The sequence below is a fragment of the Phalacrocorax carbo genome, chromosome 12, assembly GCF_963921805.1.
Source record: "Phalacrocorax carbo chromosome 12, bPhaCar2.1, whole genome shotgun sequence".
Classification (NCBI taxonomy): domain Eukaryota; kingdom Metazoa; phylum Chordata; class Aves; order Suliformes; family Phalacrocoracidae; genus Phalacrocorax; species Phalacrocorax carbo.
In genome coordinates this window covers 1,669,501-1,787,839 of record NC_087524.1, presented here as the reverse complement: position 1 = coordinate 1,787,839, position 118,339 = coordinate 1,669,501, and the positions used below count along the sequence as shown (strand labels likewise).

At 49.7% G+C, this 118,339-nt stretch overlaps 4 protein-coding genes across 6 annotated transcripts; 2 read left to right on the top strand and 2 right to left on the bottom strand.

The window, feature by feature from the left end:
• The first annotated feature begins 26,452 nt into the window (after positions 1 to 26,452).
• On the top strand, positions 26,453 to 40,784 carry WNT8B (Wnt family member 8B). The gene is made up of 6 exons (XM_064463692.1): positions 26,453 to 27,096; positions 33,384 to 33,417; positions 34,726 to 34,864; positions 36,254 to 36,379; positions 38,456 to 38,598; positions 39,026 to 40,784. The coding sequence occupies exons 1-6, from the start codon at positions 27,038 to 27,040 to the stop codon at positions 39,581 to 39,583; spliced, it is 1,059 nt and encodes a 352-aa protein (XP_064319762.1). The 5' UTR covers positions 26,453 to 27,037; the 3' UTR covers positions 39,584 to 40,784.
• Positions 40,785 to 44,574: 3,790 nt separating this feature from the next.
• Positions 44,575 to 83,492, bottom strand: SEC31B (SEC31 homolog B, COPII coat complex component). 3 transcript variants are annotated; one of them, XM_064463674.1, is made up of 27 exons: positions 83,391 to 83,492; positions 78,539 to 78,627; positions 75,730 to 75,853; positions 74,730 to 74,925; positions 73,836 to 73,931; positions 72,606 to 72,746; positions 71,937 to 72,079; positions 71,588 to 71,687; positions 68,975 to 69,136; positions 66,899 to 67,051; positions 65,368 to 65,598; positions 63,287 to 63,361; positions 62,620 to 62,703; positions 61,552 to 61,660; positions 60,970 to 61,148; positions 60,263 to 60,389; positions 58,552 to 58,697; positions 57,125 to 57,298; positions 56,352 to 56,540; positions 55,448 to 55,655; positions 54,733 to 55,059; positions 53,553 to 53,657; positions 50,653 to 50,708; positions 49,274 to 49,420; positions 48,739 to 48,855; positions 47,199 to 47,270; positions 44,575 to 46,460 (listed from the first exon to the last, which is right to left on the bottom strand). In XM_064463674.1, exons 2-27 carry the CDS (start codon positions 78,615 to 78,617, stop codon positions 46,281 to 46,283), a joined length of 3,720 nt encoding a protein of 1,239 aa, XP_064319744.1. In that variant the 5' UTR covers positions 78,618 to 78,627; positions 83,391 to 83,492; the 3' UTR covers positions 44,575 to 46,280. The 3 variants fall into 3 exon arrangements, with proteins under 3 accessions (XP_064319744.1, XP_064319745.1, XP_064319746.1); XM_064463675.1 differs by having other exon boundaries at positions 53,619 to 53,657; XM_064463676.1 differs by lacking the exon at positions 53,553 to 53,657 and having other exon boundaries at positions 83,391 to 83,491.
• Positions 83,493 to 86,172: 2,680 nt separating this feature from the next.
• On the bottom strand, positions 86,173 to 90,149 carry NDUFB8 (NADH:ubiquinone oxidoreductase subunit B8). The gene is made up of 5 exons (XM_064463673.1): positions 89,996 to 90,149; positions 89,613 to 89,739; positions 88,917 to 89,016; positions 87,112 to 87,267; positions 86,173 to 86,405 (listed from the first exon to the last, which is right to left on the bottom strand). Exons 1-5 carry the CDS (start codon positions 90,099 to 90,101, stop codon positions 86,313 to 86,315), a joined length of 582 nt encoding a protein of 193 aa, XP_064319743.1. The 5' UTR covers positions 90,102 to 90,149; the 3' UTR covers positions 86,173 to 86,312.
• Positions 90,150 to 93,079: 2,930 nt separating this feature from the next.
• HIF1AN (hypoxia inducible factor 1 subunit alpha inhibitor) lies at positions 93,080 to 103,293 on the top strand. Its single transcript, XM_064463671.1, has 8 exons — positions 93,080 to 93,397; positions 94,681 to 94,931; positions 96,204 to 96,352; positions 98,093 to 98,238; positions 98,744 to 98,850; positions 99,245 to 99,308; positions 99,544 to 99,654; positions 100,854 to 103,293. Exons 1-8 carry the CDS (start codon positions 93,131 to 93,133, stop codon positions 100,896 to 100,898), a joined length of 1,140 nt encoding a protein of 379 aa, XP_064319741.1. The 5' UTR covers positions 93,080 to 93,130; the 3' UTR covers positions 100,899 to 103,293.
• The last annotated feature ends 15,046 nt before the right edge of the window (positions 103,294 to 118,339 follow it).

Here is a 118,339-nt window from a genome sequence, read left to right as displayed (position 1 = left end):
GGCAGCCCGTCTTGCCAGCCGGGCCCAACCGCCGCGGCATCAGGCGGGTTCATTAACCTTAGCAAGGGGAAATTTTTACCTACTGCAAGAGCGCGCGCCCCTGCTGCCCCTACCCCTTTCGCCGCTGGAGGGAAGTGAAAGGAGAAGGGGGGAAATCCCCGGGGCCGAATCTCACTGTAACTGATGTTAGCTTCCCCACTCCCGCACCCCACGGCCGTTCAAACCTACTGCTGGCGAGTCAGGCCACCTCTGCATGGCACCATGTGGGAGCAGGCAGAGGGGATGGCCGCCTTTGCAGCAACCTTACCACCTGCTGCACCCGGGGACCACTGAGCCAGCCGTCGTGCGCTGGCCGGCCAGCCCCTTGGCATGCTGAATTCCGCTGCAAAACAGGCCCACGCTTTGGTCTCCAGGTGCAGCTTGCGCTGCCGGAAAGCCCGTTGGGCGGGAAGGCCGGAGCCGCAGAACGGCGCGCGGGGGAGTGCGCGCCTGCAGCAGGGCAGAGGGGGAAGGGGGTTATTCAGGGGGAAGGTCTGAGCTCCTCCACAGCCATGTTCTCCCACCTGGAGGTGCGTGACCAGCCCAGGCAATGTGGCGTGTGGCTACCCTGAGCTGTGCGGGGGGCGGAAAAAAAACCAAGCAGACAAAATGCTCTGGTCACAGAAGTATGTCCTTGGAAGTGACAGCGAGGTGGTGCTTCTGATAAGCTGGTGCACTTTTGATCCCAGCACAGCCCCTGCTAAACAAGTGAAATGAGACAGCAAATCTTCAAACCTCCTGGTTGCTCCACCAAGCCTAAAAATAAAGTTAATGATCCCCCTGCCTGGATTTCATGAGAGTGGAGCTCGGATCTCGGCCTCTCCCTCTGCGTTACAGGCTGTTATTAAATCCCCTGCCCAAAATATGTTTTTCTATACTATCAAGCCCTTCAGCAGCACCAGCTCAGCATTTTGAGCTCGTTGCCTGGAAGTGTTTCACGCATGATCACTGCTCCTGGTTTCTTACGTAACCCATGAATTAGGGTTGCAGTTCGGATGCACCCCAACTCCGCATCTCCGAAGCTCTCCCACCCCCCCGCCGGGAAGGGGAGGGAAGGGTTAACATGCCAGCCAGCTCTGCTGGGGAGGAGAGGAGGCAAACAAGTGCTTGCTTGTTCAGCCCCAGAGGAGGGAGAGCAGGGAGGGCTACGGGCCTACTCTGCTGGCTGGCAGCGGCCAGGCGGAGGGTTTGCTGCATCTTCTCACCCCGGACACAACATGCAGGCGATGCCAGTGTGAGCTTTGTGATGGGGAAGCAGGTTCCAGCTGCCATCCCCTCCCCAGAGCTGGGATGCAGTGACTGTAGCTGGGGAGCCCAGCATCCCCAGGCCAGGACCCTAGGAGTGGGACCCAGGAGGGTGCCCTGGGAAGGGCAGAGGTCCCCCAGGGAGCTGCCCAGCAGACGGGCTGGGTGCTGGATCTGCACCAAGCCACAGGCTCCCCCCCACAGCAGGGACCCAGCAGCTGCTGCTGCCCCTCCAGGAGGGGCCAGGACCCCAGGAAGGCCGCAGGGATGGCCTGGGAAGCAGCGGGGAGGTCGAGGAGGTCAGGGAGGTGGGGAAGTGAACAAAGCCCCAGGAGAGCAGGTGGAAGAGACGGCACCCCTGCGCGCCGGAGGGATGGAGTGGGTGGCATTTGCTTAATGCCCAGCCGTGTAGCCTCAGCCCTGCTCCAGAGGGACATCTCCGGGGGAGCCCGGCAGCCACCCCCAGTGCGCCACGCTCCGCCATGTGGCTGCCACAGCCAGCAGCGGGGCTGGGGGGTGTTGGCGGGTACCCCAAAAGATGCCCGACCCACCGCAAGCTCCCACCTCCCGCAGTCCTGGCTTAGGTAAGGGAGCTGAGCCCCATCCCCTCCCATGGCACTGGCTTAAATAAGGGAGCTGGGCCCCATCCACTTGGCTTGAACGAGCTGCTGGCACAAAAGCAGCTTTGGCCCAAAAAGGCTGCGTTTTGCGATCACAGAATCGTTTCGGTTGGAAAAGACCTTTAAGACCATCGACCCCAACCGTTAACCTAGCGCTGCCAAGGCCACGACTAAACCATAACCCCCCACCCGCGCACGAAGCCCCTCGCCGGGCTGCCGAGGGCCAGGGGGAGCTGCCAGGCCCCGCTCGGCCCCCGCCGCCACCGCAGAGCCGCAACCGGCTGACGGTGCACAAAAAGGAAGGGGAAACAAAGCAAGCCCCGAGGTAGGCTGGGCTTGGCGGCGGGTTACTGCCGGTCACCGCGGGGCCTGCGTGTTTACGAGAGCTCCTGAGGCGGGCAGGGCCAATGCGCGCCCCGCCGGCCTTGGGTGATCCGGCCTGGCCCAATCCGCGCCCCGCCGCCTGAGCCGCTCCTCCGGCTGGGCCGGGCCTGGCTGGGCCGGCCTCGGCTGCGGCGCGGCCCCGGCCCACACGCCGCGGCACGCCAAGCCCCGTCGGGGCAAAGCCGGCCTGAGGTGGGTCCCGGCGAGCCCCGCGGCGGCCGGGGGGTTCCACCCGCCCCCCGGGGCCGGGGCCGGGGCCGGGGCCGCTCCCGCCTCGCGGGGGCTGCAGGCGGGAGAGGCGGAGCGGGGCGCCGGGAGGGGGGCTCAGGGCCTTGCCCGGGAGCAGCGCGTTGCCGTCCCCCCTGCGGCACCCCCCCGAGCATCGCCCCCTCCGGCCCAGCGCGGACGACCCCGCTCTCATAAAGCGCCAGCTGCTGGAGTCGTGGGAAGTACAAGCACCTCAGCTTTCATTTAAAAATGAGCTCTGGTTTTAGCTTTAAAAAGTATAAAAATCCAGCAGACAAAATCTAGTATGCATGTGGACACACGCAGTCACACGTAAATATGTATACGTATACGTATATGAACACACAAGTATCAACCACAAAGTGGGATACTTTGATTTGGGCGGCTTAAAAAATTACAATTTTCACACACACAAATGTTAGCTGTATTATAAGCTGGTCATTTTGTGACTGTATATTGACCGTATACAGCTATATTGTATAGTTGGCATTACATGAAAACAAATCCTCTCTTGGAATTCTTAAATAAAAAAACCAACCTGTAAAACTGTCTTTTTATTTCTTTTTAAACTGTGTGGAAAGACAGAGCACTGCAGAAGAAACAGTATTTCATAATGCAGGCAGCAGTGATGACAGCTGTCACATGCCAATTTGGCTTTGCAACAAACATATCTGCTTGTTTTACATTTTTTCAGTTCTAAAATAGCTTTTTACAAAACCCTGGTCTCTAGCAGTCACACAGAAGAAATGCCTATCCTGTTTCAAAATGTCTGTGACCTTCAGTCACTTCATAAGCTGACTAAGCAAAACTGTCATTTTGACCGAATGATCATAAATACTTGTCCCTTCATCTACAGAAAGGTGTCACATTCTGTCACATTTACACACATACCTAAAATTAATGGTTTCTAAGCTAATCACACAATCCTGGTGACACCTGCCACGTGATTTTTTAACATTCAGAAATCGGAGGAGACTTACGCAGTCATAATATTGTACTTCTTCCTTGTCTTTCTGAGCTGCCTAATCAAACAGTGGTGATCCAAACACCATGTACTTAACGACCATTTTATCACCTAAAATACACTAGGCCTGACCTTGAATCCCAAAGAAACTATGTTTAGGTACGTTGTTCTTGGGTGACCACTGGGAAGTGCATCATTAGAAAGCCAAGATAATTAATTTAAAAGCCCTGAAAGGCTACTGCTGTGACTGAGGTCAGGATTTCCCCCCTCAAGCAGGTGACGGAGCATCAGGCTACTCTGCACTCACCTGCCCACTATCCCCCTTCAGCCAAGATTCTTGTGCGATGACTTAAAGAGTTCAGATGTCTCTTTTCATAGGGCAAAGGTGGTGAGGGCAGGTTCCAACTGACTTCAGCAATTTTAAACTTATGTATGAAATCCACTCCGGTTAAATAAGCATCCTCTAGAGTCAAGAGAGGCAGGGAGGCGGTTCCCACAGTGACTCACAGCAGCAATCTGAGATACCTGTTTTAGAAGAGGGTGAATCATCTGCTGGTGGTGCATCTGTAACTTCTATATACGGGTACCTGGATTAGTTGTTGAACGCCTGACTTTTAGATGATGAGTTTGGTGCAATGAATTCCGTTCCTGGATTTTAATTGAGGAGAGCCCTCAACTCGCCAGCAGTGGCCCACGAAAAGCGCAGGCTCTGAGTGCTCCAAGTGAGAAACATGTCATCTGAGGCATCTCGGTGGCTTTGGTCTGTGACTCAGCTTCCTTGGTTGGAATTAAGGAAGTTCAAAATGCCCCAAGAATTACAGGAAACAAAGCTTTAAAATTTTAGATGCGCTTGACAGATAAGACTACCTCTGTTTTTTTACACAGGAGGTGATAAACTTCTGGAAGTTGTTGCCATAGGATGTTGAGGCAGCACACAGCATGAACAGGTCCACAGGGGGTTTAGGGAGACTCACGGCAAACAAGGTCCATAGCCAGATGCTAAAAGCAGAGATGTGCTCTCTGACACACACAAACAAAAGGTCTGTGGACCAGGTCTGAGCGGAGCAGACCTCGAACAGCCCCCAGGCTTGCAGGCTCTCCCTAAACAGCCTCTCTGCTTGCCACCAATGGAGAACATGACACGGGGCAGGATGGACCATCAGTTTGAAGTCTTTCCTCTGGAAGGCTTCACACCCTTGTCGGTCAGGTACAGCGGGATGAGGAATAGTTGCCGGTAGTTACCTTGCTCTAAAATCTGCTCTCACGATGGCCCCTGTCGCAGCGTGGGGACGCACCGGGCTGGAATCACAGCCCCAGGATCCCACCCGTCTTTGGAGACAGAGCTCCCGTTCCTCCATGTCATTCCTTCTAGACCTTCCAGTTCACTTCCCCCAGGCATTGTTCTTAATACTCCAAGCTTCTGAGAAATCCAGCCATCAAATTATGAAGATGTCTGATGGCACACAATAAATATTGAATCTTTGGGAATGAAGCTCATAACTCAGTTTGTCACACCTGACTAGCAAGACCAACTCAAACGCATAAATGAATGAGTACGTTCTTCAGACTAATGACCACATAACATGTTGGGATTGACGTTGTGGAAGATATTGCAGACACATGGGAGTTTTCAGGAAATATCAAGGCTCTTTAGAATCACTACTAGCAATGCACTAGCTTTGTTTTAATATCCGTGTGGGATTTATTTTCTGTGTTTATGAGATTTTTCTTTGTCTCTAGTCTCTCCAATTCCAATTAAGCTGAGTCATGTGCAGGGAGAGCATAAGGGGTTGTATTAGAGGAGCATCAAAAATGGAAATTTTTGTTTCACAGAAATTACCGATATCACTGATAGCTTTCATCTGGATTCAGAACAAACCTGAAAGGTGAAAAAGTGAAGGAAGACTTCCCAGTCTTTTCCAGTTTATCTGAAGACAGATGAAAAGCCAGGATCTTGTCTTGTCTTGGTTGCTCATGATGCCTCAACAGTGCTTTCCTTCCTTTCTTTTTTATTTAGACTCCTTCCAGCACAATATATATAATCAGCACCTCTGCACACAAATATAGCTGAAAAGCCTTTTCCAAGGAAAAGCTAGAAACATTTAATTTTGAAAATACTCAAACCAGAACATTTAAAAATGGCCAGAACATTTGTTTTCCTTTTTTTCTTCTCTAAGAAGATATTTCTGGTTTCAGGCAGTGTTTCAGTGATGAAGACCGCATTTTCTGTTGGCAAGAGGTCCCCTCATTGGAATTTAGCTGGTCAGAGGGATGATGCAGTCTTATACCCCTTGGGCTGGGCCAGCCTGGAGCCTGAGTCACTACTAATGGATTTATTTGGTTCCCACTCTGCTGTTGGCTTCGTACATGATACCACGCAGGTCTACTAACCCTCCAGGAATTGGCACAGATGTTGCTTTCCTCCTTCCCAGATTTTCTGCTGTGCTCTATGGAGGAGGGACTTCACGTTCCACATCTAGCATAGGGAAGCCAGAGTGTAGTTAGGGATGTTATAACCCAAATGGCTGTGGTAGAAACCTTTCCTGCTCTCTTTAGAGTTCAGCCGTTCCTGTTCCTGTGAGGTTCACAAGGCTGGTCCCCAGGCCATCCCTCAGCCTTTGAGGAAAACCAGAGCAGAACAGTATCCCATCCTTTGCTGCCGTGGAAACCCTTGCCAGAACCAAACGCCTGTGCAATGAGAGACACTGAACTGCTGAAACTAAAGCACCCTCTCCCAGGAGGTGCACGCACAGCTTTTTCTCTCAAGAGGCTCAAATCAGTTCTAACTGCCTATTTAAATACTTAATGCTTTTGAACGATTGATCGGTTGAGGTACAGCTCTCCTCATATCTGGTTTGTTCTATGCCTGCATCCTCATCTGGATGTCCTGAGCTAGCAGAACAGCACAGCCTGGTAATAAATGCCTCTGCCATGGGAACTGGACGCATTTCATTCTTTAGCGGCATGTTTACTGTCAGCTCCTTCTTCTACCTGAGCCGATACAGGACATGCTGCAAGGACCACTAATTGCCGGGCACGTCTTTGTCAGTAACCAGCTCAGCTGAATTGTCCCTGCCTTGCTGAGTTACTTCTGTTCAGCCCCAGCGTCATGTTGGGCTGTAACAGATTTCTGTTCGGCTGGAGAAGCCCTTCTCTGTCTCCTGCCCAGAAGCACAGTCGCTCAGGCGAGCTCTAAGCTCAGCGAATGCTAAGGACAGTCTCTTTGCCCTTTAGGTGCCTAATAAAGATCCACCTCCCTTCCATATGGCCAGCACATACAGATATTTCCAAACCAAATGTTTGCCTGAGCATAGTGCATGCTGTCAGTGGCCAATGGCCTCTGACCGTCTTTGGTCTCCAAGAGGTAGGGCAGACAGCTTTCTTGGCCTCATGGCATCAGCTCTAACACAACGGGTAGTATCACACACTTACAAATGTGCTTGCTGTTCACTGCCATGCTTAGATGCATAGGACTGCTCGAGGCATATCAAATAGTAAATATTTATAAGGTCAGGCTGGGATCAGGCACTGCATCTTTCATGCAAACCCCACTTCAGAGCACATTAGCCTATTAAATGCACTCACTTCCCTCCTGTAAAAGGCTACTGGGGAGAAAAGCATCCATTCCTGGTCATGAGGGGGGCCCAGTGCAGCAGTAAAACAGAGCAGTGCTCGCTTAGAAAGTGAGTTATCTTAAAGATAATCCACCCCATTAAAGATAATTTCCCCCATCCTCAGTGAAAAACACTGAGGCACTCTAGATCAGCTGGCATGGAAGAAGTGCCTCCCAGTAGAAGCTCAGATTTACAGCTACTGAAAAAGTGCCTCCTTCCTCCTGTATTTGAAAATAACTTTTCCATGGCTGAGGGGACAGGGTTAGGCAGCTCTTCCTGTTGGGGGAGATGAGGACACCAATATAAAAATGTTCTTACTGCAAGAGAGCGATGAGAGTCCCATCTCCAAGAAACAACCTGGCTGCTGCAGAGCTGTTTGACTGAGCCAGAGGGAAAACGGGGGTGGGAGCTAATTCCAGATAACAAATGGCCCAGTTGCCATGGCTGGCAGGGTGTCTATCATAGTGACATAAACAAATAACAAAAGAGAAGGCGTTTGGCACTGCAAACCCCCAGCAAAGTCCACGCAGAGCACAGTCTGTCAATAAGGGTTGCGCAGGCCTCTGATTTCCCAAATGACAGCTCTATCATAATTTTTATGGTATGAACCACAAAGCACCACCTGTTTTTAATTTCTAATTCTGTGTGGAACTTTTAATGCTTTTTGAAACCTAACAGAAAACGCCAGCGACGTAACGACGTGCAAGCTGTGCTAACTTGCGCACCTGACGCCCTCACCTCTGCCATCACAGGCAATAGCTACCCAGCTAGCTGTCAAGCATGGCATCGCAACCCTCTCAGTTTTCCCCACCAAAAATGAAGTTATTCATTCAGACTGTTTCTCCATTCTGGTTCCTTCCAAAATGCTGGCTCCTCCTGTTTTCTTGGTTACACCAGTCAGATCCCCCCTGTGCCTCCCGGCTGCCCTGCAGCTGACCAGGGTGTGGGTCAGAGCATCAGTCAGACCGACTGGGTCCTCGCTCCCTGCTGGCTGCTCCAGCCACACCAAAAGCCAGCCGGCTGACAAGCCAGCCCTCCTGGTAAGATGGGAACAACACCTGAGGGACCCTGCAGTAGGTGAGGGGCCATGTAATGGTGATCAGGAGCCCACAGACTTCTCTCTTAGAGTGTCCCTTTACCCAACCCTTACTCCCAGACACTGGCTGCTCAGGGCGGGAGCCTTCTGCAGTGTCATGCTCCATGGAGGGGAAAAGATAGGGCTGGAACTAGGAAGAGTTTCAGAGCACTCACCCCTTTCCTCCACTGTGGACACCCAAGACGATAAACACTCCTTTCTCCAGGCTCGCTGGCTGGAGTTAAATTCAGGCTTGCCAGCTACACACCAACTACAGCCCAGACTTCTTTGGAGACACTTGCTCTGCAGCCAGCAAAGGTGTTTCCTCCTTCAGCAGCAGGAGACCAAGACTCGTCTGGGCAAAACCAGGAAAAGCCAACCAAGACCATTGGTGAAGCTGCCAGACTGAGCCAGTGCTGCTCACAAAGGAGCCAGACTAACTGAGCCCTGCTGAAGGAGCAGACTGTCTCATTAACCACATGTATAGGAAAGCCCCAAGCAAACCTATTCACAAGTAACCAACCCAGCATGCCGTATGGCTAAGATCCCAGAGAGCTCTCTCCTGGTTTGAAAGCTTGGGCCATCCCGCTCTGCTACGTTCCTATATGTGGCAGAGATGTAATTTGCTAGCTGTTGGGTGCCGTGCAGTTACACTGCTCCTCTTAACCCTTCTCAGGTCTGTAAAGGACTCTCTTCTTCACCAGCAGTCAGGCTGGGCAGCTGTATATTACAGCACAGCGATGGGAAGAGGTCATTGCTCCACACATGAGACATCTGGACCACCCAGAAAAACCTCTGCATGCCTGGGTTCAAATCCATAAAGTGCTAGAAGGAGTGTCCTGAAGACAGAAGTGCTGACACATGACAAAAGTCCGTGGATACTATTAAAAATCAGGAACCAGAATTGGTCTACCTGAAATTGTTTCATGTTTATACCTCTCTGAAGGATATAACTGAATAGTTTTGGTTAAAAGGGAAGGCAGGAAGATTGGTCATACGGTTGGTCACAGGCCCAAGCACAGGCTTTAAAATGGGAAGATAATTAGATCTACATGGATGGAGAGATCCAGGGAACAGCAAAGGAGAGGGTGACCCCAAACAGTCTGCAGAACACAAAGGAGAGCTGTGGCAGGGAGCCTTTTCTTTGAGTCAGGAAGCGTCACATACAGGCTCTGGGACCAGTTGGAGTAGATAAATGTCAGCCCCATCCATGTAAATATGATGGTGTTGGTGTGCCCAAGTACTGATCCATCCACCTATTGATCCAGCTTATTCCCCGTGAATTTGAGCCCACCTCATGTGACAACATCACGTACTCTGCCAAGGACATACATCTTCCACCACCCCAGTAAAGCGCTACCTACTGGCATCATAAAAGCCCCCTTTGTACAAGTTTACGTATTTAAGTTCTGTATGTTTCTGTAGATTCAGGTGGAGAAATAGCAGAAAACATTACAGGCCAAAGACAAGAAAGATAAATGCTAAGAGGGTATTATGTGAAACTTTCCCAAGGACAGATGAAGTTTGGAGGCAAGTAATCCTGATGAATTTGCAAGAACTGATAAACTCAAACCACCAGAATCTAATGCTGTACAAGGCTGCCAGCACACACTAGCATCTGCAACAGGTTGTATAACTTGGATCACACCCAGGAGGGCGGTGGCTGCTGTACGCAGATGAGGACGACAGGGTTATGTGTACAGCTGGTGAAACAAAGTGCCCTCTGAAGGAATTTCTAGAGACCTACCTAGAAGCCACTGGTGCGTCAGGATGACCTCTGCTTCTGAGCGTGCACATCGGGCCTCCCAACAGCTGCTCCAGCTAGTAAGTGAACGTGAATGAGTGGTGTGTTATGTGAATAGTTACCTATTTCTAATAACACTTTGATTTTATTAATAGCAGCAACTAATGAATAAAAGATGCCTTAAGAGATAGCAGTTGTAACCTGGGTTTTCCCCTAACACTATCCCCTATCAAGGAAAAAGGAATTTACAGCTCCTGTGTGGGAGGAACATGTTAAAGACAGAATGGCACCATACCTCTTCATGGTAGGCCTGCAGACCCAGCTGGGACAGACAGCGTTAGCACAGAACAGCTTCTTTGACCAAACAAGCCACTAGCCATGAAATGATGGTTGGGATGTTTCATCCTGCCATGAAAGGATGAATGGGACGTCATCCAAAGAGACCTAGACAAGCTGGAGAGGTGGGTCTGTGAGAACCCCATGAGGTTCAACAAGGCCAAGTGCAAGGTCCTGCCCCTGGGTCGGGGCAACCCGCGGTACCAGCACAGGCTGGGGGAGGAAGGGATTGAGAGCAGCCCCACAGAGAAGGACGTGCGGGTGCCGGGGGGGTGAAAAGCTGGACGTGGCCCAGCAATGTGCGCTCACAGCCCAGAAGCCACCTGTCCCCTGGGCCGCATCGGGGGCAGCGGGGCGAGGGAGGGGGTCCTGCCCCTCTGCCCCGCTCTGGTGGGACCCCCCTGCAGCGCCGCCTCCAGCGCTGGAGCCCTCAGCACAAGGACTCGGGGCTGCTGGAGTGGGTCCGGAGGGGGCCACAAAGATGCTCCGAGGGCTGGAGCCCCTCTGCTCCGGGGCCAGGCTGAGGGGGTTGGGGCTGTTCGGCCTGGGGGAGGGAAGGCTGCGGGGAGGCCTTATTGCGGCCTCCCAGTACTTACAGGGGGGCTATGGGAAAGATGGGGACAGCCTCTTCAGCAAGGCCTGTTGTGACAGGACAAGGGAAATGGTTTTAAACTAAAGGAGGGTAGATTTAGACTGGATGTGAGGAAGAAATTTTTTACACGGAGGGTGGTGAAACCCTGGTTGCCCCGAGAGGCTGTGGATGCCCCATCCCTAGAGACATTCCAGGCCAGGCTGGACGGGGCTCTGAGCAACCTGATCTAGTTGCAGATGTCCCTGCTCGCTGCAGGGGTTGGACTGGATGGGCTCTAAAGGCCCCTTCCAACCTCAACCATTCTATGATTCTATTTGTTGAAATCCCAGTGAAATCCTTGCCACTGCTTGCCAGAGGGGACCGGTGCCTGTGGGGAATACATTCTGCCTTGTGAAACGTGCTATAGGACATTCAGTCAAATACAGCCCTGTGGAGGGACTTGACAGGAACTACCCGAGTGTTCGTAAGGGCAAGGTTTGTTCAAAGGGAAGAGGTCGCACGTAAGAGCCAGCTAACCGCTGTCTGCTCCATCACCCACACACTGTCTTCTCTGCACGCTTCAGTGCCTGACTGGGGACCATGAACTGGCAGACCCAACTGTGCCACTTAGTCACTCTACAGACATGGGTTGTCACCTGAGCCTACTATTTTTCTAAAGCATCTCCATAGGTGATGCCTTGTGGCTGCCACTGATGTCCAGAGAAACTATGCAGAGTCAGCACTCCTAATGCAGAAAACCAATGAGTGTTGCAAGTCACACCGCCACAAAAAAATGAGACCCACAACATTTTGTCTTGTAAGCCTCCCCCTCAATCTGCCTCCAGGTAACCTGCATTCCCATCTCTCGAGGGCTGTCAAGTCTGTACCTCCACTTAAGGAACAGACAGATTTCTCCATCTATAAAGGAACGTGAGGTTGTTTGAATAACTACTGCAACAAAACTAGCTTTATTGAGTCAGACCAAAAGTATACTCCGACTAACCACAACCAGCAGCAGATGCTTAGAGGCCTATAGAAGAACAGTCAGATTATATCTGGACCCTTATGTTTAACAAATACCAACAGCCTCATCCTCTGTGAAGCACTCCTTCCACGTAAGTGCTGAAAGGCTTGAACCAGATCACACTGTCTTGTACATAAAAGCAGCTCCTACCCTAGAGAGAGTTTGTAACCCAAGAGGCAAAACCCCCATACACAGATGCAGGCACAGAAGTGCCCAAAGCATTCACGGCAAAGCTGAGAATCAAATACAGTCTCTTGACACTGGGTTATATTTTCAAAACCATCTGTCCGAAACATGATGGAAATGATAAAACTAAAGAAACAAAGGTTTTGACAGGTGAAACTTTCTTCCAGATTTTCTGGCAGCGTTCCAGCCTTGATCACTGAAACTTCATATGCACACCTGACCTCTGCGAGCGCGTGAGCGCAATGCTAACACACGCCTAGCTGAAACGCCATTCAAGCAAAGCTTTCTGCTTAGTGAGCATATTTCCTGTTGTCTCCAGTAACTCCTTCAAACCCAGCACACTGATATCAGCAACATCATGATTTATTAAGACACGGAGCAGTGTCTTTTCCAGTGGGTTCCCCCCCCTCCCCCCCACGCTATTGCCGTCACTGATCAGGTCCTGGCTTTGAGAGCTTTCTGGGTTTGGGCACCCAGAGCTGGCACCTCCAGTGAGCTGCAGTCAGCAAACGTTTGCAACAAGCAGCTGACTTCCCACTGTCACTTGCCCACTTTCAGGCAGGCAACAAAGCCCTTCGCTTCTGTGCCCAGCACCTCGCCCCAAGAGCAAACGACCCCTCAGCCCATGGGGCTTCCTGAGCCCACAGGTTGCCTAGAGTTGTTGGATTCATTTAATGCCCAAGTAAAAGAAGCCAAATAGGGTGTGATTGAAGAACAGGGGAAAAGTGAGCTGGTTCAGCTTTGCTTTAATGATATTAGTCATTAATTTTTACTCAAAGTTCCCAAAGCTTGCTTTCCTTTGCTCCCTCTTATCTCTTTCATCTGTGTGAAACACAGGTGATGCCAATCCTGCTGAGACAGTCCTGAAAACTTTGCTCAGCTCTGATACTTGCACCTCTACCTCAGACTTCAAGGAAAGCCTGTGGGATGTCAGCAGCTGTAAAGCTAAAGGGGCGCCTTTCCAATCCTCCCTACTGGTGCCAAAACATTGTCAAATCCCCATGCTTCAAGCAGAAGCCTTCCTACTTCAGGAGCAAACATGCCTTTCCCTCTACTTCCCCCTGCACATCAGCAAGCAGGGCAGCTGATGGCGTGGCTCCAGCACCCTCCGAAGCTTCCAATCCCCTGCTGCCAGCAACCCAAGCAGGTGCCACCTTTGCCTGGCAGGGTGGCATTTAGAAAACCACAGGGTATCAAGTGAGAGTTCTCCAAGGCTGTATCACCAGACTTGTTAGAGACGAGCCAGCAAGAACCTGACAATTAAATCCCATCACTTTAGGACTTAAATTAATTACAGTGCAGATGGATTGGTTGAGGGAACTGTACGAAGTAATTAAGCAATACACCTACTCAAATTAAACCCCAGTGACAATCACTTCTTCCCCTCAGAGTAGTGTCTTCGGTTTCGGCCTATATGCAACAAGGTTAATGTGCCAGATGCTCCACCAACAGGGTGGAAATTCCCAACGCCCCTCTCCTTCCCGCATTCTCAAGAGGATAAAAAGGGGTTGTTGGTTTTTTTTTTTTCCATCTGATGCATAAAACATGAACTGGGGCTCAAGAAGTTTGAATGCTCATTCCCACTCTGCCACTGACTGGCTGAGCAACCTCAGCCATGCCCTTTTCTTCCTTCTTCATGAGAAGGAATGATCCCCACCTCGCTGAGCTTTATGCAATACACCCCTGCTGCAGCTTATGTGGTACTGCTGCACCCATTAAAGGAATAATTGGACCTATCCTAGATGGCCAGTCGCTTGGCAAATCAGTTGGTTCTGAACCCTCCCAAGGCCTATTAGGTTCTTGCCTAAGATCTTTTTTGCAGATGGAAAAAAAAAAGTCAATTTCAGATCAAAATGCTTTTAAATATTTGACATAGTTAAGTTATATAAAGGTTTGCAACTGGCTTATTTGCTTAGTGATGAAACAGCAGAGAATATATCTGCTGGAAACTTTTCCACTAAGATATCTGCTCTCCAGATATCAGAGGAGATATATCTGTTCAGATCTAGTAAGATTCCCTACAGGCACTGTTTGGAGATCAAACATCTGTAATTTTCCCTCAGACGGCACATCCTGCCAACCACCACAGGAACATGGTCACACTAACAGAAGTGCCAGATTTTCTGTTTGTCTTCAAGCACCAGAAAGTTGCTGATTTTTTGGCTGACCACAGAAACCCGAGAACAGTAAACTTCGTGGGTGATAAGACTGATGCCAGGCGACGGGGAAACTGGCTGATTGATGTACACCCCATGCTCTCTGACATGGGAGGGGCAAGGGGTTACTTGAGTGAAATGACCTGATCAGACAGTACCAGCACACAAACACTAAGGCTGAAATCACCCAGCCACGACAGCACCCTCATCAAGAGGCAGCTTCAGCCTCCAGCTCCTCAGATGATACTTCCTGAGCTCTGCCCCTCCACCCCATTATCTGCAAGGTCATCAGCTGAGAAATAGTCTTGGCTTGGCCAAAAAGACCCCACAGCAGACCTGCTCTGACATAGGGAAGAGCCTGCAGATCAACTATTAAGTTGTTCAGAGACCTGAGAAACCAAGTTCTCCTATGCTCTTGGGAGAGGGCTCAAAGGCACTTAAAATAGCAGCTATGGCCCCAGAACTAATTCATTAGCTTCTAGACCCTAACAATATTCCAGCAGAAAGCAGAGAAATGCCACACAGGAGATCAGACTGCCAAATTATCACCAGGAGAGGGACTTTTAGGAGCCTTGCGTGCATCTAAGGCTAGGGACACAAAGGCACTGCTTTCCCCAAGGACGGGGACCCCAGACTTTCAGAAATACTTACAGGCTCTGGAGCCTCATGATTGCTTCAGGTTCCTAAAACCAGCACCTAAAAGCTTCTCTTTCACACTACGCAGAGCATACCTAATCCCAGAAAAGAGACAGAAACAAGGGAGAACTGCAAAAGGTAACCCCCTACTCAACAAAGTATGCTGTCTTTCCTGAGAGCAGACCACTCATTGCTCTGTTCCCCCTCCCCTGCACAGCACCAGTTGTAACAGGGAGCTTCCAAATACATCTGCTTCCCCTTTCCTCTAGCAGCTGCTTTACTAGCCTTAAATGACCGCCTAAACCACGACCAGAATTTCTGAGTCTTAATCTCTAAACCTGCACTAAGAGTTTTGCCGCAGCCCATCATTTCCCTAGCACATAACATCAGCAGCATCCCACACGCCACCACCCAAATCACTGTGCAGAAGGTCCTGTCCCAGCAGGCTCCTTTTATAGGAAAGTCAGCTGCCCTCTATCCCCAACCAATCCCACCACCTGGAAAGGGGGAGCAGGCACAGCCGAAGCTCAGCCTGGCTCGTGGTAAGGGGTCAGTCCACCTTTCCTCAGCAGAGAAGTTACAAGCTTGTACTAATCTCAGTACAAGCTCTCTGAAAGACACAGGCTGAGCCCCTAACTGTGCCTGAAAGAAATGTATTAACATGTTTTGGTGAGTGTAAGAGAATGATCCACCTCTTAGGCTTGCATAGAGGACATCCAGCCCGAGGTTTACATATGCAGAAGGTGATTTTGGCAATCCTGCCAGAGATACTGTGAAGTGCCCAGTGTTCAGAGGGCACGGACTCTATTTTTTCTGGAAATCAGGATTAGAGAGGGTTTTATGCTTGGGGTTTTTTTCTTTAGATGCTTCCGAGTTCTGCTCTTGGAAACTCAGTAGTAATCACTAGTTCCTTGGGAATTACGTCTTTCATCTCCTGAAAATAATCCAGCAAATGGAGAAGGAGAACAGCTCCAATTTACCATTCAGCTGATGCTACAAACAACATATTTGGGGCCAACTTCTCCCTGTTTTTACAGGGCTTATCACATTGTGAATGTGTGTGCTTTGACTCCGCTCAGATGAAGCCCCAGCGATGCCTGCTGGTGGATCAAACAGAAGAGTCAGCTCTGCGTGAGAGAGAGCACATGAAAGCCACCGAGGCAGAGGTTATGAGAGGACATGGCAGTAGGCACTGTTCCCATTTGTTGGGACATTGAGGGCAGAAATCTCAGAAGACTGAGTAATTTTTTTGGAGGTCCTACAACCTTCCTTGTGACACGTAGGGTGGATGCTTCTTTGGTGCGTAGGCGAGATGGTGGGCGTGGTAGGACTCTGCTGAATTCTACCACATCATTAATGCAGTTGCTTTGGGAGAGAAGGGGGAGAGACGACGGCCCACCCCTCCACCACCCCCGTTTGGTGGAAATGTTGACAGAGTCCTGATATCCACATCCTTCCTCTGAGAGGAGACTTTGCTACTGGAGTCAACTCAGCAAACAAGATGCTGTTCGATTAGTCAGTTGTTTTCTGCACTGGAATGGCCAGAAATGATTGCAAACTGCTCTGTCTTTGGCCAGACATTTGATAGAGTGCCACGTTATATATTTATTAAGGGAGTGAAGAAATCCTAACTGGATAAAAATAGCAAGGCTTGGATTAGAAACTGGCTGGCAGATGAGGAACAGAGGTTCTCTGTTGCTTCAGGATGCCTAGCGTCGTCCAGAAAGATCCTGCACAGTATTGATACGGGTCTGCCAAGCTGAGGCAGAGGAGACACAGAATCATAGAATGTCCTGAGTTGGAAGGGACCCCCAAGGACCATCGAGGCCAGCTCCTGTCCCTGCACAGGACACCCCAAAATTCACACCACAGAAGACACATGACTGGCCTGAGGAAGCACAGTGAAAAACACCACCAGGTCTTTTGGACGACTGACTGATGCCTTGATCAAGAGAGGCAGTAAGCCAGTGAAATAGGCTCTCTGGTAGAGACTGCGCACAGATCTGCTCCTTGCAGCCCCGCAAAGCTGGCAGACATACCGTTGGAGGTGAGGTGCGCAGTGGAGCCTGCTCTTCTGCCATGCAAGATGGAAAGTTCCCTCTCTTAATGACACGTGGAGCAGTATTAGTGGTCCTCCCATTATTTATGGAAAAAAAGGACAAAACCTCCTGTTTAAAATGTTCTTTGTCAGGCTTCTTTTAGTCAAAAGGGAGTTTCCCTTATGAACTGATACCTCCTACCTCCCATGGTATTTCTAGAGGGTAGTTAAAAATGGAAAAGGGACTGGAGGGTCCGGCCTCCTCAAACCTTTGGTTTTTGCTCCCTCTTCAGACGGCTCAAGGGTATCTCCTTGGGATGAAGGCACCAGTTCATTCCCCAGCGCCAGTGTGCTATTAGCCCTGCTCTCTGAGGAGCTGCTCTCTGCAGAGAACCACCACCATCGCTACAAAATCACTCTTTGGGATCCAAGAACAGGAGTTGACTTCAGTTTCCCACGCAGGAGAAAGCTTCTAGCAGGCAGTGGAGATGGGGCACACGTGGCGTCTGAGGTGCAGTGCTGCCACTCGGAGGGCAGCCACCTCCACTCGCAACCCAGGTGTTACACCTTCAGTCACTTCAAACCCAGAAAGTGGTTTTATATACACACAATTTCCTCCGTTACTTTTTATCACACGTGTGATCTGGAGTCAATACGGCCAAAAGATTGTTCAGGTAAATTAATTCATATAAAGATTTTGATGCTTCTGTTAAGAGAATGAGAAAATGCTGCCATCGAGGTCGAGGTCTCCATTGTGCTGGGTGCTATACAAACACATGCTGGCTGATACCCACTGTCTCCAAAAGCTTACAGTTTAAGCAGACACTTGAATGGGGAGGGAGACTGGGGCATTTGAAAGAGGGGTAGTTTATCTATGGTCAAAGGCTGAGCTGGAATTAGAAGCCCCTGTGTCCTGAGCAGGATCTGCCATCTCCTCTTAGCATCAGCACCTACCAACGACTGTTACAGTCTGTAAATAATAATAAAAAGCCTCCCAGAAACAAGCCACACTTAATTCCTGGGAACATTTTGTTCTGGTTACAAACCATGGGCGGATGAAGGCTGTTCCAGCAGCTGCATGCAAGGCTTCAGCCATAGCAACAGCAGGCGGACTGTGGCTGTAAGAATGACCCCTGTGATACGCAATCATCTATCAGCATACCCTGTGGTGCTAATAAAAAAAGCCCTTCGCAGAGTGCACAGTGTGCATTATTGGCTGAAGTAAGAGCGGAGGCAGCATTGCCATCCCTTAGTCAGAGGGGGAACTGTAGGGGAAACGTATCTGAGGTTGGTGCCTTCAGTGCCACTGTGCGTTACATATCCCTCTTTGCTCAGCCTGATGGCATGAGGTCTGAATCATGTTGCCAAATTTCTGAAAACTGAGGAGAGGAAGGGCGGATCTCTGCCTTCAAACAGGTACTGCGATGAAATCTGACAGCAGAAACTCTGAGAGTTGGCACATCTTCCACAGTGGCAACAGGTAAAGACAAAACTACCTGAAGTGCATCATTCCAGAAAACACTGCTCAGTGGCGGATTAACATGAACATCAGTTTCTTCTAATGTAGTGGCAGCTGTGGTTTTTTGCTGCTTTCTCTCTTGGTGTGGCAATGAATGCTTTCTCTTCTAAACGTAGGGCTCATTCCTACTTTGCATGGGTTAATGTAAAACCAGTGCAAGCATCGCTGTTGATTTTCATTCTGAGACCTGATGCAGGTCACCATATAAACTTCAGTGCTTGGGAAGAGCTGACATTATACAGGATCCTCATTTGCTCCTGATGTGGTTCCATCCCAGTGTACTGGGGTCTCAGCCCCCAGCAACCTCTGGCCGCAAGCCAGGATGTTCTTGCATCTTCCTCAGCAGAGTTCCCCCCTCTCAGCAGTGACACGTCGTAGAGGTACCCTCATCCCCCTCTTCTCTCCCTGGTAGCAGGCTGTGCTCTGGCCTGTTTTCAGCTCAGAGGTACCGCACGAGACGCCGTCTCGCCGCCTGAGTCTGGGCAAGTCATTATCTGTGCCATGCCTCAGCTACCAGCCGCTCGTCCAACAGCTGACGCTTCGTACCTGCACTGAGCGGTTGCAGCAGACCGTGTCCTGGGATGCTGCAGTGACAGAGGTCAGGTAAGGATGGCTCTGTAAAACATTCATACAAAGCAAGCTTGACTGCTGTCGGTTGTGACAAAGGAACAAAGTTCGCCGTCAGGCATTGACTCCCCTCAGCAGCACCTGGCCAGCATGAAGTCCTCTTTCCTAGCTCTGCTTCAGCAGTGGCACTCAGGAAAGGGTTGTTAGTTCTAGCCACGTTTCTCTTCCCTCCACTGTCTGGGTCTCTATGTTTTAGGGATCAGTGGAAAACCTTAATCAGGCCACAGACCATGCTCTTAGCCCGTAACCAACATGTCCGGTCCCTTCAGACAGGAAAAGAAACACCTCCTTCAAGTGTTATCTTCAATAAAGCACCTCTTTGTGGTGGCCCACATCAGTGCTGAAACCAAGTCCAGGCTGACAGTATCAAAGTCAAGGGGCTTGTCCACAACAGGCCAACAAAAGTGCCGCTTTAGTATTTATGCAGAAGCCTGGGACACTTATAACAGAGATCAGGGTGGTCAAACAACAGAACATCCACAACATTTTTCCAACAACCATCAATAAAAGTGCCTCTTGCTTAAGATTTTGATAGGAAGCTGGATTCTGGCTCTGTCAGCAAAGGCACGTGCAAAGGATTGGTGATAGATTTTGTGGTGGCAGTTTACTCTGACCATCTTGAAGCTGTTTCTTTATCTCGGCTGTCTGATTCAGCCTCCAAGCTCCTCATCATCGCCATTTATTGGGATCGGCTATTTTGGCAGAAGAGGTGGTCCCAGCCAGTGCAGATGACACTGGGGAACACCAGAGCTGGAGCCAGATCCTGAGCCCTGGGTTTTATTGGGAAATGATTCAGCTTTCCTTACGGCTTGCTGGGGGCCACAGCACCCCATGGGCTGATCTAATGCTCACCACCACTGAAATGCAGCCACTCCCAAGGTGAAGAGTAGCAACAAATAACACTCTGAAGGCCAAGAGAAGTTCTTGGCCAAGGACAGAGCAAAAAAGATCAGGTATTTTAATGTACGAACACTGAACACATGAGATCTCTCAGGCAAACAGCCAGGACCCACACTCTGCAAGTTTTGGACAATGCAGAGAGGTCCTACGTGCCTTCTCAGCCTCGCTACCTCCTGTGATTTATGGCCAGCCTTTTGACATTTGGTGTTCATCGGAAAGCCCGATTGCCCACAGCCCAAGGCTCTTGGCTTGCCTTTCATGTGAAAGAACAGCATGTTCCCAGCCCTGCCGATTCCAGAGGAAACAAGCCCCAAGAGTACCTTAAAGGCTTGGACACAAATAGCTCCCACTGTGTATTATTTTCAAGTCAGTCTCATGATTTTGCAGGCCTGACTCATTCCGGGTAAGCGCCGAGGGTTAGTCATGTTAGTCATCTGTAGGCAAAGAGGAAGAACCTCACTGGACTTACGCCAGTGCAGTTTTTACCACTGTTTCAGGGCAAAGAACTGATCCAGATTTGCAGGTTGCCGACCTTGGGATTTGTCCTGGGACCTGTTAGGGGGCACACCAGTGAAAAAGCTTGGATGCAGATCTTCTGTGCGTACCGCTGATGGCTTTACATCCATCTCCCTGCTGAGGGCTGATGAGGACCTGATCCTTCCCGAGCTAAGACAGGTGCTGGCAGGAGACTCACAGGCTCCCATGGCGGTCGGCCCCGGGGAGATGTGCCGCAGCACCCGAGCGGTATGTTGTGGCAGAGAGCTCACACCGGGGCGCTGCTGGCCCTCTGCCCGCGGGCACAGCTGCCAGCAGCTCCGCACCTCTGCTGTCAACACCGAACCATTCGCGATCCTCTCTGGTCTCAACCCATGCTGAAGCCTCAAGGCGCGTGGTCTGGAGAAGGAGGGAGGCGGAGAGGAGATTCTTGAAGTCCAGATCCCTGCAGAGCCAGTCGTCTGTGCTGGACATGGCATTGCCCAGCACAGGAGAGTTTCCCTGCACGCCTGTGATCCAAGGATGCTCTTCAGCAGCAGCGCTGAGCCCCAGCCCAGCTGCAGGCCGAGCCGGGAGCACCATCTGCCGGCTGCGAAACAGCGAGCTGGCTCACCGGAGGGACAAATTACAGGGCAATTCAGAGCTACGTATGCCGCTGCATGGTGATTAGACCACATAGCAAGTTAGAGATGAGAAGGATCACAGGACTGCGTAAAACCTTCAGCTAAACCTCCTCCCATCTGCATTACAAAAGGGGCTCCAAACCAGTCGGTCTCTCTGCGCTTGGGTGAAGGGTATCCAGTTGTGGCTGGAGCTTTTTACAGCTGCCGCAGAGCTCACGGACAGTTTCAACTAAAGAAGATCAAAAAAAGATCAAAGCATGTCACTGAGCAGTTTTCTAAATAAAAGGGCTTGATTTTGTTCAGTTTGAAATGCGGTTTTGTTTCCAAATATTCCTGATAATAATAATATTGAGGGGAGCACAGGGAGCCTGAAAGGGAAACAAAATGTATGCCTCTGGTGCAGCTCCCATGCAGGTTTTTCTTGGGTTCCTCAGGTCTGCCGAAGACCCGAGCTAGCAATCATTTACACCACGCTGCTGAGCCACCTTCCTGCTTTACCCACCTCATCCTCTGGTCCACTGAGCTCCACACACCTCTCAAACCCATAGCCCTTTCCCCTTCCAACTACTAATCCTTCTGGCCAGTACAGAAGGATCTCTGCCTTTTTTCTCTCTCTCTTATTTTTGGGGTTTTGTTTGTTTGTTTGTTTGTTTCGTTGTTGGGTTTTTTTTGCCATGCCCCACATCTTCACGTGCAGGGGCCAAGCACGTTTCCCCTTGAGAGGCAGAGCCCTCACGGGTGCTGAAAAGAGACTCCCTTTGCAGAGCCACCTGCATTGACGCCTGTGACACTTACTCCCCGTGACCCTGAGCTTGTCTGCGGTGGCCTGAGCAAGGCTCTCGGAAGGGTGGTGGCTGTGTCCAGGATGAGCAGTAGCAGGTGGCCTGGGCTCCTGGTCCCCAGAGGAGCACGCTGCGGAGCGCTCTGGCTGCTGCTCCGCGTTGGAGTCTGGTGTTCCTTCGAGGTGCACGGGGACGGGAGCGAGGTGTGGCTGGCAAGCGGCCAGGGTATGTTGCTAGACATGGGAGCTTAGTATGGTCCCTCTCACTTCCAGGTTTATCTCACCTCCTGCCAGCCAGCCAGGAATGTGCTTCGACTAGCTCAGTCCTGCTTGTCCTAATTACACCTTCCTGGAGTGCTATACATAATTTCCTTCCCACCCTCACAGGCTGATCCTGCTTGTCCTTTAATGGCACACCACCCCCTCACTTTCCTTTGATTTTCATCCCCAGATACCCCGCCTTCTGTCCCTTTCCCTCACGCAGCCCTCGGCTGCCTGGTCAGTGGGTGCTGGAAAACGACGCCCTGGACCCGTCCTTGCTTTCTGGACTCTTAAAATAAATACTTTTTTGGCCAACCCAGCATGAGCCCGTGCAAGTCACTGCCATGGCAAGTCAGGACCATTCAGAGGGAATATCCTCTAGTACCGTAACTGGAATATATGGTAAAGGAATCATCGTAGCCCAGGCTAAGGACGAACCAGAGATTTTGAAGTTCTCTGAGCTCACTTGCTCCAGGGCACGGCCAACTTCTGCATACCATGGCTAAAGAGGATGCTTCCCTAGAGACCTTTGCCTTTCCCTTGAAACTGGCTGCCTTGAACATCAGACTAGTTAGACAGAGGCTGGAGCCAGGAGGCTGAATCTGTCCCCAAACCGCTGCCTGGCTCTGAGCCTCAGTTTTGCATCCTGTAAAATGGGAAGAGCGGCAGTGCTGTTTTGCTGAGGCACTTTGAGAGCTGCAGGTGGAAAACGCTTGGTAGGTGTCCCCACCGTGAACTGACCCTCCATAGCCATTGCAGCATTTCTGTCCCTTCTGATGTGAAATAATTTTCTTGGTTCCTTGTGCACACCTTAAGCTTTTCTCCAGCAACTGAAGAACAGCCTAAACACCTGACCCTCCTGCCTTTCCCCGCAGTTTGGCAGAAGTAACTTCCCGCGAGATGTGTGATGGATGTGTCCAGTCACACCGATCGCTGCGGTAGGCAGCGATCCCCCGGGCTGCCCCTGCCTGAACTGTAAGGAGAACCTGCAAATGTGAGGATACATGAAGTACTGGTGGAACACAAGCAGCCCTTACAGGAGGCTGCTCAGTGTGCGTCACCCACGCAGAGGGCAGTGTCGGGGAACATAAAGGTTGTGAAGTCAAGCTTACAGCTTGCTTACCTTAAGCTTGACTTAGAGGTCACGCAGCCGTTTGCGTGACCTGGTGTGTCAACACCGTCTTTAACGGCACAATCTCAGATTGATAGAGCCAAAAAAAAGAAACAAACCAAAACACCCCAGGCTTCTGGGCACACCAGCACCTTTCCTGCCTTTTCAGAGCCCAAACGCTCAGAAAGCATGTTTGCTTCTTCCATTGCATATCAGTCGATCTAATAAAAGCTATTAAATTTCCCCAGCTTTTGTCTGGCTTTTTTTTTTCTGGAACCACTTGACTATAGGAGCAGAATGGCACAGGGCGTGTTCAGTACAGGATTGCAAGCAACACTTAGACTGTCTTGGGGTGCTGGAGGATGTTTTGACAGGCATTAGACACTATTGAAGCTGGATCTAGCTGGTGCAAAAGGCAAAGCTGCAGTCAAGTCAGTGGAAATCTGCTTACTGCACTGGGAAGCCAGACCTTCCTGAGACTTCAGCAAGGGTTGAATTCTGTGTGATCCCTAGACAAGATTAATTTCTTTTTATTTTGGTCTCATATGTTTGCATATCTTTTAAAATAAGAGACTTCAAATTCCTTCTTGGCCTTTTGTATTAAAAAAACCTGTTCTTTGAGCACTTTGCATTGACACCAAGAAACTTTCGAGATATCTGTGAGCCAGACTTGGAAATTTTACCCCCGCTTCTTAATCTCATATTTTGTATCCATCAGTTGCATTGGCACCAGGGTGGAAGGCAACAAGAGCGTTAGAGGCTTTATATTTTACTCTTTCTGTGATTACTTGTACGAGCTCTTTAAGGACAGTTAAGATCTTCTCTGTACTCTGGAAATTAAACCTTGACATCTTGTATTAATGTTTTGCTTTGTCTTTTTAACAAACTGGAACGAATTATCACAGATGGTGGGAGGTTCTGTATCTCCTGTTATCCTCAAACCCTGTCTGCCGTCCTGGGAGATGAGCAAACAGCCAAACACACGTTACAGCACTCAATGCCAAGGTCAGCAGAGATCTGTGTTGGCCAATGGGTCAGATGGGATAATATACCAGTCCTTCTGGTCATAGGATGTATTTTAATGCTCTCTGGGCCCATTCTAGAAAAGTTACAGAGCTTTTGTCGGTAAAAATAACAGAATCTGAGGAACATTATAAAACAATTTTGCATCCCATTTCTTTAGAGAGTACATCACAGAGTCTATTAAACAGCATTTGAGAGCTGTAATTAAGGGCTTTGAAACATGTTTCGGACAGCTTTGTTTAGGCTTCACCCTCAGTCTCTTTGGCTTCAAAAACTTGCTTGTTTCCAGGAAAGTGACTGTTGTATTTAATTGGAATTAAAAGTTGACTGGGGAGGCCGCTGGCTCCGAAGCGCCCTGGGGCTGCTGGTGCTTCTGTGAGGTTCCTCCTCCTGGAGGAAGGCCTGGCTGCCTCTTGTAACAGCTAATAAAAAATAAATTTCTCCTCTTTATTTTGGATCCACCTACAATTATTTTTTTTTCCTCATTTTTGCAATCCCCTTACTTAATTTGTCTTGGAATAAACAAAAATAGCTCACCCCAGCGAACCCAGTGGTGTCCTTCCTTTCCAGTTGGTCAAGACATGTCAAGCAAGTGTTGCATGATTTCAAAATGCTGGCGCTGCTGGACCTGAGGAATGAGAAAACTCCAGTTCAAGAGCCCTGAAACAGACATTTGGAGACTTACGAGAAACAACTGGAATTTCTTCTTCCTCCCATCAGAAATAAACGCTGGGTGCAGAGTGGCAGCATCCCCTGCATCCCCCCAGCGCTGCTCCCGTGGGGCTGAGCCCCTGCAGGGTGGGCAGCTGTCAGCGACCCCCCAGCCCCTCTGGGGCAGCATCAGCCTCCGCAGCTGCTCCCTACACCTGGTCCGGGACAGCCTCTTCTAGCAGGGAGAGCACAGCCACCCCCAGTGCTTGAATTAGGCCGCCAGAACCATTAAACTGTGCCAAACATCACAACACTGAAATGCTATTTCAATATAATAAATAATACCTAAATATTTTTTAAAAGGGTTCATTTCTTCTCGCCTTTCATCTTCTGGGGTTTTATCTTCTACTAGATAAATTTTCAAGTTTTTTCTCAGTGCATGTAACACCTTGATTTTTAAAATGCTTACAGCTCCAGGAGCTGGGGCTTTAATTAGTGCAAATACCATCAGCTTTGCTCTAATAGGATGCAGCTGGGAGGCACAGCTGGCCCTGGGATCAATTGCTGGCGGCTGCGTTTTCCCCTCACCTAGGTGCTTGCAAGCCGCCCGGCCGCCCCCAGGGTCAGGGGCCCCACTGGCCGGGCAGGCAGCAGCGTTTTGCCAGCGGTGCGCTGTGTGCTGCGCCCCGCGCGCACCGGGCTGGAGCTCCCTGGCCTGGCCAGAGCTGGTCTTGGGATGGCCAAAGTCTGGCGGAGAGCAAATCTCTGCCCGGCAGGTTTCCCTCCTTGAGACTGCGTGACCCGGGAGGGACGTTTCATCCATCTGAGGCGGCCCTGAGCAGAGCTCAGCCTCCAGCCAGCTCTGCCCGATGGCCCGGCCTCAGGTCTCGCTCCCTTTCCAACCTTGCCCTGGTCCAGCTCTCCTGCCCAGCAGCTGCACCCCGGCTGAAATGAGCTGCATGGGTCTCAGCCCACGTTCTAGCTGGTTACGTCCACAGCACGAAAATCAGCTGTGCGGTGTGGAGAAGATGCTCCCACCGCTCTGGGGCAGGGTGGCGTGGCTGGCTCTGTTGACCAAGGGCCAGGCAGAGTGGCCGTGGCAGCCAGCGTGACAGTTACTGGGATGTCCCACGTGGCCAGGATGTGTAGGATGGATGCACTTCTAAGGAGCTCCAGCAGCTCCTGGCCCGGGATAAGCCCTCACTGAGAGACCACTGGCACTCCTAAACCAAAGACCCCTCCTGTGGAAACCCCAAAAGCGAAAAAATAAGGGGGAATGGGAAGGTTGAGTCAGAAGCCTTTCTCCTGGGGTGAGGGTGGCGTGTTGCAAAGCGGAGGTGGGAAGAAAGAGCAGGTCACCATCATGAAGGAAGAGAAGGTGGAGGTAGGAACTGGCCCTAAACTCCCCTTAAACTCCTGGGGGAGCCTGAGGCAGAGGTAGTGCCCACGTATCTGTTTCGCAGCCTCCTCCCGGGCGCGCTGCCTGGCCTCCAAGCAGCGGGCGCAGGCAGCCCGAGCCCAGCCCGGCGCACCCAGCGCGCCCTGGCCCCAGCGGTGTCTCCAAGGCAGGAGGAGGTGAAGGCACGCCGAAAGCAGCCCTTCCAGTTGCCTTGGCGGGGGATGGAGGGGCAGGGCAGCGCTGGTGGAGATTGAATCTAGTGATTACTTCAAGGGATTTGCTGTCTCTTTCTTTATCCCTCTCTCTCTTTTTCTTTTTTTTTTTTTTGTTTTCCTCTTTTCCCTCCCTCTTATCCCTTTCGTGGTGCATTTGTCTTCGAGGAACCTGGGGTGTTCTTTTCATCAGTTCAGTCTCTCTCTGGCACTTGAGTCCTGATTGGCTGAAGGACTTAGGGGAAAAAAAAAATCTTTAATTAAGTAGATAATCTCTTCTTAGGAAGTTCTGCGGCTCCATTTCATCAACCCCCTTTAGCTCTTACTTTAGGATTGGTTACCCTTTGCAGAAGTTGGGATTCAGGGGGCATACGCCTCTTCATCACACCAGGAGCGCCGGGTGAAAAATAACTCCATCCCTTCCCTAATTTTGTTGTGTTTCTTTTTTCTTTTTTTTTTTTCTTTTCTCTGGTGGTGGTGGTACCCAAGGTGTTTTTTGTTGTTTTTTTTTTTTTAGGATCTCCTTTCTCCTTCTTTATTTGGATTTTATATTTCACATGGACCCTTATCTGGGCATCTTCTTCCTCACTCCCTTCTTCCAATCCTGCTGTGCCTGGTGAGTATCGAGAGCACCTCAGTCTGTGTCACAGGCAGGTGCTCTTCCCGGACACCCCAAGGAAATTCCTCTTCACCTTCCTAAATGTCCCCTCTTTTCCACTTAGCTCAGTTCTGGTCTGTAATGGGACCAGATATTTAACTAAGTCCCAACACACACTGCCAGAGAGGTTAGATATGAGCAAAGAAAGTGCCCTTCTTCCCCCTCGCCTCCCAGCAGTAACTCGATGGGCCAAATCCTGAGCCTGGGTAAAATAGAGTAGAGGGGAGTGGAAGGTCTAGCCCCTCACTTCTAACTGGGAAGAAAACCCAACAACAGAGCCGGGGATTTCTGTTTTTCCAAAGGCTCACAGTCAGCTTGTCTTAATCAAATCATGTGGGGCTTCTCCCGCGCTCCCTGAAGAGGACAGTCCCTGATTAAGAGCTCAGAGCCAGCAGGGGCAGGTTAGATCCGCAGGAGCATCACTCCGGATGAGCAGCCCGAGCCCTGGGCTCCTCGGCAGGCACAGGGTCAGGATTACACATGTCTGAAATTCATGTATTAGGATTTCCTGGGGAGAAGCTTTCGGTATGGAGGTGGCTACGGCTTGGTTCCCAACCACCTGGGTCCCGTCAGACCAGTCCCCCCGTGCACAAACCCACGGTCATCTCCTGTGGGCCTCTTGCTCCGTCCCAAGGGTGGTTTTACATTTATTTCCAGAAATGTTTTGTAAGGGTGAGCAGAAAGAGGTTACGCTTGCATCAAATCTCGTATCATTCCTTGCAGAGCGTGCCCATCCCATGCTCAAAAGGAGATGGACTCAAATGACTTGGCTCTGTAGGTATTTTTGCCTATGTGAATTTTACTGAGTACCCAAACTTTATTCTCCATTTCTGTGATGCCCTGGGGAATCTGCTCAGTGGGTTACAGATTTATCTCTAACAGCAAGGAAAGTCTTTTCCCATTCAATTGCTAAAATCCCCTGCCTCCCACGCAGCAGATCTCTAGGGTTATTACCATGGATGGAGAAACCAAAATTACAGGAAGAGAAACTCAGGAGTAAATGGGAACTCATTCCTATTAGGCTGGGAGTGAAATTTATGTTCTTTCAGAGATTTTCTACTCCCTCCGTTAAAAGAATGTGCAACAATTTGTATATGTCTAAATATTATACAGTAGCAGACTAAAGATAGATCTCCCTTCTGGAACAAGGGGAATATGTATGTTATGCAGAGAGGCTAGGCAAGAACCCATGCTGATTTTGTTTATATTTTTCCGCTCTTCCTGTGTATGTCTCTTGCCTTCCTCAATATAAACAGGTTTAGAATACATTAAAAGGTTAAAAAAGCGCAACATTTTAAAGAAACAGTTAAAAGAGGAGAAATTTCAGATCACAAAGTAGAGTTAAATACAGAAATCCCAGGCATTTTCAATAGAATCTGGGTGTCTAAATTCCCTGCCTGCCTTTTTATCTGCGAGAAAGGTTTATAGATCGAGATAGCCCTGCTTTTCTCCATGCGTTGCTCATAGGTCATGATTTCCTGAAAGAAAGGAAAATTGCCAACTGTGTTTGAAATTTTCATATTACAGACCCTGTCCCTTAACTCTTGAAGAAAAGAAAGCAAGGTTCCTGGGAATCATGCAGTAATCCTGCTTCCAGGCTTTGCTGGTCTTCTTTATCTGATCCAACAGCTTAAGATGCAACCAGATTCTTTTTTTTCCTGTGATTTAATCATGACAACTGGGAGCAGGGGGAAATATAGATCAACAGTAATTATTTTTTATTTATAAGTGGCCACTTCCCCTCTCTGACTGTGGATTAGATTCTGCCGTGTCAGCTAGGTTGAATGGTCACCATGTTTCTAGGTGAGCAAAATGTCAGGGCTGCATTTAGGAACTAAAAAACAAATAAATATAACAAAATAGAGAGAAATGAAGAAAACAAAAATGTAACGCTCCATAATGTTAATGAGTCGCCTCTCGGTCCCCTATCCTGCGGGAATAATGTAACACACTCTGATGCAGCGGCTTGCTTCTAAATGGTTTTTACCCTTCAGCTGTGGGATTGCCATTAATTTCCAGGTTTTCTAAAAATGTGGGGGAGTTTGTACTTGAGAACAAAACTCAGCTCCAAAGTGAAATAGTATCCGTCTTCTGTATTTACAGTAATGACAGTAAAGATCTAAATACAGCTTGATGATTTTCTAAGGAGCTGAACCAGCAGTACAGTAGCATGAGTGAGTGATAAGGCATCAAACAAATGCTTTGATGGGAGATTTGATAAGGCTCTTGGAGTATATTAAACTGAGGAGCGGGGTGCTGGTATTGGTTAAAGTTGCAACTGAGCAGAAATTATCAGAGGCTTATTAGTATTTGATATGTCTAAAATATAACGGGGCAGCTGCTTGGCAGGGTTATTCACTTTTGGGTTCAATAAAACTATGACAGAGAACTCCTGTTACGGATATTCGTTAGCTTTGAGATTATTTCCTAATATTGGATGCAAGGAAAATCACTTGCCCTAGATTTGCTTTTTACCTGGATGCAATGCTGCTGTGAGGGAGGCAGCGTGCCCTGCCCGGGCTGGAGAAGGGGCCGAAGGGCTCGGTGGGGCTCCTCTTTCTACCTGCTGAGGTCTGTCTCTGCTCCGCTTCAGTCCCTGTAATGCTGTCCTGGAGTTTGAAGGTGGAGAGAAAGGGGCTTAGATAGCTAGAAATGCTGTAAGCTTTGTCGGAGAAGAGAAACAATTTCAAGTGTTTCCTTTCATGTGTGTGATTTCAAGAAGTGTTAAATCAGTATGGTGACACCAAAGATACGGGAACTGGGCTGGTTTACAGCCATTGTGGATGCAGCTAGCTAGTTAGTTTAGGATTGCATTCTGCTTTCCTTTACAGTGGTATGGGGAATTAGTAAAAATAAATAAATTAATAAAAATCACACTACAGAGACAAAAATGAAGAGAGATTCGTTTTCACGGTCATTCCTATTTGCAGCACAGACACAGCTCTAGTGGCATTGTCACTACATCCGTTGGACCAGTGGCTGAATTGCTCTCTGTCCTCGCTGGAGCTTATATCCAGAATAGAGATGCATTTTTTCTTAGCTAGATCATATGGGCAAAGACAAAGCGCACGGAGTTTGCCTCCGTTATTCTCTTTCCTTCCCTCTCAGCATAAATAAGAAAAATTCCAGCTACCCTCCAGCCATATGACAGCCCGTTCTGCAGCACACAGCACCCTCATATTCAAACTGTCCCATCTCCCCTTCTCCTGAATTCACTTGCAGCTGCAAGAGTTAAATGGGGAGGGTAGGGGGGGGTGTCAAGTGTACTGGTCTAAATTAATCCTTTACTTGCCTAAGTCCTACAAACCTGCCCAGCAGCATGCCTGCCTGGCAATCAGAGAGCTCAGGGAAAACGCCTTCTGTCCCTCCGACTTAATAAAAATGTTTAGAATATCCTGCTGGGAAATTGCTACTGTACCATTTGCTCAGCTGCAGATGGTGAATTGGCATATCCTGAACTTGGCCTTTTTGTGAACCTTGAGGTTTATCCCAGGAGGAACACATCCTCTGCTTCAATGCAGTTATGTCAGTTGACGCCTGCTAACAGGCTGGTTTGCTGTAAGCCCTGAACCTGTGGATGACTGCCCTCTCCCTAAAGCCGCCCTTGCAGCTGCTGAGCAACGGTTTGAAGAAAACCCTCCTTGCGCACTGTGAATTTGGCTTTTCCTACCCTAGGCTGGAAGCAATGCAGATGGGATTGTGTCTCTTGTCTTGGCCACAAAGCAAGATAAGAGAGGACTTGCAGTTCTCTAGATCTTGCCTACACAGGGGCGTTTTGCCAGAGTTTTCTCACAGCTGCTACCAGGGGCTCAGATTCACACTGACACCATCCTGAGTGTGGTCCCCATAGCAAAGCGCTTGAGGTCAAGGCAAAGGACAGGAGGGAAACCAGATGGAAAAATGACTTGTTCATGCTGCTACCCAGTTGTGTTAGGATGGGGACCCATGGAGCTTACACAGTCTGAATAGCCCCAGGTTCATGGCCCTGTGTGATTCAGGTCACCCGATGCTCTAATCACCCGGCTACAGATGCCATCTCTCCAAGTCCCAGGAAATATTTAATTAGATGTACAATGCAGAAGCAGCTCCCAAAGAAAAATTCCTCTGCTAAAACAGCCATCAACTTCGTGCTAAAGTCCCATGGGGGCTGGAGCGCAGCCGGGTCTGAATCGCAGGCCTGGAACAAAGGGAGAGGATCTCCTGCTCTCGCAGTGCCCTGGCACAGCCCTCTCCCTGCTGTTTTTGACCCAGGGGAGTCCTTCCCAAAGCAAGCTTCATCCACATGGACACTTTTCCACCAAAAATAAAAATAGCTAGACTTGCCGGAGTGAAACCTTGCAAACTAATTCTCTCGACTCTTTCTAAACTGTGAGTAATAGCAAAGATCAGGGTTTTTGCGATTTTGACCAAGCTAAAATAAGGAGACCTCCTTTTCACGGCGTACCTCAGAGAGGATCTCCGTGAGGGCAGTTCTCGCGGAGGTGAAACGGGCTAGCTGACCGCAGGAGTGGTCTTCCAGGGCAGGGAAACATCCCCTCTAAATCTCTCATGTGTCTGACGCCTGGGCAGCAGTCGTGCCACCCTGTCTGCCCCCGTGTCCGTGGCAGGGCTGCAGCATGGCTATGCTGGGTCCCCCCGCTTGGGACGGCGCCGCCTGCTTCTGCTCGAGCCCACCCTGGGATGCCCCCACACTCTCCGTGCTGGACTTGTAGCACAACAGGACGGTGCCCTTCTCTCCCTTACCAGGGACACCTGTGGCTTCAGACAGCATTGCTTGAAAACAGGCAGGGAGGGAAAAAACATACCCTAACCCGTGCCTGTCTCCCCCGCACGCAGCCACGGCCCGCCCAGCTACTGGGATTTGCAGGGAATGGAGAGGAGCTAGAAAAGCAGCCACCTTTTCTGCATGCCAGGTAGCCCAACTGCAGAGTGCAGCATGCCACTTTGCTGAAGGGACAGCCTGGGTTGAGACTCTTCCAGGGCTAGCTGAAAAGGAGAGGCATCCCCCGCTGCCAGACACCCAGCGTTTGAAACTCGCGAAGCAGCTGAAGAGTCCAGTTTCTCTCCACGCATGCTTTAGCTTTTTCCCCAATCACTCACTCCCTGCAAGGTCTCAGTCCACTCATGCCACCTCTTTGGTCCTCTCCTGGGCATAACAGCTCTCACCCATCTCCCTGGAGTGCCAGGGTAGCAACAGGAGAGATGCTCTGGAAACTCACCAGCAATAGCTATTTTGCAAACCTGGAGAGACTGGAGTGAGGTGTTTATAGGAAAAACATCCATTTTCTTGCTTGATTTCTTTTGGGGTTGGTTCTTGGGCCTTTTTAAAGCCTCAGTCCTTTCTGCCATCACACAGCTAAGCTGGATTCACCCAGGCTCCTAATGGTGGTCACTGTACCACATGGAGTCCTCACACTGACCGATTGATTCATTTACACTGAATTTACATTTACATTGACTGATTGATTCATTTACACTGAAACAGTCTTCCTTGGTGGAGAAAGAGGCTCAGAACAGCCAGCATGAGCTCTGTGAGCCCCAGGGGAGAGTGACAGAGACCAGCCATGCTGCCTTGTGGCCCTTGGACACGATCCCTTCACACCTTCAGTGAGAACACCAGAAAGTTTAATTTTGGCTAGGACTATGTCCTCACACACACACAGAGTGCCCAGCAGGATGGGGAGGACACGCATGCTTGTCTTCAGCCATCACCATAAAGTGACCAAGAGGAGAGTGTTGGCAGCCAGACCTGGCACCGCGGGAAAACAAGGGGTCTGAGGGGATGGTGCTGGGACACACACTGTGAAGGAGCAGCGGTGTGACCGCCTCCTTCCCTCGGCATGGCCCCACAGGGAGAGTGGTGCTGGCCCATGTTCCAGCTCCAGGGGCTGGGGGCAGTGCTGCCCTGAGTTAAGGTAAAAAGAAAGGCTGGGATAACAGCAAAGCACTAAAAAAAAAAAGGGAGATTGGTATGAAGGGCAGCTGCACAGAGGAAAGCAAAAGGAGAGAGCAGCGAGGCAGCTGCAGCCTGGTCCAGCCTAGTCAGGGGAGCAGGGTGGGGGGGAAGGAGGCAGCACCATCCGGGCTCTCGGGGGACAGCGAGGGGAGACAGGGAGAGACTGACGGTGCCTGCAGCCAGGAGGCAAGCAAGCTGCAGGGGTGAGAGGAGAGCCCTGGGATGCCAGGCATTCCCCAGGCCCCTCCACCATCACCCCCTCCCTGCTGACACTGTCTCTGTCTTCCAGGTCAGTGAATAATTTCCTGATGACAGGCCCCAAGGTAAGAGAAATCCCTTTGATCCATCCCTGATTCCACTAAACCCAGGGAGGGAAGGGGCTCCTCCTTCCCATTCCTCTCCATCCAGCCTTGGCCAGAGTTCCCCTCACCCCCAGCTTTCCAGCAACAACACAGAGACCAGCCAGGAACAACCAGCCATAACCCACAACTCCTTGAGCTCTATCATCAACCCCAGACAAAGCTGCTCTGGGGTCCTTTTAAGCTGGTTGGGGCCAGATTCTGGAGATCTGTCTATTGGCACCAGCTGAGGCTGTCACCTGCCATCTGTTACTTCTTGATGATCAGGTTAGCATCAGGACCCACATTCATCAAACTGGAAAGGTACCTTCTGTAGGCCCTGAAAAACTTACTTCCCCCAGGAGCACAACTGGAATTGCCAGGACCTCGTTCAGTATTTTTGACCCCCAGGCTCCTTGCACTCCTTTTTCAGGGGCTTTTTTATCCTAGCCACAACCAGTTATAAAATTTACCCAATTTTTGTTCTGGCCATTCCCTAGAAACACCTCCAAGCCCATCTAGCTCTTTCTACAGCTCTTAATGCTATGGTGAAGCAACCTTGCCCCAAAGCACTGGCTGCCCCCCTGGGGCTGCAGCGAAGGAGGAGGCAGGCTGAGGCATGGCTGGCCTGGAGCTCCCTGGTCTCTGAGGAGAAGGCTCTGCCTCCTCTCACGCTGGAGAGATAAGGGGTTCCCCAATGCAGGGGCTGTCTGGCACATCTCCTAACATGGCTAGTGGCCAACAGCTTGACCTTCTGCCCCTGGGAGGCTCAGGCTCTGGTGCAGCACGGCAGAAATTGCTTTTTGCTGCTGGTGGTGGTGAGCTCCACTCCTCAGAGGAGCCAAGCCTGAGAGATCTCCTCAGCTCTGTATATCTCGCCTCTGTAAGAGGGCGTGCAAGTTATTTTCAGTTGAACACCAGCCTCCTGGGGAGCCTGGGGCCATGTTCTGCCTGGTGTTTTGCACTGCGCTTCTCCATCCATCCAGACCCCAAGGCGGCAGGGCCCATGATACGCAGCGCAGGGTACGAAAGCCATGCCTGCATCAGCCCCCCGGCTGTGTGGGAAGCAGCTGGGACTACAGCAGCTTTGCATTGCCTGCAATGGAAACGACAGCTGCCGAGTGGGCCCTGGGAGTAGCCTGGGGACGTTCCCAGCCTGTTGCCCACGGGGCTGTCCCGGCATGCTGGCCACTGCATCCTAACTCCGTTTTGCGAGTTAATGCTGGGGGCAGGGGGGGGACACGAAGCTGGGCATGTGCCATCCATCCTCCTCACCTGCTGCTCTGCTCCTAGGCCTATCTCATCTACTCCAGCAGCGTGGCGGCCGGGGCGCAGAGCGGCATCGAGGAGTGCAAGTTCCAGTTTGCCTGGGATCGCTGGAACTGCCCCGAGAGGGCACTGCAGCTCTCCAGCCATGGCGGGCTGCGCAGTGGTAAGGAAAGCATTGGATACCACTACTGGGACCCCCTCGCTACAAGTTAGAGCCTGTGGGCCCCTCCTTTCCTCCCAAGTGCCTCCTTTTCTTCCCCATCCCCACCTGGGATGTGCCTTTCCCAGGAATGCCCCAGGGGGATCTTTCCAGGAGGCCCCTTCCCCCATCGGTTCCCAGACACATGCTGGGATCTAGCTTCAAGACAAGGCAGCATCGTCCCGGACCCGCCACGCCCCAGCTTGCGCAGGACAGGAGTGTCCCGCCAGTCCTCGCACCACTGGCTCCCCACGAGGAGGCACCACCACGACCTGCAGCATGGGCCGCTGGGCATGCCGTGCCGGGGCGGTGGCTCTTGCCAGGGTGTCCCAGGGAGGCTGAGAACCAGCGTGGGGTGGTGGGGTGGCAAGCAGAGGGATATGATTAAAGGGAGCAGGAAGAGTTCATCAGTGGCTGTGCTCTGGCCCAGAGGCAGGAGAAGTCTTCCCACAGCCTCCGAATGTCAGTCACCGTAGCAGAAACCATGAGCTGTGCCAACCGCAGGGCACGGGGCCGGGGTTATTGTCACTGTGCCTCATTCCTTACCTGTCTGTGGGTGCCAGGAAATGTTTCAGTGCATACATGATCCTCTAGACCCATGTATGATGGTGAACTGAGCTCACACCTGCACTGTATAGGGTGTGGAGGATGGCCTCGGGCCTCTGGTGGGACTGGCAGCAGAAGACTGACCAGGGCCCCAGGTAGAGGTGGACAGAGGTTTCAAAGTGGGGCCTGGAGGAGGCAACTGCAGCACAAAGTAACACTCTGGGGCTGGGAGCAGGTCCCTGCACTGTTCCCATCAAGGTTATCTGCTCATATCCAGGCCTCAATGGCTTTAAACGAAAGCCAAAGGCTCGGTGAAGTCAGCTGTCGATCACCAGACTGATGCTGGTAGATAGGTACGGTCACTGCTCTGAGCCCTGGACAGTGTTCAGCAGAAGGTGAGGTTTGAGGGGACTGTGGGGAAGAAGCTCTTTTATCCTTGGATAAAAGGATATCTTTTAGAGGATATATTCCCCTCTGGGGCGTATTAGCGAGATGTGGGGGACAGTTGGCTGGCTGTGCTGTATCCCCACGGCTGAGCCCCCACAAGGACAGCCAAGTGCTAAACTCATCCACGCCCTCAGAAATGGCACGAGTCAGCCTGGACTGAATTTGGGAGCTTCTATTTTTGTGCAGTTCAAGCTAAAATTAAGCTAATCTGACATGTAGGGCCTCCTCTCCACCCTACAAAGCCCTGCCCCTTGCAAATCTCTTCCTACAGAGTCTCCTGCATGGCAGGAGTCGTTTCTAACACTGGTGTCACCATGAAATCTTTAGCACATCTGCTCTCCTTGTATTTCCACTTGACAGCAAACCGAGAAACCGCTTTTGTCCATGCCATCAGCTCTGCGGGCGTCATGTACACGCTGACCCGGAACTGCAGCCTGGGGGATTTTGACAACTGTGGCTGTGATGACTCCCGCAATGGACAGCTGGGTAAGGAGAGATGAGCTGCCATCCCTCTCTCACATCCCAGGAGGCAGGAGACAGCTCTTCTCTCTGCTCTGCTGAGGCTTGCAGAAACAACTCCTCCTTCTAGTCCCCGCACCTGGAAATAACGCCCAGAGCAGAGCTTTGCCTGGCTCAAACCAAAGTTGGAAGGGACCCACAAGGATCATTGAGTCCACCTCCTGTCCCTGCACAGGACAGCCCCAAAATTCACACCGTGTCTCTGAGGGCATTGTCCATTTACACCAGCTGAGGCCAAGCCCTTGATGTTTCCTATTACTTTCTAAATGAGCAGGAAAAGTAGAACGGGGTTGCAGTTGCCACGGTTTGAATCAAGAACAGCTCTGTTTAAGCTGCTGGAGGGCGTGACTGTATCATACAGGCAGAGAAGAGGATCTGCTGCCTGCATCTAAGTGGCAGGTCTGATCAGGGACCTCGGGGCTCCCAGGATCTGCAGGACTAGGGTGGCCCCAGAGCAGAATTACCAGGAGGGGAAGTGGGGTGGCACGCAGAGACCCCCCCAGTGTTTGTCAGCGTGGCAGGCACACGAGAGCACAACCAGAACCGCTGTGGAAGCACACGGCCTTCTATGTCATCCCACAGCCACTAAGCACCCCTGGCTGGGGAACCCCACAGCTCCAGCTCTCCGCTCAGCTTTCACATAAAAAACATTGACATTTCGGTCTCTTGTTTTGAATGGAAAGAGGTCAAATTTCAAATTATCAAAATCTCTTAAAAGCCGCTCCCTGCCCAGCCACACTGGGCAGTCGGTTCGTGTCAGTCTATGACAAACTCCTCTGAAGTGTCCAGTTTTCAGTAATTTGCTTTATTGGCTAAGAGTTTTTTTAAAAAGCCACTGTTTCTTAGGTGTGTGATAGCCGATCTCTAGCAGAGCAAGACTTTTGTGCAATGGCACAGCAAATTTTATCTTCTCTGGAAAACTGAGTTAGTCATGCCCTTCTTTTCCCCCCAAAATATCTGTTTTTCATGAAAATTTGCCACTGTGAACTTAAAACCTTGGAAGGCAAAGGAAACTCTTGGGCTTGTTCAAAACAGCGTGATTCAATTCCAAATGCCGTTGCGCTGAATCCAAGTTGGTGAAAGGTTTCCATTCTCCCTTCCTTCCCAGCTCTTGATTCAGACTTCATTATCCACTGCAGTTGCCCACCCCCCATGAGGCACCCCTGCCTTTCCCTGGGAGAGGGGACCGCGATGCTCTGGGGAAGTGCGGGCAAGCACCAGGCCTTCCAAGTGAGGCACAAGACTGTTAACCACAACTCCCAAGTTGTATCACCAAGGCACGTTAGGGTCAGAATGTTCCAGATTTCAAATCTTCATAAAGAATTGAGCATTTTTCTCTAGGAGAAAAAGAAGCAAACTGCATGTCATGTTTCCAGTCAGCTGAGCTAAGTTATTGAGCTCCTGTGCAGTTAGAAGTACCTTCCACATCTTGCTGTGCAGTTTCCCAGTTCTATGCTGACTCCTTTGTTTCTTTAAGATAATTGGAAAATCAGACCCTTCTGCGATGCCAAACATCATCCCAGGATTCTGGGTGTACCAAAAAGAGGGCCTCCTTGGTACACATGTCCCAGGCTTGCGCTGTGTCCCAGCGGAGGGGCATCTGTTCCCTCTGACCAGGATGCCTCCACCAGTTTGCTAATCCATGTTAGCAAGATGCTGTCCCTGAGAGTCACACTGAACCAGTTCAAGTCAGGGTTTAAGGGAAGGTGATTAAAGACCTAAAGCCTTATCTATGTGGCTGCTAATGCATGATAATTAACAGCTTCCGAATCTTGCTTATAGAAAGCCTAGAAATCCCTGGGTTTGTCACACAGGACATACCCCTTCACTGCCTGCATGAGCTGCTTGCTATCCAGGCCTCAGCAGAAATGGCATGAGCCCAAGGGAAGGGAACAGGGGAGTATCACGAGGCAAAAGGCTTTATTTGCCCCAAGCCTCTGTTCCCTCCCATCGCTTCCAGGACCCTTTCTTGTCCCCAGAGCCACAAGCCAGGCAGGTGAGGGACTGGTTCCCTGACAGCACACATCTCATCTCCTTTCCTAGGGGGGCAAGGCTGGCTGTGGGGAGGCTGCAGTGATAACGTGGGCTTTGGGGAAGCCATTTCCAAGCAGTTTGTGGATGCCCTGGAGACTGGACAAGATGCCAGAGCTGCTATGAACCTGCATAACAACGAGGCAGGTAGAAAGGTGAGCCCCTCTTTTCCTCCAGACCTGACAGCACATGCCAGATTGGGTCTGGCCATTTACTGTGGAGAGTCACAGCTTGCTGTTGCTAAAAGCACGTGCCCAGACGAAAAAACTACCTTGCCGAGGAGAAAGGGATGGCAGCAGTACCAACGCGATGGGTGGTGTTTGTTCTAAGGTAGAAAGCCCTCCGTGATTACACTCTTAATGGCTTCCTGCTGTCCCCTTTCTCCCAGTTCAAGTAGGGGAGTACTGTGGAGAAGCCAATCTGCAAGCTTTAAGCCAGCAGCTCCTGGGCAGGACTACTGCGCAGGGCGGGTTGATAGCAAACCCCTCCACAGGCCCGGAGCCATGCTTCTCCATGCACCGCAGCATGGAAATGACCCCTCTGGGCTTCTTCCTGAATCCCCTCTCTCTCCCCAACCTGTAGGCTGTGAAAGGGACCATGAAGCGGACTTGCAAATGCCACGGTGTGTCGGGGAGCTGCACCACCCAGACCTGCTGGCTGCAGCTGCCTGAGTTTCGGGAGGTGGGCACTTACCTCAAGGAGAGGTACCACAAAGCCCTGAAGGTGGACTTGCTGCAGGGGGCAGGGAACAGCGCTGCCAGCCGGGGAGCCATCGCTGAGACCTTCAGCTCCATTTCCAAGAAGGAGCTGGTCCATTTAGAAGACTCTCCTGACTACTGCCTGGAAAACAAGACGCTGGGGCTGCTGGGCACAGAGGGCAGGGAGTGCCTTAAGAGGGGCAAGGCGCTCAGCAAGTGGGAGAAACGGAGCTGCCGGCGGCTGTGCGGGGACTGTGGGCTGGCAGTGGAGGAGAGGCGAGCTGAGATGGTGTCCAGCTGCAACTGCAAGTTCCACTGGTGCTGTGCTGTGCGGTGTGAGCAGTGCCGCAAAAGGGTCACCAAGTACTTCTGCGTCCGCAAGGAGAAGCGGGAGCGGAGCGGGGGTGGCGGGGCCAGCCGCAAGCTCAAGAGAAAGCTCTAACTTGCCTCTGTTCCTCCATGGTCCTGCCTGCCCCTCTCCTCTCCTGCCCTCCCCATCTCCCCAGCAGCCCCCTGGTACCATTTCCCTTTGGCTTAGTTTTTCTCTCATTCCCAGTACCGCCTCCCTGGGGCTTGGGCAAGGTAAAAGAGCGCTTATGAGCCCCTGAGCCTTTGCCTTGTAGGGCGTTTCCCATTAGTGGGTGATGACTTCTGGGAAGAACCTCAAGTGTTGACAAAACAAGGTGAGATTTGGACCCTTCAACCCAGACTCACTCTATCCAGTGACTATGGTGTTATCGCTGAAAACGCAGGTGGTCTCGGTGGCTCCTGCTCTTTTGAGCTTATCCGTTCCCCACACAAGCCCCTGCTCTGGGCTTTTGAGCAAGTGAGATCAACACTTAGGAAAGCACAAACAAGCTGAGATGGCACCACCAGAGTTGGGCAACTCAGAGCAGTGAACCCTAAAACAGAAGAGGCTTCTAGCACCCTAAAAAAATAGAGGCACCGTAATAAATTTGGTATTGCCTTTTATTAAGCCCTACACTATAAGGGAATAGAAAAGGTGCGCAACTCCTCCCTGCAGCGGGCCAGCCTCCAGGATGCCCACAGCATCTATTCCCATCCTTTGACAGCTTTGCTAAGCTCTCCAGTGCTTTACTTTGCATTTGAGATGGCAGCAGCAAGACAGAAGATGCTGCCTGACCTGCCCATTAAACAGCTGTCCAAAAGAGGAGTCCCATCACTTGCTTTTTATGTGCTTTCTCTCTATCTTTTAAGCCTCCAGGTCTGGTCTCCCCTTTCACCCCAATATTCCTGCCAAAGCCCTTGACTGATGCCATAAAGATGCCCTCACACTGCTCCAGTCCTTCTTCCCTCCCAGGTCTCTCCCAGAGAGGAGCTGCCAGCTGAGCCCGTTCCCCACCTCCCGGTGTACTTGCCAAGTGCGCTTACCCTGTCAGCTAACTAACCACATCCTCCTAGTCTGAGAAAATAATGTCAGTTACTATTTAATGGTGTTGTAAATAGGAAAGTGAAGCACTTTGAAGTTTAATTTATTGCACAGTTACTGTGATGTATACGTAACAGTTTTTCGTCTACCGCTTGTTGTATATATTCTATAGGCTAAGCAAGCAGCAGGAAGGTTTGGTTGATGCACGTCTTGTTCCCTTGCCATGGCTCTGGTAAGGAGGGAAGTAGCTGTCAGCTGCAGGACCTGGGGAAGCTCACTGCACCATCACAGTGATCACCCTCGGGCTGTGAGGTTATTGTCTGCTGTTTGAAGTGTCCTTTAGACAGATGAGATGAGATCAGAGCTAAGTTACTGGCCATTAGACCTGTCTTGTAGCCAATATCTGTATACCAATAGCCAATGCAATAAATCAGTAGCCAAGTGCTTGCAAAATGCTGTCGTGTCTAAGTAGTTGGGTGGGTTTTTTCATCCAGTTGCATGCATGGATGCGTGTAGTTACAGTTCTGGAGACTAAAACCTGGCTGCTTACCCATCTGTAAGAGCATAGGAAGAGCTGACCAGTTGCCTCCACACAGCACAGCCTCAGCCCTGACCAGGAGGGGAGTGGGCCTGCTCCCTCCTTGAGCTTGCTTGAGGCTGCATCCAACTGCAATGCCGCTGGCGGGCGGAAAGGGGACGGGAGGGGGGCAGAGAGCGGCCCCGATGCCCATTTCAGAGATGATGTGTAAATACACACTCAGCAGTCTGTGCGTGTCTCTTAGTTATCAAATACCCCCGCAATCCCAGGACTACATCACTGGGGGTGGGAATGTGGAGCTACAGCAAGCTCGGGGCTCACCAGAGCGAGAGCGTTCATGCCAAGCAAGAATCTAGCCCTTCGAATATCGCAAGAAACGATCCTGGCCCAAGCTTCCGCTTCACACAGGACCACCAGCTCTTTGCATGAAGGTTCTTATTAATAGCGGCTCTGCCCTGGGTCTCCCTTGCCTCTCCCTGGCGCGGGGATGCATCTGTGGACAGGAGAGCGAGGAGGTGGTGAGAGCCCCTCACCCAGCGGGGAAAGCTCCAGCACGGGCTGCCTTGCGGACCGCTGCTCGGCCGAGGGGGCAGCTTCTACCCCCTCGTCCCTCTGTGCCGCCCAGCGGGGAACGTAAGCAAGCAGGTGTGTAAGCTGTTTCCCGTTTCCTTCCCAGCGCAGGGCAGGCTGCGCTACCCCGTCCCTCACCCGCTGGCATGACGGCCCCGCGCAGGCCGCGGCGCGGCCCGGGCCGGGCCTGCTGGGCCCAGCGGTGCCTGCGGGGGCGGCGGCGGCTCGCTCGGGCACAAAATGGCGGCACCGCAGCTGCAAAATGTGCTGACCTCAGCAGCGGGTCGGGGCCCGGAGGGGTCCCCCCTCCCCGGCACAAGGAGCCCTTGGCGGTAAAGGCACTGCTGCCATTGTGCGGCAGGATTGGATGCTTCCATGTATTCATTTCGGTTTAATGAAGGCGCATTCCTCAGAGGAGAAATATTTACATTCAGCTTCCCAGGTGGTCACCTTCGCCCAGATGACACACAAACAGGCAGCCCCCCGCTCCCTTTTCCAATCCAAACCTCTTTAGAGGGCTCAGGGAGGAGGGGAGCGAGGGGAGGGGGGCTGCTGGGGGAGCAGAATAGAGAAGGGAACAAAATGCTAATGAATCAGCCAGCCAGCCCTTTTCCCCTCCCCTCTGTGGAGTCAATGGAAAGTGTCATTTCACATGCTAATCCCCCTCCGCTCTCTTCACAACACCTTTTCCGAAAAGTGTTTGGGAAAAGTCCTTGTGGCCCGTTTACAGCTCCCTGCCGCTTCGGATTCCTTCTTGTCTAAGGCCGCGGCCCCCGTGTGGGTCTCTCCCTCCAGCAGGGCTCCTTACAAAAAAAATCTCAACAAAGACTTTGGAGTTCATCAGCCTCCCACTGAAATTCACAGCTGCTGAACAAACTAATCCCCTCTCTTGGCCTTTCTTCCTTTCAATGGGTTCTTGGCTTCAAAGACACTTTGGGAAAGGACTTTGTGGGGACTCACACTGCTCCCTCAATAGAAGTTAGTGCAAGCATTATCTTCAGAGCAAGTGGCTTTACAAACAAATACTGCCTAACAATCTCTGCCCCTCCAGCTCCCCCAAACACACACAAGCCTAGCCTGCAGACATGATGTTATCTGCAACAGGATTAGAGCTCTGTTCTCTGTGCCCAGGGATCCTTTCCTACCGCTCCCCCCCCCCCAATTCTTTGTCAACCCAAAGGCCTTCTCGCCCAACAGAAACCCATTCTCGGCGGGGCAGTGCAGGGATGCTCTGGTAGCATGAGCCCACACGGGAGGAGGCAACACTGGGGAGCCGCCGTCCGTGGACCAGAAGCTGTTACCAGCCAGCAGAATGGTGCTATACACGGAGGAGCACTTCCCAGGGGTGCCTGTGAGGACACGTACCGCACCAGGGCCACAGAGACAGGGCTTCTGCCACAAGCCTCTCAGAGACCCTCACATGGGTCACCTCACTTCCCCCCGCCTGGTTTCCCTACCCGGAGTTTTAGGGTAAACCTGAAGCAAAACTGAGCAACAGTGGGACAAAGGGACAAGCCGGAAGGACTGGCAGCAAAGGCAGGATAAATAGCCAGTCTCTGCATGAGTCCGTGGGTAGCGGGAGCTGTGCGTGCTGGAGGGAACTGAAGTCAAATGCATCTGAGAAAGACATGGAAAATCCATGCTCAGTGGTACAAGTGGCCTGAGGTAAAGAGAGAGGGGCTGGACTGCACAGGGTACTATAACTGGGTCCAGAAAGGCAGAATCTAAGAAACACCAGGCTTGTTAAATGATCTCAGAAAGCTAGGACTTTCCTTGTGCACTTGCTGAGCAAATGCATGCCTCTGAGGCTACCTGCTCACCTGTACAGCACCAGAAAGGGTCAAAATACAAGTGCTGCCTTTGAAAAATCAGCTTGCATCTCCCTGAAGGCAGACAGCTGGGAGGCCAGACTGGTTGCTAACTGCTCCCAGACTGGACTGCAAAAGCTCTGCAAGACTCCCTTACACTTGGTGTTTGCCTCTGCCAGCAGCAGAACTAACAAAGGCTGGTTTTCCCTGAATGCGTGTGCTGTGTCCATAACACCCCAGAACTCTCAAACCCCGGTCCCTTCCCAGCAACGGCCCTTCAAATCTTCCCCATCCAACTGATCTTTCTCAACCTTTACTTCCTCCCAAGTCCTCCAACCACAAGCCAGGTAATACAGTCCTGCATATTTCAGTTTCATGTGTGCTGACTGCCTGCCCTGTACACATATGCTAGCTTGCCAGCTGACAGCGAAAAGATTTTTTGAGGTTACATCAGTCCTTTTGCAGAAGCTAGTTCAATTCCCTCCCCAACTGTATCTCAGTACCAATATTTCACTTCAGCCTTTTACCTCCTTAAAAGCTTAAATGAAATCAGCCAACAGATTCAGAAGTTATTAACTGATGGTAAGAACTGACAAGTCAATGGTATAAATCTGATTTCCACACAGGTAAGATCCTGTTTAAGTGGCAGGGCTTCAGTGGTGTAACGTTGATTTCTAACGGGAGAGGATCTTATCAAAGACTCTGTTTACTTACTGACACACTTTAAACTCCCAATGTCAAGTGTAAAATCCCTACACTGCTGTCATTCCCCAAGAGACCCTCAGCCATCCCGGGAACCTTCTTGCGTCTGATGCAGGTGAACAGTCACAGCTGAGGCAGGGGATCTGGAGAAGATCCGTTCTCTGACCCTGCAAGCCTTAGGGATTGTAGAGGGCCTGAGCTCTCACCGCACCGGGGCAGGTGCTGCCCACACCAGCAGAGCCCCGAATCTGGTTTGTCCCACACCATTCTCACCACGGTGATGATGATCATTGTGATTGATCATCACAATTGTGTCCCCCTCGCCAAAGCTGAGCACTCAGGTCTCAGCAGGCCCTGAAGACTGAGGAAGGTCCCCTGTAGCCAGGGGTGACAAGCCTATGAAACCAAAAAAAAAAGCTAGCAGCATCACAAAACACAGCTTTTATTTCACTGTTCTGTAATCTCTCAGTGCATCAAACCGCAGCAATAGAAACAACACAGCAGCAACAAGGAGGCACTTTGACCTGGAAAGGAGAGAATGAGACGTGTCCTCTCCCTCCCTTCTCTGATTCTCCTCCCTCCCAAGTCTCACGGTAGGGCAGGCTGATTCATCTAAGTCGCTGAACCACAGGCCCACAGCGGCATTATCACTCACGCAGCAAGCAGAGGAAGCAGGGGCTGGCCACAGCCGAATGTTGGGAAGAAGCCTTGCTCCCAGCTAGGGCCCAATGATTGCACTGCCTGATTAGCATGAAAGAGGGTGAGAGAGAGGAAGGATGGAGGAAGAGAGGGAGAGAAACACACACACAGATGTGCTGTAAAATCCCATCTGCCTTCTCAGACTTCCTCCCAAGACAGACATGCTTCGTTCATCTACTTTACCCCAGAGGAAATGCCACAACAATGAGAAGCCTCAGCACAGCCATGTCCTCGTGACTTGTCAGCATCACCTCCTGCAGCATATTCCTACCACCATAGTGCCAAAGGGCCTTTGAGAATCACCTGTGCACGCACCCGTTACTGTAGGCAGAATGAACGCACCACACTTGGAGCAATGAGCTGTCTCCCCCTGCTCAAGTCTGGGCTGGTCAGAGTAGCTTGAGGGGATTCTTTATGGGACCTGAACAATTCCTGCTGCTCTTAAAGCCCCTCAGACTGCCTGAATAGCCTGATGTAGGAAGCCTTTAGATAACACCAGCGGGCAAAAGGCCAACTGTGCTAACATAAAGGGAGTGAAAAGGGCCAAGAGCTAGAGAGGGCAGCTTTTAGCCCAAAACCAGATGCAACTGGCTCTGCGGAGGAGCGCACAGAGCAGTCCAACCTGCTAGTGTTCCTGAAAGGGAGAGTCCCAAGAGTTGGAAGGGGCAACCAGCCCTGGGCCTGAAAGATAAAGGGCTCAAGCCTGCCTCTTATGGGGAAAAAATTATAAAGGAGAGGGGACAGAGGGTAAACAGGAGACTTGAATATGAAAAGAGAGGGCTGGATGAAGAAGAGAGAGAACCAAAGCTAGCCTGGAGCAGGCTGGTAGTTACCCCTAGTTGTGGCATAGGGTGCAGAGGGGTGAGAGGGTGAGTCAAGGATGAGAATGAAGACAAAGAAGAAACCAGAGGAGAGATCCTCACTGCAGCCCAACAGAGCAGGGACACCCCAGCTTAGGTCCCCAAGAAGCCCAGCTATCACACAGGCAGTTGACACTGCAGCAGGGAACAGAGCCTGAGGCTTTTCTGTCTGGTGGCAGGTGCCAGCCTGTTTGTCTCCTAAAAATAATAATTAAAAAAAAAAATAGCAACATCAGCCTGGGAGGGAAGGAGTTTCCCCTTTGTGCCAGGGGATACAGGGAAGAGGAGGGATCTCAGTGCAACCTGGACAGCCTGAAATTGAGATCCCTGGGCTAGGAAGTGGCATCAGACTAGTAAGAAAGAAGAGAGAGAAAGAAGAGTCTCCAGGAGTCCCAGGCACCAGTGGGCTGTCTGGAGAGTGGATAGGGCCAGGCGTGCTGGCCCAGCACAGTGCCAGGCACTGGCAGAGACTTATTTCTCCAGAGTCTGAAGGAGCATCCATAACCTGCAGCACATCAAAGGTGAGGGAGTCCACCAGCTCTCAGTGTGCACTGTTCCAGCTGCTCCACGCGTTACACGTTCAGCTTGCCAGCAATGGTCATGAGGACTTTCAGGATGGGCATGAAACCAGACACCTCACTGAAGCTGCTGCTGCTCACCACTTGGGTGTGAACCAGGAGACCCTGTTGGTAGTTCTTAGCCTCAATGCAGCGGGCAATTTCATGGAGACCCATGAGGATGGTTGGAGAGAGCTGTGGGGAGGGAGCAGAAATGAGTCAGCATGCTCAGCACTGCAACATAGGCCCCCCTCCCCCTACACCCTTCCCTCCTGTTCTCTACCTCATCCTCACCAAACAGCACCTACGAAGTCAAGCACTGGCAGGAAGGATAGCCTGCTTCCTCCCTCAGTTTCCCAAGCTACAAGAAACAATTTAATATCAAGGCTGGGTTACAATGAATGCAGGTTCTAAGTAATGACATTTCAGCATTAGTTGAGTATCTGATGTATCTGAGCAGGTCAAAGGTCCATCTAGCACCGAATCTTGTCTCGGTTCAGGCCTAATATGGACACTCAGGGAAAGGGTGTATGTTAAAAGAATTCTTCCTTTGATAGTGATCCCTCCAGCAATTAGCATCAGCAGCTTCAGAGTCTTCTAAGCCAGAGATTATGTCAGGTTCACACTTACCAACTACCCTCAATTGCCCCTTCCCATCTGGAACCTGTCTATATGCAGCGTGCTTCTTACTGGGGGTAAAGGCATCCTGCAAATACCTCCCCAGCTTCTCCTTACACTATGTCTGGGCCAAGGTTAAGGAAGAAGAGATAAGGCTGGCTGGATTCAAGGTGTGTTACAAGGTCTGGCACTCTCCTAGCTTTCTCAAGAGGGTATGTGCTGGTAACACTGGGACAGACACCAAGGCTCACAACCCAGTGCAAAGGTGGGATCGGGAACGCGGCTCCACCACAGGGAAAGGGGGCATCTACTTACCGCCTGCTCGCGGAGCTTCTCATACAAACACTCAAGCCGCTGCAATGCATCCTCCAGCTTCCTTCGGGTTTTCTGAAGTGAAACAGGCATTGCTAGCTCTGCCAGAGCTTCAAAACCACCTCTCCCAGAACGAAGTTGTTCTCACTCAGTCCCTCCCCTCCTGGGTTCTTGCTGCAGCACTTTACAATTCATCTGCATCTCAGCCTCTGCCAGCCAGGGACTGTGACACAAGCCAGCCATGCCCTCACTGTGTATATATACAAGCACACGTTCTCCCTCCAAGACAGGAAGCTGGATTTGCCCCTTTTCCCATCTCCCAGCCTAGGTGTTCCTCCCTTCTGCCAGGGTTTGCAGACCACAGGACAGACTGACTACTTCCAAAGCTTGAGAAACATCCACTAGTTGGCCCATGGGGCATTCAGACAGCCTCACCTTGGCTGACCCAAGCAACAGCTTCTTCCTGGTCTCCTTGAGGAAAAGGGGGAATATTCTTCCCACTCTAGGTAACCACCAAGGAAAGGGCCTGAGTACTGAAGCTCTGGTGGGACTGACCTCATTAGCCTCACCTTGGATAATCTGTTTATAGGTAAATTATACCGTAGATAGAAATGCCTGTGGATAGAAATGTCCGGCTCTGGGCAATGCTGGGACAGGCCTGGCAGCCTTAGGAGCTCAGGTGCACCGCACTGGTGTTCCAACCCAGCTAATCCACCTCCACGTAAGCTGAGTGCTTAAGCCCAAACCAACAGGCCTTTCTGTCCCTGGGGAGAACCTTTAGGTTATCTCCCAGAAACGGCTATGCTGCGCTTTCAGAAAGCGCAGAGCAACCACTGCAAAGCTGCTGCTACACACAGAGTATCTGACTCTGGGACAGCAGTTTGGGTTTAGTGCTCATCCCACACTCAGTAAGTACAGGTATTCTGGTGGACTTCATGGTGCCCAAGCTCTGGGAAGACGTAGCAAGCTAACGTGATGCTGCCAACACTGCTTTTCTGTTTTCAGAAAGTCTGGCCTGATACATTCATGCAATGTGACACGTATGCCAACAGCCTTCCAGGAACTAGGGTGGAGAAATTACAGTCACTTCGACACAAAGATTGTCTGGCTTTCTCTTCCAGCCAGGATATCCCAGCCTTTCCCTCTAAGCTCTAGGATAGCTCGTAATACCAGCTCTGCAGGAACTATCTACAGATCAAGCCAGTTAAAAAGGAAGCTGAATTAGCTGGGTTGTTTCTCTACTTTCTCATAGAAAGAGTTTTTCTTCTACTTTATTTTTCTTTGACTTTCCTCAGAGGAAAGAGCCAGGAGGACAGAACCATTGCTCCAGAGGGGCAATGAGCAGCAGTGGATAAATGCTAAAGAATGCATCTCAGTTCCCAAGCGATGGACAAGCCTATGGCCTAAAGGAAGGAGGCAGATGGATATTAACTTGGTTATAGGGACAAGACGCTTCCTCTCTTTTCCCAACCAAAAGAAGGAAGCACCAGTCAAACATTTATGAGGGGACTAAAAGCCAAAGATCAGAGAAAGGAGGACTTACTGGATCAGTGGCGACAGCAGAGCAGCGTTGCACCAACCCTTCGAATGTGGTCTTTAGAGCCTGGTGCTCAGGGGGCACCTCCTTCCTCTCAACCCTCTCCACGGGTAACTGGTGATACTGACAGAGAGAGAAGTGCTAAATGAATGCAACAGGAGCATGAAAGGCTGGAGCAGGTAGATTCCCCTCCTGCAACTACGAACAGGAAGAATTTCACCCCTTCACAAGCCCAAAGAATATGTGGAAGCACAGAGTTAGATTATTATCTTCAGGCTGTAGTATAGCTTCAGGCCCCTGTGGATTCCCAACTCCCAGCGGGCTAACAGCCTGCCTGGCCTCCCTCCCTCTCTCCCACCCATACCCTGGTGTCATTTTCCACGCTGGCAATTCCTCTAACACTCAGGCAGAGATGTCTTATAGGGGCTAGGGAGCAACATAAGCCCTGCAGCTACCAAGTAATAGGAATCTCAAAGCCGAGTTGTTTTTCTACTTAACAAAGAGCTGGTGGCTGCGGACCACCTCGTTTTTCCCTGGGTACCTGCAGGCTGCCTTCCTTGGGTGCTCCTGGGGGTGACTGGCCAGATTCCTGCAATCTGGACAGCTGAGGATGGATCCCTTGGGGCTCAGCGGGCAGACTCATTACTGGAGCTGTGATGGGGGCTGGAGGAGTAAATTTCTCCGACAACTGTCAGGAAAAAGAAAGAAGAGAAAAAAAATATCAAGAAAACACTCAAGGAAGGAGGGTTGGTTACACTCTCTGCAGGCAAATTCAGCTTCCTTTCTAACTTGCAGAGTGCCCAGTTCTCAAGATGATGTGTAACACATCCCTGTTCTTTCAGCCCCGACTCAGAGCATGGGGCCCTTCCTCTTGCATCCTAGACGAAGAGTCAAAGCAACAGCAAGAAAACTCCTCTGGAATTGCTCAATCAAACAGATCTGTTGCCCCTGAAAGCACTGGTCCTCAGAAAGCCGCCTTGGCTCTGCAACGGCACGAGTCCTGAATGTAGAGATTAGCAGCAGTAAAGTGTCCAATGGAGCAAGTGTTGGGGAAAATCCCACGACATGGCGGGAGAATCCTCTTGCAAACACTTCATCGTGCCCCTGCTAAGCCAGAGAGTCAGGATAGATTCTCTCCAATGGGGCTAGATCAAAAGGAGATGGCTTTAACAAGAGGCTAATCCTGTTGTAGTGAGCACAGCCTGAAGCAGGTTCCCAGCTATGCTGCCAGAAAAAGGGCGAGAAGTCTGTTCCAAGCTAAAGAAGAGTGGGGGCTGGGAATAGTGCCAAAGCAGCTTCTCATCACACCTGCCAGCAGGCAGCAGTGATAAAAATGTGGTACTGATAGCATTTGTTGAAAAGGAGCTCAGCTCACAGGTCTCCAGTGCAATAAGACAAGGCCGAGAGCAGCAGGGCCAGCGTAGCAGGCAGCTCACAGCTACACCTGTCCCAACTTCTTTCAGCAGAAGTGCCTTATCAGTTGGTATCAGCGTCCGAGGAAAAGCTCTGTGGCTCTCATGTGCTGAGGGGAAATGCTGCCCCCAGCTGTCAGGTGTGAAGTGAGCACGATCTCTCCAGCCACTATCAAGAAAGGTGTGTGGGCAAGAGGGTAAGATTAAGCCCCTATTTCTAGCAATGAGTGACTGTAGTCAGCCTGGGAAGTACTGACAGAGGATGCAGCATCGCAGATAATAACCGTGTTACAGAACAGCCACCCTACAGACCAGCACGCAAATTTAGATGGCAAAGGGTCAAGATGACAAAGACTCCAGTCCTAGCTATGCATGCAATGCAGAGGTAGACAGGCCAACATGGAATGAGACGCGCTGAGTGCGACAGGGAGCATTTGTAGGAACGTATCTTTTGCACGGAGCTCCCAGGCTAAAAGACAACCATCCCACATTGCAGCTGAAAGCTTACCTTTTTCTTTTGAAGGCCTCCTCTTACAGCAGAGGGATCAGTCCAAGGTTCCTGAGCTGCCAGGAGACACAACAAGACACAAATGTCAGACTTTAAGAAGGTGGCCGCAGCAACAATTCATAGTTGCTTGCATGGTTTGCAACTTCTCTCAGCAAAAGGGCCCATGGCTCCTATTCCCTCATCACTGCACCATTTCAACCAAAGAATTTCAGGCCCAGCTCACGGGCCCAAGAACTGCTCTTGCTTTCCTCTCCTTCTTAATTACATTCTTAGCATCCAAGCATGTGCACAGGCTTCGTGAGTTGATGTCTGATCAGACTGAACTGGCACGCACCCACTCCCACACAGAAAGCTTTTCACAACTACCTGAAGCTTTCTGCATTCTCCACAGGTTGCGTAACTCAGCCTCAGAATCAGACCTAAACTTTGGTCAGGACCTGCATGTGTGTGCATAGCAGGGTTCAGGGTGTTCCTGGGGTTCCCCAAACAGAGAATCTAGTGCTGTGGTACCACAGGAAGGGCTATGTTATGGGGAAGAAAGGGCTTTTCACCAACACTCGCAGGAGTGCATCACAGTGGCAGTCCACAGCAATGCAGTTGCTGTGATAAAGGGGGGAAAAGTTAGGGGTGGATTGAAATTTTCCCTTTCCAAAACCAAAACTTAGCAAAATTTGCTGACTTCCCAACTAGAAGGGAATAAACTTAACCAGTAAATGCCTTGGAAGCAGAGGGGTGTCTCAGCAGACACCTCTGTGGCACCTAGCCTCTAACTTCACTCCAGGTAATTAAAAATCCATCAGACAACATAACATCAAAAGACTTGCGACCACACTTGATTCTGCAAAGGTCAAATTCCATCTACCTTGTCTGCTGCTGTCCTGTAAGGGTACCTGCATCTCTAGACAAAACCCTAGTGCTTCTTTTGTCACCCCAGCTTAATAACCTCCAGCCCATGAGACAGGAATAATCTGTGAGAAAGCGGCACAATTCTAAGGGGCAATATCCGAATTGCTGGAGCTCAGTGCCACACTTAATGAGCCACTGATCCTGAACTGAGCTTTAAAAATCACAGGGGAAAGATGCAAAAGGTGCTTCATTACTTTAATTACCTTTATTATTAAAATTCTGGCAGCCTCTTTTTGCCCTCCCTTTTCCCATGATTTCAAGACTTGCTCTCCGATGAGTTTGGATCAGTAGTTTAATTGAGTTGGCACTTACTTCTAGCTTGGGGATTCTGTGCCCTAGAACTCTGCTGGCCCCCACCGAGCCTGTGGCCTAGCAGTCCTTGGCACTACTCCAACCCAGTGGCACTTTGAATCCTCACAGGAAACAGCTATTTAAATTATAGTCTTTAAGTCTGGCACTTAATCGTCAGACATGAGACAACAGGACCCTGCTGCATTTTGCTGGGATGAAACTCTGACTATCTTGCCTATGCTACTTGTGAAATAGGATTTCTCACCAACCCTGAAAGGAGCGCCCCATGGCAGCAGTCTCCAGCAATGCCTGTCCTAGAAAAAACAAGACCATCACAGGCTGGAGTCAGGAATTATCCTGGCCAGAAGAGAGATCAGCCGAGACGTTGCTGTGCTTCACCCTGTCCCCGATGCTCCCCCAGGAGCATGGGATTTCTACAAGTGGAGATGTCTCTTCATTGTGCTAGTGGGAACGTGTTCATGAGCTGTGCAGATCATGTTCAGGAATTTCCAAAGCAAGCAAGATTGAGTGATCTTACAGTCCCTTTCCAGGCTAAAGAGAAGTACCCATCGAATCCAGAACAATAATAGCAGGCAAGAAAGCACTCTCAAGGATGCCCAGATCTGCAGTGCAAGCTCGCTTGCCATATGCTGCCCTCAAAACTGGGAGTAAATGCTGCTAGGAGAAGGGAACTTCCCAGCAGTGAATTCCCACAGGGCATCTTCAGTCTGAGGAAGTGCTTGAAAACTTTGCCGCAGAAATCTTTGCCACAGAATCATCTTTCCTTTAACACGGAAACATTAGGGTCTCTTGTTTCTCTGCTGAAGAGACAACTCCCTTTCTAGAGGCCCACTCCACACAGCAAGGCTTGCTTGGTGGTGTAAGTGGCTACCAAGTACTCAGATTTCCTGAGCAAAAATGAGGCTCCCTAGTTAATCTTTTGTGCCTGGCAGATGGTCTTTGGCGCAAGCAGCAGTCACTGTGCAGAGACAGCCCATTAAGACATTGAGCTTTACCCCACTGACAGCGGAGACTGGAAGGTACCTACTCTCCATCATCAGTGAATCCCAAGGAGAGAAATCAGTATAAAGCATCAGTCAGAAGACCTCTACGGTCCAAATTCTCCCCTGCAGATGGACTGAGGTTCAAAGCCAAACCTTGCCCTGTAACTAAAGCCAAGAGGGTTTTCCAGTTCCCCTTGGAACAGGGCCCCCAGATTCTGCTTGGGAAGCTCTACTCCACCATGGCTCATGCTGGGACCCACCTCTTCCAAACCACCTGGGGAAACCACAAGCGCAGGTAAAGCCATGCATAAGGCTGGGAGTGTACAGCGAGAAAACAAGAGATGAGTCACAACCACCGGCCCGTTCCTTGCCTACAGAACCAAGAAAGGAAAAAGGGCTGCTTCCCTCTCCTGCTGGCCCAACAACTGCCTGAAGGGACCCAGAGACTGAGAATGCTCCAATTCTTCCAGGACTGGAGGAGAATAGAGAAGGAAGAAGCCAGAGCCCCTCCTTTCTGTACCCAAACTCATCAGTAAAAGCACAGTGCTTTCATTTTCGCTTCGAACATCCCCAGATGTCACTTAGTAGTCCTCAGGACAAGTATGTCCACTACCTTAGCTGTATAGCTCCCCAGGCATGCATGGAAACAACAGATAGCAATGAGCATGCATGCATGCACAATAAAACGTGCGCACACACCCCACATTTCACTGGAAGTAGCAACATTGCCTCCCCGACAGGTCTGGAGGCTTCTCTGGGTACTACCTGCATGATCCACGTGGGGATCTAGCCAAGGGAAGAAACCTGAAAATCAAGGCAGGGTGGTAGAGTCATCATCATAAACAGCTCTTACTCAGTGAGTAATATCCCTGGACTACTATCCCCAATAGCTTTTCAGGAGGAATTAGGCCAGCCTTAGCTTTGAGCTTTTGTCTGTAGTCCCCACAGGCCTCACAGAATGTAATTTGCTATCCTTGGTTAAACACAGCTCAGGAAAGGATTCCAGGTGGAGGCAAACCTCAAAGCCTCATTTCCTTCACTCTCAGAAAACATGTGGCTTGGAGAAGCATCTGTTCAAAAATATAAGGATCGTCAGCATTGCACGCTAGGCGTCTCCACAGCCTGGCTAAACCCGTCCCCTGAGACAAAAAATGAAGAACTAGCAAGCACCAGATGTGGTGATGTGGTGGGAAACAAAAAGGAAATGCCCATCCACTGGGAACTAGGTCCAACAACGCTCTCTTCATCATGCTAGCAAGGACTTCACAGGACTTGTAGGCTGGGCTGGATTCAAACTACAGACCCGGGTGGGAAATCTCCAGGTCCAGAGCACTGCACAGAGGAATCCAGAAGCGATTCCCACTTCACTTCTGTTATGGCGAGAGGAAAAAAAATGGGGAGAACTAGAGCATAGTAGACAGGAATTTTACCCTGAAGCTAAGCAAGGGGTATCCCATGGACAGTGAAGTAGCACCCTGCTCTCCCAGCCTTTCCAATACATTTCTTGTGTAAGTTACATAGGCGGGGTGAGATCAGCGAGCCTTCCACCAGGCATTCCCTGGGACCCACCACGCCTTCAGTCAGAGCAGATGCCTCTGGAGCAGATGACTACACAGGGTGCACTGGGGACCTGAAGAGACAGTAACTTGTAACCACAACCTGGGGCATGAAGCAGCTGGACAGGCTGAATGAAACCGTCATCTTTGCTGTGTTTCACCACCACAGCAAGACTCAGCACCATGCGCCTGTAAGGTTAGCCTCAGCACCACATCCAGCCTTTATGGTGACAGACCAGACCTTGATGGGTCCATGTCCACTGTCTACTGCAAACCCTGTCCAGGAGTTTCCTGCACACACAAAGCACTCAAGCAGTACTTACCTGTGGGAGGAGGAGGAATGCTGGCTGCTGGCAGGGGCTTAGCAGATGGAGCTCCAGGACCTCCCTGAGGGTAACCCATGTTCATGGGGCAGTTGAAAGGTGCTGAAGAGAAACCTAGAGGAGACTGACTCGCAAGAGGGAGAGGACAAGCTGCAGGAAGCTGAGATGATGGGACTGAGGCTGGAGGGAAGAGGGCAGGTCCGGGTGGTGGAACACTGGGAGGTGTCATGGGCATGGACTGTCCTGGCAGAGAAGGCTGGCTGGGGAAGGGAGCAGGACCAACAGGTCTGACTCCCGCTGGTCCGAAGGGCTGAGGCTGTGACACAGCTACAAATGAGAGAGATTGTATCAGCATCACTTGTTTCATGTGCAAACTACTCTTAATGCTCTCCTTCATGCCAGTAAGCCTGCCCTTCTCCAAGCCATACGCTACAATATCCATGCCAGGTGTGTCCCCCATAACCCAGGCTACATCAGCCAAACTCTGCCACAAAGTTAGCTGTGGCTTCTACATTGCTATATATGCTTAATATCAGTGGACGTGCAGCAACAGTTGCTAGAAGGAGATGTGTCAGAAGCACTGAGAAGCCTCTCAGCTGACTTTTCCTTTGCAAGTACAATAGGCCTGTGAGGAAGAAAGTAGAGCAGCCATCCATGTTGAAGGCTTTGGTCTAAGAAAACCTGAGAACGGACACAACTATCAGACAGTGCTTACCTGGCCCTGAAATGGTTGCTGGAACCAAGCCCAAGTTGTGCTGTGGGTACGGGGGCCCTCTGGAATAGACACTTGTTTGTGGGCCTGTGCTGGCCTGGGGAGAGGCAACATGAGGAGGTGCCACAGACATCGCTGGCTGAGGTGTGAAGAGGGAAGGCACTGAAGGTTGAGAAGGTGCTGAAGAGGCAAATGATGACTGATAGTTGGGCTGCAATTAAAAAACAAAGGACTTGCAAATGGCCGACACAGTCATGTACATACACACACAGCAGATGCACTTTCTATCCCTGTCACTCCTCAGTCAACAGAAGATGCTGCTGCTGTCAGTGCCCTGGATGGATTGGATCAAAGGCCTTTCCCACCACACAACATGCTCAGCAAGCTGGGCACCACACTCTTCAGAGTGTTCTCCGGCTCTCAAAAGGATTAGTCCTCAGGAGCCAGTTCCCATACAGTGACTTCCTGGAAGCACAACCAGAGGAAATAATGAAGGAATTACTTCGTTACTGAAGTAATAGAGGCTGGAAACAAAACTTCCTTAACAGTCATCCTGTGCAAGAACTGAGATGAAGACACACTACGCTAATTTTACTGAGATATGAGGGTGAGATGGGCATAGGACAGTGAACAGCAGCCGCCTTTCCCTCAGTATGCGAGATCTCGGTGGATCACTATACTTGTAACAGTCTCCTCCAGTGACTGCATGTGGGACAGGGCTCTGTGAAAAGATGCCAGCCTACTTTTGGATTATCTCAGAGCTTCTGTTTGCTCCAGTGAAGGACATCACTGATGAGTTCCTCAATGCCTGCAGTCTGCATCACCACATATTACTTGATATGCCTTCCACAACCCAGTAGCCTTCCTCCCTCTCCCCAAGCCACGAACACCGGAGTTTAAGGCCTACCTTCTCTGGATGTCTGGGACCTGTTTTGTGGGCTGCACTTTCAGGGGTGGAACCACCCTTGGCTGCTGGAGATGTGTGTTTAATGGCACCTACACTGACACGAGTGTAGGGGAAAGGGGGTGGCTGCTGATCACCCACATTCTCTCCTTGCGCATGGAAGAGCCGGTCTCGGAGCTGTTCAATCAGGAGCTGAAACAAACTATGCTTTAGGAGAAGTGCCTTGAGAGCCTTGAGCTGGGGAGGCATTCAAAGCAGACCCTAACCCAAAGCACTGAATATCAACCTGAAAAACTAATAATTTCTCCAATAAGTGACAATCTGGGGCATCACCTGCCATATTCCCAGGCAGAGGAAGTCTCACCAATCCTTCCCCCAGTATTCAGGGTATTCCTTCCCCAACCCCTACCCACATTTGGGCACTAGACAGATTTGTTTCAAACTGTGTGGCCTCCTCATTCGCTTCCTCTACCAGCTAGTTTCAGGAATAGATGCAGCTTCCCTGGAGAGCTGCTCCCCAGTATTGTTCTCCAGGGAACTGTTTTACAGGTCTATATCTCCCTTCCTTTTCCCTGAATCAAAGGCACTACAAAGGAAAAACAAATGAAGTCAAAAGCTGTGTCCTAGAAAAAAACCACATCTCTGCTCTCAAGTGACCGTAACTAAGGTGAAACCTTAAGTCCTGATGCATGTCAAAACCCAAGCCCTCTCTCACACAAAGTATCATTTTCCTCCCGTATACTACTCTTCCCCACAACAACCCACTTCTCACTCACCTCTTTAGAGCTGCTGGGGAGGTAATTCATGGCAGCTGACAAGCACCCTTGCGACGCCAGGAGACTGGCATATTGGGTGATTCGTTCTGCTAAGACAGGGCCTGGCGCTGGTCCTGCTGTGCCTCGGAGCATCTCAATGGACTTGCTCAGCACCATCACCTTCTCTACAAGATCCTGAATAAGCCAGGGGGAGGGAAGAAATAGACCAGTCAGAATCTGACTTGCTTTACTGGTCCATCTCCTGCTGAGACAATACCAGATGGCTCTCCCCACTTTCAGCTGACATTGGGCCCGATGTGAACAGAAGTTACTCCACTCTGCACCAGATACTATCACTGATGAACATTTCCTCAGGTGCAGGTTGTGGAGATAAACAGGAACCAAGAAACAAACCCTGACACTGCTACTTTTATGGTAAAGAAAATAAGAAAATTAGAAGTCACAAGGACATTCCAATTAACTGTGATTTTTTACTAGGAAGTTACTACTGTAACTCTAGGAGTTACAAGCTATCAGCTTGCAAGAGGAAGGATTAAAACCATACTAGGGGAAAAATCACTAGGAAAAACTACTGCTGCTGGCAAACAGACCAGAAGGTTTTTAGTCATTCAAAGCTCCTTCAACCCCTAGAGATCAAAGTAATGTTTAAATCTATACAAAGATACATGCAGCCGTGGCTGACAACTGATAACTGGGAGGAGGACTGTTTCAGACATAACCAGGAATGCTGAAGACGCCTTTTTGTTGCTGTTATTCACTAGCAGGGTTGCAAAACCAGGGAACTCTGTAACAGAGAGCATTATCTGCAGATATCTGAACTTGTCTAGTTCATTCTAGCAACTGGTGGACACAACAGGGGTTAGTGACTTAGCCAGGACTAGTTTAAGTGTAACAACGTTGACTTAGAAGCCCCGGTTCACCTGCAAGCTGTGACTTCCCATACATGATCATTCTACTTGCAGTTGTAATAATAAAATCTAGATTTTCTTTTATTTTGCCAGAGGCTGTTATGAAGGTACAGCTAGATAACGGAAGCATTACAGTTAGACATGATAGGCACAGCAGTAAATGTAGTCCCAGGCAACTACCAGTAAGAAAACAGGTACAATCTAAACCTCCCCGACTAAAAGAAAACTCAAAGATAACATCATTATACAAAGACAGGCAGGTAGGCTGTAACTCCTGTCCATGGCTGGATTTATGTGCAATGTAATCAGTACTCTCTAAACACACAAATCTTTCATGTTTAAGAGTGCAAGCCTCCTTTAGGTGTAAGCCCGTAATTCAGGCTAGGAGGAGATACCTTGGTGACTACAAACAGGCCTCCGCTGTTTGCTGGAAGCCAGGTACTGATGGGATCATGCAAACAGATGAGGGCTACCAGACTGGCCTGAAGAAGAGTCAAACCAAGATTATAGGACTGGTACCTGCAGGGCAAGGGGTGACGAAGTCTCGTGGTTTTTTACCCAGCATTCCACCAACCTCTCCACATTGCCTGATGAGATATAGCAGAGGCAGGCATCATTAGACAGGGATGCATCTCCCTCCGACTCTAGGCGGGCACCCAGCATATCTAGAGAGGAAGAAATACACCCAACGTTTAACACATTCCCTTTCTGAAGGGCTCATTAACCCCAATGCTCATCTCTTAGCAATCCTACTCTGGCTTGGCATGAAAAGGTGTTGACGGCTTTGGATCTGCACCTGATTAGAATCATAGAATCCTTTAGGTCGGAAAAGACCTTTAAGATCATCGAGTCCAACCTAACACTGTCAAGTCCCACTAAACCATGTCCCTAAGCGCCACATCTACACGTCTTTCAAACACCTCCAGGGATGGTGGCTCAACCACTTCCCTGGGCAGCCTGTTCCAATGCTTGACAACCCTTTCAGTGAAGAAATTTTTCCTAATATCCAACCTAAACTTCCCCTGGTGCAACTTGAGACCATTTCCTCTCATCCTATCACTTGCTACTTGGGAGGAGACCGACACTCACATTGCTACAACCACCTTTCAGGTGGTTGTAGAGAGCGATAAGGTCTCCCCTCAGCCTCCTTTTCTCCAGACTAAACAACCCCAGCTCCCTCAGCTGCTCCTCATAAGACGTGCCCTCTAGACCTTTCACCAGCTTTGTTGTATAATTCTTGGATAACACTGAAAAATGGGCACCATTAAGGAATCCCAAAGCCAACTTGGTTGAAAAAAAAGTAATTTTAAAAATATCTGCCAATTTTTATATGTCTGCCCAGACATATATAAGAAAGAAAAACCCTTAAAAATGGCAGATGAAGTCAGTGAAAAAATCCAACACTTTTTTTCCAAAGAGGTGTGGGAAGCTCCAGGCAACAGCAGCATCCAGTACCAGAGGTGGCTAATCTGGTAGTTGTCAATGTTTAGGAAATGGTAGGAGATAAAGGTGAGCTGGAGCCATCTCACTATCACCACCACCACAGCCACTTTCCACCCCTACTATTTGGTCTGTAAAAGATGTCATGTTTTCTTGCATTCAAGTTGTGTTATCATACTTATATAAAGTGCTGGCATTTCACCAGCAGCACTTGGCTGTTCCTGTCTGCCGGGAGCTAGTTCCCAGCTAAGCAACATGAGTAACTTCACCAGACTCAGTCACTAGATTGCCCCTAACTCTGACTCGCAGAACAACTGGTTGCTGAGCATGCTGGACTATTAACAGGACTGAGGAAACTACTGAAGCCATAAAACATTGATTAATCCCTGTTTCTGAGCTTAAAAGAAAGGGGAATGTACTGAAAGGGTCAACCTTCTTCAGACTGAGTGAAGCCACCTGACCTTTTACTGTCAAGGAAATCCCTTTCTCACCAGAATAAATAAATATCACCCTTGTAGTGTCTCAGCCTACTGCCTAGCCTGTTTTTCCCATGCTGCTGGTAGAGATGACAGGAAATATCAGTGTATATGATGTTACACTGTGATTCTCAGCTACAGTGTGCATCTAGCATTCTCCTACCTGAACAGTCCACACTTATTAAATAAGTTCCAGCTAGCTGTAATGAGTAAGGAGTGCTTTTCTTCCTCAGCTGCATCCATTTCTTTCTGTAAGCAGTCCAGAGGTGCCCTCCCCTAAGGCAAATCATATCAAAACACAGTACACTGCATACCACAGAGCTGGGTATAGTCTTCATGCTTTGCGTATGTTAACAAGATGGCCAGCGCCTCCTTCCAGCTCTGTAGATCACATGTGCAAACAATATCTTGCCAGTTCTGCTGCACAATGGAGGACAGCAGCTGTAAGGGAAGCAGAAGACCCATCAGTCACTGAAGACAAAGATAAGCTGACTGCTTAGAGCAAGTGCACTCACAGCGATAGCTCGCTTTTGGGCACGCTCCCCACTGTGCAGCAACTACCTCACTGTACATTAAGGTCCACCGATCTCAGTGTTAACATCTCAACGTTAACAGTATGTTAATGTTAGCATCTCAATATTAACAGTATTTGGAACCCGATGCCTCTAAAGAAGTAAAGAAGCCCAACAACAAAGCACTTAAGAGAATATCGGAACAGCCACACTAGGGAAGACTAAAGATCTAACGCATACCCTGTTTCAGAGCAGCTAGTGTAAATGACTGGGAATATAGTGTTAGGATATCCCAATCCCTGTTCCACATTCCAGGAGGGCAACGTCACCCAGGAATGGGTTCTGAGTTGAGTTTTATGAAGTTGTGATAAAACTACTAAGATATTAGAGTAGGTGTTGAGTCGAGAGAAGCACAGATTCTGCTGACATTCTAGTTCCTGCCAAAGCGTTTCCACATATATTCAGACAGACATCTGCCAAGATACCCCACACCTTCCCCTGTCACTTACCATGGAGAGTTTCGTCTTCCGCTTGGCAAAGTAGTGCTTCTGGGTCTCTTTTAGGAGGCTCTCCCCACCAGCTATAGCTAAGATGATGGCATCAGCAAAGCGCTCTGCTCGCATGCACAGCTCCACTGCCCCCTCAAAGTTCCCCAACAAAAGGGCTTGGCTGATGAGTCCGTCCGTATCTGCAGAGGTGAGAAGCAGAGTCAACCCACCGGGCATCATCCAGATGCATTGATGATGTTTGTTTTAAAGAGCGGGCAGTAAAAAGCCAATGACACATGGAAGCCCAGCTGAAAGAAAATTTGGAAACCCAAATCAGGTTTTGCCCTTTAAAAAAACCTGCTGGCTTGACTGTAAGTCCTCCATCATCTAGAAGTTTCTCCTGTATTTTTAATGGGTCTCTTATTTGGGAAGAGTATTTCTCTGCACAATGCTGAGATATGCTGCATGACACTGGGAGGCATCATGTGTTTTAAAAGTATCCACCTGCTGGAGTGGACCAGATTCTTCTTGGTGTCTCTAATTTTGGTTTTCCCTCCTCTCTCCTTTTCCTAAGAGGTCAGAAACACACTTCATGTAACATACCTTCAGTGACAGGTATCTCCAATGTGCTCATATTCTGTGGGATGAGGTTGTCAAAAAACGCTGAAGAGGAGGAAACAGCAGCTACATCATCACTGGAATTTATTAAAAGCTGTGCAAAGAGTGCAAGAGGTTAATTAATTCATTGGACACACAGATCCTGCCTGAAACAGTTTAGTGGATCACAGAGTGGGATGAGGCTGCTCTCCATTTGGTTAGGCATGCTTATATAAATCTGATTTCAGTTTGGAAACCCATCGTGCCTTCTGTCGCTGCTCTACCAACCTGCACAGTTTCAGCAGGGAAGCAACAAGAGCGGTGCTGCTATTGACAAAGCTTTGGAGATTGACAGTATAAGACATGCAATGCCAACAGTATTGCTGGCCAGCATTCATCAGCTCAACTGCCAGCCCTTGAGCAAGCTGAACAACTTGGGATGGAATAGGGACAAGCCAACAAGTGATAGCTGTAACTAACAGGTAGGATCACAGCCATGCTTCGTGCTCTGTTTGAAATGTAGGATGCAATTGCTACCCCTAGAATATCTCAGCCAGTGTTTAAGGTTTGTGAAGATTACCAATTTGAGGATGGCAGTTTAAGGTACCTTAGAGGAGCAAAATTTACAGTGCAGAGTGAGCCATGCCTTGGAAGGCATCTGAAGATGGACACCCCAAAAGTCACGTGAGAATATGTTTCAAAGGACAGAGGTGAAAAGGAAAGAAACACAAGAGAAATACCACAGCAGAAGCTTCGTGGAGGAAATCCAGAACTGTAGCATGACGTTAAACTGGGGTGAGGCTAATTGTATCACTGCAGAAATCAGCACTGGTGAAGCAAGCCTTCTTGCAGTGTTAACAGCCAGGAGTCTGTCTTCATCATCCGCTGATTTGTTTTAAAGCCAGAAGGGACGGCTATGACCGTTTAGCCTGACCCTGTGGGGGTCTGACAGGCCTGTGACCTGCCCTCTGTGATGCCTGCATTGAGCCCAACAACTTGCGGTTGGAATTAAACCTTCCTGTTCATTTTGCCCTCCACTGCTCTCCCAGGCTGGCAAGATAATACAGGACATACCTGATCTGGCTGTGCAGCGTTTGTCTCATCTGCCTTCGGAAGCGGCTGTTTATCTGGGATCCCATTACTCAAACACGAGGTGATCTAGGAAATTAACAGACGTACACAGAGTGAAGCCCCTGGGCAGCAAAGCCACCAAGTGACTGGCAAGCCCCAGACACAATTCCCCTGGCTCTTTCACCTGTTTGAAAAGTTCCACCTCTCCCTATTCCTGGCTGGCTATCAGAGGTTAGTTATCCTTTTCAGAGCATTGTCCATGATGCTGCAAGAGTTTCCTCCTCTGCAGCTCCATCAGTGCTATGCCAGACTTTCTTCATCTGTCACCTTCTTCCTGGCTGAGGAATCCCCTGAGATGCAGACAGCTGGACGCTAGAAGAAGCTCTCAACTGCACTGTTATACATTTCCCAGAGCACCAACAACTGGAAGCAAGACAACTGAGCTCAAGACCCCTTTGGTTTGACCCAGTAAGCTACAGTTATACCCTCACAAGTGCCTGCGTTTCCTATTTAATGGGGGATACTTGAGGTGCCTCTCAGCTGAAATTTCATACAGTTGGGTGTTTTGTGTGCTGCAAGATCCCTCACTCATTTCCAGTAGGGACCCTACAACTCTCCCGCAGCAGCTTTGGACCTGTAAAGGTTTCTCGCTATTGGAAAGACCCCTTACCTTTTTTTGCAGATCCTCTTTACTGTAGCCCAGCAGTTTGAGGAGTTTGGTCCTGGACTCCTGCTCCAGATTCACCTGAGTCCCAAAGGATATTAAAAAGACAAGAAGATACGTAAAATCCTAGATGTACACTCTGCCAACGGTTGGCTGCTTCTGGCAGCAGCAAAGTTTAGAGCTCAGTTTATAGATAGGGAAGTCAACTGTGACAAGTTCACCTAACAACTGCTGTGGGAAAATCTATGGAATTTAAGTTATAATAATGATAAAAGGGTGAAATTTAAGTTTGTCACATGGTTACAATTGAGGAACAACTGTGTATCAGGGCTATAACTGTATGCCTACCTAGCGTACTTGGTCATTAATTCCCTGGATGGTCTAGGAATTGCCAAGCTAATCTCTGCATAGGATGGACTGATCTGAGTCCGGACGAAACTGCGACAGGTGGCTGCCTGAACTCCTAGCCGGCTTCACAAAAATTAGTTAACTGTTGCTGAAATTCCCTGGGTAGGGATTTCAGATGGTACCAGAGACTCCCACAGGCTGAAGGCAGCCTAACTGATCGGCACTATTTGTATGCTTTAACGTGTGATTGACATGCTGCAAGGAGATTCTGTCTCAGTAAGTCCCAGGCTCTTCCTACTACAGAACTGATCAAACTGTACACGGATAAGACACTTGTACACAGACAGTTGAAACTGTTCTTGCAGATACAGAAATCTGGTCACGCAGGACAGTCTTTTGTACAGGAGCTTGGTTTGTAGTTAAGACATTCAATAGTATTAGTTCTTGTGTGCTCTGGTGTGGTCTCACAGGTCCACGGGCCACCCAGCGCAGCTGGAGGCATTGTCCCAATGACCCTTGCAACGGAGACTACTGTCACCACCTAGACAACACCTGGCCATCCTATTCAAGAGATACGACTCCCCGCACAAATGTAACACTATGGAAAAGATCCCAATATTTCGCTCCCCACACAGTCTGCCTATGAGTGTCTGTAAACATCATGGCTTTGGCTGGGGTGGAGTTAATTTTCTTCACTGTAGCTGGAATGGTGCTGTGCTTTGGATTTAATATGACTATAATGTTGATAGCAACAATTAAAACATCTGTGTGTTAAGTAGCGCATACACTAGCCAAGGACTTTTCCAGCTTCCCATGCTCTGCCGGGTGCACCAGAAGCTGGGAGGGAGCACAGCTAAGACAGCTGATCCAAACTGGCCAAATGGCTATTCCATACCATACGACGTCAGGCCCAGTATATTAACTGGGGGGAGTTGGCCAGGGAAGCAGCGATCGCGGCTTGGGGACTGGCAGCATCGGTGGGTGGGTGGGTGTTGAGCAGTTGCACCACTTTTTTCCCCTGCCCTGGGTTTTGCCTCCCTCTCTCTCTCATTATTTTCCTTTTCATTATATTATTATTTTTATTACTATTTTATTTTAACTATTAAACTTATCTTAACCCACAAGCTTTCTTACTTTTGCTCTTCCCATTCTCTCCCCCATGCCACTGGGGTGGGGGCAGTGAGCGAACAGCTGTGCGGTGCGTAGTTGCTGACTGGGGCTAAACCATGACAGTAAACCAGTACCAAGGCTAAGCCCTGCCTCTCCAGAAAGGTGGCCACTCCTCATTACCAAACTCTTTCATATTACCAAACTGTCAATGAAACCATCCTCCTAGGTAGGACTACAGTCAGTCCCCATGCCACCACAGCTCTCTCCCTTATTACTGGGGAATCTCACTGCCCATTTGGACTTTGCCTTGAGAAATAATAACGGCAGTGCTCCACAAGTAGCAGGCAGATATAGCTTGGCAGTTACTTGAGATGAGGAAATCCTGTTCAGCACCTTGACAGGAAGCCCAAACAAATCCACTGAAAAGACCATTCCTACTGAAATATAAGACAACCTCCAGACCCCAACTGCAAAACCTTTTCTTTAGGCAAGTAACTAACTATCCTATTCGGTTCCATTTTATATCTTAAAGAACAGGAATATAAAGGGCTAGAGAGGAGTATAATGAACACATTCCACCCCAGGACCAAAAAAGAACTGACCCCTCTGTCTCACCACAGCCATCCTACCTTCAAGAAGTTCCAAAGGTTCTCATCAAATGGCAACTTGGCAGTCTGGATCTTGCCCTGGCAGTAATCAAGGAGGTTCCCCGACTGCAAGGCCATCTGCAGTTCTCTGGATCGGAGCAGGAATTCAGTTTCAGTAGTGACTTGACTGATGAATACCTGGTGTGGGTAAGTCTGCTGCATTTGCTGTCCAGGGGCTTTGGTCAGGCCAAAGGTAATCAGTTTTCCTCCAAACTGAGAGTGACAGAGGGAGACACAGTAAGCATTCTTATAAACAAAGGTAAAAGCAACTCACTTAGCTGTTCATTTAAGCAAGGCAGACTCAAGCTCCAGCTGTGATCACAAAGAAGCCAGACAGCTCAATGTGTGTGGATGGTAGGGACATTGAGGGAGTTCACATCACAAGCCCTTCAGCTGAAGTCTGATAACCAGGACACCTGTGTATGTGCTATCAGGCCCAGCCAATTGCAAATGCCAGAGAGGCACAGAGGAACCATTTGGAACTGTTTGTTCTTTTCTGACTGTCATGGTTTTAGCTGGGATAGAGTTAATTTTCTTCACTCTAGCTGGCACAGTGCTGTGCTTTGGACTTAGCATGAAAACAACGCTGAGATAACACACTGATGTTTGGCTGTTGCTGGGCAGTGCTTGTGCGAGTCAAGGACATTTCCAGCTTCCCAGGCTCTGCTGGGGGCACAAGGAGCCGGGAGGGGAGGGGGCACAGCTAAGAGAGGGGATTCAAACCATATCATGTAACGTCATGCCCAGTATGTTACTGGGAGGGGCTGGCCGGGGGAGGGAGGCAGCAATTGCAGCTCAGGGCCGGGCAGCATCGGTCGGCGGGGGGTGAGCGGCTGTATCGCCTGTGTTTCTGGCTTTTTTTTTTTTTTCCTTTTTTCTCTTTCCCTTCCTTTTCCATTTTATTATATTAACATTATTGTCATTATTATAATAATAATTATAATTATTATTTTATTGTAATCATTATCTCAAACCACAAGTTCTTTGGCTCGTCCAGTTCTCTTCCCCATCCCACAGGGGTGGGGGCAGTGAGCGAGCGGCTGCGTGGGGTTTAGCTGCCGGCTGAGGCTGAACCATGACAGGCTGCAATGATAAAAACTGTCATGTGAATGGCAGGCATGAGAGAGAGCAAGTCCAGCCATGGACTAAAAGAACAATTCAGCCTTTTAATTTAGGACCAAAGAGGTGAAGAAAATGAAATAGTTGGATAGAAAGGAGAAAGACAGTGGAGAATGGGAATGCATGTCACAGCCTATAAGGCAGCTTTTATCCTTAGCTTTGTCAACTCCTACTTACAACCTCTCATTCTCTGCTACAGGACTCTTTCTTTTTGGAAATATATCTGAATGTTGAGCAAGAGACTTTCGCTCCATGGGACATCACACTGCACCTTGAACAGTCATTAAAATAACTAGCAATGGGAAGTTAAATGTTTCTCTAGTGAAAGAAAAGGATTGCATCACAAGATGACACATCTATTGCATTTCAAGCTAAGGATGCTCCATTCACTTACTGCAAATGAAACCCCCACGGGTCTGCGAATCCACTTGGGTGGCTTTTTTAATGGTGGAATCAAGGTGGTCTGAGCTACTTGCTCTGGCACCTGCAGAGGAGGAAGGATCTGTCCTGTGCCAAAAGGATCCAGGTTGTTGAAGGAGGAAGAAATCTAGAATCAGATGAAGAAAGGAATAATTCAATTCCTCTCTGTATGGAGTAAGCATAAAAAACTATTGCTTAGTAATTAGTTACTTTCCTCGCTGATGAAGAAAGAGGCTATTACAGCACCTCTTCCTGGAATACCACCAAGCCCCTACGTAACAGAAATGGTATTTCTAAACAGTTCCAGAAATTATTTCTCAAGAAAGAGTCACCTTGACAGATCTTAAAGTAATTTTTCCTTAGCAAGATGCAAATTCCCCAACAAACACTGCTTGGCCTAGCACCCGGCTCATAAACACAGGAGTTACAAAATTATTTGTTTTATGCAAGGCAGTGACAACATTTGGTCAAAAGTTTTCCAACTTATTTCTTGTTTTGCTCACAAAGGAATGCTGACTCCCTTTCTGTTGCTGGGGTCTTTCAAATGGGTTAGTTTTAAGGACTGTCTCAAGCTTTTATAGCTTAGATGAGGCTTGTGAAATCATCTCTCCAGACCTTCTTGCCTACACAAGAGAGCATCAAAAACGGCCCCTGATCTGGATTTCTGACATTTAGGAAGCCAGTGAGCAAACATACAGTGCTGTTCACAAGCATTCTTAATTTTTAACATTGTTGGCCCAGATTTGTTGTCCGCTAAAGACAACCGTGTCCAAGTGTGGCTGGACCATAGGGCATAGCTCCAAATACAGCTGACCAGCATACCTGAGAGGAAGCCACGTAAGGCTGATCAAGCTAAGGTTGTCAAACAAAGAATCACAGGCAAGACCTACATGTTCTGTCTTTCAAGACCTTCTTGAGGGGAAGCCAATTCCAGAGAAAGACCATTTTCTGGAGGAATAGCTTATACCTAACAGATCGATCACTCTAAACCTCAAAAAAATAAATACACACTACCATGGTACCAGTAACATCAACCACCACGTCTTCAACAGAGTTCCTGTCCAGATACCATGGAATCCGGAGGAAAGAGACCCCTTGGTCATGAACTCCCCACCTCCATAATTGTCATTATCTCCTCCTATTTGTGTTCTCACTTGTTATTCTATCTGTCTAGAAGTTATTCTACCCTACTGTTCTCCAATTTTGGACAGTGGAACTGTGGTGCACGCACATGAAGAATGCACAGAAAGAAAATTCTCCATGGGTTAAATAAATCCTTAATCTCCTACAGCTGTTGCTTGATAAAGTATTTTCTTTCCCTCACAAATCCTGTGAAACTGAACTCAGTCAGTTATAAATTGCTATATAAATAACACTTAAGCCAGCTCATACGTACTGTGTTGTAAGGCATTTGCTGGCAGGGAAAGAGGGAGGGAATTAAAAGACTAGACACCAGATTAAATCTAAAATTTTACACAGTACTGACACTGTTCAGAGTTTGCCCATCTATTCATTGGCTAAGGAATGGGTTTCAGTATCAAAATATTAACATGCTCCAAGTTATAGTCAATTGACTTGAGGAAAACTGCCAATAGTGGCTTACAGGCTACTTTTTAAAATTTTCTTTTGGACTAATAAAGAATAACATATTGTATTAATTAGTATCAATGTATTTAATTTTAACCTAATGACAAGTTTGCTGCTTACAGGTGTGCTGATTTTTAGTCTAGTAGTAATAACCATAAAAATATACATAACATCAAAACTAAACTTGATCTTCGTTCCCTTTACACACTTTAATGAATTTTACAAGGAATACTGAGACACCTTTGTCAAGAGGCAACGTAGTCCCTTTGAGACTTGGCGGATATTAAGTCCCCGTACAGGTAGCTTCTGGTTCCCACACCATACAGCTATAAGTCCTGGTGGGTGGGACAGACTGCACGGCTTAGAAAGATCACACTGTTATATATGCGTGCTTCTAACGCCCTCAGAAGTCAGGTGAGTAATTGCCAATCTGTCAAGCTGTAACATGTTCACAGGACTTTACCTTGTCAGCCTGTGTCTTCCGCTGAGCTTCTAAGTTCCCGCCCATGACAGAATAAACATTGATCCACCCATCAAAAGTGGCAGCAGAGAAGACTGAAGGATTCCTAGGACACCACTGGACATCAAAGCACCACTGACTCCGAATGGGCAACTCATAAACCACCTACCACAGAAAGAAAGAAGGCAGAAGCACAACATGAATAGTCCCCTGCTTTCCCCAAATTATTTGCCCACAGCGTGTGTCACACTTTATTTACATATCACCATTATATACAAGTTTCTTACTTTTCCTTCTTGATGGACACATTTGCAACCAAGTTATAGCACATTGAACCCAAACAACAGAAAGCCACAGAAAGCTGCTATACAATAGGATTCTGATTGTAGGACAAAATCCAAGAGCAATAGGTCAGTTTTGCTCTGCTTTCTAAGCACTACTGTTATTAGAGTACCACAGTATCATCACACCTGCTGTTAACTGAGGGAGACACACCAGAAAACAACGCAAGAAAAACAGAAGCCAAAAGGCAAGAAGGTGTCGTGAGCGAGAACACGTAAACAGAAAGAGTAGTCTGGACTAACAAATTTGGCAAGGAAAATAAAAACCTACAGAAAAAAGTAGAACAACAGAAGAGAACTGTAATAGCTGCAGAGGAACTACGAAGGACATTGCAGCCAACAAGTTTCTGGTCCAGCACTCAAAAATCCAAAGTTCAATTCATGGCCCAGGCACAAACTTCCTGCCTGATGTTGGGCAACTCACTAACACGACCTTGACTTTGAACCCCCAGTTTGTAAAATGGAGAGATTTCCTTTATGCCTCGCAGGCACAAAGCACAGAGAATCACAGCTTCCTTCTCTGTGGGAACATGATCTGCATTTTCTGTACCCAGGTATAAAACCCTGCATTTCCTTAAAGTCTGGATTGCTGAATTAAACAGAAACCAAAAACCCCCAAACCCAAAACAAACACCCCCAAAACCCTCAAATATCCCCCAAACCAAAGAAACCAACCCTTCCCCCAAACCTACCAGACCAGCCATTCTGTACAACTGTACTGCCCTTACTACTGAAAACCTCCCCAATTTTAATATCACCTGAAAATTTTCTCTTCATTGGTACCAAGTGAAGAAGAGCCCCCAACAACAGTTTCTGCATAAATGTCTCATGGAATGTGGACTCTGCAAACCTGCAGCAGCGTGCAGCAGAGCCAGCTGCACTAAAATGGTTTTAAAAATTTTTTCCAGTAAAACACAATGAAAAGAACTGTAAAAATCAGACATCAGGAACATCTCATGGTCTGATTCTCCTCTAACCACTAGACATTTGTACAGAGCAAGCATCAGATCCCATGAAACCACAACTGCAGCATTTCATGCATCTTATGAAAATGGATTCATTTTTTTTCCATGCCTCCAAGGCAAAGGTGGTCAGTGAAAGTGTCCCATGAAATGAAGCCAGCCTGGGGCTCCCAGCTGGGCTTTGTTCAGTATTGTTAGAGTACCTCCCCCATGTTATCATCAAGATTAACTGTGTGAATTTTGTTCAAAATTCATTTTTATCTGGAAATTCAGCATTGAATGAGTACGTGTGTAGAAAAGTTTTTTATGCAGTCCTATTTTAGTTCAGGTGATATTTAAACAACTGCTGGAGCGGGGCCGGAGGGGGCCACAAAGATGCTCCGAGGGCTGGAGCCCCTCTGCTCCGGGGCCAGGCTGAGGGGGTTGGGGCTGTTCGGCCTGGGGGAGGGAAGGCTGCGGGGAGGCCTTATTGCGGCCTCCCAGTACTTACAGGGGGGCTATGGGAAAGATGGGGACAGCCTCTTCAGCAAGGCCTGTTGTGACAGGACAAGGGAAATGGTTTTAAATTAAAGGAGGGGAGATTTAGACTGGTTATAAGGAGGAAATTTTTTACACAGAGGGTGTTGAAGCACTGGCACAGGTTGCCCCGAGAGGCTGTGGATGCCCCATCCCTAGAGACATTCCAGGCCAGGCTGGACGGGGCTCTGAGCGACCTGATCTAGTTGCAGATGTCCCTGCTCGCTGCAGGGGTTAGACTGGATGGGCTCTAAAGGTCCCTTCCAACATAAACCATTCTATGATTCTATGATATATTTCAAAGATGGTAATTTTGAGACACATGACTAGGTAAGCATATACATGTGATAACATTGTACTATGAGTAAAGTTTACACACATATCTAATTACATTGTTCCCCTCTCAATGTCCGTAACAAATGTTCCTCATTCTCCTTCAAGTTTCCCCCCAAAAAACTTACCACCATAAGAGAAGGAAGAAGAAACAAACAGACACAGAGAACACTACGTGCGTCAACGTAACAGAGGAATTATAATTAGCTGAAACTAAGTTTTAGTTAAAGCTTTCTTCCCTTTATGATCGGTGGATACAGACACATGAGAGAAAAATCTCTGCCTGTCTCTGTTGTTCTCAGACTAGGTATGGACATTGTTCACTCCAGACAGGAAGAGTGCAGAAGACGTACTGGAGGAAATTACACTGGCACTCCACAGGGATACAGAGAAAGGACACACACGTAGCATAGCACACAACTCTATACAGCAGACCATGCGTACTTATAGCTGTATTTATGTACCTCCCCCATACTTGGGTTCCAGCACAAGATCCGGTTGTCTTTGGCGCTACTCAATAGCAGTTCAGGGTCAGCCTGGCACCAAGAGACAGAGAGAACTCCCCTAAAATAGATCAGAAAGAAATCAGTCATGTTTCATCCCCAGTCCACTCTCCCACCCTGGCACCAAGAAAACAGTGTGCACCAGCACTTAAGCTCAGAAATACTGCTTCTCATCTCTACCCTCACCCAGACTCATCTTTGAAACAAACAAACAAAAAATCATAGTTCTCCTTCTAAGTTCAGTCTCCCAGATGCCTGCCTTTTAAAGATGGAGGTCCTTGAAAAGGCACCACAACAAGCAGGCCCTCACCTCGTGTGCCCTTCCAGCTGGCTCAAAGGAGAGGTAGCAAAACGTAAGTCCCATATTTGGATCACTGGCAAGCGGTCATCCTCAGAGGAAAGGACTAGCTGGGTTGCAACTTCTGGATGCCAGGCCATTCCTGAGCAATGCATCTAGGGATAAAAATAGCATAGGCTGAAAATTCAGCAAAGCATGCTGGCAATAGCACAAGCGGCCCAGAGCCACATCATTTGGCACTTAACTCGCCTAGGATGCTTGACATAAAGCAAGTCTAGCAATGTCTCACTGTGGGAAGCAAGTATTTCTACCTTCTCTACACAGAAAAAAAACCCGCTAACCATACAGAAGTTGATGGACTAGTTTAAAGTTGACCCAGAAAGACAGCTGAGATTAAAACAAAGGAGGATTCTCGTAAATGAGCTGTGAACATAGTCATTGAATGCAAGGGTGCCCTAATTTTAGGAACAGTTAGGGGTGGGGGTCTTGTTTCTCCATTTCATGAGGAAAAGAAACCCAACCAAAAAACCCCAAAGGTGTACTGATGCTACAGCTCCAAGAGAACTAGTCCCAACAGCTCCCACAATAAAACTACTTGATCCCAAGAGCCTGTGCCACTGCTTTGCAGTCACATGTGGCATGTTGTAAGCTAGTTCAAATCACAGCCTTTCTTCCACTCACTCTGTTGCTGTGGTCGCTGACTTTGATGATAGGCTCATTCTTCCTGAGGTCCCAAACCACAGCCTTGCCGCTGGGGTGAGCGGAGGACAGGATATGCTGCACCTGCCGATTCCAGGACACCACACTGATGTCTTCATGAGGCTGCCAAGAGAGGAGAGGCCACACATCCATTATCCCCATGTTGAGGGAACACCTGATTGCAGGATTTTGTCACTAGCTTAATTAAGGGTTTTGACGATATATAAATTCCTCCCCTCAATCACTGATCAACTAACTGGAAATAGCAGCAGCACTGACCAGAAAGATTAGGAAGCACAGAAAGTCCTTTACTCAGAGAGTACAGTGGACAGCCAAATTCTATGGGGGGACGTCACCTGGAAAAGCACCTTTGCATTTTGGGAGCAGGTACTGGATTCTGCATTGGCCAAACGTGTTATAAATCAGTCCAGAGAGAACGGCAGCTGAGAGAACATAGATGCTTCCACCCTGACTCCTGCGATAAACTGAAATGGAAAGATGACCTTGTGCAACGTTTCAGGAGTGCAGTAAGATGGAAATTGATGAAGCATTCAAGGCTAATTGCTGTTACTGTATCTATCGCAATGCGGGGTATAGGCAAGGAAACAAACGGGAGGCTTAGTGGAGGAAAAACTTGGCCGGCTTTTAGGCAAGATAACTACAATTTTTCCACTTTCAGGAGTCGATTGCCCTGAATAACATAATCAGCATCAAAAGATCAGAAGCTTCTTCCTCTTCAAACTCAGGAAACATTATCTGGGAGTAATAGCCAAGATGTATTAAATGGCTCAGTGGCTCTGCTAGGGATATTACTTTCATGAGATATGAAAAGCTTCAGCTGAAGCCTGAAGTAAATTCATTCCTCAGAGAAGGTCCAATAAACCTTCTTAATCCATCACACACGCCCAGCTGGATCACAAGATAAACTGGTCAGTTATGGGATTCAAATCCACAAAGAGCTTACCCATCCATGCAAAGTGCATCCTTCCAGAGCTTGTCAGCCTACCTCCCCTCCCTTTACAGCACTCTTTCTACTTCCTCAGAATGAAGCCAATTAGTCACTTCCAATTCATCTTTCTTCTGACAGACATCAAGGTCATTCCCCCTTCACAGACTAACTAGACCAGGATGACTCCACGCGCTCACATCTTTTTGCCTTGCCTGCTGAGATATAAAACTACAGGGGTATTACCCAGAAGAAAACTCATTTACCTGTGATTTAGCCCCTGGAGTCATAGGCACGCTGAAGTTATTCAAGTCCCAGATGAAAATTTCAGAATCATTGGCTCCAGAAGCCAAGAGGTTACTCTGTCAGAAAGAGAGAAGTTTGGCTGAGTTTCCTGCCTACAGGGAAAGAGGACAGATTTCTTAAAAATAAATGTAAGCAAAAAACCCAAAATCTCCCAAAGTCAGGTAAGAGCTGCATTTCACAGCCACTAGTAAGCAGGAGGATATGAACCAGATTATAAACCAAGTACATCTCTCACCTTCATGCCTTCAGCTATGCCATGGTACAGACCTGTTTAAAATTTGCCTAGCAAGCTACGTGTGCAGGTGGCTGTTGTTACTCATCATGAAACACTGTCACATCCTGGAAGGCACTGCCTCCGGCCAGCTCAGCCTTTGCCCTGCATCCCAGCACCCAGGACATTTCTTCTGAGAAGATACGGGCTTCCCACAGGGGCCTGCAGACAACTTTCAGTTTGCCTTTATGCTACCACAAGGACTCGCGTTCTGCTCCCTACTTGTTTACGTTCCAGTCCCTTCAAGTGTGATCAGAGACCCGCTCAATTAGACACCAACTGAACAAATGAAAAAAAAACTGTTCTGATTTCAAATGGGTAACGGTCAAACGTGTAACAGCGTTACAAGACATGTTTTTACAGAGCTAAGAGACCTTGATCAAGGTCACAGGGGAATTCAGTGGCAAAGCTGTGAACGGAACCCAAATCTGAGTCCCAAACCAGACTTGTGTCACAACTACCATGCTTCTTTCGAGTTAAAAACTGTTCCTTCAGTTTATAAATCTCTATACACAAGGAAAAACATATTTTTTAACACGGATGTTAACTTTCCTTTGGTTATAAGTATCGTAATGTTGCATACCTGGAAAGGGTTGAAGTCAAGAGCTCGAACAGGACCCGAATGCTTCTCTGTCTGCCCAATTACAGGCTCGCTCTTTGAAGCCAAGATGCGGTGCACGCTGTACATGGTCAGTACGCCATTATCCCCTCCACCAATGATCACTCCGGAGGACTCCGCAGACCCATTTCCAAAGTTACCCCAGATCAGCTTATGAAACCTAAAAAAGAAAATAAAGCTGGCTCAGGCCACAGTATTTGGTGGAAGTTGAGGCACCCTCTGCATTACCAAAAATCACATCCATGTTCCGATCTATCAAACCACCATCAGTCTGTACCTTAAATAACCATTTCCCTTTTAAGAGGACTGTGGCTCTTCCATGCAAAAAAAGAAGTGAGCTTCCTTCCAAAGACTTTTAAAGGGAACTTACAAAGGAAGAGCTTGACTATCGTTTTTGGGTCTTTTTTTGTTGGTTTGTTTGTTTAAAATGTTTAGGACCTCATATGGGATTTGGTGGGTGAAATCCTCTAACCTACACTACATAGAAAATTAGATTACAGAGCTACGTGCCTTCCTTTCCAGAGATGTTATCTGAAAAATATATGTTTACCCCCTTTAAAATCTGCTAGTTAGAAATGAAGGCTGTGTTTTACACTGAGTGCAAATATCACCCACACTGATGAGCCTAAGAAATCAGCTTGTCTTAAAAAGCTGGAAGACTTTCACTCTGCCTCTAGCCTCTTTATTGCAAACTGTGAGCCCCAGCAAATTCACATGATACAGAATGACTCTACTGACTGACTACCACATAAGTCCTTTCAGATTTCTCCAGTGGTCCAGCTGCTCTACTTTCACACCCAGTGTGATTTGTGTCAACAAAAACATTCAATTCTTGAAGACAGAGGTCAACTGATCCAAACGATCATGTTTTGGGGCTATAAAGTGATCTCCTCCTCTCCTTTCTTGGACCAGAAAAGCCCTTTTTCGATCCAATGATTGATACATCGGTATGAGCCTCTAGTACCTGTTTGAGGCAGGAAGTGTTCCTTTCTGCTTCATGTCCAGGGAGGGATCCCTGAAGTCAATCTCAAATATTTCCAACGTGGCATTTGTACTGAAGGATGCATCCAGTTGCTGGGCAGATGTTCCTAGCAGAAGTACAAGGGCAACACAAGTGGGCACTTTTTTTCAAGAGCACAAGATACAAAAAGAGCAAGGCACTGGAAACCTGTTCTTTACAGTCAGCACAACCTTGGTGGTGTGCCCGTTTGAAGGGAGGCCGTGTCTGAACACCTCAGAAAGACGAACGAACAATTATGACAAAGACTTTGAAAGAAATTAGAAGTTCAAGAAATTCTGGGCACCAAGGTCACTGTTGCACAAATAACTTTGTCTCTTGGGAGAGAGAGATTTCATATACCCTCTTCCAAGCAGCCCCAGCTTCTGATATTAAGTCCTTACCTAAATTACAAATAGAGTTGCATCATGAAACCCAGCTACAGTTATGATCCCAAACATTCCTGTGTACTGCTCCTCAACCATGACCAGATGTCTTGATCAGATCTTCTAAACTTAGTCCATAGCTAAAGTTCTTCAACTGCAGCCAACTAAACACGTCCCAGCGACCCACAGGCAGCTAGCAGTCACACAGTGGTGCCTTCCTTCCTTCTCCCTAGCTTACAAGATAAAAGCTAAAAATTGATTTAACATTGCCTAATGGGACACTGCCAGGCAAACAGTCACCAGTTACCACAGGGATGCTTTGTAACTGCCTATGGCATGGAAAGTGCTCAAGAGACTATTAAAAAGCAACCCAAATTATGAAACTATGCAGTTTCTGCTCTAAAGCAGACTGAAGCCAAGACCTTTGGTCCAACCAAAACTCTGGCCTTATTGGAGAAACACAAAATAGACTATCTATCCCAAAAATGGTAATGTTGCTTTTAAGGCAACATTTGAACTTTTGTCACTTTCTTTTGAAAGTCCTCCCTGGGGGGGGGGGGGAAATCAAAACAATATGGCAGCGCTGCACAACCCAGGCAGGAGACAGAGCTGGCTAGTTCCCACGATGGGCAGACAACTGTGGTGGGATGACCCTGTGTAGATGCCCAGCGCCCACCAAAGCCACTCCTCAACCAGACAGAGGAGAGAAAATATAACAAAAGGCTCATGTGTCGAGATAAGGATGGGGAGAGATCACTCAGCAATTACTGCCAAGGGCAAAACAGACTAAAATTGGGGAAATAAGTTTAATTTATTACCAATCAAAATCAGAGTAGAATAATGAGAAAATAAACAGTAAATCTGAAAACACTTTCTCCCCACTACTCCCTTCTTCCTGACCTTAACTTCACTCCCATATTCTCTACCCCTTCCCCCTCAGCGGCACAGGGGGACGGGGAATGGGGCTTGCGGTCAGTCCATCACACCCCGTTTCTGCCGCTCCTTCCTCCTCAGGGGGAGGGCTCCTCACACTCGTCCCCTGCTCCAGCACGGGCTCCCTACCTGGCGAGACAGGTCTCCACAAAATTCTCTATTATGGGTTCTTCCCACAGTTCTTCATGAACTGTTCTAGCGGGGTCCCTTCCGCGGGGTGAGTCCTTCAGGAGCAGACTGCGCCAGCGAGGGTCCCCTGCGGGGCCACGAGTCCTGCCAGCAAACCTGCGCCAGCGTGGGCTCCTCTCTGCACGGGTCCACACGTCCTGCCAGGAGCCAGGAGCTCCAGCGGGGGCTTCCCACGGGGCCACAGCCTCCCTTGGGCATCCACCTGCTCTGGTCTGGGGTCCTCCACGGGCTGCAGGTGGATACCTGCTCCACCGCTAACCTCCACGGGCTGCAGGAACAGCCTGCCTCACCATGGTCTTCACCGCGGGCTGCAGGGGAAAATCTGCTCCAGCACATGGAGCACCTCCTCTCCCTCCTTTTTCACTGGCCTTGGTGCCTGAAGGGCTGTTCCTCTCACTCCTCTCTCTGGCTGCAGTTGCTGTCACGCAGGGTTTTTTTACTCCCCCCTTCTTAAATATGTTATCCCAGAGGCGCTACCACTGACATGGTGGCCTTGGCCAGTGGCAGGTCTAATTTGGAGCTGGCTGGCACTTGCTCTATCAGACACGAGGCAGCTTCTACCGGCTTCTCACAGAAGCCACCCCCGTAGCCCCCCTGCAACTAAAACCTTGCCGCACAAACCCAGCACAACAACCCAAGCTGTCAGTTCCACACAGACACTAAAGTCACCTACTGCAAACTCTGAACCGGCTGACTTCACGTGTCAGGAAATAAAATTAGTATAACAATAGTGAATAATGAGTAATATCAACAAAACGCAAAATTAAGGTTTTATAGAAGTATTGAAAATTGAACGTTAACTGAAACAGGCAACTTTAGGGAGGACAAGTTTCTATTATTTGATTGTCAAGCCATGTGGTAATGGATGAAGATCAACAAAAGTCAAAGTGAGCTTAAATTAACATGACTAGAATGAACATTTCTTTTTCCCCACATACATACCAAGTATGTTACCTTACTTTGTTTTCTTTTTCATAAAAAGCAGGTGTTGGAGTTCATACAGACTTAATTAGAAGTTAGATCAAAAAAGCCACGTATTCACCGTTTGAAAAATCATTGGCCTTTAAAGTGTCAAAGTTGGGCTTAAAAGTAATCCTCTACTGGTCACTTTAAAAAAAAATAAAGGCTGTAACATTTTCAGTATATTGCTTGTAAGTTTTCCAGAGATTATTAAGGTGGGAATTGCTGAAAGTTAAAATCAATATGACTCTACATAAAATCTCCCTGTGACTTGTGCTTTAATATCCACAAATTGTGAAGAACTTTACCTGTTGCTAGGTAAATGGGGTGGTTGTTTGCTGGACTCCATGCCTGGACAGCTGTTCGCTCAATTTCCTTTAGCTTCATTTTCTAGGCTCTAGAAGAAATTTCAGACCGTGGTTAGAATAGCCAGATAAAGTCAACATGAAAATAATCACACCAGTAACAAAATATCCCCCTTACCAAGAAACCACAAGAATAAATTGCTCTCAGAGAGAAGTTACTTGCTCCTTCCTAAGGTAACAAATACAGTTTTACTGGAATGAATTAGGGTATTTTAGAATTCATTAAAAAAAACCACAATCCCAGCTGTCTGACCTCATATTTTCTTTAATATATAGCTCTCTTTTTCTTATACCCCAATTACAATAAAGTTCCAGAAAAAGGAAAGGGATCTAAATTAAACAACATACTTAAGTCTTCAGTCCAGGCTGGTTTGAATCAGGTGCAGAATTTAATTTAAACAAATGTATTTGCAAAGTATTACTTGCTCTCTCTGAAGAAGCCGATGTCAGTATATACATAGGCAAAAAGGGAGCAGAATGAATCTCAGGAGAGGCTAAATTCCAAGCAGAAAAGTGATGTGGCAACAGAAAACAAAGTACAATGCTACGACGTGCCAATTCAGTTAATGTACTTTGTTCTCGCTCCTCTGAGAAACAGAAGGAAAAAATCATTTGACTTTCTGCTTGACTTTGTAAATGGTAGGAGGAGGTGAGAAAAAGCAATCCACAAGTAGCTACTGGGTTTCAATCTCAGCTCTGACAAAAATCCTTTTTATTTACACTGGGTAGATCCACTGACACCTGTAAAATGGGAACACAATTTCCCCATGTCACAGGGGAGAGATTAGTTGGGCAATAATGTAGCAGGATAATTGAAAGTCAAACATCAACAGCAGGCAGCCAGAAGGCTGCAAAACTGAATATAAATACAAGTTATCGTTCCACGTAGGATCTTGTTCTCACTGAGGAGAAAGCACCCAGCACCTCTCCATCCCACACTATGCCCAGGCCTTCTAGGCATGGCAGCAACACACAGAATCACAGACTCACAGACTGGTGGGGGTTGGGAGGGACCTCTGGAGCTCACCCCGTCCCACCCCTGCTGGAGCAGGCACCCCCAGAGCAGGGGCACAGGGCCGCGTCCAGGCGGGGGGTGAATGTCTCCAGGGAAGGGACCCCACAGCCTCTCTGGGCAGCCTGTGCCCCTGCTCTGGCACCCGCACAGTAAACACAAGTAAACACAAGTGATGCATGAACGTGTCACTCTCATGAGCAGTTCCTAAACCTTTTGAGCTTGGCTGCAGTGCAGTCTTTTAACTCTAGCTGAACAGAGCTGCTAACTATGCACTCGGATGATACCATCCTGAATAAAGTAAAGCTGCCAGCAGGCAGCACAGCAGAACACTGCATCTTGCCAGCGCGCTGTGATTAACCTCTCCTGGTTACTTGACGCTGTTTGTGTTAGCTGGGCTGATGGCTGAACCACAGTCTACATCATGTGGCCCTCTGTTCAGATGCTGGGCTAAAAGTGTCACGTTCTTCAGGGTTTGGCCTCACTCAGGCCAGAGTAGGGATGTTTATTCATAACCAGGTTCACAAAGGTAGGTTGTTGTGGCCCTGCCTGGCCAAACCATAAAAAAACCCAAACAAACAAACAAAAAAAACCAATAAAAAACCAACGCAGTTTTGAAAAAGCCTTCTGTCATCTTGTGGCTTATAGGAAGCTACAGCCTCCTGAGGCCCACGCAAGGGGAAATCTGGTCAGCATTACTTCTTGGGCTTGGACCTCCTGCCTAATAACTCCACACCCTTTTTAGGGTTTCTTCTCCACCACCAGTCAGAAGATAAGGACATCCTCTCTCTCCCCCATGCACTATCAGGTTATGCTGTTTTATGAGAATTTATTTAATGCTTTTTAGCATTAGTCTACAGCAGTATCTCCAAAAGGTCCAACTGCCTATTGCTATTCTCACATTAACCTTATCCCAACTTAGCTGAGGCCCAGAGGAATCTGAATGGAACTCTTGTACAATAAAACAAGTGCAACTATTTCCTCATGCAGCCTAGGAACACAGGTGGGAAGGTCATCTCCTCCTCATCACCATAACAGACCTCTAAAGCTTACTTTCCAGTCCTCAGCACATACTTTGTAGGTTATTCGTTAGGGCTCCATCACATTCTCTCTGCCAAGAAGTTCCAGCGCCTGCTCACCTGTCTCACATATATTGTGGGAACACTGTCCAGGTCTCCTCCCTTCATTGGCAGGGGGAAATGAAAATATCCCCAGGAGGAGTCAGGTGAACCTGCTAGCACCAGCCTACTGCACAAGGCACTACCTGACTCCACTGGCGCGGGGGAGCAGGACAGCTGGTACGTTCCTTACCAGTTCCTTTCTTGCCTCTTCCTCCTTCAGCTACAATCCATCAGTTGTGGGAGCTGGCTGTACATACATACCTCACTGCTTCCTGGCTTTTAAGAGGGCAACTCCCCTGCTAACATTATTAGACAATGGCCAAGAGACCTCTTCCCTCTAGTAAATTAACTGGTAAGGAAATAACGAAGAGTGCAACCATCGCAAACTTGGCCAGGTGAATGGTACGAACTCCCACTCTTTACCCTCTGTGCTGGACTGACTGCACAATCTGCATTTAACTCGCAAATATAAGCCACAAAAAAATGTGCAAAACAGTATTGATCAATTGTCCAGCTTTTCTTAACAATAGAGCATTTTGCCTAAGAAAGTCAACATTACTGTCCTCTTTTCACAAACTTAAGTCAGGACAGAACGTGAAGGTAAAGCGTCTCACCCATGGTAACTCACCTAGACATAGGAGAGTAAAGAAGTCACCATTTAGAGTTGCTCAATATCAACAGAACAACTGCAGAAGTGCTGGATCACAGCATTTGAACAGGTACGCTGTGTCCCTGGTCCTCAAGGCAAAGCAGCAGTAGTGGCAGCTGCCTTGAGAAGGCCCACCAGAGATGCCTAAGCCAAAAGATCACAGTACCACACCATCTCTTAAGCACCTCCTACCGGTTCAGCTCCATCGCGGCTGAGGTTCTGCAGGGATGCACCGGCATCTCGTTCTTAAGACAGTGGGCTCTGAGTTTGGAAGGAAAAAAAGCAAGCCTGATTTGAGCCTTACTCTTAGAGAAGTGATCCTTCTATACGTTGTCCATGCCTACATCCAGGATGGGACTCATGATCCTTAAAGCAGGAAAAAGCCCTTCTTCAGCAACCCCTTCTGGCTGGCTGAGAAAAAATTCACAAGTACTGAACTCTTGCACAGGAGCATTTTTAGGGAGAGGTTGCCACCTGCTGTCACCTTCCAAAATAGCATCTAAGACTTCTGAGAAAGCTCACGCTTTTCTCAGGACCTCTGATTAATTAATCACAGCAATTCCTCCTCCTCCTACAGACCTCCGATTACAGATCTAACGCATTAACGAATCTCAGCCCCGAAGGGAGCGGCAGGACAGAAGCAGCACGTCCCCGCAGCCTCCCCCAGCCATGGTTTTCTGCACAGTGTCCTTAAAAGGTAACGGTGTCTGCAAAGCGAAGCCCAGCGGGCCAGGGCGCTCCCCGCCAGTGGGAAATGGAGGCCACACAGCTGAACAGCGAAGAGCAAAAGCGCACGTTCTCAAATCACGATGGACCACGCAAACCGTGCTGACAGAAGCAAAAAACCCTCACCTACATTAACCTGAGATACTTGCGGCTTTAGAGTGCATTGTAAAAGACCGTGGTTGTTGTTGTGTCAGCTAATTGACCCTCAAAGCTGCCATGATAATTATCCGTGGTATCACTCGAGTGAGGCCTCCTCTCTCTTGCAGCACCCAAATGCTGTCAATCAGAAATCCCCTCCTACTGACTTTCCCAATCCTCCTGCCACTGAGCACCCAACCACTCCTCTTCGAACAGTTCCTGCTGATACTGGACTTCCAGCACAGCACAAAAGGGAGGGGACAGCCTGACCCCCCCTTAGCTAAAGGTAAAACTCGGGCAAAGCAGAAAAGACTTGCCCAAGGCCACGAGGCGACAAGCAGCCACCCTAAGAACTGAAAAAGGCCTCTCAGCTACGACACAATGATTAAGACACAAACCACCCCACGCTCTCCACATCCCAGTATCAGTTTAAAGTCTTTGTACTGCCCCTTCCTCTTGCAGTGCTACGACTCCCTCCTTCCGCAGCTCCCCGATACCCTATAGCCAGGCTGTTCTCCCAAGTGCTTATTATAAACCCCGATTACAGAAGGCACAGGGACGCTAATCTCAGCTAATCGCTGGCGTCCCAAGGTGGGGTTGTTGCAGGGCAGGGCTCGACGCGTTCCTCACGGCAGCTCCCACGGTGTATAAAGAAACTTCTTGTGCTCTGAGCGCTTTCAAAAGCCGTTGCCGAGCGCCACGGCACCGGGCACGGTGGGCGCGCGTGTGCCCGTGCCCAGCCGCCTCGCCCCGCGCCACCGCACCACAGCGAGAAAGAGGGAAGGTGCTGGGAGAAAGCCTTGACCCCGGACGGCGGGTGTCACAACCGGGCCGGGCCAGAGGCCTCCCCGCGGCCGGCTCGAACAGCTCAGCCCCCGCCAGGCTGCGGCCGCGAGCGGGGACGCGCCTCGGGGCTCCCGGGGCAGGGACAGAGCCAGGGGGCCTAAGGACGGAGCCGGCACGGCAGCAGCGGGGCGGGCAGGGCAGAGAGCCTGGGCTGGGGGGTGCGGACGGGAGGGGACGGGGCGCGGGGCCGGCCCGGGCCCTTGCCCCCGGCGGCGGGTCTGCAGGGCGCGGGGGCCGGGCGCGAGCAGCCGGTCGCGCCAGGCGGAGCGGAGCGGAGGGTGGGGTGAGGGGGGCGGCCCTTACCGGCTCGCTGGCTGGCCCGCCGCACCGCGCCGCCGACCCGAGCCCGGACGCCTCCCGCAGCCGAGCCCTCCCGACGGTGGCCGCCGGGAGCCGAAAACCGTCGGCCCGCGAAGCGCCGCCCGCGAGCCCGCCACACCACGCCTGCGCAGGCGCCAGCCTCGGACGGCGGGAGCTGCCGCCGCTCCGGTACCGGCGGCGGAAGCGGGCGGGCGCCGCCACCGGCTGCGCTCGGGCACTTTCTCTGTCTTTAAGACTCGAATTTGCTCCATCCGCTGGTCCGAAATGGTTCGCGCTGCAGGCCAAGGGAGGCCATAGCTGGGGCCGGGGCCTGCCGCGCCTGAAGTCACCCCCCTCAGGAGGGCTTTGCCTCAGCTACAGCCTGGAGTCTTCCCGTGAGGGAAGGGGAAGGCGCACAGCGGAAGACTATATTTTCATAAAAGTGTTGTAGTTGCCAGGAAAATAAAATAAGCAGAAGGGCCCAGACCTTCTTCCCTCACCCCTGAGAAAACTTTGCCTACACTACAAACTCCGTTTTTAAGGATTTCTGAGCCATATTCTCTGCCAAACCCATGAAGAAAAACATCATGAAGGTTGCGGTTAGGCAGGGGCCTAACCAAGAGCAAAACTGCCCGGAGGAGGAGGCAGCAAGCGGGGCGGCGGCAGGGCAGCCCTGCGGTGTGCGGGGCAGGCCCCGCGGCCTTGCGGTTCTACGTACACCACGGTAAGGCTCCTCGTACTGCTCTGATCGTTTTCGTTTTACTTGAAGACTCTTACAACTCTCCCAACATTGTATATAGTGCTGTCACATAACTGCCATGGAACAGTAATTCTTTCTCAAGTATCCCTAAGGAGTGTTTTCTCCTACATTAACACTTTGTAACTGAATTCTGATTCTGTTTCAAGGTTCCCACAGCTCAAAAAATACTTTGAAAATCCTTCTGGGGTAAAAGATCATTGTCCATAATTTAAAAGTAACCAATTCCAACAGGATGCTGGGTCGCATCAAAAAGGGCATCGCCAGCAGAGAGAAAAGTCATCTTCCCGCTCTACTCAGTGCTTGTCAGGCCACACCTGGAGTGCTGTGTGCAGTTCTGGTCCCCGCTGTACAAAAAGGATGTGGCCAGGCTGGAAGGGGTCCAGAGAAGGGCCACCAAGATGATCAAAGGACTGGGAAGCTGCCATACGAGGATGGGCTGGGAGAGCTGGGTTTGTTCAGCCTTGAGAAAAGGAGGCTCAGAGGGGATCTCATCACCATGTACCAGGACTTAAGGGGGCAGCTACAAAGAAGAAGATGGAAACTCCCTTTTTACACAGAGTCCCATGGAGAGGACAAGGGGGATGGACACAAGTTGCCCTTGGGGAAGATTCTGATGGGACACGAGAGGGAAGTTTTTCACAGTGAGGACAGTCACCACTGGAATAATCTCCCCAGGGAAGGGGTTGACTCGGCCACGTTGGGCACCTTCAAGAGTCGTCTGGACAGGGTGCTGGGCCGTCTTGTCTAGGCTGTGCCCTTTCTAGAAATGTTGGACTAGATGATCCCTGAGGTCCCTTCCAACCTGGGATTCTGTGATTTCTATAACTAGAAGAGAAGGTGACACCTTACAAAAGCCAGGAGGAATGGCGATTGTTCAGCACCTCCAAAGAGGTTAGTATTATTTACATATACATATTTGTATGTCCTAGCATTCAGTCATATAATTCCCTTGAACATACACCCTTGTAGAAACCCCTACACAGAGATCAAGCTACCTGCCCTTTAGAATCTCGCGTTAAAAATCTTTGTAGATTGAAAAATCATGAATCACTGTCCTCAAATACGTGCTCCTCTTAAAGCACAAAACCATGCATCATGGTTGAGAGCAGAGCACAGCACCCAGTTTATAGGAAGCACCCAGAAGAGCCCAAGCCCTTAGCCTTCCGTGATCACCCACTCCTGCAGCCAAACAGCAGGGTCTAAGGCGTAGTATAGAGGATCGAACAGAACTTTCGCTGCAAATCAGTACTGAAGGTACTGTCTCCTCCAGTAACAAGGGGAAAAAAAACCCTAAACTTTATGTTAAGGGAGAAGTGGAGCTGGAAAAATCTAGGAGCTTAATTGAATGTACAACTTTCCTAAGCAAACTGCTGATGAAGCTGTAGGGGCTCTAGACAAGTGGTTTGCAGTAAGACAGGCAGGCTTCATGGGTCAGACGTAACTCCAACCCTGGTGGATGATGAGCTCAGGCCATACAGGAGCAACTTGGGCGTCTGTGCTCTTGGAGCGAAGCCCAGGCGCAGCAGAACAGGTCTGGCCAGAGCTGGACTTGCTCATTAGCCGCCTTGTAGCACTGCTGTCCGCAGTTCTGTCAGCATCAAGCTGAGCTCTGCAAGGCTCGGTGCCTCGCTAGTGCTCCCTACTGGTTGTGCAAGCTTCACTTCAGAGGGCGCCTAGAGCAGGAAGAGATCGAAGCCAAATCCCAGCAAGGCCAGTTATTCACACAGTATGAGACTCTCAAGCACTGGCACTTGCCAGTCTGGTTCTGCCTGTCATTTCACATTAAACGATGACACTCTAGTTCAACACCTGCAGTAAGCCACTTGGTAACAGGCAACCCCTCCTACACATACAGGCTTAGCTAAGGAATGTTTGTGCACAAGGTACATAAACTAGTAGCAGTCCTAGGGCTGCGCTCAGAACTTTGCCCCGCAGTTACTAGCCCGTTCAGAAAAACGGCAAAGGTCATTTAATTTCATTGGCCATTGTTCAGCCTTCTCAAACCAACAGAAGACAAACAGCACAGTAGGTATCATCAATATATTTCACTGCAGTTAGTGGCTGAATGTTGAAGAACAAGCGTTAACATACTCCACGGCGAACACTAGAGAAGATGCCATCCCCAGCAGAGCTGACACAGGAGAAACATAGCACTGCAACAGCTTTCAGATTTCATAGTGCGTCACCACTGGTGGCTCTTTATTGGGGTCTCCTCCCCTCTCCAGATACAGGTCATTGAAGGGGTATTGCTTCGGTCCCTACAAGGAGAGATAGAGAGTGGCAAATTCACCACATTCGTCAAGCAAATTAAGGGGTAAGGGGAAAAGGTCTCACCCCATCCCACCCCCACCCAAATCAAGGCTTGTCATTTACAACTTAAATTTCTATTTTTGAAGTGCTTCAGCAGGAATATCGGAGTACAAGGGAAGGAAATTCAGAGACAGAGTTCTTTGCATAAACCCATGTCCTTTAACAGAAACATCAAGGTGGTCTTCCATTTAATCTTAGCCAACAGTTCATCTCACAGCATGAGGGTAATATACTGCAAAAGCTGTTTGTGTATTCAGACATAATAACAGATATAATAATCAATACTTATTTTTCAGAAGTACATTCCAAATGATTCAGATCATGAGATATAACTAAAAACACAGGGCAGGAGAAGAGATAAAGCATCTCCCTCAAGCGGATGCACACAGGGAAGGAGAACACCTAGACCAAAGTGATAGTGTCAGAAGCACAGCTTAAAATTAGTTCCCTTTGAACAGGAGCTGCTCACTATGAAACAAAACCTGTTTGCTGAGCCCAAGGTGGTCATCAGAACAGCTCAGGCTGGATGCGGCATGGGACATCCCTTGGTTCACACTCATCACTCAGCTTCAGCAAAACCCTCTTCTGGGCACTGGCAGTGATGAGAAACGCAGCTACTTTTCCTCCCCTTACCCAAGGGTGTCACTCACTCACCACAGGCCTGTAAGACGGATAGATCTCTCCAAGACCAAACATGATCAGCATGGTACTCAAAAAGATGAGGAAGTGTTTGCGCATGATGTGCCAGGGAACAGGAGTGGGGGATGTATCAACACGGTTCCGAATATACATGTCAAAGTCCCAGTGCATCTAAAGAACAAAGGAGAAAGGCTGCACGTTTCCCAACAGTTCTCAAGCTGCTTTTATCAAGGGAAGGGCTTTGCAGCATTCACACAGTGGCCAGAAGCTGTTTCATCTCCACCTCACCAGTGGAGATAAAGCCACAGAGGAGATTAGTGATTTACCTACAGTCACAGCAAGTTGTCACTCACAGGAAACCTCAGGACTCCAAATTCCATCCCGTGCTTATAGAGGGCAATATGCTTAATTATAGGATAGCAGCAGCTTTTATTTATATACATAATGACTCCACCTTATATTTGTTCCCCAGCACTGTTAAAAAGGCACAGTACAGATCGGTACCCTAATCTATGGAAGTTCAGTCACATACCCAAACAGAAGTAGCACTGTTATTTCAAACAAAGAAGCAACAACCTGCTACTTGGAAGCTGGCTCCTCAAGACAGGTGGAGCACCTGCCGCTGTTACCATATGACAATAGCAGGGCTGGCAGCAAGCTAATGCCCTCCCTGAGTGAAGCAGAATGGCATTTAAGCTTCTGCCTTGAAGTATGCACAGAGAAATCCCAAGCATGTTCTGCTTAGAGTCTCTTTTCACATTAATGAAAGCAGAGACCTCATTAATCTGCAGCTCAAGCACCACCTCTAGCCCCACAGCTTTCCCCTTTGCGCACAGAGCCGTTTGCTGCCAAACCCTGAGAGCCAGACTGCGCAGAGTTCAGCTGCCAAAACAGAGGCATCCGCTGACACCCGGAAGGCAGCGGTACGTCCCACCTGGTCCCCCACTGCCGACCCTGTGTGCGAGGGTACACATAAGCCTTCCTGCACCAAGCACCACAGGACCACCACGGGTTTTTATGTGTGCTTCTACGGTCATTACAACATGTGCTTTACTGTGGTCATACGCTGTGATGCTCTGGCGTGTTTATACTAGGATTATTACATATGCATGCTTACGTAATCCCTACTTTTAGAGAGGAGCGCTCAAGTCAATTAGCAAGTTCAATAATCACAGTTAGACTGCAGTCGTTCACAGAAAGACCACGCACTAACTGAAAAGTTACTCCTGAGGAGGAGTTTGAGAAACTTAGATTTCAAAAGTCAACGCAGGTGCTCTATTCATCCATTTCTCTTAAGGATATCTTGCAAACTTTCTCCAGAGAAAGCCTCCTTATTTGTATTCTATTCCCAAACAACCCTGGAGTTTATTACTCAGAATAGCTGAGTAAATAAAAAGTGTAAGAATGTAAAGCATAAAAAAGCATAATAAAAAGCAGCAACGGCTACTTCCATTGTCTTTACTCAAACAATGGCTTCTTTGCTAAATGACTCTGAACTCAGCTCTCATACTGACTCAGACCAAAGAAAATGGATGAGACTCCCCTATTCATACAGAGATAAGCTTAAGTTTGTAAAGTCTCCCTTTTTATACCTAATGAGATGTTTAATATTCCTCAGCACTTTCAAAATATTTACCCTGACAGCCAGAGCCTAGGGTTCCCTCCAAGTGACGGTCCTTGGTCGCACAGGCGACACACACCTGTGCTTGGGGGGGCAACTGCACAAGGAATTAAACAGAAAGCACTAACAAGATGGTTGTGTTAGTATTCAGTAACAGTAGCATTGTAATCCCAAGGCAAAGCGCTACTAGGATTCCTACCGGCTCTCCCCAGTTGTGCCTCATTTCCGGCTGGTCCCACTGGTACCAGGGGTCTCTCTCATGTAGTGACTTATTAGGGAGCTTGGGATAGTCACCATATCTGCGAGAAACGGATAAGAACCAAACACACAAGAAATCTGTATTAACGTAGTTATATTTTGTAGGAGGCACTGTAGGATAAGCCTATGGAAACGGAAAACTTAAATGTTACTTTGCTTTTATAGCTCCTGTGTATATACATTTTTTTAAATGCATACATGCATCTAGCGCAACAATGGTCCCCTTGATACCAGTTGTTGTAACAAACAGCGCTCCTCAAAGCAGCTGCTTTGGGCTATATCTGCTGGAAGAAAATACAAGCTTAACTGAAATACAGAACCTGTTGAGCGTTTTGCACATGTCAGAGTATTCCCCAACATTTAAACATCTCCTGAAACCTTTATTCCAGAGCTGGCTTCCAGTTCATCCCTCTTAACCTTGCACTACAACAGAGCATGGAGTCTCTCACACAGCATTTTATTCACGCTGGCCTCCCACGCCTTACACTTGGCCCTCTTTTGGAACGCTGACGCGTGCCGCCAAAGCTCGGAGCTCAGAGCCCAGCATCTCCGGGCACTCAGCGGAGACCCCCAGCCCCCAGCCCCTCCTCCCCAGCCTCCCTGCCCGGCGGCGGGGCGCGGGGCCCCTCCGGCTCACCCAAAGCCGTCGTCGGGGTAGGGCTCGTAGTCCTCCACCCGCATGTTGTACTTCTTGGCGGCAGCCGCCCGCTCCTCCGGCGTCCGGGGGTACGGCCCGGGCATCTGATCCTTGGGCATCTCCGAGGCTGGCGGGAGAGCGGCGAGGCGGCGCGGTGGGCATGGGGTGGGCGCGGGGTGGGCGCGGTGGGGGGGACGTGGATGAGCGTGGGGCGGGCACGGGGTGGGGGGGGTCGCGGGCTCCGGGCCGAGCCACCCCGGGGAGGTCGCGTCACCCTCGCACCCCAGCCCCGGCGCCCCCGCTGCCCCAAAAACACCCGCCCCGCCGCCGGCCGAGGCTCCCGCCCCCCACTCACTCACTCACTCACTCACTCACTCACTCACCCGCCCGCGCTCCCGGGGGCGGGGGCGCAGCCGCCGCGGCCCGCACCGCCCGCAGCCCGGCGGCCGCCCGCCGCCAGAGGACACCGCGCAGCCCGGCCGCCGCCATCGCCCCAGCGCGCAGGCGCGACCGACGGCGGCCGGGAGGGACACGCGAGAGCGGGGCTGACGGGAGGTGACGCTAGCGATGGGGCGGGGCTAGAGGGAGGCGTGGCTAGCGCGGGGGCGGGGCCACCCCAGCCACCGCCTGCGCTGCCCGGTACAAATCCCCATCCAGGGCATTAATTAATCAGCCGCTGTTATTATACTATTGACACAAGAGCTAATGGACGGAAAGCGCACGGGTGCGATATTTCGCCCCGGCTGCCACCGTCTGAAGCCCGGTAATGTGAATTTATGGCAGGTATCACCACCCGGCGCGGGGCAGCCTCCTGTGGGGCAGCCGGGTCGATGCTCCAGCCGATCGATGCCCTGGCTGGCGGCGTTATGCAAATTGCCTTCTTTGTATTGGTATCAATATTATTAAAGTTAATACCTGAATGTAATCGCCTTATCTCTGTGGAGCCAGGGAAAGGAGAACAGCTGAAATGGCATGTTAATTTAGTGATGCTATTCTTCAAAGATAAGCGATATATTATTGTGGATAAAATCAATACGAGCATTAAAGGATTTTGCAGTTTACTTCATTATGTAAACTCTGTGGTAGTTGAACTCATTTTCCTTCAGTTATTCACATCAGCTGTAATGGGTAATGTCTCTATAACGATCCACATTATAAACCTTAGCAGATCAAAAACTATCACGGACCATTTGTCATTAAAGTCATTCCTTCTAATAACAACATTAATTGTAAACCTACTAATTGAACAAAGAGAGCGATGAACCACAAAAATACATCTGAGATGCAGCGTGCCGGAGGTGGGGGCATTGTCACAGGCTAGAACAGGACCCTTTCTTTTATCCCGAAGAAAGGCCTTGTCGTGTCGCTTTAGGGACCATGTCTTAATTCAGCCAAGTCCCTTACAGGCAAGCATGCAGTGAAGTCAGCATGTCAATGAGTTATTAGTAAAGTTACTAACTCAGAGCCCAATCCTCAGTGCGGAGGCTGCTGGTGTTTTCCATGGAGCGGCACTGGGTGCCCATCCCACCTCTGCGGCGCTTTGGGGACAGCAGCATCATGCTGGAACTGGGCATCTTCGGTTCCTGGCTGCGCCGTTGGCCTGGGCTTGGACCTCGCTGCAGGCTCGGATCACCGTCAGCTGCTCCTGACATTGGCTCTTCACCGCTGGGTATTTACTTTCTGGCTTGATGCTTGAGTCTTCCACAGATGTGGCTCAAGCGTCCTAACCACCCAAACATGTCTACAAATACGTTGTAAAAATCTTCCTTAGCCTGTACAGGAGTAATGCTGCAGATTTAAAGGGCGAGGGGGCATTCATTTTCATAGAAACTAAGCATATTAATAAATTTTGGAAAGCCAGAGAAAAATAGAGTCATAGAATCACTGAATGCCTCAGGTTGGAAGGGACCTTTAGAGCCCATCCAGTCCAACCCCTGCAGCGAGCAGGGACATCTGCAACTAGATCAGGTCGCTCCGAGCCCCGTCCAGCCTGGCCTGGAATGTTTCCAGGGATGGAGCATCCACAGCCTCTCAGGGCAACCTGTGCCAGCGCTTCACCGTCCTCAGTGTGAAAAATTTCCTCCTTATATCCAGTCTAAATCTACCCTCCTTTAATTTAAAACCATTACCCCTTAAATCTCAATCTAAAATAATCTAAATAAATCTGAAATCTAAAATAATAATACAGAAAATAAATCTTAAATCTAAAAAGAGATTGCATGATTTTCATGAGGCAAAACTCTACACAGCCAGAACCGCAACTCCATCTACTGTAAGATGAAAAACCACTGAACGCCAGAGACCAACATTTCCTCAGGTGCCGCTGCCTCACATGGCGCTTGTTCTTGGGAAGGAGCAATTATCATTCTTGACGCTTCCAGATTAAAAGCAAAATGTAGACTTTGTCTCACGTAGTACGTATACGATAAGAAAAAAATGCAACAGCTCTAGCCTAGGCACGCAATTCATGAAATCTTGCTGGAAGAAGGCAGTCACACCATGTTTGTTGACAAAGATGCTCCGAGGGCTGGAGCCCCTCTGCTCCGGGGCCAGGCTGAGGGGGTTGGGGCTGTTCGGCCTGGGGGAGGGAAGGCTGCGGGGAGGCCTTATTGCGGCCTCCCAGTACTTACAGGGGGGCTATGGGAAAGATGGGGACCTCTTTAGCAAGGCCCGTTGTGACAAGGGGAAATGGTTTTAAATTAAAGGAGGGAAGATTTAGGCTAGATGTAATTAACTTTTTACACTGAGGACGGTGAAGCGCTGGCACAGGTTGCCCCAAGAGGCTGTGGATGCCCCATCCCTGGAAACATTCCAGGCCAGGCTGGACGGGGCTCTGAGCGACCTGATCTAGTTGCAGATGTCCCTGCTCACTGCAGGGGTTGGACTGGATGGGCTCTAAAGGTCCTTCCAACCTGAGGCATTCGGTGATTCTCCCATCCTGTGATCAAAAACGAAGGCTGGTTATGCTGAGCAGCACCACGTATTTCTTCGTGTAGCACGTGTTAAGGAACCCTCTGGCGCCCCGGCACGGCGGTACGTGTCCCGCGCCGGACCGAGGCCGGCCGGTTTGCCGTTCTCCCGGCAGCCCCACGGCCGGCGGCGTGGCGGGGAGGGGGCCGGCGGCTGGACGCGGGGCCACGCGAGCGCCACGAAGGCCCGCACGAAGCTCCACAGCCGCCCCTCTCTGCTCCCCGCGGCCGCCGCTCCCCCCGCCCGCTCCCGCCTCCCGCCTCCCGCCTCCCGCCTCCCGCCTCCCGCCTCCCGCCTCCCGCCTCCCGCCTCCCGCCTCCCGCCTCCCGCCTCCCGCCGCGGCCCGAAACCCTCGGAACGCCCCAACCGGGGAGGGCAGCGGACCTCCCGCCCGCGCGGGGGCACGGCTCGCCGCCGCTGCCGCTCCCTCCGGTCCTCTCTATGGCGCCCCGCTGCCTCCCGCCTTCTCCCTTCGCTTCCGGCGTTGCCACGGGCGGGCAACTTCCGCTTCCGACTTTCTGGTTCCGGGTTCTGCGGTGGAGGCGGCGATGGCGGCGGCCTCCTCCTCGTCGTCGTCGTCCTCCTCTTCCTCCTCCTCTTCCTCCTCCTCCTCCTCCTCGTCCTCCTCTTCCTCCTCCTCCTCGGCTGCGGCAGCGGCGGCGGCTGCTGCGGTGGGTGGCTGCCGGGAGGGCCCGGCGGTAGCGGCGGGCCCTGGCTGGAGCGACTCCCAGTTCCGCCGTTACTCTTTCGAGACGCGGCCCATCCCGCGGCTCAGCCACGGCGACCCCCGCGCCGAGGAGCTCATCGAGAACGAGGTGCGGTGGGCACGGGCGGCACGGCCCGGGGGTTGCGGCGGGGCTGGGGGGCTTGTGTTGCGCGGCCTGGGGGCTGCCAGCCCCGCCCGTCAGGCGGAGCAGGGCCCGCGGGGCGGGTGGCGGGGTGCGGGGCTCTTCTTGGTGCCAGTGCTCGTCCCTGGGGTCCCGGTGCGTTCCCGGTGCCCTGACCTCCCCGGTCCCGGGATCCCGGTGCTGTCCCGGGTCCTGGTGCTCTCACTTCTCCGCCCTGGTGCCCTCCCGGGTGCCGGTGCCCGCCCAGGTACCCTCACCTCCCTGTCCGGGTGCAGCCCTGGGTGTCCTCACCTCCCCATCCCAGCTCCGTTGCTCTGGGCTGCGGTCTGTCTGCTGCGGGGGTCTCACCGTGGCCCCTCCCGCCCTGGCTTGGTTGTTGCCACTGTCCCATACCTCTCAGTTGTTGCAGATGTTTCTTTCTGGTGCCACGGAGTTGAGGTGTGAAACTTGTAGGGAACGTTTTGCTTTAAGTGCTTTGCTGTCCGGATGGAAATCATGGAAATGTTGTGTAAAAGCGTGGGCACGCGCTTGTTATTTTTTTAAGCAAGAGTGGCCACAGATGCAAAGGTTGCCTTGCAGTAGCGGCTCTTGTGTTGGTTCTGGACAAGCTTAGTCTAGTTTTGGTAAGACTGCTTGGTGGTGGTGGTGATTTTTAAATAAAGCCTGCAAGAAAGGCAGTTGTGCATGCACAGGTTGGAAACACAGCAGATGTCATTCTTGTTTAGATTGCTTACTGCTTATAGGTGAGGAGGTGAGCGATGTCCTTTGTCTTCCTTTTGTAGAGGTTCTTTTTTTGGGAGTAATATCAATATTTTGATGGCTGAAGTTTATCTGTGATCCTCTGAGAAGAGACGTGAGCGCTGTCTCTGATTCTGGCTTCAGAGGTATCTTTCTGTCAGCATTTAGCCCTTAATAGCTGAGCCTGGAAGCTACTGTGTCTCTGTGCTACGTGGCAGGACCCAGTAGGCCTAAAACTGTTCCCAGGTAGTGTTTGTCTAACCTCATGTGTTACAGATTAGCTAAATAGATAGTGGAATCTGTCCCACTGCTACTATGAACTTGCTGTAGGAGTGAGCAACTTCCTATCATGTTTCACTTGGTTTTCTCCCCAGATCGAGGTATCTGATTACTCCAAATGCCTTTTTCAATTCTTTGTTTTCAAAGAGTTTGTGTGGTTTCAGTAATGAACGTGATTGTTGTTCTCAAGTTCAAGAGGTCCTTGAATTAATAAACTTCCTGTTTTTCTCCAGGAGCCGGTGGTGCTGACAGATACAAATCTGGTTTATCCTGCTCTGAAATGGGACCTGGACTACCTCCAGGAGAATATTGGCAATGGGGACTTCTCAGTGTACAGTGCCAGCACACACAAGTTTCTGTACTATGATGAAAAGAAGATGGCCAATTTTAAGAACTTCAAACCCAAGTCGAGCAGGGAAGAGATGAAGTTCGCTGAGTTTGTGGACAGACTCAAAGAAATACAACAAAAAGGGAGCGCTGAAAGGTAAGCGATATACGGAGGTTTCTCCATTTCTGCGGGTCTAAGCAGGGGGTAAGCTTCTCTGCAGTGAGTGTTGGTGATTAAAACCTCTCAAACTTTCAGGTTTTTTTTTATAGCCCTGCTCTTCCTGCAGGGCTGCTACCTTACAGTAGCCTTGTTAACTGATAAAATAAGTCATACCATTAGTTAATCAAACTGTTCACATTGTCTGCAGGTACTTTTTTGTTTTTCTTCTCTATCCAAGGTGGGGTTTGGATAGAGAAGGCCTTAAGCCGCACGTTCTTTTGGCAGATGATGGTGTTGGTGGAGGATTTAAGTTATCTGATTAAAAGGTACAGGCTATATAGCACTCAGCCTTTTTTACAGAACACCAAGGTAGCTGGCGCTAACCCTCTTTCAGAAAAGCGAGAAAAGACTGCATACGTGAAGTGTATTTGTTGGTGGTGATGGCCTACACCGCTAACAGAGCTGTAAGTTACTGAGAGGAGCTTCATGTTTATGTGGACTATAACTATTAGCAGCTGTACTTAAACCATTGGTTAATTTTATCAGTCACCAGCCCTCTAAAAGGACTTAAGGATGCTTCATTGTGTCTTAATTGGAAGCAAGACTGTGTCTGTGTCCACTTGTCGTCTGTGCCTTTCTCTTCTTTCTCAGCTTTGGGTGTGCTTTTTCCACGAGAGAAGGCAGTCCTTGAGCTTAAAAATGCATTTTTCTTCCAGCATTGCAGACAGTCATCTGTAATACTGTGATTGTTAATACAGATGTTTGATTCCTCTCATCCTCTATGTCTAAATGTAAGCGTGGCATTAAAGTAACTTGATACTGAAGCGTGCTGGATTTCCTGAGCCCTTTTTTGCCCTCACGCATTTCTAGTAGAAGAGGTAACTCTTACGGCAGATGAGTTAGAGTGGTGGCATTTATCTGGGGATTATTCATGAGTGTGTTTGATACTTGATAGTGGCCAATCTGTTTCCAGTTTCCCCCTCCTGTGCTGTGAGGGGATTGTTCTTGCTCTAAAATTCTCTCGTTCCCTTGTGATTGTTCAAGCAGAACTGAGTTCTGTTCCCTTTTGTACCAGGAAATCTTTACACGAAGTTTGGGGACTTTGAACAGCTGTGGAAGGAAACAGCTTCACATGGCGTGTGGCGATCGAACAGAATATCTAGGAGTTATGTCTCTTTGTTTTGAAATCTTCCCAGAGAGATGCAGGGATATGTCTCTGTTAATGACAAAGCTTAATACTTGCTTTCTGCTTGCTCCGGGAAAATACAGGCTATATCTGCAGCAAACCCTGAATGACACGGTTGGAAGGAAGATTGTGGTGGATTTCCTTGGCTTCAACTGGAACTGGATTAACAAGCAGCAAGGGAAACGTGGCTGGGGTCAACTGACTTCTAACTTGCTTCTTATTGGCATGGAAGGTAAGCAGCTTCGTCTGACTGGAGGGGAAAGGGAGAAGATTCGGTCAGCAGTTCTGTATTTCAGTTCCAGAAGGTCTTTCAAATGGATTTCCCACTAGTTTCTAAGTGTTACTTCAGAGCAGGTGGTTTAAGGCTTTGTGTAGGGAGGGGACTTTTGTCACAGCTTAACTTGGGTTATAGAGAGGAAACAACCAAAGGAGTAGCTTGTGCTTCCCCAGGGACGTACTGTGGATGTAATCTGCTCATGGCAAGGCTCTGTGTGATGCTGCTGGGGCTGTGTTTTCAGTAATTGCTGATCATATTCTGAGACCTGTTGTTTGAATGCTTCAGATCCTGTAGAATCAACATGCTCAGAGTCTGCAGATTTAAAATGCAAAAAGTTTTGCAAGTTGAGCAAAGTTGGTCTTCTGGGCTTTTCTTCGCATGTCCAATGTCTACCCAGAAGGAAATGTGGATTATTCTGTGAAGCATTTTATCTTATTTGAGCTCATACATTGTGGGGAGGAATTCTTTTTCAATTAAGAGCTGAATTTCTTGGAAGATTAGAGGGCACCGGAGAGCTTGAGGATGGATAAATCCTAAAAATACCTGGATAGAGCGGAATTCCAAATCCATGTGGAGACTGACTCATAGGCAGGTGTCTTAGAAGACAGAGGTACTACTTACTACGCTGTTGAAAAGGAGAGCATTCCAGTAGAAAGTAATCTCAAAAACTGGGCAAAGAACATACAGTTTTGTGAAGCGGAGTGGCCTATAATCAATGGGGATGTCACATCTAATTATAATTGTCCAATTATAATTGCTTGGCAATTCATGGCTGTTTGGGTCTGACAGCAGATGTTTTTTCCCCTTTGCAAAAAGTCATCAGTAGTTTGCCACTTCTCTTACTAGCTGAGAGAAGAGAACTTTATTTAAAAGCACTGCACCAATACTTCCCTACGGGTCATAATATGATCACTAAAATCCTATTATCAGCAAGTTATGCACAAGAACCAAGGCATTGTCTTGAACCAGTGTGCACTAGACAAAGGAGTGTCTTTACAGGAGCATTTGATTGTATGGTCTATTTAATGAAGTTATGAGGTTAACCGTTACCTTAATTCTCCTTGGTGAAAATACATATAAAAAGCAAGTTAGAAGAGTAATATCTGAATTTTCAAACAGCCTGAAAAGCATAGTTGTGAGGAACACAATCAAGTATTTAGATACAGTAGGTCATTTTAAATTTAAGCTCAAGTGTCGACAGTCAGGCCTCATAACTGTTAATCAGACTGAAGAGGTGCTACTGGGATCCCCAATGACAAAGAGATTTGTCTACTTGTTTTCTTGCAAAACTACTAGGACTTTTTTTCAAAGTCAGACTGTTAGACTCCTTTTCTCTAGACTAATAATTTTTGAAAGCCCATTCCACAACTTGTCATCTAAACAGTGCTTTATGAAAAACCTTCCTGTCAACATTCACCATCTGCTGTTCATGGAAGCAAGCTGGAAACCCTAATCCTGTAGAGCATAAGTTGCTGAATATGGATTTAGAATGGAAATTAAGTGGCGTAGCAACTGCTCAATAAAGGCTGACTGATACAGTGATCAGTTTGTAACATACATACGGTCATTTTCCTTGTTTAGTTTTCTGAATATTCAGGAGCGTATTTACTGTCTTTAGCAAGGAATGTATCTTACTTCCATCTTTCATACCTGTACATGGGAGTGTCTTGATTGTTTTTTTTCCTCTCTGTGTAGGGAATGTGACACCAGCTCATTATGATGAGCAGCAGAACTTCTTTGCTCAGATTAAGGGTTATAAGAGGTGTATCCTGTTCCCTCCTGATCAGTTTGAATGCCTCTACCCTTATCCTGTGCACCATCCTTGCGACAGACAGAGCCAGGTGAGAGTAGCAGATCTGTTCTCTGCTCCGTGCTGAGAAAGGGCGTTTGTGAAGATGTTAGGTGGGAGGAAGCTGCACTGGGATTAAAGCTGCATACTGCTTGCTGAGCTTTTGCAAAACCTGGGTTCAGATCTGTTAACTGGTGAATACATTGAGAATAGATGGAAGGACTGGTGGTGGTTCAGGTTGTGGCTGGTGCTGACTTGCAAGTGCTAGGGCTATGAACACCTTACCGATAGCACAACTGGGCTGCAGCTGCTGCCTTCTCTGTTCTGTTTAATTGATCACTTGGTCGAACACAGATTTGCTTAGAGACAAATTACAGGATTCCCATCTAATTCGGTGGTGCTCTGGGGATACTGCAGGACCTCACAGTGGAGTTAGGCACGAAAGGGAATGGAAAAGCCATACAGGGAAGATCAGGAGGGTTTGATACTGAGAGCCAATAACGAGGACTGTCTTTGCAGGAAGTTCTTCTGAGTTTCTTAATGTTTTCTTCTGTTAGGTGGACTTTGACAATCCCGACTATGAGAAGTTCCCGAACTTCCGGAGTGTGGTTGGCTATGAGACGGTGGTGGGGCCAGGGGACGTGCTGTACATACCTATGTACTGGTAAGAAGGATGGAGGGACCGCACAGTGACCAGCAAACAGAGGTTTAAAAGGTCTTCTGCGTGAAGTGTTGGGTTGGCTCCTAAGAGAATTTTGTTTTGACTTCTCCAGCAAGTATGATATTTCCTGTGATATCTTGGGCCAATCTGCTTCTACTTCCTGTCTCTTGGATGGGAGTGGTAATTCTCCCTGACACCACGTTAATGTGCAAGCACTCCACTGACGTGTGCGAGAAAAGGATCTGTATTTAAGTATGGAGAGCTTTCCAGAAGTTCTGAGGTCTTGGTGATGGAGGTACAGGGCAAAGCTTGTACAGTGCAGTCTGAACTCATCCATGCAAGGTATTTCACTATAAGCTACAGCAATAGGGTGTTTTTTTGTGTGGTTTCCATGCAGGTGGCACCACATCGAGTCTCTCCTGAACGGGGGGATTACCATCACTGTGAACTTCTGGTACAAGGTGAGTACAGGCACCTTCCTGCACAGCTTGGATAGCTCTGTCCCAGAGGATTTTTTCAGGTAGGTGTGTGTTAGCGTGTGTTAGTGTGATAACTTCATTGCACCAAACCCTTTGCTTTAAAGCTGAAAGCTGCTTTCTCCCTTTTGAGTGGCGTGTGAAGAACTGGGTGGCTGGGAGAAGGTGGAACAATTTGCCAATTCAGGAAGCGTGCAACAAGCTATTTTTGATATTTCAGGGTGCCCCGACCCCAAAGAGAATTGAATATCCATTAAAGGCTCATCAGAAAGTGGCGATAATGAGGAACATTGAGAAGATGTTGGGAGAAGCCTTAGGAAATCCCCAAGAGGTACAAAAAAGAACTATATAGTCACTGCTGTTGAAAAAGTTATGGCTTAATGCAAAATTCGAGATGCCAACTATCTGGCTCTGCAGGTGTCACAGTGAGGGTAGGACAAAGCAGGGTTGCTCTGTTGCTGTGAATGGTTCTTCCTGCAGTCTTCAGAAGGTCCTTTGACTACAAAAAGGCAAGCTCTTTAAATTATAATTCTGGAGAGGACCACTAAAAACAATGGAGTAATTGTTCTTGTACGTGGGGGAAGGCGTACTGTGGCTTTGGGCATTGCCAGGGAAGTGTTGCTCCCAAGCTCTCGTTGGCCTTCTGTGCAGCAACAGTATTTGCAAAAAAAAAAAAAGAAGAAAAAGCTGTTTTACCTGTTGAATCCAAATCTCTTAAATAAGAGAAATCTTTTCTGTTAAGTCACACGCTTCCCCCTTAACGCATGTTTCGGTCGTCTCTGAATTCTTTGCGACTTTAACCAACTGGTATTTAAAAAAAAAGTTTCAAGTACTAAGAGTATCCTTTTGAAGATCCCCTGCTGATCTGAAAGTGAAAATACTGGATGTGAATAGAAATGTATTCATGGTCTGTAACCCTTGTCACTGTGCAGGAACTCCTCCTTAACGTGCTCATCTGAGATCATGCCTCTCCCCTGAGATCATCTTACAGTCATAGTTTGCTGAACTTCCCTCGGCGATCAGTCGGTGCTGAGAAATGGGAGTTGTCTTGACTGAAAACAAAACCTCAGCAAAATCCTCAGTGCTAGCCTTCCTTCCCAGTGAGCCCCAGGACCAGAGAGGATTCAGTGAATAACAGTGTTCCTCCTCTGCCCTGCAAAAAGCAACCCCTGATGACTGTGCTCCCTTCAGTAGCATCTACTGAGAAATCCCCCATCTAGGGTGGGGAAGTAAAAAAGTTTCAAACGAATACTGTGGGTGCAGTGTTCTGGTGACAACTACAGTTGGGTGTTGGCCAAGAACCCTGCAGTTTTGGTAGGGTGTTTGAAGATGTGCTCAAGGATGCCCCAGTGTTCTATCTAGAAAATACTTTGAAACTGATTCGGTCTACCTTGGCCTCAGTTTGTGCTCTGAGATCCTCTGCCCGGGGCCAGCCGGCTCGTGAGGTGGCGCAATGCAGAGGGAGCAGACTCTGCAGCTGCCCCTTCTGTGTAACTGTCCCGGCTAACGATCTGTTTTTGCTTTGAACAGGTGGGTCCCTTGTTGAATATGATGATTAAGGGACGGTATGACTAATGCCCGGCTGCCTGGGTGACTGATGTTGGAGCTGCTTTGTTCACAAGCAATGGAAGATACGGAGCGCTAGTATTGCACGCAGCACTTAAGAGACTGATGGGTTTCCTGGCCCATTCCTGCCCCACTACAATAAAGGGGGCTACTGGAACTGCAAAACCGTTAGTACCCCATTCATCCTCCACTCTCATCTAACCGAACCTCCCAAGAAAGAGTCTGCACTTATTGGAAGCTGGATTCATGCTCACTAACTTGTTTTTTTTCTCCCTCTGCCCTGTTTGCCACAAGGAGCATGGCTTCTGGCGCTTGGATGTGTTGCTTCAAGGATTTTCAGGCATTTGAAGAAGAGCCTGGAGGAGAACCAGGAGTGATCTTGTTTCCTCAGCCTCGAGGGGTTTGGGTCTCCTGACTGGGTTTATGTGTTGGTGCCTGCAGTGGATATAAGATGGGAAGTGATAGGTTTCAAGGTCCTCTGTTGTTAGAGGACATGTCCATGCTCAACTCTGGCACCTTTTTGTATAATGGAAATGAACACGTGAGGTGGCCTGCGTGCGATGAGCAGCTGGACAAATGATTCGGTTTCTTCAACTTAAAAGACATCTATGCTTTGGACTTAGTACAGGGTAGAGATCAGGGTGCATTCATCTAGTGTGTGAGCGCCAAATTCTATGCTCTCCAAATAACATCTGTGTCATAGGAGTCTAGGTAGATCTCCTTTCTGACAGCTTTCTCTGCGGAGTGAAGGTTTCTGTCCTGCTCTTCTGAAGCCACAGTGTGGTTAAAAGGGGATGTGGCGTTATGAAGGGAGCTGCATAAATACCAGGGCACTCTGCAAGTCTTGAATGATTAAGCCACATTTTTAAATTGAATTCCCCAGGGGTGCTGAGCTAGACCGTCAAAGCACAGTGTTAGATAGGTACAGAGCCTCCCTTCTCCCCACCAGGGGTGCTGGCTCCTTGGACGAATGTGGGAAAGTGCCCTTTGTACCGAAACCGCAAGAACTCAAGTGTGTGTGGCTGCGCACAGGTGCGCATGTTTGTGTGACGTCGTGTGGCTCCTGTCCATCAGTTCAATTCATGCCGGTGTGTGGTTCCCTTCCTTGTACAGTCACGTGAAAGAGGTCAGGGCTCTCCATTTAAATGTGGTGAAGTTTATCTTGATCCTTCGTGTGTTCCAGGACTTGATGTGGCAAGCTGGGAAGTGACAAGACCAGGGTGTAGGAACCAGACAAGCCGCTGTTTAAGAGTTCTGAGCAATCGCTCTGAAAATCATTTTGCTTTCCTCCTCCTCCTCCTCCTCTTCCATGCAGAAAGCCTTAGGCTCATATGGAGGCTGGCTTTTTATTCCCTGAGGTGTGCTGCGCTGCTGTCCCTGGTTTGGGGCGTGGTGCAGAGGTCTTGCATATCTGATGCAGTTTTAATGGGTCGCAAGAGGTAGAGGTGGGAGAAGCTGTTTCATAGCCCATATATCTCATCCCAGAGAATGGTGGAGGATTTGTTCTGTTGAGACTTCCCATTGTTTTTCCCCCTTGTTCTTCGGGGTTTGTTCTGACATGGGATGTGTTGAGAACACGCTGCTCAAGAAGTGCTCTGTCTTTGGCCTCGGGCCCCGCGTTTTGCTGGGACAGCTCATGCACCACTTACTGTGAGCTTGTCTTGCACGAAGGGGAAAGGCTCCTCTAACAGGAGGTCCCAGGGACTAGTTTTCTAGCTGCTCTTCAGGTCAGAACAAATGAAGTGTAATTGGCTGCCACAGGGTCCTTGTTTAAGAAATACATCACTGAGTAGTCTAACCAGCACGTTACTTGTTGCAGACTCTCCAGAGCTGTGGTTAGATCCAGAGGAAGGTCACTCAGCTGGATGCTTATCAATGCTCAGCCTTCGGGCAGGTGGGGAAGAAGGCTAAGCTGCTGACTCTGGCCAAGGGTAAGGCCATCCCAGGAATCCTGGGCACGTGCCCTTGGTTGAAAAGATGCTCAAATGACATCCCATCTCTGCGCTATTTATTCAGCACATGGTAGTCTCCAGCACTACTTGTTAGGCACCATCAACTCTTGAAGCTCAGGGTGGGAGTTCATATCCCGTGTGGAGAGAGAATGGTACTTACAGAACTTTAGGATCCTTTTTTTCTTTTTCCTTTATTTGCCAAAGGTCTAACTTTTAAAGTGTCTGAACAGGTTTTGCTGCACTTGACTTCGTGAAAGCTCATTTACAATGCACTGATGGACTGAGTCCCCCCTCTTCCCTTTTCACCTTGTGCTTTCAATGCCCCTTGCCATGGTATTGGGAAGCTGTGTGTGTTCTCCGCTGGGGGTGTGTGTGCAGGGGTTGGGGTGTGACAAACACACGGTACCTTCTGAAGTGTAGTTCTTAAATACAACCAACGTTGAACAACAGAACTGTGTGGCTTTTATTTTGCGAGTGGCTGCATATGAGAGCTACGCAAGATGTGCGTATAAAGCTACGTTTCAGTCCTCCTAATAACTCGTGTTCTTCACTGCTGAAAGCTGCCAGTCTCCAGAATTGCCTTCGAAACAGCAATACCAACCGCATTATTTTGTGTCTTCACAACTTTCCCCATACCAATTCCGTAAGCCTGAAAGGAAAGCTGGGAATAAAATGATATCCTTGAACCCTCAACAGCAGGTGTTGGTGGGGGGGGAACAAATTCCCCTCCCTACTGCCCTGAGTGGTGTCACCGTGCTCTGGGCACTGGGTGAGATGGAGTGAGCTACACTATCAGGTCTAAGGAGTTCTATCTGTTGCTTACCCTTTGGGGTATCTTGCTCTCCATTTGGTCCTTAATCTGATTCGTACTTTGGTGAAGGAGATTTTTTTGGGGAGGCTTCCTCTGTGTCCCTCTGCTGTGTGGTGGCAGCCTTGGGTGGTAGCGTCCTCTCTACTTAATAAAGACATAGATTATTTTATGGTAATATTAACACTACAGCAATCTTGTCACCTCACCATCCGTGAAATGTTGGCTAAATCCAAACAAATTTCTAACGTGTTGTAAAATGGGGAAGAGTTGAACAGGGATTAGGAGCGTTGCGGGCGCTGGGGGGAGACGGACAGACAGCTGTCTCGGCCTGGGGTACCACAACCGGCATTCTCTCCTCTGCCCTGGGGGGACAGGGCGAACATGGAGGGAGTAGGAAAGACAAGTGGGTGAAGTCCTCTGTGACCACAGGCAATCACCCCTGCGTGCTGTGCCTGCTGGGATCATCTGAACCCACGCGTGCTTCTGTTCCACTGGACTGAGTGGTTGGTCCTGTCCGATCCTGTAGTTTTTCGGCTGTGCACGTGCCTCTCGGGTAACACGCACGGCCGGCACCGCAAAGCTCGGGAACGGCTCGGGTTGTGCAGAGAGGCAGAGGAAAATGAGATATGAGAACATCTGAAAACCAGATCAGCCTCCTAAGATTTTTTTCACTTGTACTTTTAGTCTGTCTTGTTTGCTTTTATTACCTTAGGTTCTATAATACCTTTCTTCTCTTTTGTTTCCCCCATTTCCCTGTTCCTTGTAAAGTGATATTTTTCTAAGAAGTGACCTTTCCTCATAATCCTTGTAGATAATGGCAGCAGGATCTTTCCTGTAGAAAGAGGAGAGCATGGGTTTTTAGACGGATGCACTGTTTTACCCCCTTGGTGATCAGGGTCAAGCTCAGCTTAGTGGTCACCCAGGAAATCTGGAGTGATGAAGCAGGTCTGAGGTGAAGCCAGTGGGTCAGGATGAGGGCCAGGGTTGAGGAGGTATGAGACGTAGCTGTGACGCAGGGGCAGTTTATCGCAGGTGGGGATGAAGGGGAAGACCCTCAGCATCAAAGCAGCTCTTGAGTGAAAGAGGAGCAGGCTCAGGCTGAGACTGCTGCTGCTTTTATTTTTACAGCATTTCTTACCAATAAGCAAGCCAGCCTTGAACAGAGTCAACTGCTCTTTAAAGTCCTAGAACGGGGACAGTGCACTCAGGGCCTTGATAATCTCTTGGCAGGCTTCTGTTGATGCATGGTCAACCCCTGCTGCTGTCTCAGCCCTGGAAGCAGAGCAGCAGCTGGAGCACGGAGTGCTGCCTTCGCCAGTGTCTTGTTCATAGCACTTTTCTCTAAGCCTCCCTTCTCCCACATGTGCATGGGGAGCTTCCTTGCACTTTGGTTTATGCTCTTCACCTTCCAGTCCTGTTTCGGAGACGGCGCCTCTCCCGTCAATGTCCTGGGAAGTCCTGAAGTCACCATGTTCCCTGGGCCCTTTTCTGCATTGGTGCTGCCTAGAAGGAACGGGGAAGAGATGCTGTTACTGTGACAAACGCATGCAAAGTAAGTTCTAATTACTGCCTCGCAAAGTCAAATATTTGTTGCAAGCAGAGGACTAATTGTGGGGGGAGGGAGCGGAAGTCGAGGCTCTTGGAGTATAAGTGGAACAGATGCCCGGACGCCTTGGGGAAACGCAGCTTTCCTCTACAAATCAGAGCTTTAAATTACAAGGCTTTTACCAACGAGAACAGTTGTGGGAAGTCGTCTGCTCTCATTTGCGTAATGGCTTCTGTCACTGGTGATTAGACACAGGATGAAGGAAAAGAAATTTGACAATTAGGAATGAGCGATCATTAATCAGAATCTTTGTTAGAAGGAGGGAAGGGGGGGAGAATGTCCCACAAACAATGGAGGCAGCCACTAGAGCCACAGCGAAGTCCATGAGATGCATAACTCCGAGTGCTGCTGTTGCTCTACAGAGCCCCCTCCGCCTCGGTACGAAGCAGCAGCAAGGGTCTTGGCCGGGTTGGAAAGTTTGCGGAGGGACGCAGCTGGGTAAAGCCCTTCCCACGCTGTTCAGTGGTTCTCAGCTCTCTGCTTAGCAAGGGAGAGAGCACGTTTTGGAGCCCTATCCTTGCCCCATCAGCACCTTGCGCTTCCTTCGCAGTGCCTGGCTGCAAACTGCCAGCAAAACCACAGAAACGACGTCTTAAATTTTTGCAGTCTCCTCTCCCCACACCTTGCGTGTTTCTGGTGCGGAGGAGAGCCTGCGCGGGCCGTGACTGGCACGCAGAAAGATTAGGACGAGCAACGTGAAAGCAGTTCCAGGCTCTTTTCCTGATAATGTCATTTCCTACAAGAGCATGGAGGAACGCGATGGGCCGCATGACAGGTAAATAAAAGAAGGCAGTTGTGACTTCTCTGTGTCTGTCGTTTGCTGGCTTAGCTCATCATCCAGCCACGCACGATCCAGTATATGCATTTGTTTGGGTTTTGTGGGTTTTGATCAAAACCTGAAATTTGTGTTACCTATTTTTCCTACAGCTGTCGTTCAAAGTCTTGTCAGGTTAAACATGTTGGTGTAGTTCATGCTGCCTGTGACGAGATCGGCAGTTACAACCCGGGAGGGGGGATGACAGACCATTTGTGGGGCATGTAAGGTTGGTTGGCGCATCTCAAGACTTAAGCTTACTGGATTCATTGATTTCAGTGACAGCTCCTGTCTTTGCAAGGCTGGGTCATTCACTTGAGGTGAAGGTCTCAGTCAGGTTGATTATTCTTTCTGTGACTGGAAATCAAAGCAGATACCTTCAAAGGGGAGAGCTGAAGCCATGTTGCCTCATTCCCAGCTGTCTCCGAGCTCAGACAAACGACAGCAGCTTGGATTTTCAGCCTCTTCCAGTGGCTAGTGGTGTTCACCACAGGTACTCAAAATGAAAGAGAAAACACTCTCAGGACAGGATCTAACAGAGCTTTTCATCCAGCGCTCATCAGGAGAGAAGTTAGGAGAACTGTTGGTCAAATTGCTCGGGGTGGGGAGATGTGTCAGGTAGTGACTTTTATGCCCACTTAAACGTGCGGGGGGCGGCTGCGTCTCGTTCATGGCAACGTTTTAAATGCATGTTTAAATTTGGAGGAATGCACCTCATGCTTTTTGTAAATGGTAGGGCAGCTTGTGGTGATGTAGGATTTCTGTCAGAACTCGCCTCATAAAACTGCTGTAAACCCTGAGAAAGCCCAGAATTTGACACAGCAGGGTATTGCCCTTGCTGTAGGAAATGTCACTGCGCTGGACAGCAGGAGCCACAGGTATGACTTTCATCCCAGGGTTTCAGTTGTGTTTTTTCCTAGGTAGTCAGGGTTTTCCATTGAATGTTTTGACAGGGAAGACCTTTGGATGTGACTTGAAACCCTTTGGGAAGTCAGGAAGGGCGGAGAGTGTGTGCTACCCTGTACATCAGCAGCCTGTGTTACAAGATCCACGGCGTGCTCTGGGCTCCCTGAGCTGCTTAAGCACCGGTGGCCTCTTGCAGTGAGCTGTCTGAGGACTCTAGTTGAGCTGAAAGCAGCTGAAGGAGTGAGGTCAAATAATTTGCTTCTATAAAAGGACAGTCCCAGTGCCCACAGGGAGGGCACGGGGGGTTACAACAGCATCCAGGGGGGTAGCTTCTGTGGGAGAGCTTAGTACCGTGGATGATGGACTGATTCTGCCCAAGCTTGATTGCTCCAAGTTCCACTGTCAGGACCTTTGACAGTCTCTCAGAAGCTGCTCATATCCATCCATGTTTCACTGGGGCAACGTGCTTCTGGCAGCAAAGAATTACTGGTGCTGGTGGGTATTTAGGTCAGATGCCAGCCTCTACAGGCTATGGAGCTGGAGGGCATTTGAGGCCTGTCAGCTCCTGTGAACTGCAGAGATTTGTAGAGCTGGGGAGTTGCAGGACCATGTTACTTGGGCTGTCGGGTCTGACGCCGCTCTGGCAGGGCAGACCTTAGTGCTCTCTGAGCCTGTGTTCAGGGCTGGTGCAAACCTGGGGCGTGAGCAGGGGTGGGAATCGCCGAGTGGAGTTTGGGGCTCTGAAGGACCCATTCATCTGCTGTCAGTTCACTCCAAGCGCAGCCTAGGGGCCCTTGCTTCCACCTCCTCCCCAGCACAGAGGCAATCCAGTGTCTCCTGCTTTTGCTATTTGTTTATAGCTCTCCCCATCCCATCTGTCTTTCTCCCCTCCTTCCTCCCCTTCCTTTTCCCTCCCTCTCCCTCCTCCCCCTCATTCCCTGTAAGCGATTAATCATTTTGACAGGCTCGGCGATGGCCTTTATTTCCTTGAGGCGGCCAAGAAATGTCTGCGAGCACCTTCTTTGACACCCCTCGTGTTCTCTCGCCAATCAGATCAGCCACTTCGCTTGGAGTGACACCACCAGAAACACAGGGAGGGGGACGGGGGGGAAACTCCAGCAGAGCCAGCTGGGAAATGGGCAGTGGGGCAGCATCCAGTTGGGGTGCCATGTGGGCCCCCATTAGCTGTGATGAATATGTCATTTCACTATAGCATGAATGTGTCATACTTCACTCCTTCCTCCTCCCCAGGCTCCCCTTCAAATCTTGGTTTCAGTGCAAGGACAGCCAGGAAAAAATCAGGCCGCTCAGAAATATATCAGCCTCCAACAGAGTGGCTGGAGGGAAAAGCTGTCGGAGAAGAAAGAAGAGCAGGCCGGGATCATCAAGGGAAAAAGAATGGGGATGATTTTGCGGGTGAATGTGGAAGCCTTCCTGGGCAACTCCCCTTTGTCTGGTGCAGGAAGGAAGTTGCTCCTGAGTCTCTGTATTGGTTCACCTGGACTTGTCAGGTTGTCATCAGGATGCCTTCCTTCGTCGTGCAATCGGGGGAGCTCTCGGGCCATGGTAGGTGCTATTGCAAACGTTCTGCCACCTAACTAGAATGAATATGGGGTAGATCAGGGTGCATGATGTTCCCAAAAGGATTTTTTATCATCTTCTCTAACCAAGCTTTACGCTATCCTCCGTCCTCTTGGCATGGAACCAAGGAACGCTGCACATCTAGAGTTATTATTGTTCCTCTTAGCATGCAAGCAGATACCCTCCACAGTGAGAAGAAGAGGCACAGGGTCTCTGGGGATGCCTAGAGACCCTTTGTGCAGAGCAATGGATTGTAACTAACATTTACAGGAGTGGAGAAGATAGTAAAGGAGAAAAGAATTTGAAGATGATGCGCTAGAAGTCAGATGGAATGTGGTGTAAAGATCTCGCATAAGGTGGTCAGGTATCATAAGGTAGGAGACTGGATATAGTGACCCGAGGGATCCTCTCTAGTCTCATATTCCTGTTAAACAAGTAAATAAGCCCTGAGTTGAGCCTAGAAGTCAGTGAATAGGCTCATCTGAGATGAAAGGCCCTAGAGTAAGACGGCTCCAACTCTTCAAGAAGGCCAAAGATTAGGGCAGGTGGACTGAGGCGTCTGTGCTCGGAAGTCACCACCTCTTGAGATGGTACAAGGCAGCAACACAAGGCCAAACCCCCTAGTTCAATGCAGTTACGCCTCTGGGAGGAGTAGCCAGGTGGGTGGTTGCTCCCAGTTGACTCTGCGAAGCTCACACCCTCTTACAAAACATCGCTGTTTTCTGTTCACCACATGAGCTTGAGTTCTTGCCCTACATGAAAGGCATGAGAGCCAGTTTTAGCAGCAGGCTGGATGGGTTCAGTAAAGACGCTAAGGAAAAAACACAAGTTCACTCCTACACCTCCTTGATGTTTGTTTTCTCCTTGTGAAAATATTGCTTTTCAGGTACAGACCCAAAAGCTGATACAACCTAAGTCCAAAGGGAGGGCAATGAATTCATCTGGAATAAACGTCTTTGCCCCTTGAGGGCTGACTGCATTAGGTCTCGGGAAGGTAGGAAGGCTCGAACTACAGAGGAGTTAACAGGCCCTTCCCAGCAGGCAGCGTGTGCTCCCCCTGGTAGAGATGCTGTCCCATGTCTTGGGAGTGACCTTGTGGTGGCCTGGGTCATCCCCTGTCTCCTGGAAAATTGGAGATACCCTTGGTTATTGGCAGACGTCTCCATGCTGTGTAGCTGTTCCAGACTTCTCAGCAGCACCCGGTGCTTAATGGGAAAGCTGGAGCGTGAGGCTAACTTTGCACATCCCTTTAGGTGTCAGAGGTGCGTGTGCCCTTGGGGACTTCAGAACTGGAGGCTGCATCGGTTGGATTTAGGAATCTCGCGCTCTGAGGTGCCCTGGCCAGCGGAGACATTTGTGTCTGGGCTCTGTCTGTCTGGGCTGCTCTGAACGTTATGGATGTGTTGCTGCTGTCTTTGCGGAGTGGATGAAAGTGTTTGTGGTAAAATGTAATCAAGTGGAAAATTGCAGTGCATATAAACACATATGGCACTCAATGACTGGGCATTAGGCACAGTGACTGCAGGCAAAAAAAAAATTATCTGTAAACGTTTCGCAGCAAGTTTCGAAATCTTAAAGAACAATAAGATATTAGCAATTTAATGGGGTGATTCAGCGAGGCAGCGATCCTTGGGTTGGGAGAACGAGGATGCATGCAGCTGCAGTGACGGGGGCGGCTGGGATTACTCAGCCAAGCTCAACAAGCCCTGTCTCCCAGCACAAGAGAGCTGCCAAAGGTTTCCTTCACATGGCGAGGTGGCTGTGCTTGGAGAGAAGAGAGCCAGGAGGTGGCCTGTGAACCTTACCAGTGCCACCTTCCAGCCTCCTCCAAGTGCCTGCTGTTTACAGCAGCATTTGGAAGAGGTTGCGTGCGGTCGATGAGGCAGAACTGATGGGCTAGGTGGATCAGGCCTGGCTCAGGTTGGAGCTGCGGAGGCGCTGCAGGTTAACGGCTGGCCTGGCCTCCCAGAAAGGGAACGCTGGGTCCCGTTCACCTCCTGTGCCTCCAGGCTCCATCTGCTTACGCTGCCCAGGATAGCACCTTCCCAGCTATTGCAGAGCCCGTGCAGTCCAAATGCTTCCTGGGGACAACTATTTTGCACCCTGCCAAGGATCTGTGTCATCAGCTGGAGCTGCATTTGGGTCTTTCACATCTACCTCCATGGGACTTCACTACCTGAGCTGGTTGTCCGTCTCCAAACCTCTCGCTTCGATCCCGCTGCTTGCAGGGGGCAAAGGTGTGTCAGACCAGTGTATGAAAGTGATTTTTTGCTGAGTAACAGAATTACCAAAAAGGTGTTTTTCTCCTCATGCCATATGCTGACTTCCCTTTTTCTGACATAAAGAATGTTTCCCGTGAGCAGGTGGAGAAATGCGCCTTGTCAGTGTCACCTGCTTGTATCTTTCCCAGGGGACACAGGAAAGCAGCTTGAGTACTAGGAGGGATGTGGCCTTGGTGGCTGTGCTGACTGCCCTGAGGTCCTGGGTCTGGTGGCCAGACTTGCTCAGCAGCTGACTAGGGAGCAGCTTCTGAAGGAGGAGCGAAGATGGCACCAAATGGGAAATCCCAAGGATATTGGGAACTTGGTCCAGCAAAGCCTGGCTGGTTCCAGTCCTGTCCAGGAAGGAATCTTCCCAGACTAACCAGTGACAGTAAGAACTGCCCAAATAAAAATCAAAACAGACGAAATCAGTGACCATAAGTGACTGCTTCCCAGGAGTGTAAGGAACATAGTAGGGCCTTAAACCGATGTGAGTTGAGCAGTAGGTTCTCTTCGTCTTTCTGCATAGGACCCTTCATTTCCCTGCTAGTTTCTACACAACCATGAGAACATCCCTTTTCTTGGATCTGATCCTGGGAACTGAGACCCGAGCGCCTGGGACATTAGCGAAGTGTAACTTCAATGAGATTCCAGCCAGGCCTGTACTAATGTCTTTGGCTTCACCTGGCAAAGTGCCTAAGGGTGGACTTGGGTAAGACAGCATTCCCTGAGTATTCAACTCCGGATAGAATCGGTGAGAATAATGGTGGGAGAAGCTTTTAATGAATTGCTTTTAAATAATATTTATTTTCACTAATGTTTTTCTCCATTTAAGAAATTCCTGGTTTTAATCTTATCTTCTTAAATGTGGTGTATTAGAAAGAAAGGTCGTATTTCTTGCCTTGTGTCACCTGCTGGTTTAGGCACTCATGGTGTTTACAGCTATAAGCGTGCTTGCTCTTGCTGATACTTAAGTACCATAGGGAAGCCATTGTCCTACTGGCAAATTGAGCTGAGGCATGCCTACCTCTGTTAAGTACGGATACATTTACCTACAGAATTCCCCTTTCTTTGTCACCTTCAGATGAAGCCATCCCTCAGAGGACTGCCCAGAAAACCCACAAATCCGCTACAGTCAAATTCAAATGTGAAGTTCTCCTCAAGACTTGGCCCTTTTGAAGTGCTCTGCATTTGCTTGAACTCTCTCCCTGCCTGTTCCGTTCTCTCCTTTGCTACCTATGGACTGTGGCTTGTTGCCAGCTTGATCTTTTCTCTGCGTATTTCTGTGCTGCTGCAGCTGTAAACCCAAGGGGTTTGAGCCTCCCTTCTGCACGTGAAAAACAGGGTCAATAATGCCCTTTGCCTGCTTGATCTCATCAGTCTGCACATAGATCTGGAGACAGGGCTCTCTGGACCGGGTACATAGGGTGCCCAGAGCAACAGGTCTTTATCTACCTACCTCAGCTCTCAGCTGAGAGCACCAGCTCTTACCTCCTGCCAGCTGAGAGGGAGGATCATGTCTGCTGGGATTTGGGTGGAGATATAATGCCCAATTTCCACAGGTAAATGTGGGACTGTAGAACAACAAGGCTTTCTCTTTCTGGGTACGTTGGTATCATCAGTCCCAGCTAATATCTGCCCTCGTCTCTGTCCATCACGTAAGTCCTCTTGTAGCCTTGCATGTGTGGTGCTACATGAAAATTCATCCCCAGGTCCTATGGACCAAATGAGGTTCTCCACTGTGATCTAGGTTTGCTTCAAGTTCAAATAGGTATTTCAAATACGTCAGAGGTGAGTAACTTTATCCATCCAGCCCTAGAGTTGGAGTTAGATCACTGGTAGGCAGGAAGCCTCTGGGTGAAGGGAGCAGAGCTGTGGTCCAGGGTTGAGGGGATTCAAGTGCAAATGGAAGTAAATGTGGGAGGGCTGGATTTTCTTGGAGGTGTTTTTTATGGAGGTGTGAATTGGCCTCACTAGAGGTCTGGAGTGTCTGGTGTCCTAGGGGGCTTCTCCATGAGCTCTCAGTCATGGCATTGCTCTTCAGCATGAGTGAATGAACAGCAGGGCCCTGCACTTGTGAAGTTATGTGTACCGGTTTCCTTGGGGAGCTGGTGGGAAAATGTAGGCTTAGCTGGGAGAGCGTTTGCTAGGCTGCTCGCAAGGGTGAGGTACTTCTGAGGAGGACTGATGGAGGGCAGACTTCATGGCTCCCTGTGGACAACTGGTATCTGCCCCTGGGCTGAAAGTGCAAACAGGTCCTGCTTGCATTGGCAGCTGCTTCTGTGCTCAGGCGTTACAGTGCAGTTGCTGTGACTCTGGTGAAGGTCCTCTGGAGGATGACACATGGGTCTTCCTTCTGGCTTATGACCAGAGGAGGGGGGAAAATCCGTGAGCAACTGTGTAGGAGACTTTAGATAGCTGGTGAACCAGAAGACTGCTCGCTTTGAGTAGGTACAGTCACCTCCACTGCTCGCGTGGCTCAACTGCTCTTCTGAGACAAGCAACGGGTGGTGCTCTTCATGCAGGTCTGCAATAGGAACGTGCTCCTCTTGCTGTAGCAGGTGGTTTGATGCTCAGATAGGCAAACTGGAAATGGTAGGGTAGATAGAGTGCATGTGCTGGCTGTTCCTGTGACAGATCATGAAGTCACTTGAGTCGCTGTCCCATCATCCCCACCCACATGGAGGCTGTGGTGCTGGAGGCAGGTCTGCTTGTCACACCTGAAAGAGCTGTACAGCTCAAGCACAGCCAGGGAGAGGTTTTTAGTCAAGAAGCAGCTGTTCAGTCACTCAGTGTAAGCTTGTGGGCAACTGAGGAAATTCTCCTGGTTTCTTTTGTCTAAACCCCTCCTTCCCGGAGGGCCTCCTGTCAAGGTTTGAAGGCACTGGGACAGAAAATCTGCTGCTGCTCTGAGGAATTTGCTCCAGAGGTGAAAGGCCTCCATTGCTTCATGTAAAACCTGTCACTGTATCTCACTTTTGACTGGCATTTGTCTGGTTTTACTGCAGGTTCTTCTCTGTCAGCATCAGGAACCTGTGTAGAGATAGGCATGCTCCCCTGGCCCCCAGTACCCAAGTTGCCTTTGACCTCTGGGTGCTGTTCCACCTACTGGGCTGATTTTTGGGGTTTTTTGGCCTGCAGCTGCCCTTGAACAGCAGCCAGACCTTGCAGGGCAGCCTGGCCCGATGTGAAGGAGGATTTGCCATCAGGCCAGCTGCTGGCTCTATCCCTGCCTGTGGTCTCTGGTGCTTGCGATGATGACCTGCCTTTCCCAAGGTGGTTCTCAAGCTCTGCGAGGGTCACTCTGCTCTGCAGGAGCAGCTGTGATGAGCTGCCTCCCCTGACACAGCTGGCCAAGGCATTGCTGTCACCCCTGGCCTTTGCTGTACAGCTGTCAGACCCTCTTGCACCTTCCAGAGCAGGGCAGAGCCGCTGCTAGTACCTGCTGGTGCTGGTATTGCTTCCTGCATCCAAGAGGCTGGATGGTTGTTGCTGGTTGTCCCTGGGAAGGCACCATCAAAGACCAGCCTTGCACCCTGGGCACAACCAGACACCCACTGCCGAGCAGGTTCCAGGCTCTGGGACAAAAATATCTACCTGATGCTGGATGTGTCTGTCAGCACCTGCGCACCCCTGGGACAGCAAAAGAGCAGGGGTGGGCGGGCAAATTCCCACAGTAATCCCTGGCCTCAGGGTACAGCCCCACATGAGGGGTTATGATGAAAGGTGGTGGCTTTGGTGGGATATGAAAGCCCCAGGATCGGACGGCTCAGGGCTTTCCGGATGCTTAAAGGCAGCTGAATATTCAGAGGGTGAGCGAGCGAGAGGGAAGCTGCACGGTGGGTGCAAGAGAGGAGAGCTCAGGCCCAAAGGGAACGAGTTCTGAAGTGTCTGGGCCGCGACCAGGTTTGGGGACACCAGTACTGGTGAAGATCGCGGTGCCTGAGGTAAGCAAGGGGGAGCGATGAAAAAGCCCTCCTAAGGGGAAGGCACAGGCGGACAAACCCCCCACCCCGCCTTGCCAGACAGAGGGCAAGAGAAGGGGTGGGGACCTGCGCCTGCGGGGGCGTGCGGCAGTGCCGCGGGGGTGGGCGCAGCCGCGGGTGCGGGGCTGCCCGTCCCCGTCCCGGGGCTGCCGTGTGCTTCTGCGCTCTGGCCACGCCGCGGAGCCCGCGGTCCGTGCGGGGCTCGGAGGGGGCTGCCCGCGGGCGGGGGGCGCTTTCGGCCGGCAGCTGGGGACACCCCGCCCGGATCCCCGGTGGCTCAGAGCCGGGGGGCCGGCCCATGGGTGCCCGGCTGGCACAGCCTTGAGCACCCGGCTCCTGCCGTGGGCTGAGCTGGGGGAAGCGGGGCCGTGCTGTGCCAAGGTGCCCCCCGCAGCGCAGCAAGGAATGGACAGGGGAAGGTGAACCCACAGCCCCGTCCCCTGGGCTTTGGAGGGCTCCTGGGGGTCCGGGGAAGCTGTTGGGACCCCAGGTGCCAGAACCACTGCAGGGGTTTCAGGCTGAGCTATCAGGAGGGTCAAAAACCGAATTCTGAACTGAGGTGTCACAGGAGCAGCTTTCCCATGAAACTCCTCTCCCTTGGCACAGAGTCCCGACGTGTCAGGGGCACCAGGCATCAGCTTGAATCCAGTTTCAGCCTCAACTTTGGAACGCAGATGCTAGACCTAGGTTGGGCTTGCCCCTCCTATACCACACATACAAGTGCTGGGGATGTACATGAGAACAGGTGCCTACACCTGAACACTGGCACTGCAGGATGGATGCTGGCTGCTGTGCTAGGTGCCGTGCAATTATAAGCACATGATGCAAGTCATATTTTCATTGTGCCATGTACGTTGTCCTACACCAACACAATCCTGCTGAGGTTTGTATGTACTCTGTAGCACCGCTGGGAGGAGATTTTGTGTGTGAGAGAGCTGATGTTGGCTACTCACGTTTCCCTTGGTGTGTTCCCCCCTTCTGCCCCCCACTACCATGAAAGAAAAGTTCTCCCCTGTTAAATCTGCTGCTCTGGCAGGTAAATCAAGTCCAGGCCTGATTTCCATGGCTCACTTTGCTTTGCTTCTTTTGCACCTATGGCTGCTTTTTTGTCTTTCCCAGTACTAGTAGTAACACCGGGGTGCACTTCAGGCTTGGAAGAAGCTTTCAGGACCTCGCTGTACTCACAGCTGCTCATCAAAAAACCCCAGCAGCCTGTGGACATATTGGGCTCAGCTGCGACGTCTGCCCATCCAGAGGAAAGGAGGAAGGACACATGACCGGTGATGCCCCCTCCAAAGCGCAGGTGATGCTCTAGACCCTGTGACCTGGGGAGCAGGGGCTTCTTGTTTTTCACCCTCTTCCACCACCAGCGGGTTTGGGACTGGGACCTGCCCAATGTCGTCCCTGGTGCTCCCTGCCCCTCTTCCCCTGGTCCACACCCGCAGCAGGGAGCTGCCTGCCTTTTCCCCTTGCCCTTCCTCCCGGCAGGAGAAGGAACAACCTGTGCCTGGACTCTCCGCGGGGAAGGGTGCGGGCGAGGGTGCTGCGGGGGCTGGTGCGGGGTGCGGGGGCTGCAATGTGCGCTCCGGACCCGCGAGGGCAGCAGAACACTGCGGGAAAAGCGGGCTGTGCGCCGAGGTGGCCCCGGGCTGGTGACAAAAGGGACCCGGACTCAGGGCTTTTCACAGGCTGGGTTTTTTTCCAGGGCTCCTGCCTGGGAGCTCAGAAGATGCTGCGGGAGAGGTCAGGCACGCTGCCAGCCTCGGAAACGACCCATGCCCACCCCCTCTCGGACCCTGGGCTTCCCCAGGGTCCACCCTGTGCATCTGAGACTTAGGGTGGTCGGAATGGTGCTGTGCCCCAGGTCCTGATGCCAAGGGCGTGGCGTTGACAAACTAGCATCACATTTGTGTGCCCTCACGCTGGGGCCTGTTGGAGCACTTCTGAGTCTGCCTCATGCTTGGCCATCAGTCCCCTTGCAGAGCAGGTCTGTCCTGGGAAATGTGTCGGAAAGGGGTCTGTTTGGGTGGCTTTCTCTGCACCTGCACACCAGGGCTCTGCACCTGGCTCTTGCAACCCTCACCAAGCATCACCTACGTTTCTCGTGGCTCAGAGAAGCTTGAATGCCCTTTTCAGTGCACCTAAGGCAGAGAGCGTCCTGGCCCCGGCCAGGTGGTGGTTAGTGGCCAAGCTCATGCCTTCTTCCTTTCCCAGCAGAGGCAAAGCCCCTCAGACAGAAACAAGAGGGAGTCAAGGATCTGTTGAACTTCCCAGTGGAGCCACACAGATCTGGTTCCCCAGAGCTCCTGAGGCTTGGGGATACCAGAAGCTAAGGCGAGCACTGACCTAGACTGCAAATACAAAGCCCCAGATAAAGCAGGGCAGTGCTGTGAAGAGCTCGTCCCCTTCTCCCTGCTAGTTATGTACCTACCACCGCATCCAGGCCACGTGCCCGGGCCCAGCGGGTGCTCCCCGGCAGCCATCGGGGTGTGCGGCAGAGGGCAGGGAGGGCCGCTCACCCACCCTTCGTGGGGGGGAGGTGGAGGGAAGGTGCCACGGCACAGCGTGTGCGGAGGAGGAGGCCTTTGCTTCCACAAAGCAGGGTATGGCGGCTGCAGTGAGCGACTCAGAGACCCAGACAGCACAGCCAGCCGCTGCCATCCCAGACCGCCGCTCACCAGGGCTCTGCTCCCAGTCCCTCTCTGCAGTCCCCTCCCTTCCTCTCCTTTCCAATCCTCTTGTACCGTTTTCTTGGCAAGGGTGCTGGCTTTCAGCCCCTACACCTCATGTGCCCTATTGATAGCTGGTAATTTATGTAAATCTCCTAATATATGGATTCTGGGATCAGGACAGAGGGTTTGTGTGTGAGATGAGATTAATATGTTTGCAGATTCTCTCTGCAAAGAGAGGGAGAGAGGCAGGCAGGGCCGGGACGTTCGCCCTAGGTCTCTATTAGCACCTCTGCTTGCACCAGCCATGCCCGGCCTCTGCCTCCCTGCGGCTGGTGGTGTGGGGGACTCTCCCTGCTTTGGCCACCCTGGTCACCCGCAGCCAGCCTTGCTGTCCAGGCACCCCAGAGAGCCCATTTCTGGGAGGCCACAAAGCGTCGGGTAGCAGTTTCCATCTCTCTCTGCTCCCCTGAAGTTTCAGCATCTCCGGAAGGTGGCCGGGATGAGCTGTGATGGAGGCTGCTGCCGCCGCAGGATTGTGTGGCCCCCTGGAAGTGCTGGAAAACTGCGGCGCAGCTTTATTCTCCCTGTGGCAGTTCAGGACAGCAGAGGCTACTTGTCACCACTGGCCTCTTGGCGCAGCTGGGTCTCAGGGTCTCCTAGTCCAGCTGAAATCAGGGACAGGGTGGTGTGAGGAGCAGGGCACAGGCGGGGTGACCAGCGTGCCTGGGCAGGGGGGAAGATGGTGATCCCGGTGCCTGGCTTGGTGCCCACTCCCTGGGCTGACATGACAGGCTGAGGCTGAAGGATGGGGGGGGATGACACGTGCCCCTGTCCCGTCCCTCTGGGGGACTGCGGTCCCTG

What these genes read in the sequence shown, in the direction of transcription:
- WNT8B (XM_064463692.1), top strand. Translation starts at nt 27,038, where the DNA reads ATGGACCCTTATCTGGGCATCTTCTTCCTCACTCCCTTCTTCCAATCC. An exon ending in CTCCCGCAATGGACAGCTGG is followed by an intron (nt 36,380 to 38,455) that starts GTAAGGAGAGAT and finishes CTCCTTTCCTAG; the next exon opens with GGGGGCAAGGCTGGCTGTGG. An exon ending in ACAACGAGGCAGGTAGAAAG is followed by an intron (nt 38,599 to 39,025) that starts GTGAGCCCCTCT and finishes CCCAACCTGTAG; the next exon opens with GCTGTGAAAGGGACCATGAA.
- HIF1AN (XM_064463671.1), top strand. Translation starts at nt 93,131, where the DNA reads ATGGCGGCGGCCTCCTCCTCGTCGTCGTCGTCCTCCTCTTCCTCCTCC. An exon ending in CTGTACATACCTATGTACTG is followed by an intron (nt 98,851 to 99,244) that starts GTAAGAAGGATG and finishes GTTTCCATGCAG; the next exon opens with GTGGCACCACATCGAGTCTC. An exon ending in CCTTAGGAAATCCCCAAGAG is followed by an intron (nt 99,655 to 100,853) that starts GTACAAAAAAGA and finishes TGCTTTGAACAG; the next exon opens with GTGGGTCCCTTGTTGAATAT.
- NDUFB8 (XM_064463673.1), bottom strand. Translation starts at nt 90,101, where the DNA reads ATGGCGGCGGCCGGGCTGCGCGGTGTCCTCTGGCGGCGGGCGGCCGCC. An exon ending in GCCCCCGGGAGCGCGGGCGG is followed by an intron (nt 89,740 to 89,995) that starts GTGAGTGAGTGA and finishes CTCTCCCGCCAG; the next exon opens with CCTCGGAGATGCCCAAGGAT. An exon ending in GGCACAACTGGGGAGAGCCG is followed by an intron (nt 87,268 to 88,916) that starts GTAGGAATCCTA and finishes TTTGTTCTTTAG; the next exon opens with ATGCACTGGGACTTTGACAT.
- SEC31B (XM_064463674.1), bottom strand. Translation starts at nt 78,617, where the DNA reads ATGAAGCTAAAGGAAATTGAGCGAACAGCTGTCCAGGCATGGAGTCCA. An exon ending in CGTCACCCCTTGCCCTGCAG is followed by an intron (nt 57,299 to 58,551) that starts GTACCAGTCCTA and finishes TGGCTTATTCAG; the next exon opens with GATCTTGTAGAGAAGGTGAT. An exon ending in TCCCCAGCAGCTCTAAAGAG is followed by an intron (nt 56,541 to 57,124) that starts GTGAGTGAGAAG and finishes AGTTTGTTTCAG; the next exon opens with CTCCTGATTGAACAGCTCCG.